We start from the raw sequence: 143852 nt of genomic DNA, 5'->3' as shown, positions 1-143852 counted from the left end.
ATATAGACATTATCTCTGTGTGTGTGTTAGGGAGAGAGACATTATCTGTGTGTGTGAGTATGAGAGAAAATATCTCATGTGTGTGACAGTGACACATTATCTATGTGTGTGAGAGAGAGAAATTACCTCTGTATTTGAGAGAGAGAGAGAGAGACATTATCTCTGTGTGTGAGAGTGAGACATGATCTCTGTGTGTGTGAGTGAGACATGATCTCTGTGTGTGTGTGTGAGAGAGGGACATTATGTCTGTGTGTGTAAGAGAGAAAGTCATTATCTCTGTGTGTGTGAATGTGAGAGGGACATTATCACTGTGTGTGAGAGAGGCAAGAGGGAGAGCGTCATTTTCTCTGTGTGTGAAAGAGAGAGTCATTTTCTCTGTGTGTGAAAGAGAGAGATAGAGACATTATCTCTGTGTGTGTGTTAGGGAGAGAGACATTATCTGTGTGTGTGAGTGTGAGAGAAAATATCTCATGTGTGTGACAGAGAGACATTATCTATGTGTGTGAGAGACAGAGAGACATCATCTCTGTGTGTGTGAGAGAGAAATTACCACTGTATGAGAGAGAGTGAGAGAGAGAGAGAGATTATCTTTGTGTGTGAGAAGAGACATTATCTCTGTGTGTGTGAGTGTGACAGAGATACATTATCTCTGTGTGTGTGAGTGTGAGAGAGAGACGTTATCTCAGTGTGTGAGTGAGAGACATTATTTCTCTGTGTGTACGTATGAGAGAGAGACATTATCTGTGTGTGTGTGTGAGAGTGAGAGAGAGACATTATCTGTGTGTGTGTTTGAGAGAAAGACATTATCACTGTGTGTGGAGTGACAGAGCGAGACATTATCTCTGTTTGTATGAGTGAGAGAGATACATTATCTGTGTGTGTGTGTGTATGTGAGAGACATTATCTCTGGGTGTGTCAGTGAGAGAGACATTATCTCTGTGTGTGTGTGTGAGAGAGACATTATCTCTGTGTGTGTGTGAGAGAGACATTATCTCTGTGTGTGTGTGTGTGTGTGTGTGAGGGAGAGAGACATTATCTCTGGGTGTTTTTGTGAGAGACATTATCTGTGTGTGTGTGATAGAGAGAGACATTTTCTCTCTGTGTGTGTGTGAGAGAGACATTATCAGTGTGTGTGTGAAAGAGAGGGAGACATTATCTCTGGGTGTGTCAGTGAGAGAGAGACATTACCTCTGTGTGTGAGAGAGAGACATTATCTCTGTGTGTGTGAGTGTGAGAGAGAGACATTATCTCTGTGTGTGAGAGAGACACATTATCTCTGTGTGTTTGAGAGAGAGAGAGAGGAGAGAGACATTATCTCAGTGTGTGAGACAGACATTATCACTGAGTGTGAGAGAGAGACATGATCTCTGTGTGTGTGAGTGAGAGAGAGACATTATCTCTGTGTGTGTGAGAGAGAAAGTCATTATCTCTGTGTGTGTGAATGTGAAAGGGACATTATCACTGTGTGTGAGAGAGGCAAGAGGGAGAGCGTCATTTTCTCTGTTTGTGAAAGAGAGAGTCATTTTCTCTGTGTGTGAAAGAGAGAGATAGAGACATTATCTCTGTGTGTGTGTTAGGGAGAGAGACATTATCTGTGTGTGTGAGTGTGAGAGAAAATATCTCTGTGTGTGTCAGAGAGATTTTATCTATGTGTGTGAGAGAGAGAAATTACCTCTGTATGAGAGAGAGAGAGAGAGAGAGAGAGAGTGAGACATCATATCTGTGTGTGAGAGAGAGAAATTACCTCTGTATGAGAGAGAGAGAGAGATTTTCTCTGTTTGTGAGAGAGACATTATCTGTGTGTATGTGAGAAAGTCATTAACTCAGTGTGTGTGAGTGAGAGACAGAGACATTATCTGTGTGTGTGTGTGTGTGAGAGAGAGACATTATCACTGTGTGTGTGAGTGTGAGAGTGAGAGAGAGAGAGACATTATCTCAGTGTGTGAGACAGACATTATCTCTGTGTGTGAGAGTGAGACTTGATCTCTGTGTGTGTGAGTGAGAGAGAGACATTATCTCTGTGTGTGTGAGAAAGAAAGTCATTATCTCTGTGTGTGTGAATGTGAGAGGGACATTATCACTGTGTGTGAGAGAGGCAAGAGGGAGAGCGTCATTTTCTCTGTGTGTGAAAGAGAGAGTCATTTTCTCTGTGCGTGAAAGAGAGATAGAGACATTAACTCTGTGTGTGTGTTAGGGAGAGAGACATTATCTGTGTGTGTGAGTGTGAGAGAAAATATCTCATGTGTGTGACAGAGACATTATCTATGTGTGTGAGAGACAGAGAGACATCATCTCTGTCTGTGAGAGAGAGAAATTACCTCTGTATGAGAGAGAGAGAGAGAGAGTGAGACATCATCTCTGTGTGTGAGAGAGAGAAATTACCTCTGTATGAGAGAGAGAGAGAGAGAGATTATCTCTGTGTGTGAGAGAGAGACATTATCTCTGTATGTGTATGTGAGAAAGTCATTAACAGTCTGTGTGTGTGAGAGAGAGAGACATTATCACTGTGTGTGTGAGTGTGAGAGAGAGACATTATCTCTGTGTGTTTGAGAGAGAGAGAGAGGAGAGAGACATTATCTCAGTGTGTGAGACAGACATTATCACTGTGTGTGAGTGAGAGACATGATCTCTCTGTTTGTGAGTGAGAGAGAGACATTATCTCTGTGTGTGTGAGAGAGAAAGGCATTATCTCTGTGTGTGTGAATGTGAGAGGGACATTATCTCTGTGTGTGAGAGAGAGAAGAGGGAGAGAGTCATTTTCTCTGTGTGTGAAAGAGATAGATAGAGACATTATCTCTGTGTGTGTGTGAGTGTTAGAGAAAATATCTCTGTGTGTGTCAGAGAGACATTATCTAAGTGTATGAGAGAGAAATTACCTCTGTATGAGAGAGAGAGAGAGAGAGAGAGAGAGAGAGAGAGTGAGACATCATATCTGTGTGTGAGAGAGAGAAATTACCCCTGTATGAGAGAGAGAGAGAGAGAGAGAGTGAGATTATCTCTGTGTGTGAGAGAGAGAAATTACCTCTGTATGAGAGAGAGAGAGAGAGAGAGATTATCTCTGTGTGTGAGAGAGAGACATTATCTCTGTATGTGTATGTGAGAAAGTCATTAACAGTCTGTGTGTGTGAGAGAGAGAGACATTATCTGTGTGTGTGTGAGTGAGAGACATTATGTCTGTGTGTGTGAGTGTGAGAGGGAGACATTATCTGTGTGTGTGTGAGAGACATTAACTCTGTGTGTGAGAGAGAGAAAGAAATTATTTCTGTGTGTGTGAATGTGTGATAGACATTATCTGTGTGTGTGAGTGGGAGAGACATTATCTCTGTGTGTGTACGTATGAGAAAGAGACATTATCTCTGTGTGTGTGTGAGAGTGAGAGAGATATTTTCTCAGTGTGTGTGTGTGAGAGAGACATTATCTGTGTGTGTGTGAGTGTAAGAGAGAGACATTATCTCTGTTTGTGTGAGTGAGAGAGAGAGTCATTATCTGTGTGTGTGTGAGAGAGACATTATCTCTGTGTGAGAGAGAGAGAGGGCGACACTATCTCTGTGTGTGAGAGAGAGTGAGAGACATTATCTCTGTATGTGTGTGTGAGAGAGAGAGACATTATCTGTGTGTGTTTGAGAGAGAGACATTATTACTGTGTGTGTGTGTGAGACAGACATTATCTCTGTGTGTGAGAGAGACATTTTCTCTGTGCGTGTCAGGGAGAGAGACCTTATCTCTGTGTGCGTCAGATAGAAAGACGTTATCTGTGTGTGTGTGAATGTTAGAGAGACATTATATATGTGTGTGAGTGAGAGAGACATTTTCTCTGTGTGTGTGCGTGAGCGATAGACATTTTCTCTGTGTGTGAGAGAAGAGGGAGAGAGTCATTTTCTCTGTGTGTGAAAGAGAGAGATAGAGACATTATCTGTGTGTGTGTGTTAGGGAGAGAGACATTATCTGTGTGTGTGTGAGTGTGATAGAAAGTATCTCTGTGTGTGTGAGAGAGACATTATGTATGTGTGTGAGACACAGAGAGACATCATCTGTGTGTGAGAGAGAGAAATTACCTCTGTATGAGAGAGAGCGAGAGAGAGAGAGAGAGAGAGAGAGACATCATCTCTGTGTGTGAGAGAGAGAAATTATCTGTGTGTGTGTGAGTGAGAGACATTTTCTCTGTGTGTATGTGTGTGAGTGAGAGAGACATTATCTCTGTGTGTGTGAGTGAGAGATACATTATGTCTGTGTGTGTTCGTGTGAGTGAGAGAGATTTTCTGTGTGTGTGTGTGAGAGAGAGACAGAGACGTTATCTGTGTGTGTATGACTGAGACAGAGAGACATTATCTCTGTGTGTGTGTGAGAGAGATTCATTATCTCTGTGGTTGAAAGAGAGAGAGACATTATATCAGTGAGTGTGTGAGGGAAAGAGACATTATCTGTGTGTGTGTGAGGGAGAGACATTATCTGTGTGTGTGTGAAAGAGAGAGAGAAAGGCATTATCTCTGTGTGTGAGAGAGAGAAGAGGGAGAGAGTCATTATATCTGTGTGTCAATGAGAGAGAGAGATATTATATCTGTGTGTGTGAGTGTGAGAGGGAGACATTATCTCTTTGTGTGAGACAGAGACGTTATCTCTGTGTGTGTGTGTGTGAGAGAGAGTAAGAGAGAGAGACATTATCTCAGTGTGTGAGACAGACGTTATCTCTGTGTGTGAGAGTGAGACATGATCTCTGTGTGTGTGAATGTGGGAGAGACTTTATCTCTCTGTGTGAGTGAGAGAGACATTATCTCTGTTTGTATGAGTGAGAGAGATACATTATCTCTGTGTGTGTGAGTGTGAGAGAGTGGCATTATCTCTGTGTGTGAGAGATAGAAGAGGGAGAGAGTCATTATATCTATGTGTCAAAAAGAGAGACATTATCTCTGTGTGTTTGAGCGAGAGAGAGAGAGAGAGAGAGAGACATTATCTCTTTGTATGTGTGTGAGAGAGAGACATTATCTGTGTGTGTGTGTGAGAGAGAGACATTTTCTCTGTGTGTATGTGTGTGAGAGAGAGAGACATTATCTGTGTGTGTGAGTGTGAGAGGGAGACATTATCTGTGTGTGTGTGTGTGAGAGACATTAACTCTGTGTATGAGAGAGAGAAATAAATTATTTCTGTGTGTGTGAATGTGTGAGAGACATTATCTGTGTGTGTGAGTGGGAGAGACATTATCTCTGTGTGTGTACGTATGAGAAAGAGACATTATCTGTGTGTGTGTGTGAGTGAGAGAGATATTTTCTCAGTGTGTGTGTGTGAGAGTCATTATCTGTGTGTGTGTGAGTGTAAGAGAGAGACATTATCTCTGTTTGTGTGAGTGAAAGAGAGAGTCATTATCTGTGTGTGTGAAAGATATTATCTCTGTGTGTGTGAGTGAGAAAGAGAGACATTATCCCTGTGTGTATGAATGAGAAAGTGAGACATTATTTTTGTTTGTGTGTGTGAGAGAGATACATTATCTCTGTGTGTGTGAGAGAGAGACATTATCTCTGTGTGTGAGAGAGAGTGAGAGACATTATCACTGTATGTGTGTGTGAGAGAGAGACATTATCTGTGTGTGTTTGAGACAGAGACATATTACTGTGTGTGTGTGTGTGTGTGAGACAGACATTATCTCTGTGTGTGAGAGAGAGACATTTTCTCTGTGCGTGTCAGGGAGAGAGACCTTATCTCTGTGTGCGTCAGATAGAAAGACGTTATCTGTGTGTGTGTGTGAATGTGAGAGAGACATTATATCTGTGTGTGAGTGAGAGAGACATTTTCTCTGTGTGTGTGCGTGAGCGAAAGACATTTTCTCTGTGTGTGAGAGAAGAGGGAGAGAGTCATTTTCTCTGTGTGTGAAAGAGAGAGATAGAGACATTATCTCTGTGTGTGTGTTAGGGAGAGAGACATTATCTGTGTGTGTGTGAGTGTGATAGAAAATATCTCTGTGTGTGTGAGAGAGACATTATGTATGTGTGTGAGACACAGAGAGACATAATCTGTGTGTGTGTGAGTGTGAGAGCGAATCATAAACTCTGTGTGTGTGAGAGAGAGAGAGACATTTTCTCTGTTTGTGTGTGAGAGAGAGACACTATCTGTGTGTGTGTGAGTGTGAGAGAGAAAGGCATTATCTCTGTGTGTGAGAGAGAGAAGAGGGAGAGAGTCATTATATCTGTGTGTCAACGAGAGAGAGAGATATTATATCTGTGTGTGTGAGTGTGAGAGAGAGAGAGAGAGAGAGAGATACATTATCTCAGTGTGTGAGACAGACATTATCTCTATGTGTGAGAGAGAGACATTTTCTCTGTGCGTGTCAGGGAGAGAGACCTTATCTCTGTGTGCGTCAGATAGAAAGACGTTATCTGTGTGTGTGTGAATGTGAGAGAGACATTTTATCTGTGTGTGAGTGAGAGAGACATTTTCTCTGTGTGTGTGCGTGAGCGAAAGACATTTTCTCTGTGTGTGTGAGCTCGCGGGAGAGAGACATTATCTTTGTGTGTGTGAATGTGAGAGAGATATTATCTCTGAGTGTGAGCGAGAGAGACATTTTCTCTCTGTGTGTGTGAGAGAGACATTATCTCTGGGTGTGTAAGTAACAGATAGAGACTTTATCTCTGTGTGTATGAGTGAGAGAGAGATATTATCTGAGTGTGTGTGTGAGAGAGAGACATTTTCTCTGTGTGTATGTGTGTGAGAGAGAGACATTATCTGTGTGTGTGAGTGTGAGAGGGAGACATTATCTGTGTGTGTGTGAGAGACATTAACTCTGTGTATGAGAGAGAGAAAGAAATTATTTCTGTGTGTGTGAATGTGTGAGAGACATTATCTGTGTGTGTGAGTGGGAGAGACATTATCTCTGTGTGTGTACGTATGATAAAGAGACATTATCTGTGTGTGTGTGTGTGAGTGAGAGAGATATTTTCTCAGTGTGTGTGTGTGAGAGAGTCATTATCTGTGTGTGTGTGAGTGTAAGAGAGAGACATTATCTCTGTTTGTGTGAGTGAAAGAGAGAGTCATTATCTGTGTGTGTGAAAGATATTATCTCTGTGTGTGTGAGTGAGAAAGAGAGACATTATCCCTGTGTGTATGAATGAGAAAGTGAGACATTATTTTTGTTTGTGTGTGTGAGAGAGATACATTATCTCTGTGTTTGTGAGAGAGAGACATTATCTCTGTGTGTGAGAGAGAGTGAGAGACATTATCTCTGTATGTGTGTGTGAGAGAGAGACATTATCTGTGTGTGTTTGAGACAGAGACATTATTACTGTGTGTGTGTGTGTGAGACAGACATTATCTCTATGTGTGAGAGAGAGACATTTTCTCTGTGCGTGTCAGGGAGAGAGACCTTATCTCTGTGTGCGTCAGATAGAAAGACGTTATCTGTGTGTGTGTGAATGTGAGAGAGACATTTTATCTGTGTGTGAGTGAGAGAGACATTTTCTCTGTGTGTGTGCGTGAGCGAAAGACATTTTCTCTGTGTGTGAGAGAAGAGGGAGAGAGTCATTTTATCTGTGTGTGAAAGAGAGAGATAGAGACATTATCACTGTGTGTGTGTTAGGGAGAGAGACATTATCTGTGTGTGTGTGAGTGTGATAGAAAATATCTCTGTGCGTGTGAGAGAGACATTATGTATGTGTGTGAGACACAGAGAGACATAATCTGTGTGTGTGTGAGTGTGAGAGAGAATCATAAACTCTGTGTGTGTGAGAGAGAGAGAGACATTTTCTCTGTTTGTGTGTGAGAGAGAGACATTATCTGTGTGTGTGTGAGTGTGAGAGAGAGACATTATCTGTGTGTGTGTGTGAGAGAGAAAGGCATTATCTCTGTGTGTGAGAGAGAGAAGAGGGAGAGAGTCATTATATCTGTGTGTCAACGAGAGAGAGAGATATTATATCTGTGTGTGTGAGTGTGAGAGAGAGGCATTATCTCTTTGTGTGAGACAGAGACATTATCTGTGTGTGTGTGTGTGTGAGAGGGAGAGAGAGAGTGAGACATGATCTCTGTGTGTGTGAGTGAGAGAGAAACATTATCTCTGTGTGTGTGAGAGAGAAAGTCATTATCTCTGTGTGTGAATGTGAAAGGGACATTATCACTGTGTGTGAGAGAGGCAAGAGGGAGAGCGTCATTTTCTCTGTATGTGAAAGAGAGAGTTATTTCCTCTGTGTGTGAAAGAGAGAGATAGAGACATTATCTCTGTGTGTGTGTTAGGGAGAGAGACATTATCTGTGTGTGTGAGTGTGAGAGAAAATATCTCATGTGTGTGACAGAGAGACATTATCTATGTGTGTGAGAGACAGAGAGACATCATCTCTGTGTGTGAGAGAGAGAAATTACCTCTGTATGAGAGAGATTGAGAGAGAGAGAGAGTGAGACATCATCTCTGTGTGTGAGAGAGAAAAATTACCTCTGTATGAGAGTGAGAGAGAGAGAGAGAGAGAGAGAGAGAGAGAGAGAGAGAGAGAGAGAGAATCTCTGTGTGTGTGTGATAGAGAGATTCATTATCTCTGTGGGTGAAAGAGAGAGAGACATTATATCAGTGTGTGTGTGAGGGAGAGAGACATTATCTGTGTGTGTGTGAGAGAGAGACATTATCTGTGTGTGTGTGTGAAAGAGAGACATTATCTCTGTGTGTGAGACAGGCATTATCACTGTGTTTGAGTGAGAGGGACATTATTTCTGTGTGTGTGAATGTGAGAGAGAGACGTTATCTCGGTGTGTGGAGTGACAGAGCGAGACATTATCTCTGTTTGTATGAGTGAGAGAGAGACATTATCTGTGTGTGTGTGAGTGTGAGAGAGAGACATTATCTCTGTTTGTGTGAGTGTGAGAGAGAGACATTATCTGTGTGTGTGTGTTAAGGAGAGAGACATTATCTGTGTGTGTGAGTGTGAGAGTAAATATCTCATGTGAGTGACAGAGAGACATTATCTACGTGTGTGAGAGACAGAGAGACATCATCTCTGTGTGTGAGAGAGAGAAATTACCTCTGTATGAGAGAGAGAGAGAGAGTGAGACATCATCTCTGTGTGTGAGAGAGAAAAATTACCTCTGTATGAGAGAGAGAGAGAGATTATCTCTGTGTGTGAGAAGGGACATTATCTGTGTGTGTGTGTGTGTGAAACAGAGACATTATCTCTGTGTGTGAGACAGACATTATCACTGTGTTTGAGTGAGAGGGACATTATCTCTGTGTGTGTGAATGTGAGAGAGAGACGTTATCTCAGTGTTGTGAGAGAGAAAGTCATTATCTCTGTGTGTGAATGTGAAAGGGACATTATCACTGTGTGTGAGAGAGGCAAGAGGGAGAGCGTCATTTTCTCTGTATGTGAAAGAGAGTTATTTTCTCTGTGTGTGAAAGAGAGAGATAGAGACATTATCTCTGTGTGTGTGTTAGGGAGAGAGACATTATCTGTGTGTGTGTGTGTGAGAGAAAATATCTCATGTGTGTGACAGAGAGACATTATCTATGTGTGTGAGAGACAGAGAGACATCATCTCTGTGTGTGAGAGAGAGAAATTACCTCTGTATGAGAGAGAGAGAGAGAGAGAGAGAGAGTGAGACATCATCTCTGTGTGTGAGAGAGAAAAATTACCTCTGTATGAGAGAGAGAGAGAGAGAGAGAGAGAGAGAGAGAGAGAGAGAGATTATCTCTGTGTGTGAGAAGGGACATTATCTGTGTGTGTGTGTGAAAGAGAGACATTATCTCTGTGTGTGAGACAGACATTATCACTGTGTTTGAGTGAGAGGGACATTATCTGTGTGTGTGTGAATGTGGGAGAGAGACGTTATCTCGGTGTGTGACTGAGAGAGACATTATCTCTGTGTGTGTGTGAGAGAGAGACATTTTCTCTGTTTGTGTGTGTGAGACAGAGACATTATCTGTGTGTGTGTGTGAGAGAGATAGAGGCATTATCTCTGTGTGTGAGAGATAGAAGAGGGAGAGAGTCATTATATCTGTATGTCAAAAAGAGAGACATTATCTCTGTGTGTGTGAGCGAGAGAGAGAGAGAGAGAGAGACATTATCTCTTTGTATGTGTGTGAGAGAGAGACATTATCTGTGTGTGTGTGTGAGTGAGAGACATTTTCTCTGTGTGTATGTGTGTGAGAGAGAGAGACATTATCTGTGTGTGTGAGTGTGAGAGGGAGACATTATCTGTGTGTGTGTGTGAGAGACATTAACTCTGTGTATGAGAGAGAGAAAGAAATTATTTCTGTGTGTGTGAATGTGTGAGAGACATTATCTGTGTGTGTGAGAGAGAGACATTTTCTCTGTGCGTGTCAGGGAGAGAGACCTTATCTCTGTGTGCATCAGATAGAAAGACGTTATCTGTGTGTGTGTGTGAATGTGAGAGAGACATTATATCTGTGTGTGAGTGAGTGAGACATTTTCTCTGTGTGTGTGCGTGAGCGAAAGACATTTTCTCTGTGTGTGAGAGAAGAGGGAGAGAGTCATTTTCTCTGTGTGTGAAAGAGAGAGTTAGAGACATTATCTCTGTGTGTGTGTTAGGGAGAGAGACATTATCTGTGTGTGTGTGAGTGTGATAGAAAATATCTATGTGCGTGTGAGAGAGACATTATGTATGTGTGTGAGACACAGAGAGACATAATCTGTGTGTGTGAGTGTGAGAGAGAATCATAAACTCTGTGTGTGTGAGAGAGAGAGAGCCATTTTCTCTGTTTGTGTGTGAGAGAGAGACACTATCTGTGTGTGTGTGAGTGTGAGAGAGAAAGGCATTATCTCTGTGTGTGAGAGAGAGAAGAGGGAGAGAGTCATTATATCTGTGTGTCAACGAAAGAGAGAGATATTATATCTGTGTGTGTGAGTGTGAGAGAGAGGCATTATCTCTGTGTGTGTGTGTTTGAGAGAGAGAGAGAGAGAGAGACATTATCTCAGTGTATCTGTGTGTGTGTGAATGTGAAAGGGACATTATCACTGTGTGTGAGAGAGGCAAGAAGGAGAGCGTCATTTTCTCTGTATGTGAAAGAGAGAGTCATTTTCTCTGTGTGTGAAAGAGAGAGATAGAGACATTATCTCTGTGTGTGTGTTAGGGAGAGAGCCATTATCTGTGTGTGTGAGTGTGAGAGAAAATATCTCATGTGTGTGACAGAGAGACATTATCTATGTGTGTGAGAGACAGAGAGACATCATCTCTGTGTGTGTGAGAGAGAAATTACCTCTGTATGAGAGAGAGAGAGAGAGAGAGAGAGAGAGAGAGAGAGAGAGAGAGAGAGAGAGAGAGAGAGAGATTATCTGTGTGTGTGAGAAGGGACATTATCTGTGTGTGTGTGAGTGTGAGAGAAAATATCTCTGTGTGTGTCAGAGAGACATTATCTATGTGTGTGAGAGAGAGAATTTACCTCTGTATGAGAGAGAGAGAGAGAGTGAGACATCATATCTGTGTGTGACGGAGAGAAATTACCTCTGTATGAGAGAGAGAGAGAGATAGAGAGAGAGAGAGAGAGAGAGAGAGAGAGAGAGAGAGAGATTATCTCTGTGTGTGAGAGAGAGACATTATCTCTGTATGTCTATGTGAGAAAGTCATTAACTCAGTGTGTGTGAGTGAGAGACAGAGACATTATGTGTGAGTGTGTGTGTGTGTGTGTGTGTGTGTGTGTGTGTGTGTGTGTGTGTGTGTGAGAGACATTATCTCTGGGTGTGTCAGTGAGAAAGAGTCATTATCTCTGTGTGTGTGTGTGTGAGATGGACATTATCTGTGTGTGTGTGTGTGTGTGAGGGAGAGAGACATTATCTCTGGGTGTTTTTGTGAGAGAGACATTATCAGTGTGTGTGTGAAAGAGAGAGAGACATTATCTCTGGGTGTGTCAGTGAGAGAGAGACATTACCTCTGTGTGTGAGAGAGAGACATTATCACTGTGTGTGTGAGTGTGAGAGAGAGACATTATCTCTGTGTGTTTGAGAGAGAGAGAGAGAGGAGAGAGACATTATCTCAGTGTGTGAGACAGACATTATCACTGTGTGTGAGTGAGAGACATGATCTCTCTGTGTGTGAGTGAGAGAGAGACATTATCTCTGTGTGTGTGAGAGAGAAAGGCATTATCTCTGTGTGTGTACGTATGAGAAAGAGACATTATCTGTGTGTGTGTGTGAGTGAGAGAGATATTTTCTCAGTGTGTGTGTGTGAGAGAGTCATTATCTCTGTTTGTGTGAGTGAAAGAGAGAGTCATTATCTGTGTGTGTGAAAGATATTATCTCTGTGTGTGTGAGTGAGAAAGAGAGACATTATCCCTGTGTGTATGAATGAGAAAGTGAGACATTATTTTTGTTTGTGTGTGTGAGAGAGATACATTATCTCTGTGTGTGTGAGAGAGAGACATTATCTCTGTGGGTGAGAGAGAGTGAGAGACATTATCACTGTATGTGTGTGTGAGAGAGAGACATTATCTGTGTGTGTTTGAGACAGAGACATTATTACTGTGTGTGTGTGTGTGTGTGAGACAGACATTATCTCTGTGTGTGAGTGAGAGACATTTTCTCTGTGCGTGTCAGGGAGAGAGACCTTATCTCTGTGTGCGTCAGATAGAAAGACGTTATCTGTGTGTGTGTGTGAATGTGAGAGAGACATTATATCTGTGTGTGAGTGAGAGAGACATATTCTCTGTGTGTGTGCGTGAGCGAAAGACATTTTCTCTGTGTGTGAGAGAAGAGGGAGAGAGTCATTTTCTCTGTGTGTGAAAGAGAGAAATAGAGACATTATCTCTGTGTGTGTGTTAGGGAGAGAGACATTATCTGTGTGTGTGTGAGTGTGATAGAAAATATCTCTGTGTGTGTGAGAGAGACATTATGTATGTGTGTGAGACACAGAGAGACATAATCTGTGTGTGTGTGAGTGTGAGAGAGAATCATAAACTCTGTGTGTGTGAGAGAGAGAGAGACATTTTCTCTGTTTGTGTGTGAGAGAGAGACATTATCTGTGTGTGTGTGTGTGTGAGAGAGAAAGGCATTATCTCTGTGTGTGAGAGAGAGAAGAGGGAGAGAGTCATTATATCTGTGTGTCAACGAGAGAGAGAGATATTATATCTGTGTGTGTGAGTGTGAGAGAGAGAGAGAGAGAGAGAGATACATTATCTCAGTGTGTGAGACAGACATTATCTATGTGTGTGAGTGAGAGACATTTTCTCTGTGCGTGTCAGGGAGAGAGACCTTATCTCTGTGTGCGTCAGATAGAAAGACGTTATCTGTGTGTGTGTGTGAATGTGAGAGAGACATTATATCTGTGTGTGAGTGAGAGAGACATTTTCTCTGTGTGTGTGCGTGAGCGAAAGACATTTTCTCTGTGTGTGAGAGAAGAGGGAGAGAGTCATTTTCTCTGTGTGTGAAAGAGAGAGATAGAGACATTATCTCTGTGTGTGTGTTACGGAGAGAGACATTATCTGTGTGTGTGTGAGTGTGATAGAAAATATCTCTGTGTGTGTGAGAGAGACATTATGTATGTGTGTGAGACACAGAGAGACATAATCTGTGTGTGTGTGAGTGTGAGAGAGAATCATAAACTCTGTGTGTGTGAGAGAGAGAGAGACATTTTCTCTGTTTGTGTGTGAGAGAGAGACATTATCTGTGTGTGTGTGTGTGTGAGAGAGAAAGGCATTATCTCTGTGTGTGAGAGAGGGAAGAGGGAGAGAGTCATTATATCTGTGTGTCAACGAGAGAGAGAGATATTATATCTGTGTGTGTGAGTGTGAGAGAGAGAGAGAGAGAGATACATTATCTCAGTGTGTGAGACAGACATTATCTCTGTGTGTGAGAGAGAGACATGATCTCTGTGTGTGTGAGTGAGAGAGAGGCATTATATCTGTGTGTGTGAGAGAGAAAGTAATTATCTCTGTGTGTGTGAATGTGAAAGGGACATTATCACTGTGTGTGAGAGAGGCAAGAAAGAGAGCGTCATTTTCTCTGTATGTGAAAGAGAGAGTCATTTTCTCTGTGTGTGAAAGAGAGAGATATAGACATTATCTCTGTGTGTGTGTTAGGGAGAGAGACATTATCTGTGTGTGTGAGTGTGAGAGAAAATATCTCATGTGTGTGACAGAGAGACATTATCTATGTGTGTGAGAGACAGAGAGACATCATCTCTGTGTTTGTGAGAGACAAATTACCACTGTATGAGAGAGAGAGAGAGAGAGAGAGAGAGAGAGAGAGAGAGATTATCTGTGTGTGTGAGAAGGGACATTATCTGTGTGTGTGTGTGAAAGAGAGACATTATCTCTGTGTGTGTGAGACAGGCATTATCACTGTGTTTGAGTGAGAGGGACATTATCTCTGTGTGTGTGAATGTGAGAGAGAGACGTTATCTCGGTGTGTGAGTGAGAGTGAGAGAGAGACATTACCTGTGTGTGTGTTTGAGAGAGAGACATTATCGCTGTGTGTGGAGTGATAGAGCGAGACATTATCTCTGTTTGTATGAGTGAGAGAGAGACATTATCTGTGTGTGTGTGTGTGTGTGTGTGAGAGTCCTTATCTCTGTGTGCATGAGAGAGAAAGACATTATCTCTGTGTGTGTGAATGTGGGAGAAACTTTATCTCTCTGTGTGAGTGAGAGAGACGTTATCTCTGTTTGTATGAGTGAGAGAGATACATTATCTCTGTGTGTGTGAGTGTGAGAGAGAGAGGCATTATCTCTGTGTGTGAGAGATAGAAGAGGGAGAGAGTCATTATATCTGTGTGTCAAAAAGAGAGACATTATCTCTGTGTGTTTGAGCGAGAGAGAGAGAGAGAGAGAGACATTATCTCTTTGTATGTGTGTGAGAGAGAGACATTATCTGTGTGTGTGTGTGTGAGAGAGAGACATTTTCTCTGTGTGTATGTGTGTGAGAGAGAGAGGCATTATCTGTGTGTGTGAGTGTGAGAGGGAGACATTATCTGTGTGTGTGTGTGAGAGACATTAACTCTGTGTATGAGAGAGAGAAAGAAATTATTTCTGTGTGTGTGAATGTGTGAGAGATATTATCTGTGTGTGTGAGTGGGAGAGACATTATCTCTGTGTGTGTACGTATGAGAAAGAGACATTATCTGTGTGTGTGTGTGAGTGAGAGAGATATTTTCTCAGTGTGTGTGTGTGAGAGAGTCATTATCTGTGTGTGTGTGAGTGTAAGAGAGAGACATTATCTCTGTTTGTGTGAGTGAAAGAGAGAGTCATTATCTGTGTGTGTGAAAGATATTATCTCTGTGTGTGTGAGTGAGAAAGAGGGACATTATCCCTGTGTGTATGAATGAGAAAGTGAGACATTATTTTTGTTTGTGTGTGTGAGAGAGATACATTATCTGTGTGTGTGAGAGAGAGACATTATCTCTGTGTGTGAGAGAGAGTGAGAGACATTATCACTGTATGTGTGTGTGAGAGAGAGACATTATCTGTGTGTGTTTGAGACAGAGACATTATTACTGTGTGTGTGTGTGTGTGTGGGACAGACATTATCTCTGTGTGTGAGAGAGAGACATTTTCTCTGTGCGTGTCAGGGAGAGAGACCTTATCTCTGTGTGCGTCAGATAGAAAGACGTTATCTGTGTGTGTGTGTGAATGTGAGAGAGACATTATATCTGTGTGTGAGTGAGAGAGACATTTTCTCTGTGTGTGTGCGTGAGCGAAAGAACTTTTCTCTGTGTGTGAGAGAAGAGGGAGAGAGTCATTTTCTCTGTGTGTGAAAGAGAGAGATAGAGACATTATCTCTGTGTGTGTGTTAGGGAGAAAGACATTATCTGTGTGTGTGTGAGTGTGATAGAAAATATCTATGTGTGTGTGAGAGAGACATTATGTATGTGTGTGAGACACAGAGAGACATAATCTGTGTGTGTGTGAGTGTGAGAGAGAATCATAAACTCTGTGTGTGTGAGAGAGAGAGAGACATTTTCTCTGTTTGTGTGTGAGAGAGAGACATTATCTGTGTGTGTGTGTGTGTGAGAGAGAAAGGCATTATCTCTGTGTGTGAGAGAGAGAAGAGGGAGAGAGTCATTATATCTGTGTGTCAACGAGAGAGAGAGATATTATATCTGTGTGTGTGAGTGTGAGAGAGAGAGAGAGAGAGAGAGATATATTATCTCAGTGTGTGAGACAGACATTATCTCTGTGTGTGAGAGAGAGACATGATCTCTGTGTGTGTGTGTGTGAGAGAGAGACGTTATCTCGGTGTGTGAGTGAGAGTGAGAGAGAGACATTACCTGTGTGTGTGTTTGAGAGAGAGACATTATCGCTGTGTGTGGAGTGATAGAGCGAGACATTATCTCTGTTTGTATGAGTGAGAGAGAGACATTATCTGTGTGTGTGTGTGTGTGTGTGTGAGAGACCTTATCTCTGTGTGCATGAGAGAGAAAGACATTATCTCTGTGTGTGTGAATGTGGGAGAAACTTTATCTCTCTGTGTGAGTGAGAGAGACATTATCTCTGTTTGTATGAGTGAGAGAGATACATTATCTCTGTGTGTGTGAGTGTGAGAGAGAGAGGCATTATCTCTGTGTGTGAGAGATAGAAGAGGGAGAGAGTCATTATATCTGTGTGTCAAAAAGAGAGACATTATCTCTGTGTGTTTGAGCGAGAGAGAGAGAGAGAGAGACATTATCTCTTTGTATGTGTGTGAGAGAGAGACATTATCTGTGTGTGTGTGTGTGAGAGAGAGACATTTTCTCTGTGTGTATGTGTGTGAGAGAGAGAGGCATTATCTGTGTGTGTGAGTGTGAGAGGGAGACATTATCTGTGTGTGTGTGTGAGAGACATTAACTCTGTGTATGAGAGAGAGAAAGAAATTATTTCTGTGTGTGTGAATGTGTGAGAGACATTATCTGTGTGTGTGAGTGGGAGAGACATTATCTCTGTGTGTGTACGTATGAGAAAGAGACATTATCTGTGTGTGTGTGTGAGTGAGAGAGATATTTTCTCAGTGTGTGTGTGTGAGAGAGTCATTATCTGTGTGTGTGTGAGTGTAAGAGAGAGACATTATCTCTGTTTGTGTGAGTGAAAGAGAGAGACATTATCTGTGTGTGTTTGAGACAGAGACATATTACTGTGTGTGTGTGTGTGTGTGAGACAGACATTATCTCTGTGTGTGAGAGAGAGACATTTTCTCTGTGCGTGTCAGGGAGAGAGACCTTATCTCTGTGTGCGTCAGATAGAAAGACGTTATCTGTGTGTGTGTGTGAATGTGAGAGAGACATTATATCTGTGTGTGAGTGAGAGAGACATTTTCTCTGTGTGTGTGCGTGAGCAAAAGACATTTTCTCTGTGTGTGAGAGAAGAGGGAGAGAGTCATTTTCTCTGTGTGTGAAAGAGAGAGATAGAGACATTATCTCTGTGTGTGTGTTAGGGAGAGAGACATTATCTGTGTGTGTGTGAGTGTGATAGAAAATATCTCTGTGTGTGTGAGAGAGACATTATGTATGTGTGTGAGACACAGAGAGACATAATCTGTGTGTGTGTGACTGTGAGAGAGAATCATAAACTCTGTGTGTGTGAGAGAGAGAGAGACATTTTCTCTGTTTGTGTGTGAGAGAGACATTATCTGTGTGTGTGTGTGTGTGAGAGAGAAAGGCATTATCTCTGTGTGTGAGAGAGAGAAGAGGGAGAGAGTCATTATATCTGTGTGTCAACGAGAGAGAGAGATATTATATCTGTGTGTGTGAGTGTGAAAGAGAGAGAGAGAGATACATTATCTCAGTGTGTGAGACAGACATTATCTCTGTGTGTGAGAGAGAGACATGATCTCTGTGTGTGTGAGTGAGAGAGAGACATTATATCTGTGTGTGTGAGAGAGAAAGTAATTATCTCTGTGTGTGTGAATGTGAAAGGGACATTATCACTGTGTGTGAGAGAGGCAAGAGGGAGAGCGTCATTTTCTCTGTATGTGAAAGAGAGAGTCATTTTCTCTGTGTGTGAAAGAGAGAGATAGAGACATTATCTCTGTGTGTGTGTTAGGGAGAGAGACATTATCTGTGTGTGTGAGTGTGAGAGAAAATATCTCATGTGTGTGACAGAGAGACATTATCTATGTGTGTGAGAGACAGAGAGACATCATCTCTGTGTTTGTGAGAGAGAAATTACCACTGTATGAGAGAGAGAGAGAGAGAGAGAGAGAGAGAGAGAGAGAGATTATCTGTGTGTGTGAGAAGGGACATTATCTGTGTGTGTGTGTGAAAGAGAGACATTATCTCTGTGTGTGAGACAGGCATTATCACTGTGTTTGAGTGAGAGGGACATTATCTCTGTGTGTGTGAATGTGAGAGAGAGACGTTATCTCGGTGTGTGAGTGAGAGTGAGAGAGAGACATTACCTGTGTGTGTGTTTGAGAGAGAGACATTATCGCTGTGTGTGGAGTGATAGAGCGAGACATTATCTCTGTTTGTATGAGTGAGAGAGAGACATTATCTGTGTGTGTGTGTGTGTGTGAGAGACCTTATCTCTGTGTGCATGAGAGAGAAAGACATTATCTCTGTGTGTGTGAATGTGGGAGAAACTTTATCTCTCTGTGTGAGTGAGAGAGACATTATCTCTGTTTGTATGAGTGAGAGAGATACATTATCTCTGTGTGTGTGAGTGTGAGAGAGAGAGGCATTATCTCTGTGTGTGAGAGATAGAAGAGGGAGAGAGTCATTATATCTGTGTGTCAAAAAGAGAGACATTATCTCTGTGTGTTTGAGCGAGAGAGAGAGAGAGAGAGAGACATTATCTCTTTGTATGTGTGTGAGAGAGAGACATTATCTGTGTGTGTGTGTGTGAGAGAGAGACATTTTCTCTTTGTGTATGTGTGTGAGAGAGAGGCATTATCTGTGTGTGTGAGTGTGAGAGGGAGACATTATCTGTGTGTGTGTGTGAGAGACATTAACTCTGTGTATGAGAGAGAGAAAGAAATTATTTCTGTGTGTCTGAATGTGTGAGAGACATTATCTGTGTGTGTGAGTGGGAGAGACATTATCTCTGTGTGTGTACGTATGAGAAAGAGACATTATCTGTGTGTGTGTGTGAGTGAGAGAGATATTTTCTCAGTGTGTGTGTGAGAGAGTCATTATCTGTGTGTGTGTGAGTGTAAGAGAGAGACATTATCTCTGTTTGTGTGAGTGAAAGAGAGAGACATTATCTGTGTGTTTTTGAGACAGAGACATATTACTGTGTGTGTGTGTGTGTGTGAGACAGACATTATCTCTGTGTGTGAGAGAGAGACATTTTCTCTGTGCGTGTCAGGGAGAGAGACCTTATCTCTGTGTGCGTCAGATAGAAAGACGTTATCTGTGTGTGTGTGTGAATGTGAGAGAGACATTATATCTGTGTGTGAGTGAGAGAGACATTTTCTCTGTGTGTGTGCGTGAGCGAAAGACATTTTCTCTGTGTGTGAGAGAAGAGGGAGAGAGTCATTTTCTCTGTGTGTGAAAGAGAGAGATAGAGACATTATCTCTGTGTGTGTGTTAGGGAGAGAGACATTATCTGTGTGTGTGTGAGTGTGATAGAAAATATCTCTGTGTGTGTGAGAGAGACATTATGTATGTGTGTGAGACACAGAGAGACATAATCTGTGTGTGTGTGAGTGTGAGAGAGAATCATAAACTCTGTGTGTGTGAGAGAGAGAGAGACATTTTCTCTGTTTGTGTGTGAGAGAGACATTATCTGTGTGTGTGTGTGTGTGTGAGAGAGAAAGGCATTATCTCTGTGTGTGAGAGAGAGAAGAGGGAGAGAGTCATTATATCTGTGTGTCAACGAGAGAGAGAGATATTATATCTGTGTGTGTGAGTGTGAGAGCGAGAGAGAGAGATACATTATCTCAGTGTGTGAGACAGACATTATCTCTGTGTGTGAGAGAGAGACATGATCTCTGTGTGTGTGAGTGAGAGAGAGAGACATTATATCTGTGTGTGTGAGAGAGAAAGTAATTATCTCTGTGTGTGTGAATGTGAAAGGGACATTATCACTGTGTGTGAGAGAGGCAAGAGGGAGAGCGTCATTTTCTCTGTATGTGAAAGAGAGAGTCATTTTCTCTGTGTGTGAAAGAGAGAGATAGAGACATTATCTCTGTGTGTGTGTTAGGGAGAGAGACATTATCTGTGTGTGTGAGTGTGAGAGAAAATATCTCATGTGTGTGACAGAGAGACATTATCTATGTGTGTGAGAGACAGAGAGACATCATCTCTGTGTTTGTGAGAGAGAAATTACCACTGTATGAGAGAGAGAGAGAGAGAGAGAGAGAGAGAGAGAGAGAGAGAGATTATCTGTGTGTGTGAGAAGGGACATTATCTGTGTGTGTGTGTGAAAGAGAGACATTATCTCTGTGTGTGAGACAGGCATTATCACTGTGTTTGAGTGAGAGGGACATTATCTCTGTGTGTGTGAATGTGAGAGAGAGACGTTATCTCGGTGTGTGAGTGAGAGAGACATTATCTCTGTTTGTATGAGTGAGAGAGATACATTATCTCTGTGTGTGTGAGTGTGAGAGAGAGAGGCATTATCTCTGTGTGTGAGAGATAGAAGAGGGAGAGAGTCATTATATCTGTGTGTCAAAAAGAGAGACATTATCTCTGTGTGTTTGAGCGAGAGAGAGAGAGAGAGAGAGACATTATCTCTTTGTATGTGTGTGAGAGAGAGACATTATCTGTGTGTGTGTGTGTGAGAGGGAGACATTTTCTCTTTGTGAATGTGTGTGAGAGAGAGGCATTATCTGTGTGTGTGAGTGTGAGAGGGAGACATTATCTGTGTGTGTGTGTGAGAGACATTAACTCTGTGTATGAGAGAGAGAAAGAAATTATTTCTGTGTGTGTGAATGTGTGAGAGACATTATCTGTGTGTGTGAGTGGGAGAGACATTATCTCTGTGTGTGTACGTATGAGAAAGAGACATTATCTGTGTGTGTGTGTGAGTGAGAGAGATATTTTCTCAGTGTGTGTGTGTGAGAGAGTCATTATCTGTGTGTGTGTGAGTGTAAGAGAGAGACATTATCTCTGTTTGTGTGAGTGAAAGAGAGAGTCATTATCTGTGTGTGTGAAAGATATTATCTCTGTGTGTGTGAGTGAGAAAGAGACATTATCCCTGTGTGTATGAATGAGAAAGTGAGACATTATTTTTGTTTGTGTGTGTGAGAGAGATACATTATCTGTGTGTGTGTGAGAGAGAGACATTATCTCTGTGTGTGAGAGAGAGTGAGAGACATTATCACTGTATGTGTGTGTGAGAGAGAGACATTATCTGTGTGTGTTTGAGACAGAGACATATTACTGTGTGTGTGTGTGTGTGTGAGACAGACATTATCTCTGTGTGTGAGAGAGAGACATTTTCTCTGTGCGTGTCAGGGAGAGAGACCTTATCTCTGTGTGCGTCAGATAGAAAGACGTTATCTGTGTGTGTGTGTGAATGTGAGAGAGACATTATATCTGTGTGTGAGTGAGAGAGACATTTTCTCTGTGTGTGTGCGTGAGCGAAAGACATTTTCTCTGTGTGTGAGAGAAGAGGGAGAGAGTCATTTTCTCTGTGTGTGAAAGAGAGAGATAGAGACATTATCTCTGTGTGTGTGTTAGGGAGAGAGACATTATCTGTGTGTGTGTGAGTGTGATAGAAAATATCTCTGTGTGTGTGAGAGAGACATTATGTATGTGTGTGAGACACAGAGAGACATAATCTGTGTGTGTGTGAGTGTGAGAGAGAATCATAAACTCTGTGTGTGTGAGAGAGAGAGAGACATTTTCTCTGTTTGTGTGTGAGAGAGAGACATTATCTGTGTGTGTGTGTGTGAGAGAGAAAGGCATTATCTCTGTGTGTGAGAGAGAGAAGAGGGAGAGAGTCATTATATCTGTGTGTCAACGAGAGAGAGATATTATATCTGTGTGTGTGAGTGTGAGAGAGAGAGAGAGAGAGAGATACATTATCTCAGTGTGTGAGACAGACATTATCTGTGTGTGTGAGAGAGAGACATTATCTCTGTGTGTGTGTGTGTGAGAGAGAGACATTATCTCTGTGTGAGAGAGAGAGAGGGCGACACTATCTCTGTGTGTGAGAGAGAGTGAGAGACATTATCTCTGTATGTGTGTGTGAGAGAGAGAGACATTTTCTGTGTGTGTTTCAGAGAGAGACATTATTACTGTATGTGTGTGTGTGAGACAGACATTATCTCTATGTGTGAGAGAGACATTTTCTCTGTGCGTGTCAGGGAGAGAGACCTTATCTCTGTCTGCGTCAGATAGAAAGACGTTATCTGTGTGTGTGTGAATGTGAGAGAGACATTATATCTGTGTGTGAGTGAGAGAAACATTTTCTCTGTGTGTGTGCGTGAGCGAAAGACATTTTCTCTGTGTGTGTGAGCTCGCGGGAGAGAGACATTATCTTTGTGTGTGTGAATGTGAGAGAGACATTATCTCTGAGTGTGAGCGAGAGAGACATTTTCTCTCTGTGTGTGTGAGAGAGACATTATCTCTGGGTGTGTAAGTAACAGATAGAGACTTTATCTCTGTGTGTATGAGTGAGAGAGAGATATTATCTGTGTGTGTGTGTGAGAGAAAGACATTTTCTCTGTGTGTATGTGTGTGAGAGAGAGAGACATTATCTGTGTGTGTGAGTGTGAGAGGGAGACATTATCTGTGTGTGTGTGTGAGAGACGTTAACTCTGTGTATGAGAGAGAGAAAGAAATTATTTCTGTGTGTGTGAATGTGTGGGAGACATTATCTGTGTGTGTGAGTGGGAGAGACATTATCTCTGTGTGTGTACGTATGATAAAGAGACATTATCTGTGTGTGTGTGTGTGTGAGTGAGAGAGATATTTTCTCAGTGTGTGTGTGTGAGAGAGTCATTATCTGTGTGTGTGTGAGTGTAAGAGAGAGACATTATCTCTGTTTGTGTGAGTGAAAGAGAGAGTCATTATCTGTGTGTGTGAAAGATATTATCTCTGTGTGTGTGAGTGAGAAAGAGAGACATTATCCCTGTGTGTATGAATGAGAAAGTGAGACATTATTTTTGTTTGTGTGTGTGAGAGAGATACATTATCTCTGTGTTTGTGAGAGAGAGACATTATCTCTGTGTGTGAGAGAGAGTGAGAGACATTATCTCTGTATGTGTGTGTGAGAGAGAGACATTATCTGTGTGTGTTTGAGACAGAGACATTATTACTGTGTGTGTGTGTGTGTGTGTGGGACAGACATTATCTCTGTGTGTGAGAGAGAGACATTTTCTCTGTGCGTGTCAGGGAGAGAGACCTTATCTCTGTGTGCGTCAGATAGAAAGATGTTATCGTTGTGTGTGTGTGAATGTGAGAGAGACATTATATCTGTGTGTGAGTGAGAGAGACATTTTCTCTGTGTGTGTGCGTGAGCGAAAGACATTTTCTCTGTGTGTGAGAGAAGAGGGAGAGAGTCATTTTATCTGTGTGTGAAAGAGAGAGATAGAGACATTATCACTGTGTGTGTGTTAGGGAGAGAGACATTATCTGTGTGTGTGTGAGTGTGAGAGAGAATCATAAACTCTGTGTGTGTGAGAGAGAGAGAGACATTTTCTCTGTTTGTGTGTGAGAGAGAGACATTATCTGTGTGTGTGTGAGTGTGAGAGAGAGACATTATCTGTGTGTGTGTGTGTGAGAGAGAAAGGCATTATCTCTGTGTGTGAGAGAGAGAAGAGGGAGAGAGTCATTATATCTGTGTGTCAACGAGAGAGAGAGATATTATATCTGTGTGTGTGAGAGAGAAAGTCATTATCTCTGTGTGTGAGACAGAGACATTATCTGTGTGTGTGTGTGTGAGAGGGAGAGAGAGACATTATCTGTGTGTGTGTTTGAGAGAGAGACATTATCGCTGTGTGTGTGTGTGTGGGAGAGACTTTATCTCTCTGTGTGAGTGAGAGAGACATTTTCTCTGTTTGTTTGTTAGGGAGTGAGACATAATCTGTGTGTGTGTGAGTGTGAGAGAGAATCATAAACTCTGTGTGTGTGAGAGAGAGAGAGACATTTTCTCTGTTTGTGTGTGAGAGAGAGACATTATCTGTGTGTGTGTGAGTGTGAGAGAGAGACATTATCTGTGTGTGTGTGTGTGAGAGAGAGAAAGGCATTATCTCTGTGTGTGAGAGAGAGAAGAGGGAGAGAGTCATTATATCTGTGTGTCAACGAGAGAGAGATATTATATCTGTGTGTGTGAGTGTGAGAGAGAGGCATTATCTCTTTGTGTGAGACAGAGACATTATCTGTGTGTGTATGTGTGAGAGGGAGAGAGAGAGTGAGACATGATCTCTGTGTGTGTGAGTGAGAGAGAGACATTATCTCTGTGTGTGTGAGAGAGAAAGTCATTATCTCTGTGTGTGAATGTGAAAGGGACATTATCACTGTGTGTGAGAGAGGCAAGAGGGAGAGCGTCATTTTCTCTGTATGTGAAAGAGAGAGTTATTTTCTCTGTGTGTGAAAGAGAGAGATAGAGACATTATCTCTGTGTGTGTGTTAGGGAGAGAGACATTATCTGTGTGTGTGAGTGTGTGAGAAAATATCTCATTTGTGTGACAGAGAGACATTATCTATGTGTGTGAGAGACAGAGAGACATCATCTCTGTGTGTGAGAGAGAGAAATTACCTCTGTATGAGAGAGATTGAGAGAGAGAGAGAGTGAGACATCATCTCTGTGTGTGAGAGAGAAAAATTACCTCTGTATGAGAGAGAGAGAGAGAGAGAGAGAGAGAGAGAGAGAGAGAGAGAGAGAGATTATCTGTGTGTGTGTGTGTGAGAGAGATTCATTATCTCTGTGGGTGAAAGAGAGAGAGACATTATATCAGTGTGTGTGTGAGGGAGAGAGACATTATCTGTGTGTGTGTGAGAGAGAGGCATTATCTGTGTGTGTGTGTGAAAGAGAGACATTATCTCTGTGTGTGAGACAGGCATTATCACTGTGTTTGAGTGAGAGGGACATTATTTCTGTGTGTGTGAATGTGAGAGAGAGACGTTATCTCGGTGTGTGGAGTGACAGAGCGAGACATTATCTCTGTTTGTATGAGTGAGAGAGAGACATTATCTGTGTGTGTGTGAGTGTGAGAGAGAGACATTATCTCTGTTTGTGTGAGTGTGAGAGAGAGACATTATCTGTGTGTGTGTGTTAAGGAGAGAGACATTATCTGTGTGTGTGAGTGTGAGAGTAAATATCTCATGTGAGTGACAGAGAGACATTATCTACGTGTGTGAGAGACAGAGAGACATCATCTCTGTGTGTGAGAGAGAGAAATTACCTCTGTATGAGAGAGAGAGAGAGAGAGAGAGAGTGAGACATCATCTCTGTGTGTGAGAGAGAAAAATTACCTCTGTATGAGAGAGAGAGAGAGAGAGAGAGAGAGAGATTATCTCTGTGTGTGAGAAGGGACATTATCTGTGTGTGTGTGTGTGTGAAACAGAGACATTATCTCTGTGTGTGAGACAGACATTATCACTGTTTGAGTGAGAGGGACATTATCTCTGTGTGTGTGAATGTGAGAGAGAGACGTTATCTCAGTGTTGTGAGAGAGAAAGTCATTATCTCTGTGTGTGAATGTGAAAGGGACATTATCACTGTGTGTGAGAGAGGCAAGAGGGAGAGCGTCATTTTCTCTGTCTGTGAAAGAAAGTTATTTTCTCTGTGTGTGAAAGAGAGAGATAGAGACATTATCTCTGTGTGTGTGTTAGGGAGAGAGACATTATCTGTGTGTGTGAGTGTGAGAGAATATATCTCATGTGTGTGACAGAGAGACATTATCTATGTGTGTGAGAGACAGAGAGACATCATCTCTGTGTGTGAGAGAGAGAAATTACCTCGTATGAGAGAGAGAGAGAGAGAGAGAGAGAGAGAGAGAGAGAGAGAGAGAGAGAGAGAGAGAGAGTGAGACATCATCCCTGTGTGTGAGAGAGAAAAATTACCTCTGTATGAGAGAGAGAGAGAGAGAGAGAGAGAGAGAGAGAGAGAGAGAGAGATTATCTCTGTGTGTGAGAAGGGACATTATCTGTGTGTGTGTGTGTGTGTGAAAGAGAGACATTATCTCTGTGTGTGAGACAGACATTATCACTGTGTTTGAGTGAGAGGGACATTATCTCTGTGTGTGTGAATGTGAGAGAGACATTATCTGTGTGTGTGTGTGAGAGAGAGACATTTTCTCTTTTTGTGTGTGTGAGACAGAGACATTATCTGTGTGTGTGTGTGAGAGAGAGAGAGGCATTATCTCTGTGTGTGAGAGATAGAAGAGGGAGAGAGTCATTATATCTGTATGTCAAAAAGAGAGACATTATCTCTGTGTGTGTGAGCGAGAGAGAGAGAGAGAGAGAGAGACATTATCTCTTTGTATGTGTGTGAGAGAGAGACATTATCTGTGTGAGTGTGTGAGTGAGAGACATTTTCTCTGTGTGTATGTGTGTGAGAGAGAGAGACATTATCTGTGTGTGTGAGTGTGAGAGGGAGACATTATCTGTGTGTGTGTGTGAGAGACATTAACTCTGTGTATGAGAGAGAGAAAGAAATTATTTCTGTGTGTCTGAATGTGTGAGAGACATTATCTGTGTGTGTGAGAGAGAGACATTTTCTCTGTGCGTGTCAGGGAGAGAGACCTTATCTCTGTGTGCATCAGATAGAAAGACGTTATCTGTGTGTGTGTGTGAATGTGAGAGAGACATTATATCTGTGTGTGAGTGAGAGAGACATTTTCTCTGTGTGTGTGCGTGAGCGAAAGACATTTTCTCTGTGTGTGAGAGAAGAGGGAGAGAGTCATTTTCTCTGTGTGTGAAAGAGAGAGATAGAGACATTATCTCTGTGTGTGTGTTAGGGAGAGAGACATTATCTGTGTGTGTGTGAGTGTGATAGAAAATATCTATGTGCGTGTGAGAGAGACATTATGTATGTGTGTGAGACACAGAGAGACATAATCTGTGTGTGTGAGTGTGAGAGAGAATCATAAACTCTGTGTGTGTGAGAGAGAGAGAGCCATTTTCTCTGTTTGTGTGTGAGAGAGAGACACTATCTGTGTGTGTGTGAGTGTGAGAGAGAAAGGCATTATCTCTGTGTGTGAGAGAGAGAAGAGGGAGAGAGTCATTATATCTGTGTGTCAACGAAAGAGAGAGATATTATATCTGTGTGTGTGAGTGTGAGAGAGAGGCATTATCTCTGTGTGTGTGTGTGTGTGAGAGAGAGAGAGAGAGAGAGAGACATTATCTCAGTGTATCTCTGTGTGTGTGAATGTGAAAGGGACATTATCACTGTGTGTGAGAGAGGCAAGAGGGAGAGCGTCATTTTCTCTGTATGTGAAAGAGAGAGTCATTTTCTCTGTGTGTGAAAGAGTGAGATAGAGACATTATCTCTGTGTGTGTGTTAGGGAGAGAGCCATTATCTGTGTGTGTGAGTGTGAGAGAAAATATCTCATGTGTGTGACAGAGAGACATTATCTATGTGTGTGAGAGACAGAGAGACATCATCTCTGTGTGTGTGAGAGAGAAATTACCTCTGTATGAGAGAGAGAGAGAGAGAGAGAGAGAGAGATTATCTGTGTGTGTGAGAAGGGACATTATCTGTGTGTGTGAGTGTGAGAGAAAATATCTCTGTGTGTGTCAGAGAGACATTATCTATGTGTGTGAGAGAGAGAATTTACCTCTGTATGAGAGAGAGAGAAAGAGTGAGACATCATATCTGTGTGTGAGGGAGAGAAATTACCTCTGTATGAGAGAGAGAGAGAGAGAGAGAGAGAGAGAGAGATTATCTCTGTGTGTGAGAGAGAGACATTATCTCTGTATGTGTATGTGAGAAAGTCATTAACTCAGTGTGTGTGAGTGAGAGACAGAGACATTATGTGTGTGTGTGTGTGTGTGTGTGTGTGTGTGTGTGTGTGTGTGTGTGTGAGTGTGAGAGAGAGAGGCATTATTTCTGTGTGTGAGAGAGAGAAATTATCTGTGTGTGTGTGAGTGAGAGACATTTTCCCTGTGTGTATGTGTGTGAGAGAGAGAGACATTATCTCTGTGTGCGTGAGAGAGAAAGACATTATCTCTGTGTGCGTGAGAGAGAGAGACATTATCTCTGTGTGTATGAGAGAGAGAGAGAGAGAGAGAGACATTATCTCTTTGTATGTGTGTGAGTGAGAGACATTATCTCTGTGTTTGTGTGTGTGAGTGAGAGAGATATTTTCTCAGTGTGTGTGTGTGAGAGAGACATTATCTCTGTTTGTGTGAGTGAGAGAGAGAGTCATTATCTGTGTGTGTGTGAGAGAGACATTATCTGTGTGTGTGTGTGAGAGAGAGACATTATCTCTGTGTGTGTGTGTGTGTGTGAGTGAGAGAGATATTTTCTCAGTGTGTGTGTGAGTGTAAGAGAGAGACATTATCTCTGTTTGTGTGAGTGAGAGAGAGAGTCATTATCTGTGTGTGTGTGAGAGAGACATTATCTCTGTGTGAGAGAGAGAGAGGGCGACACTATCTCTGTGTGTGAGAGAGAGTGAGAGACATCATCTCTGTATGTGTGTGTGAGAGAGAGAGACATTATCTGTGTGTGTTTGAGAGAGAGACATTATTACTGTGTGTGTGTGTGAGACAGACATTATCTCTGTGTGTGAGAGAGAGACATTTTCTCTGTGCGTGTCAGGGAGAGAGACCTTATCTCTGTGTGCGTCAGATAGAAAGACGTTATCTGTGTGTGTGTGAATGTTAGAGAGACATTATATATGTGTGTGAGTGAGAGAGACATTTTCTCTGTGTGTGTGCGTGAGCGATCGACATTTTCTCTGTGTGTTGGAGAAGAGGGAGAGAGTCATTTTCTCTGTGTGTGAAAGAGAGAGATAGAGACATTATCTCTGTGTGTGTGTTAGGGAGAGAGACATTATCTGTGTGTGTGTGAGTGTGATAGAAAATATCTCTGTGTGTGTGAGAGAGACCTTATGTATGTGTGTGAGACACAGAGAGACATCATCTGTGTGTGAGAGAGAGAAATTACCTCTGTATGAGAGAGAGCGAGAGAGAGAGAGAGAGAGAGAGAGAGAGAGAGAGACATCATCTCTGTGTGTGAGAAAGAGAAATTATCTGTGTGTGTGTGAGTGAGAGACATTTTCTCTGTGTGTATGTGCGTGAGAGAGAGAGACATTATCTCTGTGTGTGAGTGAGAGATACATTATCTCTGTGTGTGTTCGTGTGAGTGAGAGAGATTATCTGTGTGTGTGTGTGAGAGAGACAGAGATGTTATCTGTGTGTGTATGACTGAGACAGAGAGACATTATCTCTGTGTGTGTGTGTGAGAGAGATTCATTATCTCTGTGGGTGAAAGAGAGAGAGACATTATATCAGTGTGTGTGTGAGGGAGAGAGACATTATCTGTGTGTGTGTGAGAGAGAGACATTATCTGTGTGTGTGTGTGAAAGAGAGACATTATCTCTGTGTGTGAGACAGACATTATCTCTGTGTGTGAGACAGACATTATCTCTGTGTGTTCGTGAGAGACATTATCTCTGTGTGTGTGTGAGGGAGAGAGACATAATCTGTGTGTGTGTGAGTGTGAGAGAGAATCATAAACTGTGTGTGTGTGAGTGAGAGAGACATTATCTCTGTGTGTGAGACAGGCATTATCACTGTGTTTGAGTGAGAGGGACATTATCTCTGTGTGTGTGAATGTGAGAGAGAGACGTTATCTGTGTGCGTGTTTGAGAGGGAGACATTATCGCTGTGTGTGGAGTGACAGAGCGAGACATTATCTCTGTTTGTATGAGTGAGAGAGAGACATTATCTGTGTGTGTGTGTGTGTGGGAGAGACTTTATCTCTCTGTGTGAGTGAGAGAGACATTTTCTCTGTTTGTGTGTGAGGGAGAGAGACATAATCTGTGTGTGTTTGAGTGTGAGAGAGAATCATAAACTCTGTGTGTGTGTGAGAGAGAGAGACATTTTCTCTGTTTGTGTGTGAGAGAGATATTATCTGTGTGTGTGTGAGTGTGAGAGAGAGACATTATCTCTGTTTGTGTGAGTGTGAGAGAGACATTATCTCTGTGTGTGTGAGATAGAGAGAGGCATTATCTCTGTGTGTGTGAGAGAGAAAGTCATTATCTCTGTGTGTGAATGAAAAGGGACATTATCACTGTGTGTGAGAGAGGCAAGAGGGAGAGCGTCATTTTCTCTGTATGTGAAAGAGAGAGTTATTTTCTCTGTGTGTGAAAGAGAGAGATAGAGACATTATCTCTGTGTGTGTTAGGGAGAGAGACATTATCTGTGTGTGTGAGTGTGAGAGAAAATATCTCATGTGTGTGACAGAGAGATTTTATCTATGTGTGTGAGAGAGAGAAATTACCTCTGTATGAGAGAGAGAGTGAGAGAGAGAGAGATTATCTCTGTGTGTCAGAAGGGACATTATCTGTGTGTGTGTGTGTGAAAGAGAGACATTATCTCTGTGTGTGAGACAGACATTATCACTGTGTTTGAGTGAGAGGGACATTATCTCTGTGTGTGTGAATGTGAGAGAGAGACGTTATCTGTGTGCGTGTTTGAGAGAGAGACATTATCGCTGTGTGTGGAGTGACAGAGCGAGACATTATCTCTGTTTGTATGAGTGAGAGAGAGACATTATCTGTGTGTGTGAGTGTGAGAGAGAATCATAAACTCTGTGTGTGTGAGAGAGAGATAGACATTTTCTCTGTTTGTGTGTGAGAGAGAGACATTATCTGTGTGTGTGTGTGAGAGTGAGAGAGAGACATTATCTGTGTGTGTGTTTGAGAGAGAGACATTATCGCTGTGTGTATGTGTGTGGGAGAGACTTTATCTCTCTGTGTGAGTGAGAGAGACATTTTCTCTGTTTGTGTGTGAGGGAGAGAGACATAATCTGTGTGTGTGTGAGTGTGAGAGAGAATCATAAACTCTGTGTGTGTGAGAGAGAGAGAGACATTTTCTCTGTTTGTGTGTGAGAGAGAGACATTATCTGTGTGTGTGTGTGAGAGTGAGAGAGAGACATTATCTGTGTGTGTGTTTGAGAGAGAAACATTATCGCTGTGTGTGGAGTGACAGAGCGAGACATTATCTCTGTTTGTATGAGTGAGAGAGAGACATTATCTGTGTGTGTGTGTGTGTGGGAGAGACTTTATCTCTCTGTGTGAGTGAGAGAGACATTTTCTCTGTTTGTGTGTGAGGGAGAGAGACATAATCTGTGTGTGTGTGAGTGTGAGAGAGAATCATAAACTCTGTGTGTGTGTGAGAGAGAGAGACATTTTCTCTCTTTGTGTGTGAGAGAGAGACATTATCTGTGTGTGTGTGAGTGTGAGAGAGAGGCATTATCTCTTTGTGTGTGTGTGTGAGAGAGAGAGAGAGAGACATTATCTCAGTGTGTGAGACAGATATTATCTCTGTGTGTGAGAGTGAGACATGATCTCTGTGTGTGTGAGTGAGAGAGAGACATTATCTCTGTGTGTGTGAGAGAGAAAGTCATTATCTCTGTGTGTGAATGTGAAAGGGACATTATCACTGTGTGTGAGAGAGGTAAGAGGGAGAGCGTCATTTTCTCTGTATGTGAAAGAGAGAGTTATTTTCTCTGTGTGTGAAAGAGAGAGATAGAGACATTATCTCTGTGTGTGTGTGAGAGAGAGATAGACATTATCTGTGTTTGTGTGTGTGAGAGAGACATTATGTCTATGTGTGACTGAGAGAGACATTATCTCTGTGTGCGTGAGAGAGAAAGACATTATCTCTGTGTGTGTGAATGTGGGAGAGACCTTATCTCTGTGTGTGACTGAGAGAGACATTATCTCTGTGTGTGTGTGAGAGAGAGACATTTTCTCTGTTTGAGTGTGAGGGAGAGAGACATTATCTGTGTGTGTGTGAATGTAAGAGAGAGACATTATCTCAGTGTGTGTGTGAGAGAGAGACATTATCTGTGTGTGTGTGAGTGTGAGAGAGAGAGACATTATCTCTGTGTGTGAGAGAGAGAAGAGGGAGAGAGTCATTATATCTGTGTGTCAAAAAGAGAGACATTATCTGTGTGTGTGTGAGCGAGAGAGAGAGAGAGAGACATTATCTCTTTGTATGTGTGTGAGAGAGAGACATTATCTGTGTGTGTGAGTGTGAGAGGGAGACATTATCTGTGTGTGTGTGTGAGAGACATTAACTCTGTGTATGAGAGAGGAAAGAAATTATTTCTGTGTGTGTGAATGTGTGAGAGACATTATCTGTGTGTGTGAGTGGGAGAGACATTATCTCTGTGTGTGTACGTATGAGAAAGAGACATTATCTGTGTGTGTGTGTGAGTGAGAGAGATATTTTCTCAGTGTGTGTGTGTGAGAGAGTCATTATCTGTGTGTGTGTGAGTGTAAAAGAGAGACATTATCTCTGTGTGAGTGAAAGAGAGAGTCATTATCTGTGTGTGTGTGAGATATTATCTCTGTGTGTGTGAGTGAGAAAGAGAGACATTATCCCTGTGTGTATGAATGAGAAAGTGAGACATTATTTTTGTTTGTGTGTGTGAGAGAGATACATTATCTCTGTGTGTGTGAGAGAGAGACATTATCTCTGTGTGTGAGAGAGAGTGAGAGACATTATCTCTGTATGTGTGTGTGAGAGAGAGACATTATCTGTGTGTGTTTGAGACAGAGACATTATTACTGTGTGTGTGTGTGTGAGACAGACATTATATCTGTGTGTGAGTGAGAGACATTTTCTCTGTGTGTGAAAGAGAGAGTTAGAGACATTATCTCTGTGTGTGTGTTAGGGAGAGAGACATTATCTGTGTGTGTGTGAGTGTGATAGAAAATATCTGTGTGTGTGTGAGAGAGACATTATGTATGTGTGTGAGACACAGAGAGACATCATCTGTGTGTGAGAGACAGAAATTACCTCTGAATGAGAGAGAGCGAGAGAGAGAGAGAGACAGAGAAACATCATCTCTGTGTGTGAGAGAGAGACATTATCTCTGTGTGTGTGAGCGAGAGAGAGAGAGAGAGAGAGAGAGACATTATCTCTTTGTATGTGTGTGAGAGAGAGACATTATCTGTGTGTGTGAGTGTGAGAGGGAGACATTATCTGTGTGTGTGAGTGGGAGAGACATTATCTCTGTGTGTGTACGTATGAGAAAGAGACATTATCTGTGTGTGTGTGTGTGAGTGAGAGAGATATTTTCTCAGTGTGTGTGTGTGAGAGAGTCATTATCTGTGTGTGTGTGAGTGTAAGAGAGAGACATTATCTCTGTTTGTGTTTGTGAAAGAGAGTCATTATCTGTGTGTGTGTGAGATATTATCTCTGTGTGTGTGAGTGAGAAAGAGAGACATTATCCCTGTGTGTATGAATGAGAAAGTGAGACATTATTTTTGTTTGTGTGTGTGAGAGAGATACATTATCTCTGTGTGTGTGAGAGAGAGACATTATCTCTGTGTGTGAGAGAGAGTGAGAGACATTATCTCTGTATGTGTGTGTGAGAGAGAGACATTATCTCTGTGTGTGTGTGTGTGTGAGAGAGATACATTATCTCTGTGTGAGAGAGAGAGAGGGCGACACTCTTTGTGTGAGAGAGAGTGAGAGACATTATCTCTGTATGTGTGTGTGAGAGAGAGAGACATTATCTGTGTGTGTTTGAGAGAGAGACATTATTACTGTGTGTGTGTGTGTGACAGACATTATCTCTGTGTGTGAGAGAGAGACATTTTCTCTGTGCGTGTCAGGGAGAGAGACCTTATCTCTGTGTCCGTCAGATAGAAAGACGTTATCTGTGTGTGTGTGAATGTGAGAGAGACATTATATCTGTGTGTGAGTGAGAGAGACATTTTCTCTGTGTGTGTGCGTGAGCGAAAGACATTTTCTCTGTGTGTGTGAGCTCGCGGGAGAGAGACATTATCTTTGTGTGTGTGAATGTGAGAGAGACATTATCTCTGAGTGTGAGCGAGAGAGACATTTTCTCTCTGTGTGTGTGAGAGAGACATTATCTCTGGGTGTGTAAGTAACAGATAGAGACTTTATCTCTGTGTGTATGAGTGAGAGAGAGATATTTCTGTGTGTGTGTGTGAGAGAGAGAGACATTATCTCTGTGTGATTGAGAAAGAGACATCTCTGTGTGTGTGTTGGAGAGAGAGCCGTTATCAATGTGTGAGAGGGAGACATTATCTCTGTATGTATGTGTGAGAGACATTACCTCTGTGTGAGAGAGAGAGAGAGAGACATTATCTGTGTGTGTGAGAAAGACATTATCTCTGTGTGTAAGTGAGAGGCATTATCTCTTTGTGTGTGCATGTGGGAGACATTATCTCTGTGTGTGTGAGTGAGAGAGAGAGAGAGACATTATCTCTGTGTATGTGTGTGAGAGAGAGACATTATCTGTGTGTGTGTGTGAGTGAGAGACATTTTCTCTGTGTGTGTGTGAGTGAGAGACATTATATCTGTGTGTGTGAGAGAGAGAGAGACATTATCTGTGTTTGTGTGTGAGAGAGAGTGTGACAACATCTCTGTGTGTCAGAGAGAGACATTATCTGTGTGTGTGTGTGATTGAGAGACAGAGACATTATCTCTGTGTTTGTGTGTGTGAGAGTGAGATATTATCTCTGTGTGTGTGAGCGCGAGAGAGACATTATCTCTGAGAGAGAGAGAGGGTGAAACTGTGTGTGTGTGTGTGAGAGAGTGAGAGACATTATCTCTGTGTGTAAGAGAGAGTCATTATCTCTCTATGTGTGTGTGAGAGAGACAGACATTACCTCTGTGTGTGAGAGAGGGAGAGAGAAATTATATCTGTGTGTGAGAGAGAGAAAGACATTATCTGTGTGTGTGTGAGTGTGTGTGTGTTTGAGAGAGCCATTATCTCTTAAATGACAAAATTGACCCTGCTGCAACTACCTCTTTCGGAATGTCATTCCACTCAGCCATCCCTCTCTGAGTTAGAAGCTTCCTCTCATGTTACTTCTTAAGTACTCCATAACCTTGAACATGACCCCTCAAGGGGAAGAGTCTATTCACATCTACTCTGTCTATCCCCTCATATTTTCAATACCTCTAACAAATCCCCCCTCAACTTTCTATGCTCCAATGTATAAATATCCAGTCTACTCAATCTTTCTCTGTATTTCAGATCTTGTTATTCAGACAAAATTTTAGTAAATCTTCTCTGCACCCTCTCTACCTTATCGATACAATAAATTTTTTCCATTTTCTCCCGAATTCCCCCTTTCCCCAAAAGAAAGAAATAAGAAAGATAGAAAAAAAGGAAATCTTTATATTTAATATTATTGGCATATATACTGCATTTATTGACTGTTTTTCACAATTATGAACTGAGCGGAGTAGATAAGGTGGAAGATGTAAATTGACTTTTGTTCCCGAAATCCATATATGGGGTCCCAAATTTTATAAAACTTTTTAATTTGATTTCTTGAACTGTAAGTAATTTTTTTCTAAAGGGATACAATTTTGCATTTCAGTTTGTCATCTGTCTTTTTTCACATCAGTCTCCGTTTTCCTCGTTATTGCTACACATTTATTTTCCACGTTCTTGCTCTCCTGTGACAGAGTACCTAGAAATGTTTTTGGGAGATAAATTGGGAAAGGTTTTTTAAAGTAGGTCACATGCAAACACTTTAAAACAGATCTCATTTGAAATACTAGAGACATAGAGGCTTCTCACACCTTTTTGCAAGAGCTTTGAAGAGTTTTCAAGAAACCAATAATGTGTTCTTAATGGCAACAGATGAGAGAGCAGACTGGAGCCGCTGCTGTCTGAAAGGAGAGTTTGCTGTTGTAAGAGGGTCATATGGTTTTGCAAGTAGAGAGAGTCAAACAGGCTTTCTCTCAGTCTCAGAGTGTGTGTGTGTGTGTGTGTGTGTGTGTGTGTGTGTGTGTGTGTGTGTGTGTGTGTGTGTGTGTGTGTGTGTGTGTGTGTGTGTGTGTGTGTGTGTGTGTGAGTGAGAGAGAGAGAGAGAGAGAGAGAGAGAGAGAGAGAGAGAGAGAGAGAGAGATCACTTGACAGTGTTTCAGCCAGCAGAAGTTGCTGGGATTGGAACAGGACCAGCTGGCAAGCTTTTGGAAGACAGCCTGGTCGAAGCCCTTGTGGTTTATACAAGAGGAGAGGTCTGGCTGTCTAATGTTTCACTTGGAATAAGGGGAACAGAAAGGAACCCTGTGGTGACCTGAAAGAAAGAGGTTATCATCTGGAGAACCCTGAGGAGGAAAGTTTCGTCAGCAAGACACTGAGGTGACTGATGGAAATAAATCAGCTGTGGATGTCCTGGAACAACAAACCTCTCTCTGAAAACCAACAAGAACTGAGCGGTAACCATTTATCTTTCGAGCACCAAAGCCCAGTGAACTTTATACATGTTAAATTCTGTGCACAGTATAAGAATTGCCTGAAACCAGTGAATTTGGAGGAATGAGAAGTGAGAAGGGACTGTGAACCAAAGAATTTTTATGAACTTAAACACACACTACACACATGTGCGCTTAGAATTAGGTGGTGGTTAAGGGGGTTAAGGATTTGGACTGCTTAGAAGAGTGGGCTGAAAGATGGCAGATTGAGTTTAATGCTGAGAAGTGTGAGGTGCTTCATTATGGAAGGAATAATCAATACGGGACATATGTGGTAAATGGGAGGGCATTGAGGAATGCAGTGGAGCAGAAAGATCTAGGGATAATGGTGCATCGTTCCCTGAAGGTAGAATCCCATGTGGATAGGGTGGTGAAGAAGGCTTTTAGTATGCTGGCCTTTATAAATCAAAGCATAGAATATAGGAGTTGGAAGGTGATGTTGAGACTGTTCAAGGCACTGGAGAAGCCAAATTTGGAATACTGTGTGCAGTTCTGGTCTCTGAATTATAGGAAGGATATCAACAAGGTCGAGAGAGTGCAGAGAAAATTTACGAAAATGTTACCTGGGTTTCAGAATCTAGATTACAAAGAAAGGATTAGGTCTTTATTCTTTAGAACGTAGAAGGTTGAATGGGGGGATTTGATAGAGGTATTTAAAATTATGAGGGGGATAGATAGAGTTGATATGGATTGGATTTTTCCCTTGAGGGTAGGAGAGATTGAAACAAGAGGTCATGAGTTAAGAGTTAAGGGGCAAAAGTTTAGAAGTAACATGAGGGGGATCTTCTTCACTCAGAGAGTGGTGGCTGTATGGAATGAGCTTCCGGGAGAAGTAGCGATGGCAGGGTCCATTTTGTCACTTCAGGAAAATTTGGATAGGTATATGGATGGGAGGGGAATGGAGGGTTATGGGCAAGGTGCAGGTAGGTGGGACTAGAGGAGAGGACTTGGTTCAGTGTGGACTAGAAGGGCCGAGATGGCCTGTTTCCATGCTACAATAATGTTAAAAAAGTACCTAAAAAAATAGTCTGTTAACCTCTATATATCTTTACTGTACCAATTATCAAATAAGGAATTATTCAAAGTGAAAGGAATAAGTTGATTTTGTTTTAATAACTGTGGGGTGCTGTTGGTCAGAAGCAAACCCCCAAAACCAAAAGACTGTACAACAGGCTTTATTCGACATAGACTTCCACAGAGCCAGCTATGAGGAGAGCTGCTGTAAACTCTGAGAGCGTCTTCGAAGGGCTGGTTCAGGCTTATATCCCAGAGGGTGATTGACAGCCAGCCAGGTGTTGTCTTGTCCCCATGCTCTTTTGCAGGTACAGAGGTTTCCCCCTGCAGTAGGCCAGTGGTGTACCACCACAACAACATTTTAGGTGATGGATAGTTTTTGATTCCATACGGTCTGCGCTGTAGAGTTCTATGGTCTGTGGGTCGGCCCGAGTTTTCCCAGGGGCAGTTAGGGATGGGAGCCCAATTCTAAAATGAATCCAAACCAGGAAAGCTGTCAACTTATTCCTTTCACTTTTTGAAAAATTCTTTATTTGAAAATTGGTACAGTAAAGTATACAGAGGATAAAAGATTGTGTTTTGGGATCTTTTTAAAATTTTGAGCAATTAAAAGATAAATATAATATAGAAAATAATACAATTTTTGCATATTATCAATTAAAATCAAAGGAACAGATTTGAGAGTCCCGTCAATTTGAAGGTATAACAACAGATACATTTATTATCAAGAAATTTATTACCAATATGTATATAAAATTGCATAGTAAAAAGTAGCAACCGTTTTCTTTTCTAACTTGCATTTCTTAATGTAGCTTCATATTGGGGAAGTTCGTCATATGGACATTTTTCTTGAAACCACTCCACTGTAATATGGATGTTGTCTGTTCTGTAATTAAGCAGGGGAAGGTCTATAGATTCTCCCATGCATATATATCTATTCATAACAGCACACCTGTCAACACCAATGGCATCATGAAGAGAGCCTCTACTTCCTCAGGAGTTTGCGGAGGAGCTAGTGGAGTTGTTCAAGTGAACCGGTACGGACTCGAAGGGCCGACATGGCCTGTTTCCGTGCTGTAAACGGTTATATGGTTAAATCAAAATTATGATGGGAGAAAGATTTAAATATACAAATTCAGGAGGAAATACGGTCAAAATTGTGTCAAGAGAGGGTTACAAATGCAGTTAATGCTTGATATCAAATGGTTCAGTATAATTTTATTCATCAATTATTTTATGCTCCACATAAATTCTAATTATCCAGATAAGTACTTTCAATGTTCCAAGGAAATAGGGGCTTCTGTGAGAAAGTGGGACAATTTGAGTGCATTGCTCGAACAAATCAAGAAGACAAAGACACAAAAAGATCCAAGAATATTTTTATTTGGGATTAGATATGAAAAAGATATAAAATGGAAATTGGATAAATAGCAAGAAAGATTTTTAAATGTACCAATAGGGACTGCAAAAAAGGTCCAGCGGTAACCTGGAAAATTGAGAGTGGGGTATAACTAGACAGAGGGCAGATTGAAATGTAAAATTAGAAACAATTACTTATAGTCAAAGAAATCAAATTGAAAACTTTTAGAAAATTTGGGAACCATACATGGATTTTATGAATAAAATTCCATCTATAACCTCCATTTTGTCCACCCCCTCTCAGTTAGTAATTATAAAAAAATAGTCAATTAATATTATATATGTAGAAGTAGATGTTCTTTCTCTTTCTTTCCTTTTCTTTTGGGGGACGGGGGGTTGGGGAGAAAAATAAAAAAATTTCTATAATTTCGTATTGATTTATTAAGTTACTGTATTGATGAATTTATACTTTGTATTGATACAAATGATAAATAAAATAAAAAAAACCAGGAAGGCTGGGAGGATCACATTTGTTTGGAGGAGAGGTGGGGACGTTGAGAAATTGGGGCTAAGGGAAGCTCCGATCAGCCCTGATCTCTATGAGTGGCAGAACAGGATGGAGGCGGTGGCGACAGAGTCCTGCGACTGTTCAAGGTTAGATTTTTGTCACGTAATAAACTAGAAAATGTGACATCGCATCAAAATGACCTTTCATCTGAGTTTGCTGATGACAGTTAATTGAGTGGAAAAGCAAATGGCACAGAGGATATGGAGAGTCTACAGAGGGATAGCGATAGGTTAAGTGAGTGGGCAAGGGTCCGGCAGATGGAGGACATGTGATGCTACCACTGTGCTGTATGGGCTGGCCCGCCCCCTGAACCAGAGAAACCTCCCTCCAAGATATCCCCATAAATCAGTGGTTCTCAACCTTTTTCTTTCCACTCACATCCCACTTTAAGTATTCCCTCAGCCATCAGTGCTCTGTGATTTGCAAGGGATTGCTTAAAGTGGGATGTGGGTGGAAAGAAAAAGTTTGAAAACCACTGTTTTAATTGTATCTAATTAACTTGTTATGTGCTTGGATTCAGAGCTCCAAAGAAAATGGGCCAACGACAATTTTTCTCAAGCAAAATATTTCAGTAACAATTGGGGCTAGAGCAGTGATTCTTCCCTTCCCTTTCACTCACATACCTCCTTAAGCAATCCCTTACTAATCACAGAGCACTGATGGCATGGGGATTACTTAAAGTGGGATGTAAGTTGAAAAAAAAAGTTTGAGAACCACTGAAATAGTAAAGACTGTTATACCCCAACCCCCTCTCTCAGTCCCTGCCTTGGAAGCAGACCAGCAACATGCAAGCTGTGCTGACACTTTAAGCTGGTTGTGGTTGATTGGTAATACAGTACATTGTTGGTCAATGTGAGGTCATCTACTTTGGAAGGAAAAATGGAAGATCAGAGTAAATGGCAGGTGATTGAAATGTGCTGACGCGCAAAAGGACTTGGGAGGGCTTGTGCATGAATCGCAAAAGGTTGGTTTGCAGGTGCAGAAGCCTATCAAGAAGGCAACTGGAACGTTGGTCTCCATTGCCAGATGAATTGAATTTAGGATCAGGGAGGTTGTGCTGCAAATGTACAAGGTCCTGGTGAGGTTGTGCATCTGGAGAATTGCGTGCAGTTCTGGTCTCCTTACCTGAGGAAGGATGAACCAGCTTTGGAGGTCCTGCAGAGGAGGTTCACCAGGTTGATTCCAGAGATGAGGGAGTTGGCCTCTGAGGAAAGATTGAGTTGTCTGGGACCGCACTTGCTGGAATTTAGGAGAGGGTACCTTATAGGAACGTATAAAATTATGAAAGGCATAGATAGGATAGAGGGAGGTAAGTTGTTTCCATTGGTGGGGGAGACCAGAACGAGGGGACATAATCTCTAGATTCAGAGAGTAGATTTAGGACGAAGATGAAGAGGAACTGCTTTTCCCAGAGGGCAGGGAATCTGTGGAATTCGCTGCCCATTGAAGCAGTGGAGGCGACCTCAGTAAATATATTTAAGACAAGGTTGGATAGATTTTTACAGAGTAGGGGGGGATTAAGGGATATGGGGAAAGGGCAGGTAGGTGGGGATGAGCCCATCATCAGATCAACCATGAGCTCATTGAATGGCAGAGCAAGCTCAACGGGCCGAATGGCTGACTCCTGCTTCTCTTACAATGAGAGAAAGAGAAGCAAAAGTCAGTCCCACCCCCCCCCCCTCCCCAGAGTTACTAAATGCCCACAGCGCGCCCACAGCCACACAGCCTTCAGTGCAAACCACCGGCAACCCAAGCTCCAGATTCACACCTCAGACACGATCGGGAAGCCTCCAGCGCCCTTTCGCATCCTGGTTCCATACCAATCATAAGCCAGTCTCCAGCTGCCTGCAGCCCATGGCAAATCCTTTGACTGCAGTTGACAGCAGCCCACGGCCTGGTGCGAACCCTTTGACTGCAGTAGCCAGCAGCCCGTTGCCTGGTGTGACGCTTTTGACCACAGTGGCCAGCATCCTGTGGCCTGGCATGGATCCTTTGACCACACCCGCCAGCAGCCCGTGGCCTGACGTGGATCCTTTGACCACACCCACCAGTAGCCCGCTGTCTGGCATTGATCATTTGACCACCCCCACCAGCAGCCCGTGGCCTGGCGTGGATCCTTTCACCACACCCACCAGCTGCCTGTGGCCTGGCGTGGATCCTTTCACCACACCCACCAGACAGCCCGTGGCCTGGTGTGGATCCTTTCACCACACCCACCAGCTGCCTGTGGCCTGGCGTGGATCCTTTCACCACACCCACCAGCAGCCTGCGTAGGCTCTTTCCTTCCCTTCGGTAACTTAAGGTGCTTTGGGAAATCCTGTACTTTGCAAATTAACCTTGGAGTGAGAGCTCCTGCTTCTATTTTCTGTAGCTTTTGAAGTCTACAGTTGACTTGCTAGACTGCATACACAGATCTCTTCTCTCTTTCTCTAACCACGAGAATTCTGTGCCTTTTTAATTCATCAAGCTATCTTCCTGTTGCTGTGTACCAAGGGGCTGAATGGACTCTTCCTGTACCAAGGTCAAAAGACTGAATAACCTATTCCTCTGTCCTGAGTATGAGGGGCTGAATGGCCTTTCTGTGCATCCATATGTGACGCAGTCAAGCTAGGTCTCATCCCATAGAACTTGACAGTGCAGAAACAGGCTCTTCGACCCTTCCAGTCTGTGCTAAACTATCTTTTTGCCTACTCCCACTGACCTGCATCCAGTCCATAGCCCTCCTGTCCATGTACCTGCGCAAATTCTTCTTCAATGTTAAAACTGAGCCCATATTCACCACTTCAGACAGCAGCTCGTTCTGCACCCCCACCACTCTCTGTGTGAAGAAGTTCCCCCTAATTTTTCCCCTTTCACCTTTAAACCATGTCCTCTGGTTTATATCTCACCTACCCTCGGTGGAAAAAGCCGACCTACTTTTACTCTTTCTGTACCTCTCTATCAAATCTTCCCTCATTCTTCTACAGGTTAATTCCGAACCTGTTTAACCTTTCCTTGTAACTCAGTTCCTGAAGTCCAGGCAACATCCTAGTAAATTTTCTCTGCGCTCTTTCTATCTTATTGATAACTTTCCTGTAGTTCGGTGACCAAAACTACACATAATGCTCCAGATTTGACCTCATCAATGTCTGATGCAACTTTCCCATAACATCCCAACTCCTGTACTCAATACTTTGATTTATGAAGGCCAAGATGCCAAAAGCTCTTTTATCAACCCTATCCCCCTATGACGCCACTTTCAGGGAATGATGTATCTGTATTCCCAGGTCCCTCTGTTCTGCCGCACTCCTCAGTGCTTGACCAGTCACCGAGTACATCCTTTCTTGGTTTGTCCTTCCAAAATGCAGCACCTCACACTTGTCTGCATTAAATTCCATCTGCGTCCAGAAATCCCATCAGGCCATACGCAGTGTGGTTATTGGATCACCTCTCTGCATTTATGGCTTCTGCCTGAACGTGTGCCAGAATCTCTGGATTACTTTCCTGGGAATCCTTTGCTTTAAAGCCACTTACTCCTGTCGATTCTCATAGTTTAGCAGGGCAGCGCAGGTTAGCAGAATTCTGAGGTGATGGGGGTGTGGTTGGATGATGCATTGAAGGCAGTTTCAGACGTATGAGCCCAGCTCACTCTGTCCTGCATTATACGATATGCACAGCTTCATACAGACAGTTGTGTGTATGTGTAATCATACACAGGGCCATATACACTCGTAACCTCAGCAGAGAGAACTGTGCATCTGATTCCACATGCACTTGACTGTGCCCCCACACCACAGGACCATGGACACACGTAACCACATCAGAGAGGATTGAGCGCACATTAACCCCACACACAGAGAACCGTGTACACACGTGACCAGCTGCATGGAACCATGCATCCAATACCAAATACACAGCCTCAATAACTTCTTTGAGTCATCCCACCTGCTCCAAGTCAAAGGGGTCGACGTGGGTACCCGTACAGACCCCAGCAGTGCCTGCCTTTTTATTGGCTACGCGGAGTAATCCATGCTGCAAGCCGACACAGGCAAGGCCTCTCAATTTTTCCTCCGCTACCTCGATGACTACACTGGTGCTGCCTCATGCATCCACGATGAGCTCGCCGACTTCATCCACTTTGCTGGCAACTTCTATCCTGACCTCACATTCATTTGGTCCATCTCTAGCAATGCTCTCCTTTTCCTCGATCTCTCTCAGGAAGCAAACTCTCCTGCAAGCCCTTCAACTCCCACAGCTACCTCGATGGCACCTCTTCACACCCTGTTCCCTGAGAGGATTCCATTCCTTTCTCTTGATTCCTCCGTCTCTGTCGCATCTGCTCCCAGGACGAGGGCCTCCATGCCAGATCATCCGAGATGTCCTCCCTCTTCGAACAGTGTGGCTTTCCCTCTGCCACTATCAGCTCGGTCCTCACCCGCATATCCTCCATTACACGCACATCTGCCCTGGCCCCCCCCCTTGCCTTCCGCGTGCAACGAGGACAGGATTCCCCTGATCCTTGCTGACAACCCCACCAGCCTCCGCATCCAACTCATCCTCCTCTGCCACTGACTACGTGATACCACCATCAGATGCATATTCCTCTCTCTGCCTCCCACAGGGACCACTCCTCCCACCGCACCAATCATCCCATTGGTACCTACCCCTGCCACCACAGGAGGTATTCCGCTTGTGCCCGCACCTCCTCCCTCAGCGCCGTTCGAGGGCCCAAGCAGTCCTTCCAAGAGAAGCAACATTTATCTTGCATATCCATGAGAGTTATCCGCTGCTCCTGTTGTGGTCTCCTCTACATCAGAGGGGCTGGACGCAGACCAGGAGATCGCTTGGCTGAGCACCTCGGCTCTGTCCACCGCAACAGCCTGGATCTCCCAGTGGCCGCCCATTTCAATTCCCCGGCCGACATGTCTGTTCATGGTCCCATGCGCTGCCAGACCAAGACCACCCGCAAATTGGAGGAACAGCACCCTGTCTTCCGTCTGGGCGCCCTCCAACCAGATGGCATTAACATCGTCTTCTCCGGTTTCTGTCAACCCCTTTCCCCCTGTCTCCTCTCTCTCTCTGCCTCCTTTAGCCCAACTCTGTATCCGTAGAGCCAACCCCCTCTTTCCCACCTTCAGTTCTCACCTTTCCTCTCTCCTGGCTTCTTTTCCATATCCAATTAACACATTTTTTCCTGTTGGTCTGTGATCCTTCCCCTGCTTTACTCAGACCAAAAGCCTGAAACTTCAGTATATATTGTGACAGAGTATATGGAAATGTTTTCTGGGAGAATTGGAAAGGTATGTTCGTGTAGGTCACATGCAAACACTTTAAAACAGATCTTATTTGAAATACTGGAGACATAGTGGCTTCTCACACCTTTTTCTCTGTAGAGCGACTCATCGTTGTGGCTGATAATGCCGACGACCGTCGTGTCGTCAGCAAACTTGCTGCCAGTGTTGGAGCTGGATCTGGCAAGACATTCATAGGGCAGTAGCCTGAATGGCAGCGTGCTGAGTTCACAACCTTGAGGTGCACCAGTGCTTAGTGTGACGACACTTGATATCCTGCTACTGACCTGGACAGACTGTGGTCTTTCATAGAAACATAAGAAATAGGAGCAGGAGTCGGCCATTTGACCCATCGGACCAGCTCCGCCATTCAATGAGATCACGGCTGAGCTGATGATCGGCTCATCTTCACCCACCTGCCTTTTCCCCATATCCCTTAATTCCCCTACTCTGTAAAAATCTATCCAACCTTGACTTAAATATATTTATTGTGGTCACCTCCACTGCTTCAAAGGGCAGCGAATTCCACAGATTCCCCACCCTCTGGGAAAAGCAGTTCCTCCTCACCTCTATCCTAAATCTACTACCCTGAATCTTGAGGCTGTGTCCCCTCATTTTGGTTTCCCCGACCAATGGAAACATCTCTATGTTGTCTATGCCTTTCATAATTTTATATTTCCCTCTCAATTTTCTAAATTTCAGCAAGTACAGCCCTAATCTCTCCTCATAGCCTAACCCCCTCATCCCTGGAATCAACCTGATGAACCTCCTCTGTGCCCCCTCCAAAGCCAGTCCATCCTTCCTCAGGTCAGGAGACCAGAACTGCCCGCATTTCTCCAGATGCAGCCTCACCAGGACCTTGTACAGTTGCAGCACGACCTCTCTGCTCCTAAATTCAATTTGTCTGGCGATGAAGGCCAACGTTCCAGTTCCCTTCTTGATAACCTGATGCACCTGCAAACCAATCTTCTGTGAATCATGCACAAGCTCTCCCACATTCAGCATGGCAGCCCGCTGCATTCGCTTGCCATTTAACTAATAATCTGATCTTCCATTTCTCTTTTCAAAGTGGATAATCTCACATTGACCAACATTGAACTCCATCTGCTGGACCCTTGTCCGCTCACTTAACCTTTTGATATCCCTCTGCAGACACTCCGTATCCTCTGCACCATTTGCCTTTTCACTCAGTTTACTGTCAGCAGCAAACTTCAATGCACGACACTTTGTCCCCTCTTCTAGATTGTTAACCTATATTGTTTCAGGCTCATTAATTCTCCTGGTGGCCAGAACCATTGAAATTGCCAAGTCCATTGGTGATCGTTGGGGGAATCGGAGGTTGGGAGGGTCAGAAAATTTAAGTTCTCGAGAGTCACTATCTCGGAGGATCTTTCTTGGACAAAACAAAAATGAGTCTGTGAAGTAAGCACGTCAGCGTCGCTCCTTGTCAGAAGTTTGAGGAGGTTCAGTATGATATTGGAAACCCTGGCAAATTTCAACAGATGTATGTGTGCTGACCGGCTGCATTACAGTCTGGTGTGGAGGGGGACACCAATACCCCTGAGTGGTAAGCCCTGCAAAAGGTAGTGGACACAATTCAGGACATGGCAGGGCAAAACTCTACCCACCTTCGAGAACATCTTCTGGGAATGCTGCCATCGGAGAGCAGCATTCAGGATCCACACCACCCAGAGCATGCTCTGTTCTCGCTGACAAAGGGCTCAAGCCTGAAATGTAGGTTATGTATCTTTACCTTTGCCATATAAAGTACGCTCCTGAATTTCTCCAGCATTGCGTTTTTACATGGAGTCGTGTTTTACTTTTTACATGCCCTGTTCTCACAGCTGCCATCAGGAAAGAGGTGTAGGTGCCACAAAACATCGACAAGAGGCAGCGTCTCAAGAAAGCTGCCTCTATCCTTGAGGACCCCCCAGGCCGTGCCCTCCTCTCACTGCTACCATTGGGGAAAAAGGTTCGGGAGCCTGAAGGCCAGCCCCCAGCGCCACAAGGATGGCTTCTTCCCTCCGCCATCAGATTCCTGAACGATCGGCGAACCAAAGACCCGAAATGCTGGAGAAGCCCAGCAGGTGAAACCGTGCCCTTTATGTAGGAAAGGTACCTGTACCTTTTACCGTTGCTGCCTAAAGGACATGGTTTGCCCTGCTTCTCCAGCATTGTGTGTGTTTTTAGTACAACCGCAGAATTTTGTGATTTGCAACGAGAACCAAAGGCGCTGCCTCACTTCTCGTGCATTTTCTAATAGCAATGTTGTAAGATGGTTATAATATGAATGTTTGCCCTGTGATGCTGCAAAACATGACAGTAAATTCTGCTTTTGATCATTTAAAATTTTGCCCTGAACCTTTATGCTCGGCCTCAATTCCTTTAATAATAATAATAATAAACACTTAATGTGCCCTTAAAACCCTGCCTTGGCTCCCCTCCCCCATTGTAGTTCAGAGTAGCTTTCGCCAGGGACCTGGCTGGACAGGGTCTGCTGTGAGGAAGGACGAACATTCTCCCTCCTTCCTTCCCACCCACCACACCAGCTCCAGCCCCGCGATTGACGTCACCGCCGGCCCCGCACCTCGCTTCCCCCTTCGCCATTAAGAAATAGTTCCAGCGAGCGACTACTCCCCTCTGAGGGGAGGGGGGGGGGAAAGACGGCACCCACGCGGCCCACATTACGATGGGCGGGCAAGCCCTCGTTTACAGCACCCGACTCGGCCGTCCGAGGCCCGATCCCTCCGGGAGGGAGGGGGGCGGAGGGATACGGCACGGCCACACCGAACTGATCGAGGCCGCTTCTCCGTCTCCAGGTTGGCATCCTATTGGCCGAGTGGCTGCCGCTCAGCGGGATCCGGGCGCTGGTTGGGAGGGAGCGCTGTCTGTCAGGGGGGGGGGGGGGTAAGGGCGGGATGAGGGATTCAGCAGGTTTGGCTACGCCGAGGCGGTTTCTCCTTGTTTTCTGACCGAGGCCGTGCAGGGAAAACGGCGGCGGCCGGAGCGGGGCCGGCCCGGGACACGGAGCAGGTGAGTGCCGGCGCGTCTGTGCCGGGCCTCCCCATCTGGGCCGTCCCCACGTCCCGTCTCCTACCCCCCCCCCCACGTCCCGTCTCCTCTCCCCCCCACCACGTCCCGTCTCCTCTCACCCCCCCACGTCCCGTCTCCTCTCCGCCCCCACGTCCCGTCTCCTCTCCCCCCCCCGTCCCGTCTCCTCTCCCCCCCCCGTCCCGTCTCCTCTCCCCCCCCCGTCCCGTCTCCTCTCCCCCCCCCACGTCCCGTCTCCTCTCCCCCCCCCCACGTCCCGTCTCCTCTCCCCCCCCCCACGTCCCGTCTCCTCTCCCCCCCCACGTCCCGTCTCCTCTCCCCCCCCACGTCCCGTCTCCTCTCCCCCCCCACGTCCCGTCTCCTCTCCCCCCCCACGTCCCGTCTCCTCCCCCCCCACATCCCGTCTCCTCCCCCCCCACGGCCCGTCTCCTCCCCCCCCACGTCCCGCCTCCTCCCACCCCCACGTCCCGTCTCCTCCCCCCCCACGTCCCGTCTCCTCCCCCCCCACGTCCCGTCTCCTCCCCCCCACGTCCCGTCTCCTCCCCCCCACGTCCCGTCTCCTCCCCCCCACGTCCCGTCTCCTCCCCCCCACGTCCCGTCTCCTCCCCCCCACGTCCCGTCTCCTCCCCCCCACGTCCCGTCTCCTCCCCCCCACGTCCCGTCTCCTCCCCCCCACGTCCCGTCTCCTCCCCCCCACGTCCCGTCTCCTCCCCCCCACGTCCCGTCTCCTCCCCCCCACGTCCCGTCTCCTCCCCCCCACGTCCCGTCTCCTCCCCCCACGTCCCGTCTCCTCCCCCCCACGTCCCGTCTCCTCCCCCCCACGTCCCGTCTCCTCCCACCCCCACGTCCCGTCTCCTCCCACCCCCACGTCCCGTCTCCTCCCACCCCCACGTCCCGTCTCCTCCCACCCCCACGTCCCGTCTCCTCCCACCCCCACGTCCCGTCTCCTCCCACCCCCACGTCCCGTCTCCTCCCACCCCCACGTCCCGTCTCCTCCCACCCCCACGTCCCGTCTCCTCCCACCCCCACGTCCCGTCTCCTCCCACCCCCACGTCCCGTCTCCTCCCACCCCCACGTCCCGTCTCCTCCCACCCCCACGTCCCGTCTCCTCCCACCCCCACGTCCCGTCTCCTCCCACCCCCACGTCCCGTCTCCTCCCACCCCCACGTCCCGTCTCCTCCCACCCCCACGCCCCGTCTCCTCCCACCCCCACGCCCCGTCTCCTCCCACCCCCACGCCCCGTCTCCTCCCACCCCCACGCCCCGTCTCCTCCCACCCCCACGCCCCGTCTCCTCCCACCCCCACGCCCCGTCTCCTCCCACCCCCACGCCCCGTCTCCTCCCACCCCCACGCCCCGTCTCCTCCCACCCCCACGCCCCGTCTCCTCCCACCCCCCGTCCCGTCCCGTTTCCTTCTCCCCTCCCCCGTCCCGTCCCATCACCCCCTCATCCCTCTTTAACCTCCTTCCACTCTGTTGCTGCTCCCATGTCCTGTCCTTGTGCCAATCCTCCTGCATTACTCAGTCAGTGTCTCCCTGCCCTTTGCATCCCCTGTCCAGAGGTCCATCAAATGCATCACTTCTCACTCCCCAACTATTTCCACCCCCTCCCCTCTTAAATTAAATTCAACTGGGGTCTGTGTTGAACTTTGTGCTTGATCCTGCCTTGCAATTCTTGCTTTGTAAATTTTAATGAGTGGCTGTTGTGACTCTTCTAAGACTATCCTGTCAGGCTTTCGTCCAAACTCATCATGGTGTAGTTCAAGTTGACCCACATGCCTCTAAAGTTCTGATTTTTTTAATATATTTGGTTCCCTTTTGAAAATGGTCAAGTCTGCAGTCATCACCTCTCAGCCCGGTGGTCATGTAACTCCTGAGTGTGTTTTATTGTCTTCATTTTATTTCCCATCTTTGACAGTTTTTTTTTATGTGTTCTTTGGGAACTGGCCCTCCTACGCCCGGAGATGGTTGGTGTGGCAAAACTCTTTTGGGCATCGTTCGTTTGTGCTACTAATGGAGGTTGGTCTGGAACACGATGTTTTGTATCTCGCTGTTTCTGAATCTGCTAAGTAAGAGTAGCGTGGTGTGCTCAGAGATGAATCTTGTTCTGTGGCTTTTCATCTCAGCGCTGGGCTGAGATTTGGTGGTGTGAACTGCGTGGTTCCACTCGGATGGATGTGTGCACCACCTCTGTAAAGGGATGGTTTCTGGCCACTGTTCCATTTGCAAAATTGCAATCACCTTTCTCAAGCTAATTGCAAATATGGTTCAGCATTGGAATTTATTGTCAAGAAATTAATTGATTTGAAGCCATCATCACAAAGATTTGTATAAACAAAAGAAAAGTAAAATTAGTACAAGAAAAAGCCAAGGTAAGACAGTAGGGGTTTACAAATGAGTTTGGCAGGTTTATCTACCCATGCACAAGGCAATTGAGAATTTTTTAAAAACTGCACAGGTTGGCAAAGCACCTCGGAGGTGGATTGTCTACCCATATAGATGCAGCTGCTGTTGGTCAATTTGTCAGCAATTGATGGCTTCCCGGTTAGAAAATGACGTCACCAGCGGCGTGGGGGTTTATGGGTAAGACGGACGGCTGTTGGTTCTGCCCCAACTCCGCTCCCCACTGCCCCATTCCACTCCCCCCGCCTTGACTGCGTTCTTCTGACAGCCGTTCCGACCCCACGCTCGGTCTGGCCCTGACCGCCCCTGTCCCGATTCCATGTCCTCTTCTGCCACTTATGTCTTGGAGGCTAATATAGGTAGCCTCCGGCATTCACCGGGACAATTTAGGGTCCAGTGTGTAAGGGGCCGCAGGGGCCTGCTACATGGGCACGATACACAGGTCCAGAGCAACCCCAGTTTGTAAACACCTATTGTCTGTGGTTCATTGTTCATTCACGAACCTGATGGCAGAAGGGAAGAAGCTGTGTTTGTGCTGTATCTCCAAATAAATACTGAATCTCCTCAAACTGCTCACGAAGAATAGCTGCTGGCGACACATCTTCATGACTGCAAGACAGATCTTCAGTGATGTCGACACCCAGAAATTTGAAGTTCTTGACCCACTGATTTGTGTTGTCCTGATTTCTTCCTTGGTTTTGCTAACGTTGCTAACCACTCAACTGGCTGATCTGCCTTTTTCCTGTACGCTTCCTCATTGCCGTCAGTCATTCTTGCCGATGAAAGTGGTGTCATTGGCAAATTTGTAGATAGCATTTGAATTTAGGCTGGCTACACAGTCAGGGGTGTAGAGGGAGTGGAGCAGAGGGCTGAGCCCACATCCTTGTGATGCACCTGCGTGAATCGTCAGTGAGGAGGAGACGTTTCCGATTCATACTATGGTCTTCGATGAGGAAGTCAAGGATCCAGTTGCAGGGTTTGGACTTGTTGTCCAGACTGAGGGAATAATGGTGTTGAAAGTCGATAAAGAGTAGCCGGATGTATGATTTGCTGTTTTCTTGGTGATCTGGAGCTAAGCGGAGAGCTAGTGAAATTGCTTCTGCTATGGAGCGATTGTGACAGTAGGCAGATTTTAGTGGGTCCAGTCCTTTACTTGGCCAAGTGTTAATTCTGGCCATGACCAACCTCTCAAAGCATTTCATCACAGAAGATGTTACTGCTACTGGGTGACTAGTCGTTGAGGCAGCTCACCCTGTTCTTAACAACAGCGAGCTGTAATGAATTATTTCCAACCAACTTTTGATGCCGTGTTACCGAAAGGCAAGTTTATTCATCCACAGTCAGATTCTCCCATTGCCAAATCCTGGTGTGTTGGCTTGGTACAATAAATGGGAATGTGGCCCCTTACATTCACAGCATGTTACTATATTTCTGCCATTATTCAACTTCTCAGTTTTTTTTCTTACACAGCTGCTGTGTAAAAAGATTGAAACCGGAATATGGAATCATTCCTGTTTCGATTTTTTTTTTTAACCTCCCCAAACCCCTACTAAATTTCCCCGAACACCTGCAGTCTGTAAGTTAACTGCAGGCATTCCGTGAACAACGGGCTAATGTATCAATGACGCCGCCATAGCGGTTTTGCAAGCCCCGTCTCCTTAATTACAGCACTCTGTCTAAATGTGTGGGGCGAAACGGACAGGAATGGCCACTCCCGGAAGGTAGGGTGACCCTTCAAAACGGAAAAATCAGGCAGGTTCTGTGTTTTATTTTAAAAAAAACCATAAATGAGCCAGCACTTACTGACTGTCTCTGATAATTCAGCACCTGTTTACTATCATTCAGTAACTCTCCTCTCCAAGAACCCTGTGTCAGTAACTCAGATTTCAGATTTATTGTCAGTGTACATGCGTGGCATCACAGACAACCCTGAGATTTTTTTTTTGAGGGCAAAACAGAAATATGATTTATTGTCATCTTATTGTACAAGTACGGCCCAACGAAACAGCGTTCTCCGGTCTTCAGATGCACAACCAGATATAATACACGTACAGACAAATAAAACCTACGCAGGGCAGGTATTCATATATACAAATAAATAAAGATTATTTCATGAATATGAGAGTTTCGGAGGGTCAGTGGAAGCAGTTCCTTGGGTCGTTCAGTGTTCTCACTGCCCGTGGGAAGAAGCTGTTCCTCAGTCTGGTGCTGGCTCTGATCCTCCTGGATCTCTTCCCCGACGGGAGCAGCTGAAGGATACTGTGTGCAGGGTGGAAGGGGTCCTCAATGATCTTGCATGCACACTTCAGACAACGAACCTGGTAGATCATGCCAATTTGGGGGCGGTGGGGAAGGGTAGTGCAAAAACAAACTGATTTAGATTCAGATTTATTGTCTGAGTACATACATGGCATGACAGACAATCTTGAGATTCTTTTTCCGTGGACGAGGAAGAATTACCACTTAAAGATAGTGTTAAGAAATATGTACACATATACACAAATAGAAATGCAAACAAACAGCGGCACAGAAAAAATATCAATAAAGTGCACAAGTCAGAGTCCTTAAATGAGTCCCTGATTGAGTTTGTCATTGTGGAGTCTGATGGTGGAGGGGTAGCAGCTGTTCCGCAACCTGGTGGGTGTGTGTCTTGTGGCACCGAGACCTCGCAGAAGCGAGAACAGAGCGTGTGCTGGGTGGGGTGCATCCTTGATGATTGCTGCCGCTCTCCGAAAGCAACGTTCTCTGTCGAGGTCCTGGGATGTGTCCGCTGCCTTTTGCAGGGGGTATCGATGTTCCCCCATACCAGACAGTGATGCAGCCAGCCAGCACAGATCTGGTGAAATTTGACAGGGTTTCCGATGCCATACCAAACCTCCTCGAACTCACGAGGAAGTAGAGGCGCTGACATGTGCCATTTGTCTATTGGATCTATTGGAGCCCTCTCCACCTCTGACTCTCCTCCCCCCACCCCCCAACGATCACTGGATTGTACACCTCTGCTTTTCCTTTCCTGAAGCCCTTGCGTTTGGTGACATTGAGTGCAAGATTGTCATTGATGCACCATTCTGCCAAGTTTTCAATCTCCCTCCTCTAGTCTGACTCCATCAGTAAACCAGATTTCTCTGTCGTAAGTGAAAACAGATGCTGAGCATTTCACAGTGTTGGGAACACTCAGCAGAAGCCTCTTTGACCTGAAATGTGATCTCTCCTGACATGCTCTGGGGTTTTCAGTTTTTCTTTCTAACAATTGGTCAGCAACCTTTGTTTTCCAGTTAAATTAAATTTGCATGGCAACAGGCCATTTTGGCCCAAGAGTCCATGGCGCCCAATTTACACCCCATTAACCTACATCCCCTGTATGTATTGAATGTTGGGAGGAAATCAGAACCCCTGAGGAAAGCCCCCATGGGCACAAGGTACCAACTCCTTACAGTCAGTGCAGGATTCAAATCCTGGTCTAGTCCCAATCGCTGGCCTTGTAAAGGCATCGATCCAACCATGTTGCCGTTATGCCAACCATTCTGGATTAACTTTGGGCAGAGCAGTGCCACTGCTAGAGACCTGGGTTCAGTCCTGAGTGCTAGCCATGTGGAGTTCACATATTCTCCATGTGCGTTCCGCTCCTTCCCACATACCAAAGGCGTATGGAGGCCACTGTAAATTTGCTCCCAGTGTACAGGTGAATGGCAAAGTCTTGGAGGAGTGGATGGGCACATGGGAGTGATGCGTTTTGTTCAGGTCGCCTCATTGCAGGAAGGACGTAGATGCTTTTAGAAATCAAGGAAGTGAGTACAGGACTTAGGATGTTCTGGTAAAGTTGTATAAGACATTGGTGAGGACATTGGCCATGCTCATCTTTAAGCACTCATCTACATTCATCCTATTTTTTAATTCTTTCCACACTAAAACACGAAACATTCCAGCACAGTACAGGCCACGATATTGGGCCAACCTGTGTAACCTCCACAACAATCTAATTTTTCCCTACCTCACACCATGACCTTCCATTTTTCTTACATCTGTGTGCTTATCCAAGCATCCCTTATTGTACCAGTCTCCATCACGACCCCAGCAATATTCACCACTCTAAAAAAACCTTACCTCTGACATCTCCCCTAAACTTTCTCCACTCACCTTGAAGAGATGTGTTTGCTATTGTCGCTCTGGGAAACAGATGCTGGCATTCCACCCTGTTTAATCCCTATACCTCTATCAAGTCACCTCTCAACCTTAGTCACTCCAAAGAGGAAAGCTGCAGATGTCATAAGGCATGTTCTCCAATCCATTCAACGACCTGGTAAATCTCCTCTGCACCCTGTCCAGAGAACATTACAACACAGAAACTGCCCCTTCGGCCCTACTACTCTGGGCCAAGCTATTTTTCTGCCTCGCCTCACTGACCTGCACCCAGTCTATGGCCCTCCATACACCTCCCATCCATGTACATGTCCATTATTAAAACTGAGCCTGCATTCACTGCTCTCTGAAGAGGTTCTCCATAACGTTCCCTGTAAATTCTTCCACCCTTGGGGCGGCACTTAGCGCTTCGCCTTTACAGCGTCAGCACTGTCCATAAGGACTTTGTGCGCTCTCCCGGTGTCTACATGGGTTTCCCCGGGGGCTCCGATGCCCGCCCTCCATTTGAAATGTACCTCGGGTGTTGATTGAGCAGCATAGACTCGTGGGCTGAAATGGCCTGTTATCCAGCTAGTTGTCTAAAGAAAGCTATATAATAAAAATTTAACCCATGTCCTCTTGTTTGTATCTCACCTACCCTCTGTGGAAAAAGCCTACTTATATTTATTCTGTGTATCCCCCTCGTAATTTTAAATGATTTGATCAAATCTCCCCTCATTCTTCTACACTCCAGGGAATAAAGTCCTAACTTGTTTAACCTTTCTCTGTAATTCAGTTCCTGAAGTCCAGGCAACATCTTAGTAAATCTTGTCTGCACTTTTTCTATCTTATTGATATCTTCTCTGTATTTAAGTGACCAAAACTGCACACAATACTCCAAATATGGCCTCACCAATGTCTTATACAACTTTACCAGAACATCCTAACTCCTGTACTCACTTCCTTGATTTCTAAAAGCATCTATGTCCTTCCTGCAATGAGGCAACCTGAACAAAACGCATCACTCCCATGTGCCCATGGTATGACTGTCTCCATTAGTAGCCTAGATCTGTAACCATTTTAAAATCTCTAAATTTAGATCTACAGCACGCCCCTTTCTGCCCACGAACAACTGCCACCCAGTTTTGACAGGTGGGAGGAAACCGGAGCCCCCGGAGAAAACCCACGCAGGCACAAGGGCGACCGTACAAACTCTTCACAGACAGTTCCGGATCCGAACCCGGTTCCTGACCGTTGGTGCTGTAACTGTACTGTGCTGACTGCTTCACTTACTGTGCCCCCCACCCCCCCCCCCCCCCCACCGTCAGTAGCTTCTCTTACCCCAGCACCCTGTATTGTTGATTATGTTGATAATCTAATTTCTTTGCACTTTGTTATAAAGGTATCTCTGCTCATTTTAATTCGCACTACTATTCAGTAAGTTTTCAGAAACCAATTGAAAATCGCTATCGTTTTTCTTGGATGAGTGGATAGTGACGTTTAAAAATTAGCAGTCGTGAAACACGAAAGTGTGCGGACACTGAGATTGTATTAAAAACACACAGAAATGCTGAGGAACTCAGCCGGTCGTAGTAAAACACACACAGATTGGTAAAATTGGTAGTTAGCAGGCTTCAATTACTTCAGTACCTTGCTGCCTGAAGTCTTTGAGCTCGATGAATTCAAGCACTGATGTATGTGGGGATCAGGGGCACGTGATAAAAAAATTGGCCCGAGAAACACTTTGAGAAGAGCTTAAACGACCATGTAGGGAGGATCGAGAGGAACTAACGCCAGAAGTTTAACAGCTCTCAATATTGGAGAGCTTGGATGACAGATCAGTGAGATCAAGATGGGTTTTGAACATCTTATTGCTAAGACATCTAGACAGCACGGTTAGCGCAACACTGTTACAGCGCCAGCGACCAGAACTGGAGTTCGAATCCCTGGGCGCTGTCTGTAAGATGTTTGTGTGTCCTCCCCATGTCTGCGTGGGTTTCCTCCCACCCTTCAAAACGTACCGGGGGCTTGTTGGTCATTTCGGTGTAAGTGGGCAGCACGTGCTCACGGCCTAAAGGTCTGTTGCATGTCCAAATTACTGTATATACTCATAAAAAGTGGGGTGGACATTTACACAGGTCAAACTTTTTATCCTGGGAAGTAACTGTTTTGTTCAAGGCATCAGGAGCTCGGATGGCCGGGGTCAGGTGCTCGTTACGCAGTCAGGGATGTCAATGGGCAGGCATCCTGAGCGAGGATCTGTGGTCATGAGATTGGACAGTAGGGGTGTTTGGAGTATGGATGAATGGGTGGTTGGGGCCATAAAATGAGGGGGGGGGTGTCCATTTTCGTACAGGTCAAACAAAAACACCCCATTTTTGGGGAGGGCTGAAAAGGGGCGATTGATTATTACACACTGAATCGACGATAACACAAATAGATATGGTAATTAAAAAGTTACATTAAGATGCAGTCCAAACCTGGCAGATGAAGAAACCTGGCCTATACTTTAACATTTAAAAATTTTAAATTGTAAAATTTGAATAATTTTACAAATTAAATAATTTTAACGATGTCATAATTTTACATTTTAAACATTAAATAATTTTTATTTTAAGTATTATATCATTTATAATTTAAATATTAAACAATTTTACATTTTAAACATTCAGATGCACAATAAAGTGTCAGGCCCTTATAGCCCATGAGCCCACGCTGTCCAAATACCCCAATATAGCACTGTACATTTTTTTAAGGGTGGGAGGAAACCCACGCACTCACGGGAGATCGTACAAAAGCCTCTCAGACAGTGCTGGATTTGAACCCGGGTCACAGGCACTGTAACAGTGTTGCCACTCCCAAGAATTGCGAGAAGCTAGAGGTGACAAGCATTGAAATGACAGAGTAGATGCAGAGGTTATGGTTGCCCCGGTTAGAGCGTCTGGAATTAGGGGTTGCAGTCTCGGAATAATGGAATTGCAGCGGCGGCTACGCTGCTTGCTGAATAACTCTACAACCAAATGGGTTGAGTTCAGTGAGCAAAACTTGTTTATTGAGGTCTGCCTGGCTGGTCTTATACTCCCAGCCCAAACCTGGCTGAGAACCGCGCTGTGGGCCCCGATGCCACCAGGGCGTCATGTGGACCGCAGAGCGCTGGCTTCTGAGCCTGGTGCCGAGGTCGGGGAGAAACCCCCGATGGCGCCATCGCGTGCATGACATGTGGGGCCGGTGGCCTCGCTTCTTGGGTTGAGTCGCGACCATTGGCTCGTTGGGGTCGAGGCGTGCTGCCTTTAATCTGTCTACAGTAATCAGTTCCCTCTTACCACCAATGTCCAGTGTGAAGGTGGATCTTAAACGCTGGATGACTCTGTATGGCCCTTCATACATTCTTTGAAGGGGTCCTGTGGAAGGGCCTCGCCTGATAAAAATGTACACTGCGGAATACAGTTCGCTGGGGAAGTAAGAGGCCCATGTACCGTGTCTGGGCGGTGGTGGGGGTGTGAAGGAGTCCAACTGGGCCCGGAGGCGGGGAAGTAAACCGTGCGGTGACTGTTGCGGGTTGTGAGGTGCATTAATAAACTCACCGGGCAGGGCTAGCGGTGCACCATAGACCAGCTCGGCCAATGACGCCTCCAGGTCTTCCTTGGCTGTCGAGTGGATGCCCAAGAGTACCCAAGGCAGCTCATCCACCCAGTCGGGGCTGGTGAGACGGGCCATAAGTGCCGACTTAAGGTGGCGGTGCCATTGCTTGACCAGTCCATTGACCTGTGGGTGATAAGCTGTTTTGTGATGCAGCTCGATTCACAGTTTGTTGGCGAACTGTGCCCAGAGCGCGGAGGTGAACTGTGCGCCACAGTTGCTGGTGAGGTGGGTCGGGATGCTGAACGGGGCAACCCAACCGGTCAAAAGTGCTTGGGAGCAGGAGTCCATGGAGGCATCTGTCATCGGGATCGCCTCGGGCCAACGAGTGGTGCAGTCTACCACTCTGAAAAGGTAACGTTTGCCTTGGGAAACGGGTAAGGGGCCAACAATGTCCACGTATATGTGGCTGAACTGTTCTCGGACTTGTTCAAAATCCTGCATGGGCACTCTGGTGTGCCTGTGTACCTTGGAAAGCTGGCAATGGGTGCAGGTTCTGGCCCAGTCCGCAATCTGTTTTCGAAGCCCGTGCCAGACGAAGTGTTCTGCCATCATATGAACCGTGGACCTGATGGAAGGGTGGGAAAGGTAGTGAATGTGGTGGAAGACTTGCCTGCGCCACTGCTGGGGAACAACTGGTCGTGGGGTGCTCATGGAGACATCGCACAGGATCACTGAGAGGAGTCGGGAGGCCTGTGATGACAGTCCTGAAGGCCTGCTCCTCCTCGTCAGACTTCTGATCCAGGGAAATCTGGTGGTAGTCTAGGCCAGGTGTCGGCGAGCAAATGGCCGGACGGGAGAGCGCGTCAGCGACCACGTTGTCTTTCCCCGCCTTGTGCCGAATGTCGGTGGTGAACTCCGACACAAAGGACAGGTGACGTTTTTGGCGGGCTGACTAGGGATCTCTAGCCATAGTGAGCGCCTGAGTGAGGAGTTTGTTGTCGGTAAAAATGGTGAAAGGCCTCCCCTCCAAGAAATAGCGAAAATAATGCACAGTGAGGTACATGCCCAGCAACTCACGGTCGAAAACACTATACTTGCGCTCTGGCGGACGAAGAAGTTGGCTGAAGAATACCTGTGGTTTTACACTGTCCGTTAACCTGCTGCTCCAGGACAGCACCGACAGCGGTGGCAGAGGCATCGATGGAGAGCGCCATATGAAGGTCGGTGCATGGGTGGACGAGCAGGGTAGCCTTCGCGAGGGCAACTTTCGTGGCTTCGAATGCCCCGTTGGCCTCTGGAGTCCAGGCGAGTGTCTTGTCCTTGGCCACGATGAGGGCGAAGAGCATGATGCGCGCAGCACCTGGAATAAATCGGTTATAGAAGTTGACCATACCCGTGAACTCTTGTAGCTCCTTGAGGTTGTCTGGACATGAAAACTCTCTGATTGCAGTGACCTTCGTAGCAGCTAGTGTAGCTCCTTCAGCTGTGATGGTATGGCCCAGGAACTACATGGACTCTTTCCCGAACTGGCATTTGGCTGGGTTGATCATTAGGCCGAAGTCGGCCAGTTGGGAGAAGAGGGTGTGCAGCTGAGACTTGTGTTGTGCCCGGTCTCTGCTGGCGACAAGAATGTTGTCCAGATAAATGAACATGAAATTCAAATCCCTGACCTCCGTACCCTTGAGGCGCTGGAAGGTCTGGGCGGCGTTCTTGAGTCTGAAAGGCATACGTAGAAATTCGAACAAGCCGAAGGGGGTGATGATGGCCATCTTGGGGATGTCTTTGAGGTGCACCGGTATTTGATGATACCTGCGCACCAGGTCAACCTTGGAGAACGCCCTCACACCATGCAGGTTGGCCGTAAAGTCCTGAATGTGAGGGATGGGGTAACGGTCAGGTACTGTTGCGTTGTTATGCTGTCGGTTATCTCCGCAGGGGTGCCAGCCACAGGAGGCTTTTGGGACCAGGCGGAGCGGCGAGGCCCAAGGACCGTTGGAGGGTCAAATGATCCCAGTTCCTGCAGATGAGAGAATTTCTCTTTCGCTATCTGGGGCTTATCCGGCGGGAGCTGGTGGGCCTTGGGTGGGGATATAATGAAACACCCCGTGGCGTGGTGAGGCGGCGGTGAACTGCAGCTTGAGGAGGGACGGGAACTCGTCCTTGGGTGTGCTGACCGTGGCCATCTGTGCCTGCTCTGTGTGGGAGGTGTTGAGACGAACAGATTGGATGGTACTGACATCGACAAGTTGCCTAGCTCGGGGGTCGACCAGGAGTCCGTGGGCGAGGAGGAAGTCGACGCCCAGAATGGAGGTTGGGATGGACGAAACGGTGAACCTCCAAGAGAATTTCCGCTGGCCGATCTGGAAGTGGACAGTCTTGTTATCATACATTCGGATCTCCGTCGAATTGGCTGCAAGGAGTGGAGGTCCTCGAGGCCGGGATCACAATGATCTGCGTCGGCCACTGATTGCATCCCCGCAGGTGGAGAAGGCTGAGTTCTTGGCCAGCCGCCGCAGCTATTAAGAGCGGCCGGCCTGCTCGTTTCCCTGGAATGAGCAGGGCTGACGACACTTCCGAGCCTTGGCTCCCCAGCGCTGGTGGAAGAAGCAGAGGCCTGAAGTGGATGGCTTGCTTCTGGCTATGCTCTTTGAGGCCTCTGCAGGGGCTGAGTGTTCCTCCGCAGCGCTAGAGGAAGGCTTGGCATGGTCATGGCTGGGACTCATAACTTGCTAGACTGCTGAGCCCTCCGGGAATTGTTTAAGCCATAGCACCTGAGCCTTTTGAGCGACCTTCCTAGGGTTGTCAAAGCTCTCCTCGGACAGTAACGGCTGAATGTCTTCGGGCATATAGTTGAGAAAAGATGCGCTCGAAGAGTGGGCAGGTGGTGTGATTGCCCATGAGCGCGAGCATCTCATTCATTAATGCAATTGGAGTTCTGTCTCCCAAGGTGTCGAGGTGCTGCTGGCGCCTGGAGAGGCCGAGGGATCTGGTGACCACCTGCTTGATGGTCCCGTACTTATCTTCCATGGGTGGGTGCTGAATGAGGTGCAGCACTCGTTTGTCGGTGGCCTGGTCCATGGCGGCGACCACATGATAAAACTTGGTTGTATCTGATTAAATCTGGCAGAGGTGAAACTGAGCCTCTGCATGGCTGAACCTGGTCTCAGGTTCGCCTGCCTAATGGCGTGCCGCCACAGAATGGTCTTTCAAGAGAGGGAAGTGAATACATTATAGGAACATAGGAAGTAGGAACAGGAGTAGGCCAAAAATGGCCCATTGAGCCTGCTCCGCCATTCAATACGATCATGGCTGATCTAATTTATGACCTAACTCCACCTACCTGCCTTCTCCCCATATCACCTAATTCCTCTATCGTATAAAAATTCATCTAACCAAATTTTAAATATGTTTAATGAAGCAGCCTCAACCACTTCCCTGGTTAGAGAATTCCAAACATTCACTACTCTCTGGGAAAAACTATTTTTCCTCATCTCTGTCCTAAATCTATTCCACCGAATCTTGAGACTGTGTCCTCTAGTTTTAGTTTCCCCGGCCAGCTCAAAAAACCTTCCTACATCTATCCTATCCATACCCTTCATAATCCTATATGTTTCTATCAGATCTCCTCTCATTCTTCTGAACTCGAGCGAATACAATCCTAGTCGATTTAATCTTTCATCATAAGTCAACCCTTTCATCCCAGGGTTCAACCTAGTAAACCTTCTCTGGACCATCTCCAAAGCCAGTATATCCTTCCTCAAATATGGAGACCAGAACTGGATACAGTATTCCAGGTGCGGTCTCACCAGTACCTTATACAGTTTCAACATTACCTCCCTACTCCTGAATTCAATTCCTCTAGCAATGAAGACCAACATTCCATTTGCCTTCTTAATAACCTGCTGCACCTGCAACCTAACTTTTTGCGATTCATCCACAAGCACTCCCAAGTCCCTCTGCACAACAGCATGCTGTAGTTTTTCACCCTTTAAATAATATTCAGCTCTTTTATTTTTCTTGCCAAAGTGGATAACCTCACACTTACTAACATTGTACTCCATCTGCCAGACCTTTGCCCACTCATCCAGCTTAACTATATCCCTCTGCAGACTCTCCATGACCTCATTACAATTTACTCCTCCACTCAATTTGGTGTCATCCGCAAACTTGGCTACACCACATTTTGTCCCCTCCTCCAAGTCATCAATGTAAATGATGAACAGTTGTGGGCCTAGCACCGACCCCTGTGACACCCCACTTACCACTCTCTGCCAACCTGAAAAACTCCCATTTATCCTGACTCTCTGACTCCTGTCAGACAACCAATTTTCGATCCAGGCCAATATACTTCCCCGGACTCCACTTTCCTGTAACTTACTGAGAAGTCTCTTGTGCAGCACCTTATCAAACGCTTTCTGAAAATCCAAATATACAACATCAACCTGTTCCCCTCTATCCACTGCACCCATTATATCCTCAAAGAATCCTAATAAGTTTGTCAAAGAAGATCTTCCCTTTCTAAAACCATGCTGCGTCTGCCTGATTGAACCCTTACGTTCCAAAAGTTTCACTATTTCATCTTTAATGACGGCTTCAAGCATTTTTCCAACTACAGACATCAAGCTAATTGGCCGATAATTTCCAGTCTTCTGCCTACATCCCTTCTTAAAAAGTGGTGTGACATTTGCTGTCTTCCAGTCTGCCGGGACCTGCCCAGAATCCAAGGAATTTTGGTATATGACCACCAATGCATCAACTATAACTTCTGCCATTTCCTTCAGAACCCTTGGATGCATATCATCAGGACCAATTGATTTGTCTGGCTTTAGTCCCATTAGTTTCTCCATCACTACTTCCTTTATAACAACTATTTTATCAAGGCCCTCCCCAACATTCGCATCCTTAACTCCGCACTTGGGCATGCTGGACGTGTCTTCCACTGTGAAGATTGACACAAAATATTTGTTCAATGCCTTGGCCATTTCCTCATTTTTTGCTACCAGTTTTCCTTTCTCATCTCCAAGGGTCCTATGTTATCTCTGGTCACCCTCTTCCGTTTTATATATTAATAACATTTTTTGCTTTCTGTTTTTACATTTTGTGCCAATTTACTTTCATAATCCTTTTTCCCATTTCTTATTACCCACTTTGTAACTCCTTGTTGTCTCTTAGTTTTCCCAATCTTCCAGTTTCCCACTGCTCTTTGCAGCTTTGTACACCTGTGCCTTCAATTTTATACTCTCCTTTATTTCCTTTGTTAACCACAGTTGAATTTTCCCTCCCTTGCTGCCCTTTTTACTGACCGGAATATATTTTTGTTGAGCATTACAAAATATTTCTTTGAAAATCTTCCACTGTTCCTCAACTGTTTCATCAATTAGCCTGTGCTCCCAGTCCAGTCTGCCCAATTCCTCCCTCATCCTATGGTAGTCACCCCTATATAAGCATAATATATTAGTTTTAGATCTAACTTTCCCCTTCCATCTGATAGAGAAATTCAATTATACTATGATCGCTATTTCCCAGATGGTCTCTGACTATTACATCATTTACTCTACCTATCTCATTGCACAACACTAGATCCAGGAGAGCATTTTCTCTTGTGGGTTCCTTAACATGCTGTTCAAGAAAGCTATCGCGGATGCATTCTATGAAGTCCTCTTCTAGACTCCCACGACCAACTTGATTTTCCCAATCTATGTGGAAGTTAAAGTCCCCCATGACTACTGCCGTATCATTATTACATGCCTCACTTATCTCTATTTATTTCCTGTGGTGGGCGATAGATAACACCCACCAATAATTTTTTTCCCTTTGTTATTGGACTCAACATTATGCTCTTTAGATCTTATATCATCCCTCACTACTGCCTGGAGCTCATCTTTGATTAAGAGTGCAACTCCACCTCCCTTACCATCCTGTCTATCTCTTTGCACCACCTGATACCCTTGAAAGTTTAATTCCCATTTAGGGTCACCTCGTAGCCATGTTTCCGTGATGGCATGGGTACCGATTTGCGCCTCAAGTTCACTAACCTTATTTCTAATACTGCGGGCATTCAGATAAAGTGCCCTTATGCTCTTTGTCCTTTTAATATCTAGTGACTTCTGTAACCTTTTCTTTTGATTTTTCTGCCCACGGTTTTTCTTGGTAATTTTCTTAATACTATCATTGACCCGAAAACTCACTGCACCATCTGATTATTTACTTTCTCCTCCAACATTATTTTTCCTATTTTACTTTTCCTGCCCATTACTTTATCTTCCCTACCCTTTTCCCTATCACTCTGGTTCCCATACCCCTGCCAAATTAGTTTAAACCTTGCCCCACTGCTGTACCAAACATACTTGCCAAAATGTTGACATCTTTTGGATTTAGGTGCAACCCGTCTCTCTTGTAAAGATCATGCCTTCCCCAAAAGAGATCCCAATGATCCAAGAAGCCAAATCCTTGTCTTATACACCAGCACCTCAGCCACACGTTCATTTTCTTCATCCTTACATTCTTTTCATCATCTGCATTTGGAACAGGTAGTAATCCCGAGATCACCACCCTAGCGTTCCTGTTTTTCAGCTTTCATCCCAGCTCACTGTAATCCCTTTTCATTACCTCCTCCCTTTTCTTGTCAATGTCGTTTGTACCCACATGTACCAAGACATCAGGGTGCTCTCCCTCTCAGAATATTTTGGACCCGATTTGTGATATCTCGTACCCTTGCACCAGGGAGGCAGCACACCATGCGGGTATACTTATCTGGCTCACAGAACCTCCTGTCTGTACCCCTGACAATGGAGTCCCCAATAACTACTGCTTTTCCTTTTCTTTTGCACCACTCTGCCAGGCTCATTGCCATTGACCTGGTGCCCATGCCCATCTTCTGTCCGTCATCTCCCTCAACAGAATCCAACACAACATAACTGTTGCTGAGTGGGATAGTTACTGGTGTATTCTCTGTTTTTTTTTTTGCTTTTTTCTTTTCCCCCCCCTGACGGTTTCCCACTTACCTGACACGGGTTCTGGAGTATTTATCGTCCTGAAAGTTGAGTCGATGAACTCCTCACTCTCCCTTACAAGCCGCAACTCCATATCTCTAATTTGGTCCCTTAGTAACTGCATCTCGGTACACCTGGTGCAGATGTGGCCATTTGGGAGGGTGGAGGTCACCCATTGTTCCCACATCTGACACCCAGTACAGAGCACTAATCCTATTAGCATGACTCTGAATACGAAGGCAAATAACTCAGCTGATCTTTTATCCTTGCCTGCTTTCGCCGAAGCCTGATAAGCCAAAGCCAGGAAGTCTCACTCCTTCACTGCTCCACTCACTCACTAAGCCACTCCTCGCTGGCCGCTCCCTCCCCTTTCACTCCTTTTATTGGCCCCTTGATTGTAACCCTGTCACTTTCAGCAAGCTCCTCCTCCTCTGATTCACAGCCCGACTCTCTCCAAGCTCCTCCTCCGACTCCCAGCCGAACCAAGTAGGTTCACCCAGAGAGTTCGTTTACAAGTTGGCAACTGAGGGGGTGTTTGTGGGGGGCGGGGGGGGGGGGGTAGTTTGAATCATTACTGGACCCAGTTGTGGACCTGACTCAAGCAGTTGGAAATGGGCTTCTCGGACAGGGCTTGGTGCAAGGACTTTCGTCTATTCCCTGTTCCCCTCATTATAGTTTTACTTCAAGATCAAGATTGTTTGATCTTGAAAGCCGCACAGGGGTAGAATATGCCGCTTTACATCGGGGTATTCTGGCCATCTGAAAGAATCTAATATTACATGAAATTGACTTTAGTCTGCCGTAGGTCCATAGAATAGTGGAGCACAGAAAAAAGGCCTCCTCTGCCCTTTTTTTTGCCTAGTCGCACTGATCTGCACCCGGTTCACAGCCCACCATACCTCTCCTATCCATATAACTGGCCAAATTCTGCTTAAATGTTAAAACTGAGCCTGTATTCACCTCCTCAGCTGGCAGCACATTCCACACTCCCATCACCGTCTGTGTGAAGTTCCCTTTCATGTTTCCCCTAAACCTCTCCCCTTTCACTCTTAACCCATTTCCTCTGGTCTCTATCTCACCCTCCCTCAGTGGAAAAAAGCCTATCTACATTTACTCTGTCTAACCCCCTCATAATTTTAAATACCTCTTATCAAATCTCCCTTCATTTTTCTATGCTTCAGGGAATAAATTCCTAACCCGTTTGATCTTCCTATAGCCGCTTTCAGGCGCATTCTCCGCCAAGAATGCGCCTGCAGAAGCGGACTCAGAGCTTTGGAATTGTCGTTCATGTGGCAGCCCTGAAAGCACTGCACCATCCCCCTGAAAGGGACAGCTGCACGAGAGGTGCCTCGGAGCGCACTCTGGCTCCTGTCCACTGTAGCTGTACTCCCGCCCACTGACGTGACGTCATTTGAAGCATGACGAAGGAGAAGCAGAAGGAACACGGGATTGTGGCGGACCCGGAGCAGGCAAGAGAAATACTGATGATGAGCCTTTCTCATTGTTCAGAACAAGATGTCCCGCCTGCACACTGTGTTTCCAAATTTGCGCCAAGCGTTTCGGGCTGACGATGTCACTGCGACATCATCAGTCCGCCCCTTAGCAGCCGCTTTTGGGTAGCTGCATTCAGGTGCCTAGGGGGACTTCAGTGCTCCGGTGATTAGAAAGTGTGCCTCGGAAACGTCTCCTGCTCTTTCAGGTGGGTACCCCGAAAGCCGCACAGGGGTAGAATATGCGGCTTTACATCAGGGTACTCTGGCCACCTGAAAGAGTCTAAAGTAGCTCAGTTCCTGAAGTCCAGGACATCTTAGTAAATCTTCTCTGCACTCTTTCAATCTTATTGATATCTTTCTTGCAGCTAGGTGATCAAAACTGCACACAATGTCTTATACAACTGTACTATAACATCCCAACTCCTATACTCAATACTTTGATTTATGAAGGCCAATATGGCAAAAGCTCTCTTTACAACCCTATCCTTTTTCAGAGATTTATGATTCTGTATTTCCGGGTCCCTGTGTTCTGCCGCACTCCTCAGTGCCCGACTACCATTTACCGTGTTTGTCCTTTCAAAATGCAACACCTCACACTTCTCTGCATTAAATTCCATCTGCTATTTCACAGCCCATTTTTCCACCTGGTTCAGATCCCTATGCAAGCTTTGAAAACCTTCTTTGCTGTCCACAGCTCCGCCAATCTTTGTGTCATCTGCAAACACGCGGATCCAAGATCCCACATTATCGTCCAGATCATTGATATAGATGACAAACAATAATAGTTCAAGTGCCATTTCCACATCACAAGTCATAGGCCTCCAGTCGTAGAAGCAATCATCCACCACTATGCTGTGGCTTCTCCCATCCAGTCTTTGCCGAATCCAGTTTACTACTTCACCATGAATACCTCGTGTCTGAACTTTCCTGTCTAACCTTCCATGTGGGATCTTGTCAGAGACTTTACTAAAGTCCACGCAGACAACATTCACAGCCTTTTCTTCATCAACTTTCCTGGTAACCTCTGTGAAAAACTCTACAAGATTGGTTAAACGTGACCTACCACGCACAAAGCCACGCTGACTATCCCCAATCAGTTTCTAGCTCTCCAAATAATTGTATATCTGATTTCTTAGAACACCTTCCAATAATTTACCTAGTACTGGCGTCAGGTTTTCCGGCCTATTATTTCCAGGGTTACTTTTGGAGCCTTAAACAGAAGAACAGCATGAGCTACTCTCCAATCATCTGGCACCACACCTGTGGCTAAGGACATTTAAGTATTTCTGCTAGAGCCCCTGCAATTTTTACACTAGCCTCCCTCAAGAGCCGAGGGAATATCTTGTCAGGCCCCAGGGATTTATCCATCCTTATTTCCTTTAAGACAGCAAGCACTTTCTCCTCTTTAATCTGTATAGGTTCCATCACTGCTTGTTTTCCTTACTTCCCATGACGCTGTGCCTGTTTCCAGAGTGCATCTTGATGGGGGAAGAAAAACCATTTAAGATCTCCCCAATCTCTTTTGGCTCTGTACAAAGCCGACCACTCTGATCTTCAAAGGGATCAATTTTGTCCCTTTGTTTGTCCTTTTAGTCTTAAAATACATGTAGAAACCCTTAGGATTTTCCTTCACATTATCTGCCAAAGCAGCCTCCTGTCATTTTTTTTAATCCTTCCTGAATTCTATCTTGAGATTTTTCTTGTATTTTTTATTCGCCTCAAGTACCTCATTTTCTCCATGTTGCCTATATCTGCTATACACCTCTCTCCACTTCTGAACCAGGTCCCCTAATATTCCTCGAAAACCAAGGTCCCCTATGCCTGCGAACCTTGCCTTTAATCCTGACAGAAACTTACAAAATCTGTACTCTCAAAATGTCACCTTTGAAGATTTCCCACTTACCTCGCACATCCTTGCCGGGAAACAACATCACAATCCATCCATTCTCGATCATTTCCTCAAAATTTGCTTTTCTCCAATTTAGAATCTCAACCTGAGCCTAGAATTGACTCCATAATTGAAACTAATGTATTATGATTACTGGACCCAAAATGTTCCCCTACACATTATCTCTATCACCTCCTGTTTTGTTCTCTAAAAGCAGATCCAATATTGCACTCTCTCTAGTTAGTACCTCTATATATTGATTTAGAAAACTTTCCTGAACACATTTGACAAACTCCAAGCCATCCAGCCCTTTTACAGTCTGGGAGTCCTAGTTAATATGGGAAAAATTAAAATCCCCTACTATCACAACATTGTTTCCTGCAGATGTCTGCTATCTCTCCACCATGTGGTCTCAGTCGTCGAGCCCTTTGGTCTGTCCTGACTAAGCACAGCTGTGATATTTTCCTTGGCGAGCAATGCCACTCCTCTCCCTTTTATCCCCGGTTCTATTGCATCCAAAGCAACTGAAGCCCAGAACATTGAGCTGCCAGTCCTGCCCCTCCTGCATTGATGTTTTACTAATGGCACAAAACGTGGTAATTCCAATGCTATATAACCATATAACAATTTACAGTACGTAAAAGAGCCATATTGGCCCTTCTAGTCCATACCGATTAACGTGAAACTTCAACTAGTTCCACCTACCCACTCCCATGCCCATAACCCTCCAACCCCCTCACATCCATGCACTCATCCAACCTCCTCTTAAATGACAGAATTGACCCTGCCCCAGCCACCTCTTCCAGAAGGTCATTCCACTCAGCCACCACTCTCTGAGTGAAGAAGCATCCTCTTATATTACACCTAAAGTTTTACCCACTAACCCTTAACTTATGACCCCTGTTCCAATCTCCCATACCCTCAGGGGAAAGAGCCTATTCCCTTCATAATTTTAAATACCTCCATCAAATCCCCCCCTCAACCTCCTATGCTTCAATAAATAAAGACCCAGTCTACCCAGTCTTTCTCTGTATTCAAGATACTGCAATCCAGGCAACATTTTAGTAAATCTTCTCTGTACCCTCTCAACCTTACTTATATCTTTCCTATAATTTGGAGACCAGAACTGCATACAATACTCCAAACTTGGCCTCACCAAAGCCTTAAACAGTCTCAGCATCACCTCCCAGCTCCTATATTCTATGCTATGATTTATAAAGGCCAGCATACCCAAAGCCTTCTTCGCCACCCAATCTACATGGGAATCCACCTTCAAGGACTGCTGATCCATTATTCCAAGATCCCTCTGTTCCTCAGCATTCCTCAACGCCCTCCCCTTCACTGCATACGTCCTAATTTGGTTATTCCTCCCAAAATGAGGCACCTCACACTTGTCTACATTAAACTCCATCTGCCACCTTTCAGCCCACTCTTCCAAACAGTCCAAATCCACCCTCTCAGCTTGTCTGCCTTTCTTACAATACTCCTTCCATTGAAATAGATGCACTTTAGCAAATTTCCAGCTCATGCAACCCATCAACTTCTAACAGTGCATGTAATTTTTGCATCACTTTTTCCCTCCTCCACTCCTCTATCTGCTCTGGCACTCTGGTTCCCCTCCCCCTGCAAATCTAGTTTAAACCCACTGGAGCAGCACTAGCAAACCTCCCCGCAAGGACATTAGTTTCCCTCCAGTACAGATGCGAACCGTCTTGTTGGTGCAAGTCCCACCTTCCCTGGAAGAGCCCAACGATCCAGAAACCTGAAGCCCCCCCTCCTGTACCATGTCTTTAGCCTCATGTTAAGCTGCATTATCTTCATATTTCTGCCCTCACTAGCACGTAGCAATCCTGGAGGTCCTGTCCTTCAACCTAACTCCCTGAACTCTCCTTGCAGGACTTTCCTATCTGGGCCATGGCATCTGACTGCTCACCCTCCCGCCTGAGGATGGCATGAACTCGATCTGAGATATCTCCGATCCTAACGCCAGGGAGGCAACGTACAATCCAGGATACTTGATCTCTTGCCCAGAATCTCTTACCTGCCCTCTTAACTATCGAATCCCCTATCTCTAAAGATCTCCTTCCCCTTCCCTTCTTTTTAGCCAGAGGACCAGGTACCTGATTGTGTGGTTTGTCCCTTGTAAGTCATCGCCCCCCCCCCCCCCCCAAAAAACCAATTTCTGAAATGGTATTCTTGTTATTGAGAGGAACGGCCACTGGGGTGCCCTGCACTATCTGCCAGTTCCCTTTCCCTTTCCTGACTGTCACCCATCTATCCCCCTCCTGTCTCTTGGGTATGATTGTGTCCCTGTAACCCCCTCTGCCTCCCGAATCATCTGGAACTCATCCAACTCCCAATTCCTTAACCCAGCTTGTCAGGAGCTGCAGCTGGATGCACCTCGCAGATGAAGTCATCAAGATATCGCTGGCTTCCCTGAAGACCCAGATTCTGCAGGATGAGCCACTGTTTACGCCAAGAGGAGCAAATTACAAGATATATAAAAACCTGCCCTCACCTGTGCCTTTTTATTCATTGAAAAGGGTGGCCTTTTCTTAATTCAACCTCTACTGTCCCCTGTCTCTTACCTGTTCTCGCCAAAGCCTTTTGAGCCAAAGTCTTAACATTCTAATGACGACCGCTCCTATAAAGTAGATAAAAAATTTGTCACCAGCAGAAATTACCCGTCCTGTCCGAGAAAGAGGATCCATATTGGTCTGAACCATTTGATCCTGCCCCTTACAGCAGAAGCACTTTTTACACAAGTAAAATGTGAACATTGTAAAACCGGCCACAGGCTCTTCATTTTCTCTGCCCTCTGCATCCTGGGGGGGATGGGGGGGTGGTCATAGGATGGTTGAGCCTAGAAAGAGTCTGATCAGCCCATTGTGCCCGTGCAAACACCTACTTGTCTTTTGCTGTGAGGGTTTTGCAACACCCAGGGGTCTGGAAGGCCCTTCAGAATCAGAATTTAACGTCATGAGTGTGTCATTGTTTACAGCAGCGTTATATTGTTGTAAGTCACATTTGTTAAAAATAAATGAGCTCAAAATGAAGTGCAAGCCTGTGGTTCATTCAGAAATCTGACAGTGGAGGGGAAGGAGCTGTTTTTGTACCGTCAGGAGCTTGTCTTCAGGCTCCTGTACCTCCTTCCTGATGGTGGCATCGTGAAGAGGACATGGCCCGGGTGGTGGGGAGGGTCCTTGAGATTAGAGGCTGCTTTCTCAAGAAGGCTGGTGCCCGTGATGGGGCCCTGGGCAAGTTCACAACTCTGTAGCCTTTTCCTGTCCTGTCCTGTCCATTGGCACTTTCACACAGACAGTGATGCCACTGGTCAGAATGTTCTCCACAGTACACCTGTAGAAATTGGCAAGAGTCTTTGGTGATGGAGGGCAGATATCACACAACCTGTGTAAGTATCATTATTACTGATCCTACTTCAGGCCCCAGCAGAGAATTGCTCATAAAGTACTTATTTTTCTCTTGCAAATTTCTCCTGAGTCCACACCCACTCCCCTTTGGGGCAATTCTGGTGACGATGATATAAAAAAACCTAGTAATTTCTCTGACTTGTCATACAACAACCTTGCATTGAACATCAGGAAAACTAAGGAGCTGATTGTGGACCTTGGGAAGGGGAAGTCAGGAGAGCATGAACCCATCCTCATCGAGAGGTCAGCAGTGGAGAGGGTCAAGAACTTCAATTTCCTGGATGTCAACATTCTGAGGCTCCTCTGTCCAGGGGCCTCCATGTCGATGCAATCACAAAGAGGGCTTGCTAGTGGCTGTATTTCGTGAGGTGTTTGAGGAGATTGCAAAGTTCTACAGGTGTACCGTGGAAAGCATTCCGACTGGTTTAATCACTGTCTGGCACGGAGGTGCCAATGTACAGGACAGGAAAAGGCTGCAGAGAGTTGTGAACTTGACCAGTGCCATTATGGGGACCATTCCAACGAGGACATCTACAAGAGGCAATCTCAAGAAAGTAGCCTCACTCCTCAAGGACCCCCACCACCAGGCCATGCCCTTTTCACACTGGCTAACCTGTAAATTGGCTGCTAAGGAAGCTGTTTGTTGCCGTTCACACTGGACCAATGTGAACTAGTTCTCTGCATCCTTTCACACTCACCACCAGGCATCCCCAGGGAGAGGAGCGCCTATCCTCCACCGGTGATTCATCGAGCGACGGCAGACCTGCCCTCCCAGAAATCTGTACAGCAGTGAAACCTTTCCATGAGTGTTTCGTTCATACAGCCCTTTCTCTGCTGCACAGAATTCTGGCAGGGCAGGTCTGCCATTGCACGTGCTATCTCTCCCTCTCCCTCTCTGCCTATCTGTCCTTGATTGTTGTATGAGCCCACTTTGTTGTGTGTGCGTGTATTTTATCCCGTTGCATCTTTTCCATGGTCTTTTATTGCTGCTACAACTTTCAAATTTATAAAGGTTTATATAGGTCAGCACAATGTGGGCTGAAGGGACTCAAACTGTGCTGTGCATAATGCTTAATTATGTTATAATTAGGCATGATTAATTTTGTTTAAATACAAGATCATAATACATTGATCAGGATTTAGTGAACTGAATACAAAGTGTATACCTGTTTAATCTTTTGTTTCCTTCACGTTCCTGCACTCATGCAAGAAAGTCACTACTTTGTCCCTGCATAGTCCATGTCCCTTTCACACTGGGCTAATCGGCACGCAGGCCAATTAGATGACCCCAGAAATTATACATCCTACCCAAGCAGTCCATCTCCGGGATTATTTGACACCTGCGTGCAGATTCCCAAGCGTTCACACTGGCCCTTTAACCAGTATATTGTCCATTATTCCCTGGAGCATAGAAGATTAAGGGGGTGATTTGATGGAGGTATTTAAAATTGTGAGGCGGTCAGATAGAGAAAGGCTTTTTCCATTGAGAGTGGGGAAGATTCAAACAAGAGGACATGGATTGAGATTGAAGGGGGGAACATAAGGGGAAATTTCTTCACTCAGAATGTGGTGGGAGTGTGGAATGAGCTTCTGGCCAAAGATGTAGATGCAGGCTCGATTTTAATATTTAAGGAAAAGTTGGATAGGTGTATGGACGAGAGTGGTACGGAAGGTTATGAGCTGGGTGCGGGTCAATGGGACTAGGTGGGAGAAGGTATTCTGCATGGACTAGAAGGGCTGAATTGGCCTGTTTCTGTGCTGTAATTGTTATATGGTTATATATGATTAATTACTAGGAGTACCAGTGTGAAAGGGGCTATTGCTACCATTAGGAAGGAGATACAGGAACCTGAGGACAAACGCCCAGCGGTACCAAACCAGCTTCTACCCCTCTGCCATCAGATTTCTGAATAGACAGTGAACCACAGACACTACCCCACTTTTCCTCTTTTGGCACTAATTGATTCTTTTTAAACATAATTTGTACTGTAGTGGGAGCTATACTACTCCTGAAAGAATACACAACCAGATGGGTTGAGCTCAGTGAGCAGATTAGTTTATTTCAGGCTGCTGGGCTGTACTTATACTCCCAGCCCGGACCTGGCTGAGAACCACACTGGAGAGCGCTGATGTGCCCCTGGTGTCACGTGGTCCCCCAGGGTGGGCTTCTGAGCTCCGTGCTGGGAGGAAAGGAACACCCCTGACGGCGCCCATTTTGGCTGGCTGCCCCGCCGCGTGGCTTACAAGTGGGGCCAGTTCGCCTGCCTAGTGGTGAGCTGCCACACACACACCCCCCCACCCCCAAAACCGGCGCCAATGTCTTTTTTCACCGGGCGGCCTCGCTTCTTGGGCTGGGCTATGACCAAGGGCTCAGTGGGACCAAGGTGCGCTGGCTTCAGCCTGTCCACGGTAAACAGCTCCCGCCTGGCGCCAATGTCCAGTGTAAATGTGGAGCTAGAACACTGCACAACCCTGTATGACCCTTTGTACGGACACTGCAGAGGTGCTGCGGTTGGGCCCCGCCAAACAAAAACGTACTCCGCGCAAAGCAGTTCGCTGGGAATATGAGACGGGCGGGTGCCATGGCTGGGCGGCGGTGGGGATTCGAACAAGTCCAAGTGTGCCCTGAGGTGAGGAAGTAGTTCATGTGGCGAACCGCTGGGGATTGTGAGGTGCGTTGATGAACTCATCAGGTAGTGCCAGCAGTGCACCGTAGACCAGCTCAGCGGATGACGCCTGCAGATCTTCCTTGAGAGTGGAGCGGATGCCCAGGAACACCCAAGGCAGTTCGTCTTCCCAGTCGGGACCAGTGAGGCGGGACATGAGCACCCATTTAAGGTAGTGGTGCAGACGTTCGACCAGTCCATTGGCCTGCGGGTGATAGGCCGTAGTGCGGTGTAGCTGGATCCCCAACCTGTTGGCGAGCTGTTGCCAGAGCACAGATGTGAACTGGGCGCCCTGATTGCTGGTGAGGTGACCCGGGACGCCAAACCAGGTGACCCAACCATGCAACAATGCTCAGGAGCAGGAGTCGGTGGAGGCATCTGGCATCAGGATTGCCTCAGGCCAGCGAGTGGTGCAGTCCACCACCGTAAACAGGCAACGGTTGCCCCTGGAAATGGCTAAGGGCCCGACGATGTCCATGTGAATGGCTGAACCGCTCCCGGACATGCTCGAACTCCTGTACGGGCGCCTTGGTGTGCCTGTGCACCATGGACATCTGGCAATCGGTGCATGTTCTGGCCCAGCCCACGATCTGCTACCGCAGCCCATGCCATACGAACCGTTCTGCCACCATCCGGACTGTGGACCTGATGGAAGGATGTGAAAGGTCGTGGATGTGACGGAAGACCTGCCTGCGCCACTGCATAGAGGTTGTTACATGCCAGTGATCGAGACTGGGGTTCGAATCCCATGCTGTCTGTAGGGAGTTTGTACGTTCTCTCTGTGACTGGCTGCAGGGTGCCCAAGTAGATATCGGATGGTGCCTTCACTGTTCGGAGTCGGGAGGTCTCAGAACTGCAGGCCCATGATGGCAGTCTTGATGGCCCTCGTCTCCTCATCAGGCTTCTGGTCTTGGGCGAGTTGGTCGAATTCGAGGCCAGGCGTCAGCGCGCAGATGGCCAGTCATGAGAGTGCATCGGCAACCACATTGTCCTTCCCCACCTTGTGCCAAATGTCGGTGGTAAACTCAGACACGAAGGAGAGGGGACGCTGCTGGCGGGCCGACCAGGGATCCTTTGCCATCGTGAGTGCCTGGGTGAATGGTTTGTGGTTGGTGAAGATGGTAAAAGTCCTCCCCTCCAAAAAATAGAGGAAATACCGCACCGCCAGGTACATGCCCAGTATCTCGCGGTTGAAGGCACTATACTTGCGTTCCGGAGGGCGGAGCAGCGGCTGAAGAATGCCAGCGGCTGAAGAATGCCAGCGGCTGAAGAATGCCAGCGGCTGAAGAATGCCAGCGGCTGAAGAATGCCAGTGGCTTCCAATGTCCATTCCACCTGCTCCAGGACGGCACCAACGATTGTGGCAGAGGCATCGACAGAGAGTGCCATATGCAGGTCGGTGTGCGGGTGGGCGAGCATGGTGGCCTTCGCAAGGGCATCCTTGGTGGAGGCTTCTGGGTTCCAAGCGAGCGTTTTGTGCTTGGCTGCGATGAGGATGAATAGCGGCTACATGATGTGTGCAGCTCCCAGAATGAAGCGGTTGTAAAAGTTGACCATACCCGCGAACACCTGCAGCCCCTTGAGGCTTTCTGGGTGTGGGAACTCCCTGATAGCGGCGACCTTCGCAGAAGCAGGCATGTCTCCTTCGGCCATGATGATATGGCCCAGGAACTGCATGGACTCTTTCCCAAACTGGCACTTGGCCGGGTTGATGGTAAGGCCGAAATCAGCCAGCCGGGAGAAAAGGGTGCATAGGTGGGCCTCGTGTTGCGCCTGGTCCTTGCTGGCGATGAGGATGTTGTCCAAATAAATAAAGACAAAATCCAAGTCCCTGCCCACAGAGTCCATGAGGCACTGGAAGGTCTGAGCGGCGTTCTTGAGCCCAAACAGCCTGAGCAGGAATTTGAATAAGCCAAGGGGGGTGATGATGGCCGTCTTGGGTATGTCCTCAGGGTGCACCGGGATCTGGTGATATTCACGCAGCAGGTCAACCTTGGAGAAAACCTTCGCACCATGCAGTAAAGTCTTGAATGTGAGGGATGGGGTAATGGTCAGGAACTGTTGCCTTGTTGAGCCGTCGATGGTCTCCGCAGGGACGTCAGCCGCCGAAGGCTTTTGGGATCAGGTGGAGCAGCGAGGCTCATGGGCTGTCGGACCACCGAATGATCACCAGTTCCAACAGGTGCGAAAACTCCTCCTTCACCACCTGGAGCTTGTCAGGCGGGAGCCGGTGTGCCTTGGCGTGAATTGGTGGGTCCTGGGTATGGATGTGGTGGAACACCCTATGGCGTGGCGAGGCGGTGGAGAACTGTGGCTTGAGGAGGGTCTGGAACTCGTCCAGGATTCACTGGAACTCATCTCTGGGCATGCTGATCGTGGCCATCTCCGGTTGCTCTGAGCGGGAGGCGTCGAGGTGAACGGCCTGGAAGGTACGGGCGTCCACCAGGCACCTACCTCGAATGTCCACCAGAAGCCCATGTGTGAGGAGGAAGTCTGCACCCAGGATGCCAGTCGGGAGGGATGAGATGGTGAACCTCTACGTGAAATTTCGTTGGCCGATCTGGAAGTGGACTGTCTTGTCTCCATACGTCCGGATTGCTGTTGCATTGGTCGCACGGAGGGGAGGTCCACAAGGTCAGTTCCTGGACTCGACGGCCGTGGTCAGTATGACACTGATCTGGGCTCCAGTGTCAACAAGGAACCACCGGCTGCTGACTAAGTCCCGCAGGTAGAGAAGGCTGTGTCCTTGGCCAGCTGCCGCAGCCATTAACAGCGGCTGGCCTGGTTGTTTCCCTGGAACAAGCAGGGCTGACGACACTTTTGAGCCTTGGCTCCCCAGCGCTGGTGATAGAAGCAGAGGCCTGGAGCGGATGCTGTGGCCTTGGTTATGCTCTTGGGGGCCCCTGCAGGGGCCAGGTGCTCTACCGCAGCGCTAGGGGTGGGCTTGGCGTGATCGTGCCTTGTGACCTGCTGGACCGCTGAGCCCTCCAGGAATCATGCGAGCCATAGCTCTTGGGCCTTCTGGGGAACCTTCCTTGGGTCGGTGAAGCTCTCCTGGACCAGCAGTGGCCGGATGTCCCAGGCATATGGTCGAGGAAAATGCGCTCGAAGAGTGGGCAGTTGGTGTGCTCACCCATGAGCGCGAGCATCTCGTCCGTCAACTCCATTGGCGACCTTGAGGTCTGGATAGTCCAAGGGATCTGGTAAGCACTCGCTTGATGGTTTCGTATTTGTCTTCGGCGAGTGGGTGCTGAACGAGGTACAGCACGCGTCTGTCGGTGGCCTGGTCCAGGGCAGCAACTACATGGTAGAATTTGGTCATGTCGCACGAAATCTGGCGGAGGTGAAACTGAGCCTCCACATGGCCGAACCCAGAATTTAGGCAGTTTCACGGCTATAGCACTGATCCCAGGCTCGCTCATGATGGGTTCAAATATGTTTGAATCAGTCGGAGTCACCAATTCCTGCAACAACTCTGCTCAGTGAGCAGACTAGTTTATTGCATGCTGCTGGGCTATACTTATGCTCCCAGGCTGAACCTGGCTGAGAACCGTGCTGTAGGGTGCTGACGTCACCCGGGCGTCACGTGGTCCCCCAGCACAGGGATTCTGAGCCCTGTGCTGGGAGGAAGGGAACACCCGTGACGGCGCCATTTTGGCCGGCTGCCCCGCCGCGTGGCTTACAAGTGGGGCTGATTCGCCTGCCGAGTGGTGAGCCGCCACAATACAATACTTGCATCTTTAATGCGGTCGCAAAACAACGATTTTACGACAATGAATTCTGATTCTGACCCCTCCCACTGCTGGGAAGTGGACTCAAATATTTTATGAAACAGAACAGGGGCGGGAATTGTGGGCAGTTTTTATTTTTGTGTGGTTTCCCTTCAGAATTGGTATGAAAATGACCATGCAGCATTTTCTAAAAATAATCCACGGATTCAATGATAGTTTAACACCCTTTCTCCTGTACCAAGCCACAGGCCAGGGTGGTGTGAATCCTGCCCATGTGCAGTGCAGCACTGAGGGAGTGCAGCCCTCTTTTTGGGGCAGACCTGTTCTGAGCGATGGGCAGCACAGAGGGAACATCTGTCAGTCTATTTTTCAGATTCAATGTTAGTTCAAAGCTCTGGCTGGATAAATAGATGGCATTTTGAGCAATGTCTCCTAGAAAAATTTCTTTAGTCAGAGGGCAATTAGTCTGTGAGCCAGAAAATTATGTGAAAAGGGTGGCAGGGGTGGCATAGAGGTTGTTACATGCCAGTGGGGTTCGAATCCCATGCTGTCTGTAGGGAGTTTGTATGTTCTCTCTGTGACTGCATGGATTTCCTCTGGGTGCTCAGGTTTCCTCTCGTGGTTCAAAACGTACAGGGGGGTTGTAGATCAATTGGGTGTAATTGGGCGGCATGTGCTCGTGGCCTTAAAAGGGCCTTTTACCGGCCGTCCATAAGTCACCCCTGCCCGGCCCCGCCATCCCAGTGACATCTTCGCCATTGCCAGCCTGGCCAACCTGGACTGGATCAACACCGGGGAATTGGCGGCATCCTGCAGCTGCACTGGGGCATTCTGGAAGACCCATCTTGGATCCCTCCCGCTACCTTGTGGGCAAACCCTCTTTAGGCAAAGTCTAAGAGCTGGTAAACTGCAGGTTTTTCTTCAGGCAAAGTCTAGGAGAAGGCAACTTTGACTTCAAATCCACGGGCTCGGCTCGGCCAGCCGTCAGTATCTGGAAGGGGCCCCAGCTATGGACAAATAGCACATGTCAGTTTCCCAGCTGTGACAGAGCGCGGGAAACAGTTTCCCCAGCAGCCTGCAGCAGCAAACTCGGTGGGTGAAGGATCCGTAAGGATTTCAGCCAGCGAGCGTGGTCTTGGAACAGACCACTGCGGGGCAATGCCACGTCACTCTGGCAGTCGTGCCTCGCACTCCACCAGGCCCAATGGCGTGGTACCCAGAGGGAAGCGTTTGTCCTGGGCAAGCCCTCGCCTCCAAGTCCTTGCCTCGGCACACGGTGCCTAAAGCTGAAAAGCTACGAGGGACCGTGTTTATCTTTGCTTGCGAAGGGATGGGCCATGGATGGATGGATGACCAAATAAATTTTTAAAAATAATACTATAAAGCATTGGTGAGACCTCATTTGGAGTTTTGGGCACCATATTTTAGAAAGGCATGCTGGTGTTGGAGAGGATTCTGAGAAGATTGACTGGAATGATATCAGGAAGGAAAGGGTTAGAATATGAGCAATGCTCTTGGACTGTACAGAAGGATGAGAGGGTACCTCAGGCATTTTGAATGCTGAAAGGCCCAGACAGAGTAGATGCGGTGAGGATGTTTCCCATGGTAGGGTATTCTAAAACAAGAGGGCACAACTTCAGGATAAAAGGGCATTGATTTAAAAATGAGATGTGGAAAATTTTCTTTAGCCAGAGGGTTGTGAGTCTGTGGAACTTGCTACCCACCTGCAGCTGTGGCAGCGAGATCGTCAGGTGTATTTAAGGCAGAGATTGACAAGTATTTGATTAGTCAGGGCCTCGAGGATTGTGGGGAGAAAGCCGGGGAGAGGGGCTGAGTGGAAGCGTGGATCGTCTCATGACTAGAATGGCGGAGAATTTCTTTTAAAAAAGAAATTGCCCCTCGTAGCTCTACTAAACTTTCCTTCCTTCACTTTGCACAGATGCCCTCTGGTGTTTGCTCCTTCTGCCCTGGGGAAAAGGTGCTGGCTGTCCACCTCAACTATGCCTCTTGTGATCTTGTCCACCTCTATTAAGTCATCCTTCTTCGCTCCAAAGAGAAATGCCCTGGCTTTGTTAACCTTGCCTCACAAGACATATTTTCCACTCCATGCAACACCCTGGTAAATCTCCTCTGCACACTCTCCATAGTATCCACAGCCTTCCTGTAATAAGGTGACCAAAATTGAACACAATATTCTGAGTGTGGTGGCACCAGAGATTTACAGAGCTGCAGCATTGCCTCATGACTGCTGAACTCAGTCCCCTGAATAATGAAGCCCTTCACACTTTAGGCCTTCTTAATTATCCTATCAACCTGTGCGGCGACCTTGAGGGATATATGGATTTGGACCCCAAGGTCCCTCTGTTCTTCCACAATCGTTGCAATGTAATAATAGTGAAGTTTCTAACTGTACCACACTGCAGAGTGGGTTCTTAAAACCTTACTCTGTTCAAGAGCAGGGTCTCGCTCCAGGTTAAGGGGAGACAGGGATCAAAATGTCCGGTCCTCTCACAGGTGTTGTGTCTGTCAGATGGCCAGGTTACAACTTTGGCTTTTTAGAGAAATGGCATAGAAACAGGCCCTTCTGGCTCCTGGGCCTGTGCCGCCCAATTAACCTACAACCCCTCTTGTACAACCTACAACCCCTCTCGTACAGGTGGGAGAAAACCAGAGTGCCCAATGAAAGCCCAGGCAGACACTGGGAGAATGTACAAACTCCTCACAGACAGCACAGGATGATCTTTTTTGTGTGTCTCTATCCGATCAGAGGCCCTGATGAGAGTGCGTCTGGATTATTTTGTCTGGGTCTGCTCTCGCTGATTTTGCAAGACTTATTTTGGAGTGGCGGGAGTGCACTGATTCTTGGCCATAGCGGTTAAGGAGAATGGTGTGGGCTTGCCGGAGTTCAGGGGAGTGAGGCGAAAGTGTCTTGAAAAATGCAAGTTGTTTTTTTTTCTTTACAGGGTGGAATAGGGGTTGATGCAGACATTATATTTGCCCTAGGTGTCTGGAAGGGGGAGGGGGTGCATTTTCAAAATGAGGCATTGGCAGTGGAAGACATTAATAATTCTGGGAAATGTTAAACAAGGACTTTATTCCCTGGAGTGTAGGAATGAGGGGAGATTTGATAGAGGGATAGAAAATTATGAGGGGCGTAGAGTAAATGTTAAATTTATAAGTTTAGGCATACAGCACAGCAACGGCCCCTTTTGATTCAATTAACCTGCAACCCTGTACATTTTGAATGGTTGGAGGAAATGAGCATCCAGAGGAAACCCACGCAGGCCCGGGGAGAACATACAAACTCCTTATGGATGACGCCGGGTTTGAACCCTGGATAGCTGGTGCTGTAATGTTCTGTGGTTCTCAGGGAAAAAAAATCTTCACCCAAGCGTGCTGAATCTTTTGAATTCTCTCACCAAGGGGATATCGGAAGCTCGTTCATGCATGTATTCAAGGTAGTGTTCACTGGCCTTTAAGGTCAAGGGCGGTGAGGTGCATGCTGGGAAATAGCTCTGACTTGAGAGCTCAGCTGCGATCTGTCTGAGTGGCAGAGCAGATACAAGGGCAAAATGACCTGCTGTTGCTCCTGCATGCGCCTGCTTTCTCTCCACAGGGAGGAGAGGTTGTCCAAGTCATCTCAGATAACGCAAGAATGCAAGCAGGGCAGGTATTTGCAGAGAGTGACAGGTGATCTCATCATCTTGACCTGCCCTCTGTTCAACTGCTGTTTATCGTTTACCCTTTGTTGTCTGTGAACCTCCTTGAGATAGTGAGAGACACTTGAAAGTAACACATTTATTTGTACTGATGCAATTGCAGAAGTGTGAAGGGGTAGTGGCAAGTTTGATTGGCACTGAGATCGTGTTCCCTGGGTTGTATGAGCTGGACCAGCTGAGTTCTTCCAGCATTTCTGTGTGCTTTCACTGCAGTCACCATGTCTGCAGACTTCAGTGTTTAACAGAGTATTTTCATGAGTTAATTTGCAGGCAGCAGCTTTATTGCAAGAGGATTTGAGTGCAACAGGATCTCACACACTGGTGAGATCACATCTGAGTTACCATGCCTGGTATTTGTAGTGATAACCATTAGCGATCTGGAAGAGGGGCAGAGAGTAGTGTATCTCAGTTTGCTGATGACATTAAATTGAGTGGAAAAGCAAATTGTGCAGAAGACACAGAGAGGCTACAGAGAGATATCAATAGGTTAAGTGAGAGGGCAAGAGTCCGACAGATGGAGGACAATGTTGGCAAATGTGAGGTTGTCCACTTTGGAAGGAAGAGTGGAAGATCAGATTATTAGTTAAATGGCAAATGATTGCAGCAGGCTGCCGTGCTGAATGTGGGAGAGCTTGTGCATGAATCGCAAAAGATTGGTTTGCAGCTGCAGCAGGCCATCAAGAAGGCAAATGGAACGTTGACCTTCATTGCCAGACAAATTGAATTTAGGAGCAGGGAGATTATGCTGCAATTGGTCGAGGTACTGGTGAGGCCATATCTGCAGAACTGTGTCCAGTTCTGGTCTCCTTAGTTGAGGAAGGATGTATTGGCTTTGGAGGCAGTGCAGCGGAGGTTCACTTGGTTGATTCCAGAGATGAGGGAGTTGGCCTATGAGGAGAGATTGAATTGTCTGGGGCTGTACTCACTGGAATAGAGAAGAATGTAGGGCTCTTTAAAGTACGTATAACATTATGAAAGGCATAGATAAGAGAGGTAGGTATGGTATGTCCATTGGTGGGAGAGACAAGAACGAGGGGGACATAGCCTCTAGATTCAGGGGAGTAGATTTAGGAGAGAGATGAGGAGGAACTGCTTTCCCCAGAGGGTGGGGTATCTGTGGAATTTGCTGCCTATTGAAGCAGTGAAGGCGACCTCAGTAAATATATTGAAGGCGAGGTTGGATAGATTTTTACGTAAGGGAATTAAAGGATACAGAGGGAAAGGCAGGTCGGTGGTATGAGGCCATCGGATCAGCCATGATCTCAGTGAATGGCAGAGCAGGCTCGATGGGCCGAGTGGCCGACTCCCGCTTCTGTTTTTTTGTTCTTGGGCAAACTTCTACAGATGTGTGCTGGCCGGCTATATCAGGGCCTAGTATGGTGGGGGGGTGTTGGGGAAGACACCACCACCTCTGAGCGGATAGTGGATGCATCTCTGGCAAAACTCTCCCCAGCATCAAGAACATCTACAGGGAAGGCTGCCGTTGGAGAGCAAGGACCCACCCCACCCAGCACACGCTCTGTCCTCGCTGCTGCCACAAGACTCGCACCCTCCAGGTTCAGGAACAGCTGCTACCCCTCCACCCTCAGACTCCTTAATCAGGGACTCATTTAAGGATCTCTTACTTTTAAACTTTCTATGTTGCACGGTTAGTTTGTTTACATTTCTCTCTTTTGACTAGAGTACAGTTTTTTTTTGCAAAACCGATTAGTAGAAATTCTGCCTGGCCTGCAGGAAAAAAGAATCTCTGTTTTATGTGATGTCATGTTTGTACTCTGGCAAAGAATTTGAATTTTGAATGCTGTAGACCAGGGTTTAGAATGGGAAGCAGAGATTTACTGAAACCTACAAATCTCTTCAAGGACATGATGATGCCCGTAAAAGTAATATTTGTCCTGGCTTGGATATTTGGAGCCTGAGGCCTCCATGTCTCAGTATATGTCATGGCCTCAGCTCATATGTAACCTTCCTTCCAAAGCCAGTAATCTATTGCTTTCTGTGTTGCTGGAGGTGGGGGAGAGGGAAAGGGATTGGGGGTGGCTGGAGGCGGGAGGGAGGTTGCTGTTTCGGTCTATGCTTACAAGAATCGATTCTTTTATTGTCATGTAGTAAACACATCTAATATTATATAAAAATGTGCCGTTAAGGCAAACAAAGATTTGCCATCAGCAGAAATTGCAGTCAGAGAAAGGGAAACATAAGTGAGTGCCCCAAGAGTTGCTGATGGTCTGTGGATTCACCTCCAGTGCTCCTGCAACCACAAGCCTTCGGTCCAAACCATCAGCCACACGAGCTCCAAATCCAAATGTCCAGCGCGATTGGGAAACCTTCAGCGCATCCCTGTTCCAGTACCTGGTACCCCTTCAGCCAATCTCCAGCAGTTGGCTGTCTGGTTTGACCAAAGTAGCCTGGATCGGCTCCTCGAATCACCAACTCCGTGTGTATTATTTGGGCACAAAGCCTCTCGCTGCCATGGGGCAGATGCAGGTGCCCATACTGGTTGGGTAACTGGGGGCTTGTTGATGGGACCCTTGAGCCTCTTGCTGGCCCGCTGTGGGTGAGGAACTTGGCGCCATGGTAGCTGCAGCTGGCTCTTCTCACTTCCCCATGCCCTGGAGGAGAGGGAAGGAAGCTCAGCTGAGTCAGACTGAAACCCTCTGTGGTTAACAGGCTGAACCCAGGGCTTCGAGTCACAGCCCTTGCATGAAGTCAGCTTCCAATGAGTCATGTGTTTTTCCCCAACCAACACACCCAAGTCCTGTCTAAAACACGTCTCAGATGGCAGGTTGAGCTGAGCCTCACCTGGCAAAACATGGCTCGAGCTCGATGCTGGTCTGCAGGTAGACCGATGTCCCGGGACCAACTCTTCCTCGGTAGGTGAGCAATAAGTTTATCGTCACACATGAGAATGTGAGCCTCTGCCTCAGGAAGGACCCCCATCCCCATTACAAATCCTTCTCACCGCTACCTTTGGGCAGAAGATACAGAAACCTAAAGACAATCACCTCTAGGTTCAAGAATAGTTTCTTTTCTATAGCTATTAGAACTGTCCCTTCTTACACTAATCTTGCTCTGTCTGCAACTATTATGTTTTTGCCCTGGGATTACTGTGAATTTTTTTTAACTGTCTTGTATTGATAACAGTAAAACCTTGGTATCTGTATCTGGCACCTATGAGGATTGGTAGATGCTGGATGTGTATTTTCTGGTTGCTTGAGACTCTTACAATGCCTGCATTAAGAATAAACAATTTAAAAGACAAAACTACTACACTGTACTTGCAACAAACAAACTTCACTTGCATTAATATATAAAGCTTAAAACATTTTACTTTATTTTCAGTCACGTTCTTTGAGAACATTTAACCATCTCAGCATCTCCAGGTTCCTCCCCCTCCAGGGAGCTGCCCAAAAGACGAGCAATCACATTATAGACCCTCTCCACCACCAAGTTTACAGATAAAGCCTCTGACTGGGGCGACACTAACTAAGTACAGATAAGGAGACACTTCAAGAGAGTCACCCCAACGGTGAACGGCGTCATCAACCAGCTCTTCATCCTGGGCGATGCCATCGCTGTTCCAAACAGCTGCTACGAGCAAAGCACAACCAAGGCCCTCGGCTGGCACCCATCTTCCTCAAAGGGTTATATGTTACTTTGGAGCGCGTTTACTTTTATAATTTTAAACTTTCATTTTTTTTTACCTGTTATTTTATTCTTGTTTATTTTTCTTAATTGTTTTCCCCAGTTGCCGGGTACCAGAGGTTTTACTGCAGTTATAGATTTCTTTCAGCTGCAGCAAGCAAGCATGTCGGGCAAGTCTACGCATTATCTTGTATATATGCACTGAAATGCTTTCTTGCTGCAACCAAATAGGTGAGAATCATTATTTATCGTCACAAACGCATCACAAAATTTGTTGTTTTGGAGCAGTATCCCAGGTACAAACATTGCTGCGCATTCCCTTTTTTTAAATAAATAAATTGGTGCAGAAGAAGAGACAGTGAGGTGGTGTCTGTGGTTCATGGTCCATTCAGAAATCTGATGGCGGAGGAGAAGAAGCTGTTTTTGAGCCTTTGGGTGTTCATCTTCAGGCTCTTATACCCGCTTCCTGATGGTAGCAGTGTGAAAATGGCATAGCCTGGGTGGTGAGGGTCCTGGAGGGTAGAGGCTGCTTTCTTAAGATGTCATCAGTAGAGTGAAGACTGCTGCTAGTGAAGGCAATGGCCGAGTTTGCCACTCTGTCGTCTTTTCCTGTCCATTGGCACCTCTATTCCAGGTAGTGATGCACACAGGTGGAATGCACTCCATGGAATACCTGTCGAAATTTGCAAGAGAGAAAAAAAAATCAATAAGGTGCACAATTAAGAATTCTTAAATGATTGAGTTTGTCGTTGAGGAGTCTAATGGTGGAGGGGGTAGCAGCTGTTCCTGAACCTGGTGGGTGCAAGTCTCGTGGCACACCATCTACCTCTTTCCTGACAACGGCAGCGAGAAAGGAGCGTTTGCTGGGCGGAGTGGATCCTGGACGATCGCTGCTGCTCTCTGATGCCAGCGTTCCCTGTCAATGTTCTCGATGGTGGGGAGGGTTTTGCCTGTGATGTCCTTGGCTGTGCCCACTACCTTTTGCAGGGCTTTGCAGGCAGGGGGATTGGTGTCCCCCATACCAGACTGCAATGTAGCCGGTCATGCATCTGAAGAAATTTGCCACGATGTCCAATGTCATACCAAATCTCCGCAAACTCCTGAGGAAGCAGAGGTGTTGACGGGCTTTCTTCCTGATGCCATTAGTATATTGGGTCCAGGAACCTCCTAGGTAGTGACTCCCAAGAACTCTCCACCTCTGATTCCTGCCCACCCAATGATCACTGGATTGTAGACCTCTGACTTTCTTTTCCTGATTGTTATCAGCTCATTGACTTTAGTGACATTGTGTGTGAGGTTGTTGTTGGGGCACCATTAAGTCAAGGAGCACATTGATATGAAAACCTGATTGCTTTCAGCACCTTGGGGTGCATTACAGGTCTTCTGATCCAGAGCGTCAAATGATTGGTTCATGGGAAGATTCCATATATAGTTACACAATCCTTTATCTGGACATCCAAAATCTGGAGAGCTCCAAAAACCAGAATATTTTTCCTGGTGCTGGTACAGCAGAGGGAGGGAGAGAGAGAGAGACAGCAGCGCAACTAGGTTGGGTGGGCGGGGGGAGACGGCAGCCGACTCGGGCGGGGTAGGGGGGATAGATGGAAGCGTGACTCGGTCGGGCGGGGAGAGACGGGAGCGCGACTCAGGTGGAGGGGAGAGAGATGGTAGTCGACTTGGGCGGGGGGGGAGAGACAAGGCAGCGCAACTCGGGTGGGCGGGGGGGGAGGAAGGAGCGATGACAGTGCGACTCGGGCGGGCGTGGGGGAAGAAAGAAGGCAGCGCGACTTGGGTGGGTGAGGGGGGAGAGTTACGTCAGCGTGACTCGAAGGGGCTGCATATGGCAGCGTGATTCGGGTGGGCTTAAATCTGGGGCAGCTGGCTTTTGTTCCGAAATCCTGAAAAATCTGAAATTCGGACACTGTCCCCCAAGGGTTCCAGATAAAGGATTGTGTACCTGTACAATAGCAAACATCTGGGTTTGTGGGATTAATTTTGATGCTCGCAAAAACACAGGGTAGCTTGATGGGATTGATTTTAAACGTTACTGAGATGCAAACGAAGAATGGACCTCTACCAACAGAGCCCTCCCCCCACCCTGGGTTGCTGGATTAAGTTCTGGTGAAGGGTGTAAGCCCTTGGCTCTCTGCCTCCTGGGAGAGAAAGAGAGGGTGTTCACAATCAGAACAAACTGGCAGTGCATGCTTTGGCCAGGTTCAAGGTGCCACTGTTGCCAATTAAGCTCTCCTGGTGCAGAGGCGATGGCACGGTGGGGGTGGGGGGGTGTGGGTGCAGGGTGGGAGAATAGCCATGTTGTGGGTCCTACACAGTAGATGACAACACTGTGTCTGTGGTTGGGCATCTAACCTGGAGAGGGTGTTAAGGAAAGTACAACACGAAAGTCTGCAGACCCCATGGTTGAAGTAAAAACACAACACTGGAGAAACTCAGCAGGTCAAGCAGTGTCCTTTGTATAGCAAAGTTAATGATACATAATCAACGTTTTCTCCTTTATTAAAGCCCAAAATGTTGGTTATGTATCTTTATCTTTGCTATATAAAGGACACTGTTTGACCTGCTGAGTTTTTACTTGGAGAGGGTGTTAACCCATTGCTGCCTGTCCCCCAGACCAAATGGTCTGACCAGAATCACAGTACAGCAGCAGCAACGGAGACAGATCTCCAAACGTTCTCAGACCTTCTCCCTTGGTGACGACATGACTCTCCAGAGCTGAAGAGTGCGAGGCTGGCGAAACAGCTGCCTCTCTTGGCTGGGGACCACCCACTTCCTGTTCTCACAGCTGTGACCGCCGTGGGTGGGATGAGGTGGGGGGGGGGGTGGGATTTGGCTGCCTGGCGTCGAGCAGGTCATGTGTCCTGACAGATTACAAGCAGTTGCTGTGGCTGAGAGGCGAGACTGCTGAGTCCAGTCTTCACCCTTTGCGTGCTTGCAGGCGGGGAGATTCGGTAGCGGGCACTCCGAGGGCCTCTCTGTGTTTAAACCACAAAGTCTGCCGGTGCCGGGGTCGAGTGAAGTACACAGTGGTGCTGGAGAGACCCGACAGGTCACACAACAAACACCCATAGGAAGTAAAGGGTTGGGCCTGGGCTCTTCATCAGGTAAGGCAAGAACAGGCAGGCATTTCAATAAAAAGGTGGCAGGGGGGGTGGGGGGAGGAGGAGAGGAGCACAGGCTAGCAGGGAAGAGATTGTAGATGGGGGAAAATAAAAGCTGAGTTGTTCGGGGGAGGGGTAGCTCTTTCGATGGAGAGGGGAAGGGGCTAGATAGCTGGAAGAAGGGAGACTGGGATAGGGAAAGAAGGAGACTGGGAAGGGGTTAACGAAAGTTGAAGTCTGTTTGGAGAGTGCCCAGACGAAATATTAGGTGGTGTTTCTCCAATTTGAGGGTTGCGTCAGCTTGGCTGTATATTCTGTAGGGTTCAGTGTTGAGGCCGTTTCTTTTTATTATTGTATGTAACCTCAGTGGAGAAGAAGGCAAATGCAATGTTGGCATTCATTTTAAAATTTAAATTTAGATTTTCAGCACGGTAACAGGCCAATTCAGCCCTATGAATCTATGCCACACAATTGACACCCTGTTAACCTACAACCCCAGCACATTTTTGAAGGGTGGGAGGAAATCAGAGCCCCCGGAGAAAGCCCACGCAGACACGGGAAGAGTGTGCAAAGTCCTGACAGACAGCGTGGAATTCAAACCCAGGTCTGGTCCTGATCGCCGGTGCTGTAAAGGTGTGCTGACCGTGCCGCTCATTTCTAGAGGGATGTAATGATGAGTCTCTATAAAGCACCAGTGAGACCTCACTTGGAAACTACAGTTTTGGGCACCGTATTTGAGGAAAGGCATGCTGGTGTTCAGGGATTTACTGGAATGATACCTGGAATGAAAGGATTAGTAGATGAGGAACGATTGACGGTTCTTGGACTGTTCTCGCTGGGAGTACAGAAGGATGAGAGAGGACCTCGTAGAGAAGTTTTGAATGCTGAGAGGCCTGGACAGAATAGATGTGGCAAAGATGTTCCCCATGGTAGGGGATCCTCAGACAAGAGGCATAATTTCAGGATAAAAGGACATCTATTTAAAAGGGAGATGCGGGAAAAAATTTTCAGTCGGAGGGTTGCGAGTCTGTGGAAGCGAGGATGTTGGGAGTATTTAAGGCAAAGATTGGCAGGTGTTTGATTAATCAAGGGTTACAGGGAGAAAGCGGGGAGTGGGACTGAGTGGGAGGATGGATCAACTCATGATTAGAATGGCGGAGCAGACTCGTTGTGCCTACATTTGCTCCTGTATCTTGTGATTAGTCCACGGACAGACATGTCGGTTTGGAAATGCTGTGTGGCATTGGAAGGTTTCTTCCATTGCAGCAGACGTGCTCAATGTTAATTGGGTTCATTTGGATGGGTGCGGGAGGGGCTTTTTGGCCCGGCTGCTGTATGGGAAGTGGTCAGTAATCGGTGGTCAACTGTGGCTCAGTGGGGGACAAGCTCCTCCCTGCTGTGGCCTCCTCTTGCCAGAGGTTTATTGTGATTGATGTACCTCCAAGCCTCCACTGTGACTGACCGCTCCAGTGCTGTCCAGTGACGAACCTGCGCCAGGCATGACTAGCTGAAGGAGGTGGCTGCCTTGCTGACATGAGGTTGTAGAAATATTTCAGACAACGAATCCTTCCCTGCTGACCTGTCAGACAGGTTGGACACTTGAAATTCCAGTCTGAACCTCCAGTTAGCAAGAAACGAACGGGCGTGGCGATTCTGAGTCTTCTGACGTATCAATGCCACCCAGCGTGTTCTTGTGACAGTCCAAAACTTCCTGCTACTGTGGTTAAGCATTACTGGTCCCCTCTGGATTCTTATGTGGGTTTAAGGTTACTTTCTTCCATGCTCTCTGTCTTCCTGGCCTTGGAGATCTGCGATATCTCTTTGCTTCTCCAGTTTTGGCCTCTAATCATGCCTTGATTTTTTTTCCTCTTCTTCGTCAATCTTGGAATCAGTTGTGGACAGTTCCTTCCCTAAGTCTCTGCCGTGCCAGTGCGGGTTCCTTTAAAGTGCTCCTTAAACTTCTTCCTTTCCTTGCTTTGATATTTCTATGTGTAGCCCAGCATCAGTTTTCCTTTGTTTGGTCTTGCCTCGTTACTTTTAGCTGCAAAATAAATTATTCTTTAGACCATAAGACATAGGAGCAGAAATAGGCTATTCAGTCCATTGAGTCTGTCCCACCATTTAATCATCTAATATGGAGGTGCCAATGCATAGGAAAGAAAAGAAATTCAGAGTTGCGAACTCAGCCAGTGGCATCGCAGGGACCAGTCTTCACTCCACTGAGGACATCGACAAGAGGTGGTGTCTTAAGAAAGCAGCCTCCATCCTCAAGGACCCCCATCACTCAAGCCATGCCCACTTCACACAGCTGCCATCGGGAAGGAAGTCCAGGAGCCTGAAGACGAGCACTCAGCAGCACAAAGACAGCTTCTTCTCCTCTGCCATCAGATATCTGGATGGACCATGAACCACAGGCATGACCTCACTTTCTCTGGTTTTTCTCGCACTACAGGTTGAACCTCTTAAATCCGGCGCTCTGTGGTGCGGCAATCGCCGTTTGTACAAACTCCTTACACACAGCGGTCCCGATTGCTAGCGCTGAAAAGGCATTGCACTAACTGCAATTTGATTTGTGATGCTTTTAGCCCCAGAAAATGGGTCTGATTGAGGCACCTACCACACCTTTGACAGCTATTTTCTGTGCATGTTCTATCTCCCGGCTTTTGGCGTGGTCCGGCAATGGCTGGGTCCCAGCGTCAATGGATTAAAGAAGTTCGACCTGTATTTATTTTTCAAAAGTAATTTAGAGCAATATTTGCATCTGTAATGCTGCCTCAAAACAATGAATTTTGTGACAATAAATTCTGATTCTGATCATGAGCTGATGATCCCATTTTCCCCACTGCCCAGCTTTCTCTCCATCACCTTTGACAATCGAGGTGTCTAATCAAGAACCTATCAATTTCTGCCTTAAATGCACCCAATGACCCAGCCTCCACCATGGCCTGTGGCAATAAATTCTACAGATTCGCCACCCTCCGGCTGAAGAAATTCCAACCCATCTCTGTTCCAGATGGACCGCCCTTCAATCCTGAAGTTGTGCCTTCTTGTCCGAGACTGTCCCACCACGGGAAATGCCCTTTCCAGGTCTACTCTGTCCATGCCTTCCAACATTTGAAATGTTTCACTGAAATCCCCCCACCCCCGACCCCATTCTCCTAAATTTCAAAAAGGAAAAGCAACCTGAGTAAAATTTAAAAAAAAAAGGACAGTTGAGAGTTTTGTTTATTTTCTTCATTTCCTTTGTGAGGTGTGTAAAAAGATTGCTGGTGGTGGAGTGAGAGTCTGATCGATCGGGGAAAGCAGTGTCAAGTCAGAAAAATCTGAAAGGGCATGTTTGCTCTGCTCCCACCTCAACTTGGTTCACTGGGGGGTGTGGGGGGGGGGAAGCTATAATAAAGTGTAACATACTTTTTATATAAAAAAAATAACATAATCGGGCTGGGATATATCTGGCTGGATGGCATTAACATTGACTTCTTCGGTGTCTCCTAGCCCACCCTGTTCTCCCTCTCTTCCCCCCCTCCAGGTCTCCCCCACCCCTGACCCTGGTTTTCTCTTTGCTCTTGCCTGTGCTCCTTCTCTCTTCCCCCCCCCACCCCCAAAACCACCACCGCCCATTTTATCCAGGCGCCTGCCAACCTTTTGCTCATACCTTGATGAAGGACTCAAGCCCAAATGATTGGTGATGTATCTTTACCTTTGCTGTGTAAAACATGCTGTTTGACCTGTTGGGTTTCTCCAGCATTGTGGGTTTTTTTTTTAACTTCAATCTGCACTTTCATGTTTCATTCCTGGGATGGAACCTTGGAACATTACAGCACAGAAAACAGGCCCTTTGTCCCTTCTAGTCTGTGCCTAGCTATTATTCTGCCGAGTCCCACTGAGTTACACCCAGTCCAGGGATATTAATAGATTGTCCAGAAAATCCATCTGAATTATTAGGAACCTTTGGGCAGCACGGTTAACACAGCGGTTTGTGCAAAGCTGTTAGAACGCCAGCGATCGGGACCGGGGTTCGTATCCCGCGCTACCTGTTTGTACGTTCTCCCTGTGTGTGTGTGTTGGTTTCCTCCAGGTGCTTCCTTTTCCTCCCACCGTACTGAGGGCTGTAGGCCGATTGGATGTAGTAATTGGGAGGCACAGCTCATGGGCCAAGATGATGTGTGCCGTGTCTCTAAATTTAAAACTGCCCTGCTTTGTGCCCAATATCAAGGGCTGTACTTGCACAGGATGAGAGGTGTTGGTGCGGCAGCAGGATTTTTCAGAGGGACCCTACGATTTATTGTTCACGTACAACATGCACAAGGCAAATAAAATCTGCCCTTTGGAAATTGGAGACAAAAGCAGAATGTCAGAAATTCTCAGCAGGTTGGGCAGCGTCTGTGAAGGTAAAATGTCAGCACCCTGAAACATCTTGTTTCTCTCTCTACGAACCCTCCCTGTTCTGCTGAGTCGACCTGCTATCTTCTATTTCATTGTTTATTTACAGCCACTTCCTTGTAGGAGAGGCAAGTTTTGTTCTGGAGAATTGTTGGCCCCTTTTATGACAGGGTTGAAGAGGTTGACATCATCATTGATCGACTACATATTGGACCAACCTTTGCCTCCTCTCGACCAGAGCAGAGATGGGGGGACGTTTTAATTTTTTTTTGTATCTGACATGTTTTAATGGTCTGGAATGCGCCCCTGAAAGGGGAATGAATGAAGATTGAATTGGGAACTTTTTAAAAGGAATTGGTTAGTACTTCGAAGTGTAAAATGGAAGTAGATTTGCGAAAGGGATTTGCCACTCACCTCTCATTTGGGAGGTTAGTCAGGAAGACCTATGACGAGGTTCAGACACTCGGTATTCACGGTGAGGTAGTAAACTGGATTCGACGTTGACTCTATAAGAGAAGACAAAGCTGTATAAGACATTGGTGAGGACAAATTTTGAATATTGTGTGCCATTTTGGTCACCTAGCTACAGGAAAGATAATAAGATGGATAGTGTGTAGAGAAGATTTCCTAGAATGTTACCGGGACTTCAGGAATTGAATTATGGGGAAAGGATAAACAGGTTAAGACTTTAATTCCTCAGAGCGTAGAAGAATGAGGGGAGACTTGATATGGGTGTATGAAATTATGAGGGGGATAGATAGAGTAAATGCAAGTTTGCTTTTTACACCGAGGGTAGGTGAGATACAAACTACAGGACATGGTTTTAAAGGGGAAAAATTTAGGGGGCCCATTAAGGGGAATTTCTTCATACAGTGGCTGGTGCCAGCTGAAGTGGTGAATGTTGGCTCAATTTTAACTTTTAAGAAGAATTTGGACACGCACGTGGATTGGAGGGGGGGTGCGGGGGGAGGGCGATGGACTGGGTGCTGGTCATGGGGACTAGTTTGGCATAGACGAGAAGGGCTGAAGTGTCTGTGCTGTAATGATCTATGGTTCTGTCCCAGAGAAAGGGGCCTCGGTCCGTGGAAAAGGCAGCGTTCTTCTCGCAGCAGAGATTGAGGAAATTGAAAAGCTGTGTTCAAAACCATGAAGAGAAAGGGGTTTCTCTAGGTGTAACGAGGACCTGGATGGGTGAGGAGGGATGCTGGAAAACCGTGCAGGGAGTGGGTTTCAATACACCAGGGTGTGATGCATCAAGTAGGTTTGATGAGCTGAAGAGGAAGCAAGGTTAAAATAAGTAAAACGTGAAAGTCTGCAGACACTGCGGTTAGAAGCAGGAGGGAGTGGGACTGAGCACCTTGTCCTGCAACTCTGTCCTCAAGTCACCACCAAGAAGCTCTCCTCCTGGTTGTCTGCCCTGTCACCTTCAGAATTTCTTTATTGACATATAATCAAGGCATATATTACACAAAACTTTTCATCCGTTGTAAGGCATCAGCGAAAAATTTCAGTCAGAAAGAGAAGCAAAAGAATGTCCCCTCAGAAACACTGAGTGTCCGTGGCTTTGCCTCCCACAGCCACACAGTCCAGTCCAAATCATTGGTGATCCGAAGCTCTGACGTGATCAGAAACCCTTCAGTGCCCACTCGCACCTCAGCTCCGATACCTGGTACCCTTTCAGCCGACCCTGAGCCAGTCTCCAGCAGCCCACTGTGAATCCCTCGACCACATATGCCCACAGTCTTAATGGGTTCGACACCTCGAGTCGCCCACGGCCCACTGCCTGTGTGTTATCCAACCTCAGCCCCTCGATGGTCACAGTCCCATGGGTCGCCTCTTCTGCTTCTCCTTCTCAAACTGGGGTGGGGGGGGTGGCCTCCCCGTTTTCTGGTTCCCTGTACCAGTCCTCTGCTTCCCCGGAGTCTGCAACCCCTCGTGACACTACCAGTCATAGACACTGCCATCTTAGGCCCAGGCCCTGCAGTTGCAGTATTTTTTAAATAAAACCACCATCGGCTCCATTTAAAGCCTGTATGAAGCTGATGGCAGTTGGCGGTTTGACCCAGTGGGAGAGTGCTGTGACTCTGCTTCCCCCCCACCAGCGGCAGTGCTGTTGTTACAGCAGCTCTGGCATTTTTAGTATTTATTCACAGGGCTAGGTGTCCTCCCTCCCCACCCCTCCCACCGTGGAAGCCCCTGTGATTGTTATTGGATGAAGCAGGCTTCGGCTTAGTACACCTCAGTGCAATGTGAAACTTGCATCCTCAGTGGAGGAAGGGGAGCCTTCAGAGGTTCACAGCCCATCAAACTCCTTGACAGCACTAGGAGGCCCTTCGGCTCTTCAAGCCCGTTCTCTCATGCAGATCAATAACGACATGTTTCAAATTTAGATATACAAGTCATTTCAACCCAGGAGTCCATGCCGCCCACTTTACACCCCATTAACCTATGCCCCCTGTACGTTCTTGAATGGGGGGGGTGAAGCTGGAGCCCCCGGAGAAAACCCACACAGGCAAGGGAGGAACGTGCAAGACAGTGTGGGATTTGAACTTGGGTCCAGTCACGATCCTTGGTGCTATAAAGGTGTTGCGCTAACCACTACGCCCTGGAATCTTAACTGTATTTCCTGTTCCTGGATCCATGCCCCTTGATCTCTGATCCCAACCTCCTTTTGAATTTTCTAATGGCTCCCAGCTGTGACATCTCTGATGGGGAGAGTGGAGAGGGAATTTCGTCTCCTCTTCCCACCATGCCCGATGCTGTTTTTATTCCAAGCCTCTCCCCTTTTGGACATGGCTCTTTTCTGTTTCCCTCCGGCCTCCCAACCCAGCAAAAGAGCATCACAACAAGATGAAGGAGCAGAAGTGAGTCAACCAGCCCACTGAGTCTGCTCCACTATTCTAAACATTAGCTGATCCATCCTCCCACTCCCCGGTTTTCTCCACATAACTCTTGATGCCTTGACTAATCAACTACCTACAATCTCTGCATAAATACACCCAACAACCTCGCTTCCACAGTCGCCTGACTAAAGAAATGTTTCCGTGTTTTAAATTGGCGCCCTTTTATCCCGACGTTACGTCCTCTTGTCCTAGACTCCCCTACCATGAGAAACAACCTTGCTGCGCCTACTCTGTCCGGGTCTTTCCGCATTCAAAATGCCTATGGGGGTACCTCCTCCTCCTGTACTCCAATGAGCAGACAAGTGTTTCTCGTATGTGAACCCTTTCAGTCCATTCTAGTAAATCTCCCCTGAACCCTCTCCAAAGCCAGCACCTTTCTCAAATAAGCCACCCAAAACTCCAAGTAAGGTCTCGCCAGTGTTTTGACACCTCAACATTACATCCCTGCTCTTGTATACTATTCTTCCAGAAATGAACATCAGCATTGCATTTACTTTCTTAACCACTGACTCAACCTGGAGGTCAACCTTTAGGGTGTCCTGCCTCCACGTCTCTGTTTTAAGTTGTCACTCTTGCGGAAAAGTGGCAGCTTTCGTCTGACGCATGGGTCCGCCGAGGTGCAGGAGGATGTGATGGCACTCTGTCTGGTTCAGGTGTATCGCGGACAGGGGCAGGGGGAGGTGGTCCTGAGTGCATGGCTTCTCGATACCATCCCACGTGTACCTTGTCTGCTCTGAGAGGCCACTACTGCAGGGTGTGCAGTTGTTGAAGTTTTCCATGAAAACTTTCGTCCTTTTGTCCAGTAACCGTGAACAACAAATTTTTTTCAAAGGTTTGCTTCCTGAAAAATAATTGGGGGGGGTTTATGATAGATAACTTTGCATTGAACACAAAGATAATTTCAGATTTGCTGTATCACGTAGGAAGTTGGAGAAACATTCAATTAACTTTTATTGAATTTAGCATGTTTAAGCAGATAATGATGCTGACACATTGCATTAGTTCAACCGACCTAAAACTGACCGCTGATTTTTGTTTGTACTCAGCATCTGATGCCTCGCGTGTCAGTGTCCAACAATAGTCGGTCGGCATTGATTGACTCCAGTTGCCCTGATACCACTTTTCCACGGTCGCAATGTCCTGTTGAAACCTTTCACTGTGTTCATCACTGACTGCACCAAGGTCAGCAGGGAAGATGTCCAAGAACAAATGCAGAAAATGAATTTTCACTGACATATTGCACCTCATGTTTTTGTCTGCTTGAAGTGAACGCAAAATATGACAGGAAATCACAAAAATATGATCAGCGGCCCAGAATCCATAAAATACACCCAAAAGTGTTCAGGAAGCAAAATCTTAGCTCTGCAAGTGGTAGATCAGTATTGAGGATTGTCTTTAAATTTAAATTTAGACGTAAAGCATGGTAAAAGGCCATTTCGGCCCACGAGTCCATGCTGCACAATTTACACCCCATTAACCTGCACCCCCCCCCAGTACATTTTTGAATGGCGGAGGAAACCTGAGCCGTGGATAAGACCCACGCAGACTCAGGGAGAACGTACAAACGCCTTCCAGACAGCATGGGATTTGAACCCTGGTCCAGTCCCAGCGTTGACGCTGTAAAGGCGTTGTACTATCCGTTATGCAAACTGTGGCGCCTGAAATTATTTTATTGTCATGTAATAAAAAAGAAAATATGACATTTTTTTAATCTACCACAAGGCAGACAGATTTGCTCACAGCAGAAATTGCCCAGTGCCCCCGACAGTCAGAGAAAGAAAAGCAAGAGTCCTCCCCCCCCCGCCCCCCCACCCCCGAATCACCGAGTATCTGTGGATTCTCCTCCAGCAATCCCTGAGCCTTCAGTCGGAGCCATCAGCAGCTCCAGATCCGAACCTCTGACGCGATCAGGAATCCTCCATCGCCCTCTCGCATCCAGGTTCCATTAGCCCGAAGCCAGGCGCGAGTCCCTTGATCGCAGCAACCCGCAGCCTGTGTGGGTTCCTTGCCCCGAGTCCCCGCCGCTTGCATGCTCTTCAGCCTCAGAGCCCCTCACTGGTCCACCACTGTGATCACTATCCCGTGGGTCTCCTCTGCTTCCCTTTCTCAAAAAAGGTGGGGGGGGTGGTATCCCTGTTTTCTGATGCCTTGCACTAGTCCTCTGCTTTCCCAGAGTCTGTAATGCACCCCGCCCCCACCCTTTGTGGCTGCTGCCATTCATAGGTGTCATTAAGTTGGGCCCAGACCCTCAGGTTTAAAATAAGCCATCATTGGCTCCTTTAATAGGCTGGTTAAACAATGAAGACGTTGTTTACATCCGGTACCGCACGGACGGCAGTCTCTTCAATCTGAGGCGCCTGCAAGCTCACACCAAGACACAAGAGAAACTTGTCCGTGAACTACTCTTTGCAGACGATGCCGCTTTAGTTGCCCATTCAGAGCCAGCTCTTCAGCGCTTGACGTCCTGTTTTGCGGAAACTGCCAAAATGTTTGGCCTGGAAGTCAGCCTGAAGAAAACGGAGGTCCTCCATCAGCCAGCTCCCCACCATGACTACCAGCCCCCCCACATCTCCATCAGGCACACAAAACTCAAAAAGGTCAACCAGTTTACCTATCTCGGTTGCACCATTTCATCAGATGCAAGGATCGACAACGAGATAGACAACAGACTCTCCAAGGCAAATAGCGCCTTTGGAAGACTACACTGGAAAAACAACCAACTGAAAAACCTCACAAAGATTAGCGTATACAGAGCCGTTGTCATACCCACACTCCTGTTCGGCTCCGAATCATGGGTCCTCTACCGGCATCACCTACGGCTCCTAGAACGCTTCCACCAGCGTTGTTGTCTCCGCTCCATCCTCAAAATTCATTGGAGCGACTTCATCCCTAACATCGAAGTACTCGAGATGGCAGAGGCCGACAGCATCGAGTCCACGCTGCTGAAGATCCAGCTGCGCTGGGTGGGTCACGTCTCCAGAATGGAGGACCATCGCCTTCCCAAGATCGTGTTATATGGCGAGCTCTCCACTGGCCACCGTGACAGAGGTGCACCAAAGAAGAGGTACAAGGACTGCCTAAAGAAATCTCTTGGTGCCTGCCACATTGACCACCGCCAGTGGGCTGATATCGCCTCAAACCGTGCATCTTGGCGCCTCACAGTTCGGCGGGCATCAACCTCCTTTGAAGAAGACCGCAGAGCCCACCTCACTGACAAAAGACAAAGGAGGAAAAACCCAACACCCAACCCTAACCAACCAATTTTCTCCTGCAACCGCTGCAACCGTGTCTGCCTGTCCCGCATCGGACTTGTCAGCCACAATCGAGCCTGCAGCTGACGTGGACTTTTACCCCCTCCATAAATCTTCGTCCGCGAAGCCAAGCCAAAGAAGAAGAAATAAAGCCTGTACGGGGCTGATGACAGGCAGACCCCATGGGATGATCCGCTGTGTCTCCGCTCACCATGGGGCAGCACCAGCAATGCTGCCTTTCCTTTTGGTCTGGATATGGGGTGAGGAGCACAGCCAGATGCTGTTCTCAGTTCGGCCAGCTAAGAGTTAAACAGTACAAGAGTGGGACTTTCGCATTCCAAGGGAGAGGTTCTAATGTTATCAGAGAGCACTTGTAAACTAGACAACAAATTGTTTGTCGTTACTCTGTCTGGCAGTGGTAAGAGCTCAGGGGTGTGAGTCCTCTACACAGCAGGGAAGAATTCTCTTGCCCTTCAGAATAGCGATGAGGGTTCAGTATGCAGGTAACCCGCCACAGGAGAATATTGGCTTTCCCCATGCCGCCTGTCTCTGCCGGTCTCAAACCTGCGATTCGTCATGCCGGCGTCTCCCCAATCAGGGGCTCTTTGGCCCACCCAGGTCCACCGAGCACCCATTTGTGCTCATCCCACATTGACTGCCCCGTGTTACCGTCCCCCTCCCTCCACATCCAGCCCGTGCCCCCTCCCATCCCTGTCCACCTTCCCGTCTCCCCCTCCCAGGCTTCGAACAATGACATTAGTTGCGGCTCTGAGTAGAGTGCAGAGAGATGGTAATGCAGCCCCAATAGTAGGAGGATTGTGACTTCACTTGTGTTGCTTTGATGAGCGTAATTAGACCCTTGAGTCCCAGCGGCATTACAGAGGAAGAGAGGACTCTCTGCCACCAGCTGTCTCTGCCTGTCCATCAGGAAGGTTTGGACTGTTCGTCTCGCTGCACTTCTGGGACTTGCAGCCTTCTCTCCCTGAAATCTGTCAAGGTTCTGACTCCTGGTGCATTCCGTAGGGTTGCCCACCTCCCCAAGGCGGTGGCAGCTCCAAGGGAGGTGCAGACCAAAGCGCGCTCAACACAGACCCAGGGTGGGGAAGTGTTGATTGGAACTGACGAAGTGATGAGGTTTTGGGGGTTGAATGCCAGGAGGAAGCGTGTCCGATTTGCGGAGTCCAGTCGAGGTTGCACGCTGAGGGAAGGCGGACCTGAACTCATGGTGTCGAGGGTCATGTATCCGGATTGCTGACTGTACTTGCCCTTCTTGCTCTCGCAGCTGCCCATCGTCCGCCATAGAGGATCTGGAAGCGATTTTTCCCCATTCCTTTTTGAGTTGGGTGGGGGGGGGGGGGGTTCCTGTTCTTTCCACATGTCCAGAAGTTGTATGTCCTTTGTGCAAGGTGCTGATTGGTTGAAAGTTCTGCTGACATTGACACCCACTGCCAGCTTTTCACATGGTCACCTCCAAAGTTGGCCTCATGGACTATCCCACCAAGACCAACCATAAATTGGAGGAAAGACCCTTTATTTTCCACCTGGACAGTCTCCATTGGATGTCATTAGAATCAACTTCTCTGATTTTCTGCTAACCTGCTCTCCATTCTCCCTCCCTTCCATTCCCCCTGTCGTCTTTCCCTTAGCTCTTCCCACCCCTCCCCCTCTATTCATCAAGCCATCCCCATCACCCTGTTTGCTGCTGTGCCCTCCCTATTGCCTCCTGTCTTTGGGACCATGCTCCTCCCCCCAACCTTTTGGGACATTTTTCTATAGAATGATGAAGGGCTCTGGCCAGAAATGTTGGTTATGATATATAAATAACACTGTTTGACCTGCTGAGTTTCTCCAGCATTATGTTTTTGCGTCAACCGGATGTCCGTGAAGTTCCTTGGGCCGTCCAAAGGGGGGCTTGCTAGGGCATCTTGAACGTTACCATTCCTTCTCCCTGTGACGTCATCGTTCATCTCCACCAGCCTCTGGGGAATAATTGTATTAAAAGCTGAGCTGAAGCTGGTGAACAAGGCAAGCTCTCCTCTGGATGCCTCTGAATGAGTCGCGGGGAGAAGGATTGCGGCGTGTGAGATGCCCCAGTCGGGGAGCAGGGCCACCGTCTGGGGGCATCGTCTCCCAGTGAAACCAGGAACCGCTGAACAGCTGTGAAACACGAAAGTGCAGACACCGTGGTTGAAGTTAAAGCACAAAATCGGAGAAACCCAGCAGGTCAAAACAGCAAGCAGGGGGAGGGGGGATAGCTCTGTGAATAGAGAGGGAAAGGGGTGGGGAGCTAAAGGAAGAAAGAAAAAGGGATAGGGAAGGGAGGGAGAATGGAGAGTAGGTTAGTAGAAACTGGAGAAGTTGATGTTAATGCCATCTGGTTGGAGCGCACCCAGGTGAAAACACGAAAGTATGCAGACACTGTGATTAAAGTTAAAACACAATGCTGGAACAACTCAGCAGGTCAAACAGCGTACTTTAGACTGCACAGCAAAGGCACTGAGCAGCTGGCCAAAGCAACCTTGCACTCAACGTTCGCAACACCAAGGAGCTGATTGTGGGCATCAGGATGAAGAAATCAGTGGCCCTCCCTGGATGAGGCCTGTCTTCCAGTATTTCAAGCAGCTGCACTCCCTCTCACTTTCCTCCCAAGTCAAGTTTATTACCATCTGATTGCACGGGTACAACCCGACGAAACAGCGTTCTGTGGTCTTCGGTGCAAAGCATACAGGCACATAACACACATACAGCCAAACAATACACATGCAGGACAGTTATTCATATATACAAAGAAATAAATAAATGCCTTTTTGTGAATATGAGTTCCAGATGTGAGCATTCGTTCAGCATTCTCATTGCCCGTGGGAAGAAGCAGTTCCTCAGACTGATCCTGGATCTCTTTTCCTGTGGGAGCAGCTGAAAGATGCTGCATGTGGGGTGAAAGGGGTCCTCAATGATGTTGCATGCATGCCCTCTTCAGACAACAGTCCCTGTAGATTACGTCAAAGAGGGAAGGGGGGAATACTCCAGTGATCCTCTCGGCTGCTGTTATGGTCCTGTTAATTGACCTCCGATCCATTTCTCTGCAGCAACTATGATGCAACCAGCCAGGACGCTCTCGATAGACCTCCTGTCGAAGGCTGACTTAATGGTGGCCGGTGGCCTTGGCAGCTTCAGTCTTCTCAGGAAGTGCAGTCGCTGTTGCGGCCTCATGACGTGAGGAGATGTTGCGTAACTGTGATAGGTCACTAGTTAAGTGAACTCCAAGGAATTTGGTTCTCTCCACTCTAGAGTTGTTGATGTGTAGTGGAGGATGGCCGCTTCTGGTCCTCCTGAAGTCCACGATAATCTCCTTTGTCTTGTCCACGTTGAGACCCGGGCTGTTACTCTCACGAGATTTTCTTCCTCTTCTCTGCAGTGCAACTCAATTGTCGTTGGTGACGAGGCCGACTACAGTTGTGTCATCTGCAAACTTGATGACACTGTTGGAGCTGGATTTAGCAATGTGGTCATGGGTCAGGAACGGGATGAGCACTCAGCCCTGAGATGAGCCACTGGTGGTGCTTGATGTTCTGCTACTGACCCGGACACCGTGTGGTCTTTTTGTTAGGAAGACTAGGATCCAGTTATAGAGAGTGGTGTTTAGTCCCAGCGAGGACAGCTTCTCCACCAGCCTCTGGGGAAATGATTGTATTAAATGCTGAGCTGGTCAATGAACAGCAGCCTGGTGTATGAGGCGTTGTTTTCCAGGACAAGGGACAAGGCTATAGCGTTGTCTGTGGAAAAGTTTCTTCCATAGATGAACTGGAAAGGCTCCACTGTCTCTGGGAGGTGTGCTTTGGTGTGTTCTATCAATAGTTGCTCGAAGCATTTCATAATGGTGGAGGTCATTGCCACAGGGCAGTAAGCATCGAGGCCTGTTATTGTTGCTCTCTTGGGTACCATGATGACGGTGGCTGTCTTGTACCCTGCAGGAATGATGGATTGTGCGTGAAACTGGTCTGTGTTTAAGGCTGACCCTTGATTTTCCATCTGGACACTCTCCATTGGATGGTGAATGTGTGACCAGATAATCGCTGCTTCAGGTCCCTTGCAGAGCTCTGCTGGAAAACTATAGCATCATGTAACGCTGGAAGAAATCAGAGGGCAGAAGTTGGAAACCCTTCCTCAGAGATTGATGCTGTTCGACCTGCTGAGTTCCTCCAGCAGTATGTGTGTTTCTCTAGTACCGATGCTGGCTGGTAGATAAATGGGACAGATTTATCCTGTGGAACTCGTGCGATAGTTGATACCATGTCAAAGTTCACCCCACTATTTCTGGCCCAAAATATAGTATTTTCCACCTATCGTGGGTAAAAGTCAACCCCCACATCCCCTATTTTTGGCCCCAACCACCCATCCACCAGAGCTCCCAACGCCCATCCGATCTCCTGACACTCTGCCCACAGACCCTTGCCTCAGCCGCTCGCCCCATCCGATCTCCAGATGCTCCGGCCGCACACCCATCCATGGACTCTTGCCTAGGCTCCAGCTACCTGTCTTTCAGACCAGGGTTGCCCCTCGTGACAGATGGCCTGGGGTCCTGCCCACCACAAGACTTCACACACTAGACCCCAAGGAATGAGACATATAAGACGGAGCGGAAATCGGCTATTCAGCCCATCGAGTCGGCTCTGCCATTTAATCATGAGCTGATCCATTCTCCCACTCAGCCCCACTGCCCGGCTTTAGGTAATCAGGAACCTATCAATCTCTGCCTTAAATACACCCAATGAATGACTTGGCCGTGCACCCAATGATGTACCTTCAGGCTACGACTGCATGGCTACTAAACGACATTTTTCACTCTCTCTCTCTCTTTGTAATGACTATAAACCATGCTCTTCATGGTTCCAAAGAGAGATTAGGCAGGCAGGATTGACTGGAGAATTTACTCACTTGGAAAATTGACCTTTTGAGGAAAATGGGTTGGTTCTGCACCAGCAGTCCAATTCTCTGCTGCAGTGTTAAGTGGGGAGTTCAAGTTCCACTATCTGTAATCCAATGGTTCTAAAATTTCTCATTCAATTGCCTTGCAGGATTATTCATTTGACAGCCACCGGGGAGAAGGAGAATTGGCAATGATCTAAGGGAATCGAGACAGATTCTGCGCAGGAAGAGTATTCAGACCAATACCCTCCAGGGGCCCCGGCGGACATCATGGGGCGCAAAAAGATTCAGATCACGCGTATCGTGGATGAGCGTAACCGACAGGTAACTGTTTAAGTTCTTTCATTGTCGATTGGTATGAGTACAGCGCTGATGAAAGTGTTCTCCAGAGGAAGTTTGCAGACGCCATGAATGTAGTTTTAAAAACGCACAGTAAATTCTGGGGGAACTCAGCCGGTCTTGCAGAGTCCGCAAGAGGTAAAGATATATTTACTGATGTTTCAGGCCTGCGCCCTTTTTTCAAGGTACAAGAAAAAATCAGGCAGGCGTCTGAATGAAGACTGGGGGAAGAATGGGAGGGGAAGGAGTCCAGACCAACAGATAAAATATGGTAATTAGACATGATAAGAGGAAAGGTGATATTTGATTTTGGCTCTGTGAAAGGAGACGGGGAAAAGGGAAGAGAGAGAGAGCTGGGGGAAAGGAGGAGAGGTGATATTTTTAACGGAAACCAGAGAAGTCAAAGTTAATGCCGTCCGGTTCGAGGGTGCCAAGGTGGAAGTGGTTCCTCTACTTTACAGATGGTCTCAGTCTGGCAGTACATGAGACAATGGACAGACATGTCACCAAGGAGTGGGGAATTGAAATAAGTGGCCGCCGGGAGATCCACAGTATTCCGGTGGACAGAGCTGAGCTCCATGGTGCAAAGCAATACACATGCATGTACAGGCGTAACACATACAAATAATACATACGAACAGCACTTGTATATAAAATTGAAATGAAAGAATGTCGTTGTTCAATAAATAGTTGTGTCCCGGAGGGTTTGAGCAGTTCATCGGTCTCACTGCCCATGGGAAGAAGCTGTTCCTCAGCCTGGCGGTTCTGGTGTTCTTTGGGTTACACTTCGTCAGTTCAGCTTTCAACACCATCGTACCCTCAGTACTGGGTGAACAACCTGGGCCTCTGCACCTGATTCCTCGGCTTCCTTCATCAGAAGACCACAGACAGTATGAATCGGAGAGAATGGCTCCCCCCTCACCGGCAATCAACACAGCCACACCTCAAGGATGGTGCTTAGCCCACCGCTCAACACCCGTGACTTTGTGGCTCGCAGCGCACATCAAATGCCATTTACAAATGTGCTGATGACACCACGGACATGGGGAGGATCACAAACAGCAATGAGGAAATGAAGTGAGTGAGATATATCAGCTCGTCTGTGGTGTAACAACAACAGCGTTAGAAAAACTAAGGAACTGTGGACTTGTGGGGGGGGGGGAAATCAGGAAAACACAAACCACTCCTCATTGAGGGGGGTGGGGTCAGCAGTGGAGAAAGTTAAAGAACTTTAAATTTGTGGGTGTTGACATCTCTGAAGATCTGTCCTGGGGGCCTCCACGTTGAAACAATCCTGAAGAAGGCTCACCAGCGGCTATACTGCGTGAGGAGTTTGAGGAGATTCGGTATGTCACCAAAGGCCCTTGCAAATTTCCACAGGTGTACTGGGGAGAGCATACTGAGTGGTTGCATCACTGCCTGGTACAGAGATGCCAATGCACAGGATGGGAAAAGGCTCCAGGGAGTCGTGAACTTGGCCGGCTCCATCACGGGCACCCATCTCCACTCCGTCGAGGACATCTATAAGAGGTGGTACCTTGAGAAAGCAGCCTCTATCCTCATGGACCCTCATCACCCAGGCCGTGCTCTCTTCACGCTGCTACCATCAGGAAGGAGGTACAGGAGCCTGAAGACGAACACTCAATGGCACAGAATCTGCTTCGTCCCCTTCGCTATCAGATTTCTGAATGGACAATGAACCACAGTTCCTTTTTTTTTAAGCACTATTTTATTTACTTTTTAAATGTAATTTTATAGCTTTAACAATTCTGCTGCAAAACATCAAATTTCATGGCATATTCATGATCCTGACTCTGACAGGAGTAGCTGGAAGCGTGGGGTGGTTAAGCTCCTAACTGATGTTGCGAGCCCTCTTTAGTCAATGATCCTAGTAAATCCCATCAATCAGGGTTGGGGGGGGAAGCCCTGTGATCCTCTCTGCTGCGCTGATGGCCCTGTGTATTGACCTCCGATCTGGTGGGTCGGTCTTCATATTAACATGTTTTTGCCACCGCCCACCCCACTGTCAGCTTGCCTGGGTACCTTCACAGTGAGATGCGCACATTGGTATTCCATGCAGCTTGTTAGCTCACCTTAGCACATGAATGTCACGGCACAGTACATGCCCTTTGGCCCATGATGTTGTGCTGATCCATATCTACTGGCCAAATCAAATAGAACCATAGAATACTACAGCAGGGAAACAGCCTCTTCAGCCCTTCTAGTCTGTGCTGACCCACTGCCACTGACCTGCACCCAGTCCATAGCCCTCCATACCCCTCCCATCCATCTACTTGTCCAAATTCTTCTTCCATGTTAAAATTGAGCCCACATTCACCACTTCAGCTGCCAGCCCGTTCCATACCCACCACACTGTGTGAAGAAGTTCCCCCTAAACTTTTCCCCTTTCACTCTTAACCCAAGTCCTCTGGTGAAAATGAAACCCTCCTGACCTCGTGACCCTCTATTTTTCTTTCATCCATGTCTCTCAAATGCTCCCCTACTGTTCTAACCTCCACCATTACCCCAGGCACCCACAACTCTATTAAAAAAAAAACTTAACCCTGATGTCTCCCCTAAATTTTCCTCCCTTCACTTTCTGGTGTTTGCTACTCCCACCCTGGGAAAAAGGTGTTGGGTCCACCTTATCGATGCCCCTCATAATCTTGTAGACCTTCAAATTACCTCTCATTCTTCTTCGCTCCAAGGAGAAAGGTTTTAGTTCTTGATTTAATTGAAAGGCAGAACAAGTTTCCCCTGCCTGACACTTTCCTGAGGTATAAGGGGTGCGTAAAGGCAGCAGAAATCGTTGTATATGTGCTCGTGAAAGCTACAGAATTTATTGAGTAAAGAAAATGCATCGTCAAGCACGACTACATTACACACACATACTTATATACAGAGCAATATTGTGATGTACAGCGTTTTTATAACACTAAATTTAGAACCTTAATTGGGGGCACAATTTTCACTGTTTAATTAACAAGATATTTCAAACCAGAAAATGTCACAGCTGCAGAATTCATACTGATGGAGATCAGAACACAGCAGGATGAGCAAAATCTCTCCCTCCCTCCATCTACTTCCCAACCCCAGTAGCACCAGGTTTGTGCCCTGAGTGACATGAGGAGCTGCAGAAATTGGAATGGTATACCAGTCTTGCAACCTGAAATATTGACTGACCCGTGGCTGGTGTCTGACTCTACTGCGTGCTCAAGGTTTGGACCCTGCCGCACACAAATTGGCACTAACGTGGAATCACTTTGGGAAGATGAATGTCCTCATTTGCAGCGGTCAGTGCAACGTTGTTACAGCACCAGCAAATGGGGTTCGAATCCGGTGCTGTCTATAAGGAGTTTGTACGTTCTCCTCGTGTCTGTGTGTGTTTCCCCTGGGGACTCTGGTTTCCTTTTACACTTCGGAATGTACCGGTAGTGTAGGTCAAATGGGTGTGTTTGGCTCGTGGGCCAAAAGGATCTGTTATTGTGCTGTATGTCCAAAAAAATTTTTTTAAATCCTAATTGTTCTGTAAAACATAGAATAAAATTTTTTTTTAATTTTCAAATTTAAACATACATCATGGTAACAGGCCATTTCAGCCCACAATGCCCAATTACACCCAATTAACCTACAATTATTTTACATTTTGAATGGTGGGAGGAAATCTGAGCACCTGGAGGAAATCCGTGCAGACACAAGAAGAACGTACAAATTCCTTAGGCAGCGACTGGATTCAAGTCCTGGTCGCTGGCACGGTAACAGCGTTATGCTGCCTTCTCCACATTCCCATCGGGAAAGACGTGGATTGCACTTTGCTGCTCTGTTGAGTGCCTCGACTCTGTCTGCCGCAGTAACGTGGATTCTCCTAGTGGCCACCCATTCCCAGTTCCATTCCCTTGCTGACCTGTCTGTCCATGGTCTCATGAATTGCCAAGCTGACACCACCTGCAAATTGGAGGATCAACACCTGTATTCTATCAGGCCACTTTCCAACCGGATGGCATTAACGTCGACCTCTGTTTTCCATTAGGGTCTCCTTGTCTCTCTCGCTCTCTTTTTTTCCCTTTCTCCTTTTCTCCAACTCTGCATTCACAGAGTTACCCCCTCCCCTGATCAACTCTCAGCTTTTCTATCCTGGCCTCCTATCCAAGTCCGCCTATGGTCTCCTGGCTTGTGCTCCTCCTCCCCCTACCTTTTTATACATGCGCCTGTCTGCCCTTCATACCTTAACGAAGGGCTCAAAACTTTGGTTTAGATATCTTTGCCTCCGATGGATGTTGCGAGACCTGCTGAGTTTCTCCACCACTTTTTGTCTTATTCCCTTCATTGCAGACAGAGTAAGTTATCGTTTAAAGCAGGGGTGGACAACCTTTTAATTTAATTGTACAGCATGGTAACAGGGCCATTTCGGCCCATAAGTATGTATCCGGGGGGGCGGGGGGCGGGGGGGAGTGGGGTGTAGGTTAATTGGGCAGTATGGACTCATGGGCTGAAATGGCATGTTAACCATGCTATATGTCAGAATTAAAAAGTTTCCCAACCATGGCTTAAAGTGTCCCATTGCACATTTTCAACACAGGTTAGATACAGACCTCCCTGAGTTTATAAAGACCAAGGCCTGTGCCCCAGGGGTAGAATGGGTTAGGACAGAGGTTCTGAACCTTTTTTTTTCCATTCAAATACCACCTCAAGTAATCCCTTACTAAGAATGCCATAGGTGCTCTGTGGATTACTTAAGGTGGTATATGAATGGAGAGAAAAAGGTTGAGAACCACTTGGTTAGGGGGTGAAACACTAAAGCCTGCAGAAACTGTGATTGTAGTTAAAAAGACAGAAAAGCTGGAAGAACACAGCCAGTGTCAGCGTCTACAGGAGGTAAAGATATATTACCGACTTTTTGGGCCTGAACCCTTCTGCAAGGACAACTACCATACCTTGAAGAAGGGCTCGGTCCTGAAACCTCACTAATATATCCTTACCTGCTATGAACTCTGCAAGACCTACCGAGTTCCTCCTGCTTTTCTATGTTTTTAATAGAATGGGTTAGATATGAGTAGTTTCCCTGGTGGTTCCAGGGCAGGGACAGGATTTGTTATGAATCCATCCATCATGGATCTCTGCTTGATATCAAATTCCCCCTGTAAACAGTGACAACGGCAAGCTCGGGGCAGTGCCAGCGTTGGAACAGCTGCCTGTCAATAAATGATAGCATGGTGCTCATGTTCTGGAGGTCTTTGTTGGGATTTGTTGGCCCCAATCAATTGTACCAGCAGTGAGGAGGCCAAGCAGCCAGCATGCCAGTCCGTCTCCTGGTAACGGCTCTACATCCATTCCCACTCGCTCCCCCCCACCCCACTGTAAAGCCATTCAGTGGCTTAGCCTTTCACTTCATCTGTGAAGTGTCAGTCTCGCCTCTGGTGACCTTCTGAGAAGGAAGATTGTGTGCTCTTAATCTTAATTCCAGTGTAGGGGGAATTCTAGTACATGCAGTGAGATGTGCTCTGTGGCAGAGAATCCACTGCCTGAGGTGCCTGTGTAAGTTCCCATGGGCACCTCACAGAACAAGGAAGTCTCAGAGGCCCGCACTTGCTGGGTTTTCCTTTAATTATCTTTCAATCAACAGATAACCAGCAGCATCAAATAAATGGCTATTTTTGTGGGGAGCTTGCCGTGCACAAATTAGTTTTCTGCATTCCAACAGGGACTTTGGAAAATCCATAAAACACAAAAATCTGAAGACACTGTGATTGTCGTCAAGAACGCAAATGCTGGACGAACTCAGCCAGCCTCACAATATCCATCGGAGGTGCAGATATATTACCCGATGTTTCAGGCCTGACCCCTTCCTCAAGGAATGAGTGGGGTGGGGGGAAGAAAAAAGAGGTGTCTGAATTAAAGACTGGGTAAAGAATGGGAGGGGAAGGAGTCCAGACCCACAGACAAAAAGTGTAAATTGGATATGATAAAAGGAAGTGGAGAATTGATTTTGGCTCTGTGAAAGGGGATGGGGGGAAGAAGTGGGGCGGGGTGGGGGTTTAATGGAAACCAGAAAAGTCAATCCCATCCAGTTGGAGGGTGCCCAGACATAAGATGAGGTGTTCCTTCAGTTTGCGGGTGGTCTCAGTCTGGCAGTCCATGGACAGGCATGTCAGCAAGGGAATGTGGTGGGGAATTGAAACCTTTTCTCTCATCGTATCCAGTTAACCCCTTTTTTGCCAGTTGGTCACGCCTGACTCTTTTTTTCACTCACGCCTTGAAGGAGGGCCCTGGCACAAAATGTCAGTAATATATATTTACCTCCTATGGACCCTGTCAGACCAGCTGAGTTTCTCCAGCATTTCTGTATTTTGACTTTGGAAAGTCCACCTTCGGGATGGGACTTATTGGAAGACACGATAGGTTGAATCTCGTTTGTTCTTCTGTTTCTCAGAGGAGGAAGATCTGAAACTAGGGGGCATCTATTTAAGATGAGAGGGGCATCAGCTTCGCACGCATGATGGTGGGTATGTAGAGCGAGTTGCCACAGGGGATGGCTCCAGCAGGGAGATTCCTCCCATTCAAAAGATGTATAGGATGATTCTTAAAACTTAAAAATGCCACCTTAAAATCGAGGCCGTCCTGTGAACCGGGTCTCAAATCCGTACCGTGACGGCAAAGTCTCAAGACCACCACCATCTTCCCACTAGCTCCGACGCAATCTTGCGCGTGCCCCGTTAGTTATTTGCAAAGTCTCAGTGCTCCCCCATGGGGTCCATCTGCCTGGTCTGACTACTGTCGGCCCTATACGGGCTTTAAACAGCCTGTTATGGGAGACAACGGTGGTTTATTTTAAAATTTACAAATAAAATTAAAATCTCTACAGGGTAATTTGTTATTAAAATATTATGATTTGCTTTTAACTGCATCCACTAGCCAACAGTAAGTGCCAGATTTTTTGGGGGGAGGTCGTCTTATTCAAAACCCTCATTGGAGAAGAAAATAAGTCGAGGCAAGATTAGCAGGGCTGGGACTTTTCTCTTTGGACCGAAGAAGGATGAGAGGAGAACTTAAGATGTCTGCAAGATTCTGAGAGCGTAGACAGGGTGGACATTCTGTGCTTTTTTTTTCCCCCAGCGCAGCAATAGCCAACACCAGGGGACATCTGTACAAAATGAAAGGAGGGAAGTTTAGGGGAGACGTAAGGGGAAAGTTTTATTTAAACATCGAGAGTTGCGGATGCCTGGAATGCCTTGCCAATACACAGTTCAAATCCGTATTTTCAATTTAGTGCTCCAATGTGTCCTTGCGATATGTGGCACGCGATTCTGGGTGATGGCAGCATTGCACGAGAGTAGCGTGCAGCCTACACTCTCACGATGCTGACTTGACCACGCTCGCAGTCTCCATATTCCACATTCAACCTGATCTATTCAACATTCAGTGATTAAAAATGGTATTTTTCAAGTTGGGATTTTTTTCGACTTATGATGGGAGTGCCAACCCCATCATGAGTCGGGGGATTGCCTGTAGGGAGAAACTCTTAGGCATATAAATGAAAGAAAAACAGTGGGTTACGAGGAAGGAAGGGTTTAATACTTTTTTGGAAGGAATATATGGGTCAACACAGCATCAAGGGCCAAAGGGCCTGCACTGTGCTGAAAATTCCAGGGGGTCATCCTATACATGTCATCTACAAGACGGCATTTACGGAGGACAGGTTACGTGGGCAGGAAAAGATTTGGAGGGATGTGGGCCAAACACAGGCAAATGGGCCTACCTTGTTTTGCATGAACACGATAGGCCGAAGGGCCTGTTTCTGTGCCCTAGGACCGGGTTCCTGGATCTCTCTGCCAATTACGGCAAGTCAGATGACCGGCCCTTCCTGCCACTCAGAGCACAGGATGCAGGAGTGCAGTAGTTAAATTTCTGGGTTCACAAGAAGAGATTTGGCCCATGGATCCAGAGCCTCAGGTTTGGAGCCCACCGTCCCAGCTCTGCAATTTAAATTCAGTCACCAATGTTCGTCTGGGATTAAATGGCCTTAAAAACAAATCCAGTCCATCGGTGGGAAAACAAGAAAACTGGTTCTGGAGGACTCTGACCAGTGCGGACAAACTGAGACATCTTGGGATCCATGTCTATAAGTCATTCGAAGCTGCTGCGTGAGTTGATAGTGTTGTTAAGAAGATCGATGGTGAGTTGGCCCTCATTAACCGTGGGAACGAGCTCGAAAGTAGTGAAGTAATGTTACAGCTATTCAAGGCCTTGGTGAGAGACCCCACCTACAGGTTCTGTTCTGGATACCTCACCTACAGGAAAGACGTGGATGCTGCAGAGAAGGTGAGGAGGAGATGTGCAGGGATGCTGCCTGGATCGGAGAGTATGCCTTATGACTGCAAATTGAGTGAACTTGGTCTTTTCCCCTTGGAGCGATTGAGGATGAGGGGTGACATGTCAAGATGATGAGAGGCTTTTTTTCCCCAGGGCTGAAATAGCTAACACCGTCATTTTAAGGTGCTTGTGGGGGAGGGTGGAGTGGGGTGCATGGAATATGCTGCCGGGAACGGTGGTGAAGGCAGGTACAGATAGACCCCTATTTAAGATATTTTTGACTTACGACACAAGTTCCCAAACCGAGCCCCGTCGTAAGTTGGGCCTACCTGCGCAATGGGATTTTCTTTTTAAGAGAGTATTACAGTGGTTCTCAGCTTTTTCCCCCACTCACGTACCAACTTAAACAATCCCTTACATGGGATGCCATGGGTGCTCTGAGGTCAATGCGTTCTCCTCATGTCTGCGTGGGTTTTCCCCAGGGACTCCGGTTTCCTCCCGCCGTTCAAAACGTACCAGGATTGTAGGTCATGGGCTGAAAGGGCCTGTTACCGTGATGTAAAATGGAGGGTTATGCAGTAGAAAAATTCTAGGCAGTTGGAAGAGTAGGTTATTAGGTCAGCACAACCCTTTGGGCCAAAGTGTGCTGCAGATTTCTGTGATCTATGATCTGGAGCCCTTCAATTTTGGCCCATGCTGTTGAATGCCAATCGCTTTCCATGGCTGCGGCATGACCTGCAGACTTCCCCCAGCTAGTTCATTAATGCCCTCTTCCATCTCTACCTAGTGTAACATGTGCGTCACTCCAAACCCACCAGTGGGGTTGACGTTTATCATTCTCCTCGGATCACGGGCAGTCAGGGTTGGGAAATGCCCATTAGTCTTGTGTGGAAAATTACAATCCAGGTAAAGTCCCTCTTTCCTAACCACCTTATTGAATTCCAGTGTTCAAGGTTCCTTTTGCAGTTACGTAATAATACATATAAAAATATATGATTATAGAACACACATCACAATGCAGACCCTTCACCCCACAGTGTTGTGCCAACCAATATATAACTACTGGGGAAAAAAAACTAGGCCCTTCCTATCCTGTATCTGTCTATTTTTCTTTCATCCATGTGCCTGTCTAAGAATCTCTTAAATAGCCCTATTCTTCCAGCCTCCCACCACCACCCCTGGCAATGCATTTCAGGCATCCATAACTCTGTAGATTAAAAAAAATCCCTGATGAATCTCCTAAACATTCCTCTCTCCAATTTGTACAGAACCTCTGGTGTTTGCTACTCCCGCACTGGGGGAAAAGATGCTGGCTGTCCACCTCCCAGAATCTTGTAGACCTAAAGTGACCTCTCAACCTTCTTGGCTCCAAAGAGAAAAGCCCCAGCTCTGCTAACCTTACCTCATTAAGACTTATTTTCCAATCCAAGCAACATCTTGGTAAATCTTCTCTCCATGGGCTTCCACCTCCTTCCTGCAATGAGGTGACCAGAACTGAACACGATATCCAATAGGCAGACGAAGAGTCGCTATGAGCATCACCTGATGCCACACAGTCAGAAAGAGAAGCAAAAGAGGGTCTCCCCCCACCCCCGAGTCATTGAGTGTCCGCTGAGTGGCCTCCAGTGCTCCCACAGTCTCTGCACCCTGCATCAAATCACCTCTGACCCGCGGTGGAACAGTGTAAAGGGAGCTTTTGCTCGAGCTTCGGGTCTGAGATTCATGATACTCCGCCGGGGCCTCCCTGGCCTCAAGTGGGGCCTCCCTGGCCTCGGTACAACCTCCAGAAAGTGTCTGCAAGAGAAATATAGCTTGCCCTTTTTAAATTAGATGTGAAGGTGTGGTAACAGGCCCTTCCGGCCCACGAGCCAGAGTTGCCCAAATACCCCACCCCGAACCCTTTTGAGCATTGGGAGGCAACTCGAGCTCCTGGAAGAAGCCTGTGCTGAAATGGGGAGAGCATACCAATTCCTTACAGACAGCGCCAGTTTCAAGTTCGGGTCGCCCCCAAAATATGACCAATCTACGTGGTCACGGTTGGAAAGACGTCCAAGGGGGTGGATGGAGTGAGAGGGAGGGTCTCACAGCTACTATTGGGAAATGTGTCAGGATAAGATAGGTGTCCATCTCAGTGGCTAGACTTCAAGCAGACAGCTTGTCTGATCAATGTCACCTTGCTGTTTGTGGGAGCTTGCTGTGTTTCCTATATTAGAAGCCCTCTGACTATCACAGGCTTTGGGAGAACTGCGTGGGTGAAGATAAAAATCCTGATTCGATGAACTTGACCTTTCTCTCCACCACCCCTGACCCAGGTAACCTTCACCAAGCGGAAGTTCGGGCTGATGAAGAAGGCGTACGAGCTGAGCGTGCTGTGTGACTGCGAGATCGCTCTCATCATCTTCAACCACTCCAACAAGCTGTTCCAGTATGCCAGCACGGACATGGACAAAGTCCTGCTGAAGTACACCGAGTACAATGAGCCCCACGAGAGCCGTACCAATGCCGACATTGTGGAGGTGAGTTTGCCCGTCTTCTCTGACCCCTTTCTGGAGAACCTGTTACGAGCCCAAAGGACCCCAAAATCCAGCAGTAATAGACATTCACCAAGATGAGTGGTTTTTAGAACAAAAGTTATTTTTAATCAACTTTAAACATGAAATTAGAATCAAACTTTAACTTAACTCTATAACTAACCCAAATTAATCCCCTTCTAATTCTAAGTGCACATGTATATAATGTGTGTATAAATTTAAGAAAAATTCTTTGGTTGACAGTTCAATCTCACTCCTCCTTCTAAGTTCTCTGGATGCAGGCAATTCTTATACTGTGCACAGAATTCAACGTGTATAAAGTTCACCAGGTTTTGGTGCTCGAAAGGTAAATGTTTACCACTCAGGAAGGTTCTTGTAGGGTTTGCAGAGAGAGATTTGTTGTTCCAGGATTTCCACAACTGAGGTACCACCATTAGTCACCTCAATGTCTCGCTGATGAAACTTCCCCCAGCAGGGTTTTCCAGATGGTGCTTCTTTCCTCAAGCTACTACAGAGTTCCATTCCTCGTATTCCAAGAGAAACATCAGATAGATAGCGCTTCCAGCCATCCACTGCTTTGGAACTTTGTTTCCAACCAGCTTTTCCTGGCTTGCACTATTCAGCCGCTTTCAGTGTCTCACACACACTAGCTGAGAGGGCTTGTCTCTCTCTCTCTCTCCAACTGAGACTGCCAGAAAGCCCATGTGACTCTCTCACTTGCAAACCTTCTTCAGCAAACAACAGGAGTTCTTTCTTCTCCTCGAGCTGTTGTTAAATAAACAAAACCCAGGAGTGAAAGGTACTTGTAGTTATCCTGGCTCCAGTTCATAACCATGGTCATTCATTTTATGATGTCAGTTCAATTAACACCTACTTGTGAATGTGCATAACATTCTCCAGAGATCTTCAATATTTCTTCAGTCTTTCAAATAAGATCTGTTTTAAAATGTGTGTATGTATGTAACCTACTCTAAATCTTAACAAATTCTCCCAAAATTATAAATCCATTACAAACCAAAGCCGCCACTCAAGGGTGAATGTTTAAGGAGGGACTTCAATGAGGGGAGTGTGGAACAAGCTGCCAGCGGAAGTGGTGAATGCGGGCTCCTTTTTTAACATTTAAGAAAAATTTGGATAGGTACGTGGTTGGAAGGGATCTGGAGGTTCAGGTGCTGGTCAGTAGGATGAAGAAAAACAATAGTTTGGCACACTTTAGAAGGGGTGAAGGGTTTGATACAAATGGCAAAAGCAGTGTTTCCCTGCCTTAAACATCTGGGTTCCAACCGTGCTCTGCTGCCCTGGGCATACGAGGTTTTACTAGTCGCTGCGTCAGAAAATATTGCCTGTCTCTAATTATCCTTAAAGTTAAGTATAGTTAAGAAGGCCTATTGGATGTTGGGCTTCATTAGTCAGGGGATTGAAGGGTCATGTTGCAAGTCCACAAATCTCTGGTGAGTCCACACTTGAAATATGGTGTTCAGTCTCGGTCACCTCATGACAGGAAGGATTTGGAAGCTCTGGAGCAGGTGCAGAGGAGATTTAACAGGATGTCGCCAGGATTGCAAAATAAGTCTTCTGAGGCAAGGTTAGCTGAGCTGGGGAGCGAAGAAGGATGAGCGGTGACTTGATAGAGGTCCACAGGATTATGAGAGGCATAGATAGAGAGCCGGTACCTTTTTTCCCCAGGGTGGGAGTAGCAAATACTTTGAAACCTCGTTAGACCACGATTCGCTATCCGCAGAATTGCTTATAGCGCGGGTGTCTGTGGACCCCAAACTTTGCAAGTGAGTTGATAAAAATTCAGAATCCCAATAATAAAAGAATGCACTTGGTTTCTTTCATTGAAATTGTTAGTTATAGATCACAAATCCTTCAAAAACTGGTAATATTTGGGTTTGATTATCCGTGGGCCCTCTTGACATATATGCATCTGTTCCGCGACTCGGCTGTAACACAGTATGAAATCCTGGACCCCAACTACTGCATTCTAACGAGGTTTGACTGTAGCAGATGCCAAAGTGAGGAGAGGAAAGTTTGGGGGGCATCAGGGGTAAGTTTTTTTTTTACAGAGAGTTGAGGGGGCCTGGAATTCATTGTGTAGGTGGTGGTGGAGACTGGAACAATAGGGGCACTTAAGAGACTCTTAGACAGGCACGTGGATGAAAGGAAAATAGAGGATTTTGACGTGAAGGTTTTTTTACATGTAGGGTGCAGTTGCAGAAAAGGGTGCAGAGGCCCAGGGTTTGTTGGCCAACACTGAGGGAATAATGGTGTTGAAGGCTCAGCTGCAGCTTGTCCCAGAGGAGGGTCATGCAAAGGGTTGAAGGGGTATTTGCATCTGAGGTCACGCCCCCGTCTCTGCCAGGAGGGGCATTCCCTCTGGATTTTCAGGCCAGGGGAAATGTAGTTCAGGTACATACCAGCCAAGAGGCCGTCTTGGCACTGATTGGATTTAACGACAAGCTGTTCTTTGACCTTGCACTGTTGTAATTCCCACAGAGGTTATTAATTAATCCTCCTCCCCCTCCACACAGCTCGTCCAAAACTCTGCCGCCTACGTCTCACTCACCTTTGCACGTTTCCTTTTTAACCTTCTGAGGTCTCCACTGACAAGGCCACCATTATTTGCGTGCCTCCTACGTTTTAACCCTCTGCTGAGGTCTCCACTGGCAAGGCCAGAGTTATTGAAGTAAAACACTAATGTCTGCAGCCACCGTGATTGAAGTAAAAACACAACGCTGGAGAAACTCAGCAGGTCAAACAGTATAAAGTAGAGATAAGTCCATACCTTGATTAAGGGCTCAAGCCTGAAACTTTGGTTGTGTATTTCTATCTTTGCTTACATGGGTGCCACAGTTGGCATAGCGCAATGCCTTTACAGCCCCAGTGATCTGGACCAGACCTAGGTTTGAATCCCGCTCTGGCTGTGAGGGGTTTGTACGTTCTCTCCGTGTCTGTGTAGGTTTTCTCTGGGGGGCTCTGGTTTCCTGCCACCCTTCAAAAAATGTGTGGGTTAATGGGGTGTAAATTGGCTGGCACGGACTCGTAGAGCTGGATCAGCCTGCTAAAGTACTGTATATCTAATTTTTTTTTAAATTAAAGTTTGCATAAAGTACACTGTTTCTCCAGCCATGTGTTGTTACTTCAATCACAGTGCCTGCAGACTTTAGTGTTTTACTCCCGTTTTCCACCTTCCAATCAAGATCGCCCTCATGGTGCAGCGACAAATTCATTCTGCAGTGTCCCACTTTCAAATAGGAGGTATCGAGGTGCAAGTTAGTTTCTGGCCGATGGATCCGGGACTCACCAAGAAACAGTGGGACAACACCATGATAAACAGGTAAAAACACAATGCTGGAGAAACTTACCTGGGTTAAACAGCGTACAGGTACAGGTACTCCCCAACTTGCAACCTACTTGAGTTCTGTCCATCCACATATGTGACCCAATTTTTTTTAAAAAAAATTATATATTTATATATAGTCTGGATGTAGATGTCTTCTTTTCAGCGTGCATGCCTGAGTCTTCAGTTGGCGCATGCATGATGGGTTTGTATATTGGAGTTCAATTGATTACACAAGCGTGGTGGGTTCGCGTATTGGAGTTCGGTTGGCACATGCATGGTGGCTTTGCGTATTGGAGTTTGTTGGCACATGCGGAAGAGTTAAGGGCGCAAATTCTCTATCATCGGGACACTTAACTCTCCCACATGTGCCGACAAACTCCAATACACGAACCCACTGTGTATGTGCCAACCGAACTCCAATACACGAGCCCACTGTGCATGCGCCAACCAAACTCCAATATGTGAGCCCACTGTGCATGCGCCAACCTGGGTTGAACACACAAGCCCACTGCGAGTGCGCACAGAAATCCAGATGGCCATGCCCAGCCTATGAACACTGACTAACAATGTAAGTACGCCCATTTTTCCTCTTATCTGGTCGCTATTCCTTTTATAATTTGTGAAATACAACAAAAATCTACGTTGAAAAAAAGATTTGATTAAAAAGTTGGCTTTAAGACTTAACGGGCAAAATTCAGACGCGTCCATTACGAGATACAATTAATCCTTCGGTCCCAATTACAGTCGTAAGTCGGAGACTACCTGTATTCTATATAGCAAAGATAAAGTTATGTTCCCAACATTTCGGGCTTGAGCCCTTCATCGAGGTATGAGCAAAATGTCGGCAGGCATCTGAACAAAATGGTGGGGGGAGGAGCACAGTCCAACAGGCTGGTGGTAATAGGTGGATGAGGGAGGGAGGGCACCCCAGTAAGCAAGGGGCGGCGGAATGGCTTGTGGCCTTCTCTGTGACAGAGAGACTGGGCACAGACTGGGAGATTGGTCGCTGAGCACCTTCACTCTGCATCAGTTACAGGGATCTCCCAATGGCCAATCATTTTAGTTCTGTGTACCACTCCCATACTCACACATCTGTTCACAGCCTCGTTCTAGCCCACCAAGACCACCCTTAAATTGGAGGAACAACACTTGCTTTTTCATCTGGTGCTGGCATTAATGTCGACTACTCCAGTTTCTAACCTACTCTCCTTTCTTCCACCCTTTCCCTTTTCCTTCTTTCCCTCACCATTCACAGTCCCATCCCTCCTCTCCCTGTTGGATGCTGTGCCCTCCCTCCCTTATCCACCTATTACCTCCTGCCTGTGGGACTGTTCTGCTACCCCTGCCCCCCTCTCCCCTCACCGTTTGGTTTGGGCGCCTGCCGGCATGTTTCTGTACCCTGTTGAAAGAGTCAAGACCAAAACGTTGGTTATATACCTCTTTTGCCTTTATCTCACATAAAAGTGCACAGCTTGACCCTGCTGAGTTTCTCCAGCGTTGTGTTATTACTTGTGTGCCTCCCCACATTTTTTTTAACCCTCTCCTGAGGTCTCCACTGGCAAGGGCAGAGTTATTTGTGCGCGGGATGACAGCAGGTCACCAGCCAGGGTTGTGGTGGTTTGGGGTACGGGCGGGCGGTGGGGGGGGGGGGGGGGGGTCCCACTGGGATCTGGACTCCGAGGGATGTTTAACGAAGCATCGTAATGCTCGTGAGTTAAACAGGAAAATCCAGGAGGGTCACCAACTGCATCTGGCCTTCTCTCAGTTGGAGAGACCAGGAGATCGCTTCGTCGAGGATCATCACTGTGCTCCAATAACAGGGGCCTCCCAGTGGCCAACCATTTTCATTCTCACACTGACGTGTCTTTCTGCAGCCTCTCAGACTGCTAAGCCAAGGCCACCTGCAAAATGGAGATGCCACACCTAATATTCTGTCTGGCCACTCTCCAACCAGATGGCATTAACATCTACTTCTCCAGTTTCCATTAAACCCCTTCCCTAAGTCTCTCCCTTTCCTCCAGCTCTCCACCCCTCCCCTTTCAGAGAGCAAACCCCCCCCCCTCACTCTATCTCCTCAGCTTTTTTTCCTTTTCTGCCCTCACACTAATATCCACTGATGACCCCTTGCCCTGTTGGTCTGTCCTTCTACCCTTTTGCCCTTCCTCCCTCCTCACCTCTTTATATCAGGTCCTGGCCTGTTTACGTAGATACCCTGATGAAGAGTTCAGGCCCAAAATGCTGGTTACACTTCCTACAGATCAGTGGTTTTCAAACTTTTTCTTTCCACTTAAATACCACCTTAAGCAATCCCTTACTAATCACAGATGGCATAGGGATTGCTTAAGGTGGGATGTGAGTGGAAAGAAAAAGTTTGAAACCCACTGTTTTAATTGTCCCTCATTGACTCATTATGTGCACGATCTCAGAACTCCAAAGGAAATGGGCCAACGACAAATTTTCTCAAGCAAAATATTTCAGTAACAATTGGGTCTGGAGCAGCGATTCTCAACCTTCTCTCCCCACTGACATCCCATCTTAAGCAATCCTTTACTAATCGCAGATGACATAGGGATTGCTTAAGGTGGGTTGTGAGTGGAAAGAAAAAGGTTTGGAAACCACTGCTCTTCTCGACACTGCGTGACCTGCTGAGGGTCTCGCTGCTGATGTTTTGTGAATGAGGTTCAAGTTCATTTGTCATCCGAATGCACAGGGCGGCACGGTTAACAGTGGTTAGCGCAACGCCAGCAAGCACAGTTCAAATCCGGCGCTGGCATTAAGGAGCTTAACCACTCGCCCGTGACTGCATGGGTTTCCTCCCACTCTTAAAATGTACTGGGGGTTGTAGATCAATTGGTTGGCATGGGTTCATGGGCCAAAGGGCCTGTTACCTATGAACATAAAAATAAATAAACTATAACCCGATGAATCAACATTCTCCGTTCCTTATTGCAAAACATGCAGACATATGCGGGACAAATATTCATATATACACATAAATAGTTTTGTGAATATGAGGGTCTCAGATGGTCAGTGTGAGCAGTTCCTTTGATCGTTTAGCGTTCTCACTGCCCGTGGGAAGAAGCTGTCCCTCAGCCTGGTGGTGCTGGCTCCTGGATCTCTTCCCCAACTGGAAGATGCGCAGAGGTGGAAGGGGGTCCTTGGCGATTTTGCACGCTCTTTCAGGCTATGATCCCGCTAGATCACATCGATGTGATCGATTGGGGGGGGTGTGGTAGGAAGATAGCAATGATGGTCTCTGCAAGCGAGATTGAGGTGCAGCCAGGTTTGTGTCCATAACTCACTCCTCTCTTTTGCAGACCCTGAAGAAGAAGGGCTTCAATGGGTGCGAGAGCCCCGAACCGGACGTGGATGAAGCCATCGAGCAGAGCCCCTTCATGGAAGACAAGTTCCGGAAGGTTACCGAAGACATTGATGTCTTGTTCAAGAGATATGGGGTGAGTGTAGGGCATCATGCCCTGTGCCTCACCCTGGGATGCATGCCCCAGGCATAGCTATGTGTGAGGGAGAGGACTAGAGGCCATTCAGCTCCTCCTGACCCCTGCTATTCATTACAGGGGGGCACAGAACATCATTCACCCCTCCTGATCTTTACAAGATGCACAGGGGCCATTCAATCCTCCTGACCCTTGCAGGGAGCAGAGGACATTCCCTCCTGGTCCTTACAGATGGCACAGAGGCCCCACCTGACCCCTGCTGACCATTGCAGGAGAGCACAGAAGACCATTCATTCTCACCCCCAACCCTGGCAGGTAGCACAAAGGCCTTTCAGCCCTTCCTGACCACTGCTAACCCTTAAAGTGAGTACAAAGGCTGTTCAGGCCCTCCTGCTTCCTCCACCTCCTCCCACCCCCTTCTCCTTCCTTCACTTCACCTCCCTCTTCCTTCCCTTACTGTCTCCCCCGCATTCTCCACCACTTGTCCTCCTTCCTACGCCCCTCCTTCTCCCACCAACCCTGACTTCCCCCTCCTTTTTTTTTCTTCCTCACAGTCCACTGTGCAGCCCTCCAACTTCAGTGTGCCGGTGACGGTGGCGATAGGCAGCCAGGGCGCCCTGTCCTACAGCGACCCCATCTCGTCCTTGGTCAGCCCGTCGCTGGTGACCACCTCGCTGAGCGACTCCGGCCTCCTGAGCCCACAGCAGCCGCTGCTGAGGAGGAGCACCGTGTCTCCTGGCATCCCGTCCAGGCCGCCGAGTTCTGGCAACCCAGGTACAGCTATGGCGGGGCAGGGCAGTGTGGGGATGGGGTGTTGGGGAAGATTTCAAGGCTCCTACTCTAACTCAATTTTCCGCTCCTTCACCCTTCAGGTGCACTAGTGGGAAGTGAACTCTCCATGTCCAACGGCGGGTGTCCAAGCCCAGTCGGTAAGTGCTGCTTTTGACAGTGTGGCCATGGGAGTACTCGGCGGGGCCTCCAATCAGGGCTGTCGGCAGCAAGCTGCTCATTCAACAGCCTGCCCAGTGGCAGGCAACTGCCTCTCTTGTGTGGGCGCTGAATTCGACAATGTCTGGTCGGGAGAGGCCAGTGGTGGACGATTGCTTCTTAGTCTGGAGGCCTGGGACTAGTGGTGTGCCTCTGGGAATGGTGCTGGGACCATTATTATTTGTCATCCAGATCATTGATCTGGATGACAATGTGGTAAATTTGATCCACAAGTTTGCAGATGACACTATTGTGGAGAGTGAGGAAGGGTTTCAAAGTTTGCAGAGGGGTCTGGACCAGCTGGAAAAATGGCCGATAGAATTTAATGCAGACAAATGTGAGGTGCTGCATTTTGGAAGGACAAACCAAGAAAGGGCCTACACAGTAAATGGTTGGCCCCTGAGGAGTGCGGAAGAATAGAGGGATCAAGGAATTCAGATACATAATTCCCTGAAAGTGGCATCACAGGGGGATAGGGTTGTAAAGAGAGCTTTTAGCATATTGGCCATAATAAATCAAACTATTGAGTTCAGGAGTTGGGATGTTCTGGTCAAGTTGTACAAGACATTGGTGAGGTCAAATTTGGAGTATTGTGAGTTGTTTTGGTCACCAAACTACAGGAAAGAAATCAATAAGAATGAAGGAGTGCAGAGAAGATTTGCTAGAGGAGGAGTAGGGGAATCGATAAAGGGAATAAATGTGTGTAAGTTGAGGGGGAGAAATTTAACAGGAATCTGAGGGGCTGTGGAGCCCACAGGAAGCGCAGAGAGGGAGGTTCTCACAAGACGTCCCAGCAAAGGAAGGAGGAGAAATCCTTGAGGCCAGGCATGAATCAGGAGAACACGACCCAGTCCTAATCGAGGGGTCAGCAGTGAAGAGGGTCAGGAACTTCAAATTCCTGGGTGTCATCCTCTCTGGGGATCTATGTTGGTGCAATCACGAAGAAGATTCACCAGTGGCTATACTTTGTGGGGAGTTGAGATTCAGTGTGTCACTGAAGATAGTTCAGTGTGGAACGCTACAGATGGTTGCATCACTGCCTGGAACGGAGGTGCCAACGCTCAGGACAGGGGGAAAAAAACTGCAGAGGGTTGTTAATTTGGCCAGTGGACACCAGTCTTCACTCCATCAAGGACATCACTGAGAGGCAGTGTGTTAAGAAAGCATCCTCTGTCGTCAAGGACCCCCCCACCACCCAGGCTATGCCCTCGTCACTCTGCTCCCATTGGGAAAGAGGTACAAGAGCCTGAAGACGGGCACTCAGCGGCCCAAAGACAGCTTCTTCCTCTCCACCATCAGATTCCTGAATGAACAATGAGCCACAGACACGGCCTCACTTTGATGTTTTCTTTTACTTTTGATGCTGCCGCAAAACAATGAATTCCGTGACATGTTCATGACAATAAATTCTGATTCTGATGAGACTCTGCAGGGGATTAGCAAGACGGAGGCTGCTGGAAGCACGGCAAAAAGCCACTTGCTGGTGGAACAAAGCCAGTCTTCATCCCAGCTCCTGACCCCAAAATGCGTGTAGACATACGATGCGGCACTCGGGCCGGCCCTGCTCCAGGAAGGTTGACGTCCCACCTCCCTCTCCCTCCGAGACCGAACCTGCAGTGGATTTCCCCCCAAGCCCACTGTGGGCTGAGATGGCAGCAGGTTCTTGCGTTACTGGAACAGCCAAGTCAGAGCTGCAGGGAGCAGCCTGGCATGTGTTCAGCTGCTTCATGTCCCCACTGGGGCTTAGTGCCTACTGACAACATTGAATGTCAGAATTGACGTCACTGCATTGCTGGCATGTTTGGACCTGGAGTGCCATGGAAGCTCCAGACCACCAGTGGGAGCTTGCAGTTCAGCCCTATCCTGTTCTCTGAGTCACCAAACAGACTGACCTGGGTGGTGGGGTAAGTGGCCAGTGGATGTTCAAGTCAAGGTTATTATCTGATTGCACAAATACAACCCGACGAAACAGCGTTCTCTGATCCTTGGTGCAAATCACACAGACACACGACCAGACATGACATACGCACACAGACAAACAACACATTTGCAGGACAAGTGTTCATCTCTACAAATAAATATCCTTTTGTACCTGTGAGAGTTGCAGAGGGTGAATGTGAGCAGTCCCTTGGGTTGTTCAGCGTGGGAAGAAGCTGTTCCTCAGCCTGGTAGTGCTGGCTCTGATCCTCCTGGATCTCTTCCCTGACAGGAGCAGCTGAAAGATGCTGTGTGCGGCCTGGAAGGGGGTCCTCGATGATTTTGCATGCTCTCTTCAGACAACGATCCTGGTAGATCACGTCGATTTTGGGGGGCGAGGGGGAAGAGTGACTCCACTGATCATCTTTGCCACCCTTACGATCCTGTGGATTGATCACCGATCCATTTCTCTGCAGCGTCCATACCCACACTGACGCAGCCTGCCCAGGACGCTCTCGATAGAGCTCCTGCAGAAGGTTGGCATGTTGGTGGCCGGTAGCCTTGCCCGATTCATTCTTCTCAGTAAGTGCAGTTGGAGTTGTGCCTTCCTGACCAGTGAGGAGACGTGTGTTCACAATAGGTCACCAATTAAGTGGACTCCAGGGAAGTTGGTGCTCTCCACTACAGAGTTATTGATGTGTAGTGGAGAGTGGTCGTTCCTGGTCCACGATCATCTCCTTCATCTTGTTGTCTTTTTCAGTATTTTTATATTTCCATAGGCTTATTAACAAATCTCGTCCAACGGTACAAATAGTACTGAAATCTATGTTGCATTAAAAAGAAAAATACTAGACTAAATATCTAATTCAATCCCCTCCCTTCAGAGGTTACTGACTAACACAAGCAGTCCACTGCTAATAATTTAAAAAAGTAAACATTGAGTTAAAAAAACCAAAAACTAGTTAATCCTATAAATTTTGAAAGGAGTTATGAAGGGACACCCCCCCACCCCCCCCACTTCACATAAAGAAACAAAATTAACATTCATCTCAGTGGTGGAACATCTGATCTTTTTTCCCCAGGTCAGACATGCCATCATCTCAGTCGTCACCTCTTCTCTGTGGGGCGACTCATCGTTGCCGCTGACAAGGCCAACTCAGCGGCTTCATTGGTTGGGCTGGACCTTCCCTGAGGCAGCACGATGTGGGAGTTTACACGGTGTTGAGTGGGAAGGGTAAAGTTGAGTGGGTTCAAAGAATAGCGCATCAGGACGCAGGCTGAAGGCAGAAATAATCTTTATTGAAACACGTGCAAGGGGATTACAAGGATAACACACAGTACAACCCAGTCACATCGGACTGAACATGACCGATACCAGTAACTTTACACTCTCACACACACAGTACAACCCAGTCACCTCGGGCTGAACACGACTGATACCAGTAACTGTTTACACTCTCACACACACAGTACAATTCAGTCGCATCGGGCTGAACACGACCGATATCAGTAACTGTTTACACTCTCACACAGTACAACTCAGTCACATCGGGCTGAACATGACCGATATCAGTAACTTTACACTCTCACACACACAGTACAACCCAGTCACATTGGACTTCATACTACTAATCTTTGGCAACCGTTTATACAAACTTATCACAACTACGAATTACAACACACTACCCGACGTTCCTTGTGGGCAAGGCTCAGATGTTATCTTCAACAGTATACCACACCCCTGATCCTTATGTAGTGCACACCTTACAGCAACTCCTCCAGCGTTGCCCACAGCAGGGTTCATCTCAAGGCCGAAGAGCTACTGCACGAGGTGGAGGGTCCCGCCGAGGTAATCACTAGGTGATTAAGGTGTGCCCCAGTGGGTGGGAAGAGTCCACCCTTCATTAGCAGATGATGCAACCTCCAACTAGGTTCCAGATGGAGAGGTCATGACCATCCACATGCCCGGCAGGTACCAGACAAGGGTCACATGACCATGATTCACACTCCCTCCAGATGCCAGAGAGGTCACGTGACCTTCCACTGTGCACCCTACACAGAGCGCTCAGTCAACCCCATCAGACACCTTCCCTCTGAGCCCAGTGAAGGACTGTTAACTGGTTTCACAGTTCCCTTCACAGATCCATGGTGAAGGTAGAGGCCTGTGGGTACGTGAAGTCAATGCCGGACCATGCAGAGAGTGATACGTGTGTGTGTCACTGAAGGACAAGTCGCTGACCATCTCCAAATAGAATCAGAATTTCTTGTTATGGACTTGTCACAAAATTTGTTGTTTTTCGGCAGTATCACAGGGCAAACATTTATATAACAAAATAAATAAAAATAGTGCAAGAAAAAGTCACGGTAAAGCAGGTCTGTTCATTCAGGAATCAGAAGCTGTCCTTATGCTGCTAAGTGTTCATCTTCAGGCTCCTGTACCTTTTCCTCGAGGGTAGCAGAGTGAAGAGGGCATGGCCTGGGTGGTGGTGGGGTCTTTGAGGATAGATGCTGCTTTTTTTTAAGACACCGCCTCTTGTAGACGCCCTCAATGGAGTGAAGTCTGGTGCCTGTGATGTCTCAAGACACCATCTGGAGTTTTTTCTTGTCCTGAGTGTTGGCACCTCTGTACCAGTACTCTCCATGGTACCTCTCTAGAAGTTTACGAGAGTCTTTGGTGACATGGTGAATCTCCTCAAACGTCTCACAAAGTACAGCCGCTGGTGAACCTTCTTCAGGATTGCATCGACCTGGAGGCTCCAGGACAGATCCTCGAGATGCTGACACCCGTGAATTAACCCAAGAGAACCTCTCCCACCCTTCAAAGTAAGGGTGTTGTGACCCCACCCATCTGTATCCTGGAGATCTCCATGTAAGACCCTGCAGATACTGTCCCCTCCCATTGTTGCTCCTCCACAATGAGGGCCTGCAGGCACCACCCCCCCCCCCCCTCGCTGAGCATGGGAGAAGGCCATACAGCCCATTGTGCCAGTGCTGGCCCTTTGAGAGCGACGCGGTTTTAGGTGTAGGCATACAACATGGTTACAGGACCGCGTCCCCATGCCATCCAGTTATACCTACAATCCCCGTACGTTTTGAAGGGAGGGAGGAGACCCACGCTGACAAGGGGAGAAGGTATAAGCTCCTTATGGACAGCGCCAGATTTGAACCCTGGGTTGCTGGGGCTGTAATAGTGTTGCGCCACATCACCCTTTGGAGGGGAGACAGGGGTCAGTGAGATTTGAATCCTGGAGGCCTGTCTCAATGTGGAGTCGTCTTGCAGCCAGATGACCAGAGGTGCAGGCCTCCACCACCTGCTTCAGTGGCTTGACAACTGAGAGCATAGAACATTTCCACACAGTACCATCCCTTAGGCCCTCGATGTTGTTCCTATCAAGAAAAAAAGTACTAAACCTTTCCCAACCTCATAATCCTCTATTTTTCTTTCATCCATGTGCCTGTCTAGTTTCTTAAATGCCCCTAAACCTTCCCTCCCTCCTTTCATCCACGAGTCTTTTAAATGCCTCTATTGTTACAGCCTCCATCACCACCCCAGCAATGTATTCCAGGCACCCACAACTCTCCTTGTGGAGAAAAAATCTTACCCCTGACGCCTCCCCTAAACTTGTACAGATGCCCTCTGGTGTTTGCTAATCCCACCCTGGGAAAAAGGCGCTGGCCGTCCGTCTCATCCACGCTTCTCAGAATCTTGGAGACCTCCATCAAGTCTCCACTCATCCTTCTTCCCTCCAAAGAGACAAATCCCAGCTCTGCTAACCTCGCCTCATAAGACTTTATTTCTAATCCAGGCAACATCCTGGTGAATCTCCTCTGCACCCTCTCCATAGCTTCCATGTCCTTCCTGTAATGAGGTGTCCAAAACTGCCCGCAGTACTACGGTGCAGTCTCTCCAGAGTTCTGCAAAGCTCCCATATCTCGCAACACCCGAACTCAATGCCCTGACTATCCACATCCTTCCTACAATGAGATGACCAGAGCTCAACATGATACTCCTAAGTGTGGTCTCATCAGAGATTTGTTGGGTTGCAATGTGACCTCTCAACTCTTGAACTATCAAACTTCCTCTGGCCCCTGCCCTCCCCATCAGTCCATCAACTTTCACCCCTTCCCTGGCTCGCCAATCCCTTCCTGGCCCCTCTCCTCTAGACCCAGCCACCTCCCCACTGCGCTCTCCGACTCAGGGAAGGGCTCAGCCCGAAACATCGGCACAGATGATGCACGGCCTGTTGAGTTCTTCTAGCAGAGTGTTGGTCTTGTCCAAATTCCAGTGTCTGCTGTCTCTTGCATTGCCGTCAGGAAGAGGCCATTCAGCCTCTGTCCATAGATAGAATAGGGCTGATTTTGCACCTGTTGATCTTGGGATGCTGAGCAGTGGAGAGCTCAGCCCCCCTCAGAGAAGAGCTGCTGGGGGAAGAATTTTCCATCCACTTACGCTTGGGTTGTAACCTGTTGTCCCTCCTCTGGTTTATCTCAGGCAACGGTTACGTGAACCAGAGGGCCTCACCGGGACTCCTGACCACCAGCTCCCTGGGGAAGGTGATGCCGCCAAAGTCCCCTCCACCCCCTGCTGGGCAACTACCACTCGCCAACAGCCGCAAGCCGGACCTTCGGGTCATCACGTTGCAGAGCAAAGGCATGATGAGCTCTTTGGTAAGTTGTGCTCCATTCAGCAGGACGGATCCATGTGGTAAATATCTATTGGGACAGATCACCATGTGGTCTATCCAGTGGTCACACAGCTATAAGACAACTGTCCAAAGATCCACATGACAATGTGTGGAGAGCTTCACCCTGTGTCTGATCCCGGGAGTGTGTGATGGGACGGTGCAGAGGGAGCTTCACTCTGTGTCTGACCCCGGAAGTGTGTGATGGGATGATGCAGAGGGAGCTTCACTCTGGGTCTGATCCCAAGAGTGTGTGATGGGACGGTGCGGAGAGAGCCTCACTCTTGGTCTGAACCTGGGAGAGAGTGATGGGACAGTGTGGAGGGAGCTTCACTCTGTGTGTGATGGGACGGTGTGGAGGGAGCTTCACTCTGGGTCTGACCCCGGGAGAGTGTGACGGGACGGTGTGGAGGGAGCTTCACTCTGTGTCTGACCCCGGGAGTGTGTGATGGGACAGTGCGGAGGTAGCTTCACTCTGGGTCTGACTGGAGTGTGTGATGGGACGGTGCCGGGGTGTGGTGGGGGGGGGGGGAAGCTTCACTCGAGTCCATCCTTGGTGAAGTTGACGGTGCTTTGTCTGGGATGATGTTAATCGTGCTGTCTTGTTTGGTGACATACTGCGTCTTCTGCCCTTGCATGCTGTCAGACAGAAGAGGAGCTCCAGCTGGTGAGTGCTGAGTCAGCCATAGTGATCCTGAGTTGATCTTGTGTTGAATTGCGCCCCCTTGCCCTCCCAGCTATGACTGGGTGAATGTGGACCCGCTTTTGGCTGCAGCTTGAGCTGATCTGTCTGCTCTGGGAAACATTGAACATTACAGCACAGTACAGGCTCTTTGGCCCATTGTTGTTGTACTGACCCATAATCTTCCACCAGAAATAAACTGCACCTTTCCTACCTCATAACCCTCTCATTCACTTTCATCCTCATAACCTACCTCATAACCCTCTCATTTACTTTCATCCTTGTGCCTGTCTAATACCCCTTTTCCACAGCCATTAAAAATGGGAATTCACTGCCTTTTAACTGCTTCACTTACCTGTGTGAACACAATGGACCCCGGTTGGGGATTCATTTTCATCCCGTGTATTACCCGCCAAGGAAGGTAGTATCAGAGCTGAGATGCCAGGTTGCAATGTAAAAGGTCGCACTGACCTGGCTTTTCTTGGGTTCAGTGTGAATGACCTGACCTGGCTTTAAACGTAGGTCATTCATGTGCCAATTAAGTGGGATCTCCATGTAAAAGGGGTGTAAGAGTCCCTTAAATGTCCCTGTTGTTCCAGCCTCTCCCACCACTCTGTTAATGCATTTCAGACACCCACAACTCTGTGTGTCTAATTTTAAAAAAAATTATCCCTGATGTCTCCGCTAAACTTTCCTCCCTTCAATTTGTACAGATGTGCTCCTCTGTTTGCTATTCCCGCCTTGGGATAAAGACGCTGGCTGTCCACCTTATCTAGGCCTCTCAGAATCTTATAGTCCTCTATTAGTTACTTCTCATCCTTCTGCACTCCATAGAAAAAAGTCCCAGCTCTGCTAACCTTGCCTCATAAGACTTTTTTTTTCCAATCCAGGTATCATCCCAGTAAATCTCCTCTGCACCCTCTCCATAGCTTCCATGTCCTTCCTGCAATGAGGTGACCAGAACTGCCCACAGTACTAAGTGCAGTCTCCCCAGGGTTCCACAAAGCTGCCACGTCACCTCGCAACTCTTGACCTCAATGCCCCAATTACCCTATCAGCTTGCATGGCAACCTGGTGGCCCAATTGGCTTCAACGAGGTTTCACTGCCCATTTGCCTCCGGCCACTGGGTTCTCCCTCCTGCCCCCGAGCTTGGGATTTAACCGAAGGGTGGCTCGCTCACCTAACTTCACCCACCCTGCAATGCTGGCCGCATTTCTGCCGCAGAGCAGTGACTACATGCAAAGCAGCTTCAGGCATGTCCTGCCGCCACAGTCTGCTTGCATCACCCATTCTAAATAAAGTAAATCAAGATATTTAGTATAGGGGTTGGGATGTTGTGGCAAAGTTGTATAAGACATTGTTGAGGCCAAATATGGAGTATTGTATGCAGTTTTGCTGCAGGAAGGATAACCAATAAGGTGGAAAGAGTGCAGGGATTTACTAGGATGTTGCCAGGACTTCAGGAACTGAGTTACAGGGAAAGGTTAAACAGGTTAGGACTTTACTCCCTGGAGCATGAAAAAACGAGGGGAGATTTAGTAGAGGTATTTAAAATTATGAGGGGGATAGACAGTGAAAGTGTCGATCGGCTTTTTCCACTGAAGGTCGGTGAGATACAGACCAAAGGACATGGGTTAAAGGTGAAAGGGGAAAAGTTTAGGGGGAAGTTATTCACATAGAGAGTGGTGGGAGTATGGACCGAGTTGCCAGCTGAAGTGGTGAATGCGGGCTCAATTTTAACATTGAAGAAGAATTTGGACAGGTAGATGGACGGAAGAGGTCTAGAGGGCTGTGGACTGGATTCACATCAGTGGGAAAGGCGAGATCATAGTTCAGCACAAACTAGAGGGGCCAAAGGGCCTGGTTCTGCACTGTACTGTTATAAGCTTCTATGGTTCTACCATTTCCCACCCCCATCCCCCCCCCCCCCACCCGCATCTCATAGCTCGTGAGCCCCCCCCCCCCCCGCAACATCAGGGTTGAAAATGCATCAGCCACTTGGTACTCAGCATGCTCCCACAGATGGACGCTGTAAAGGGTGCAAGGAAGATCTGCAACGATGTTCCCGAGACTGGAGGCCTTTAGTTTACTGCTGACATTAAACTGAGCAGAAAACCAAATTGTGCAGAGGGTATGGAGAGTCTGCAGAGAGATATAGATAGGTTAAGTGAGTGGGCAAAGGTCTAGCAGATGGAGTTCAATGTTGGCAACGGTGAGGTCGTCCACTTTGGAAGGAAAAATGGAAGATCAGATTATTATTTAAACGGCAAGCGATTGCAGTGGGCTGCCGTGCAGAAGAACTCAGGAGTGCTTGTGCACGAATCGCAAAAGATTGGTTTGCAGGTACAGCGGGCTGTCAAGTAGGAGAATGGAACATTGGCCTTCATTGCTAGAGAGATTGGATTTAGGAGCAGGGAGGTCATGCTGCAACTGTACAAGATCCTGGTGAGGCCGCATCTGGAGAACTGCGTGCAATTCTGGCCTCCTGATTTGAGGAATGATGGATTGGCTTTGGAGGTAGAGCAGAGGAGGTTCACCAGGTTGATGCCAGAGATGAGGACTTCAGCCTATGAGGAGAGATTGAGTCGTCTGGGACTGTACTCGCTGGAATTTAGAATGCGAGGTGATCTTATAGCAACATAAAATTCATAGCTAAGATAGAGGTAGGTACCATTAAGTTGCTTCCATTGGTGAGGGGGGGTGGGTAGAGGAGACTGGAGCTAGGGGATGTAGCTTCAAGATTCAGGGGAGTAGATTTAGAACAGATATGAGGAGGAACTGCTTTTCCCAGAGGTGGTGAATCTGGAATTCACTGCTCATTGAAACAGTGGAGGTGGCATCAGTGAATATATTTAAGATAAGATTGGGTAGATTTTTATGTAGTAGGGAAATTAAGGGATATGAGGAAAAGGCAGATGGGTGGAGAGGAGCCCATCATCAGATCAGCCCGGATGGCCAACTCCTGCTCCTATATCTGATGTTCTTATTAGACATTCATCGGGCTGGGGAATTTTTCCCTAGAGTGTAGGAGGCTGAGTGGAAGTAGAAGTTCATGAAATCCCGGGGGGGGGGGGTGAGGTAAATGGTCACTTTTTTACCCCCAGGGTAGGGGTTTCTAAAACTTGCAGGCTTGGGTTTAAGGTGAGAGGGGAAAGATTTAAAAGGGAATGGTGCGGCTCCCTCACATAGGGTGGTGGGTCTGTGAAACGAGGTGGAGAAATCGGCGTTTAAAAGAGAGTTGGATGGGCACGTGGACAGGGAAGATTGGGTGCCCAGGGTGCCCAACTAAGAGTTGATCAGATCGACAGCTTGGTTGGCATGGACAGAGGCGCTGTGATGCAGACATTAGGACACTCGCTCACTCCCTCTCCCCCCCCCCCTCCATACAGAGTGCTTGCTCTGCCGGGCTTTCGCTGTGCAGACTCCGAGGTTGGAGGCAAATTCACGGCTCCTGCGCTTCACTCCACAGCCGGCCAAGCGCCTTCATCCGCCATCTCCCTCAGACTGCAGTGAGAGCTTCCACCAGCAGGTGGCAGCTCGTCCCCACTGTCTGGCTGCACCCTGCCACCAGCACAGGTGAATTCTGGAATCTGAAGTGTTTCGATTCAGTCCTGAAAAGTTAGTTTGTGGGGGGCTGGGGGGGGGGGGGGGGGTGAGCTTGTTTCAGGCCATGTTTTAGTCATATAGTGAGCTACATATTGCCTTTTCCTTACACCAATCATCTTTGGTTGAAGTTTGAAGTGCTGTAATTGCTTTTTTTTAAATTATTTAAATTTTATTGAATTATTTTTTTAAAGTATCCCCAAATCCTTGAGTCCGTGTTAAAGCTGTGTAGATCATGAGTCACAAAATATAAACTTATCCATAAAATAGAGGCAAACGTGGCAGCAAAAAAGCCAATATAATAATCTTGTGTGTCTATATAACCTCAAATAACAGAAAAAAAACTGCGGTTCATTAATATGCTTCCACCACCAGCACATTCTCCCCCACCCCCAGGAAACCTAGATATTTGCTCCATTTTTGTGCATCGATGCTTGTGTTCAAACGCTGCTACTTTGGCCATTTCTGAGACCCACTCCTGAAATGAATGTTTCCCACCACCTTCCCCCTCCCCCTCCCCTCCAAAAATTCTTCCATTTTCCAATGATGGTGACTACTTAAAATCTTTTAATCGACTAAGCCCTAGGTCACAATTTTGGAGATATCTTTTCCAACTGTGTCATGTGCCCCACACAACCTCCAGCAACCGCCACAAGTCACGACGATGCAGTCCACTGCACTGGCTGCAAGTGATAACGGGTCACAAAGCCTCGTCTTATTATTCAGCCTTAACACAAATCTCAGTTGGGTCTAAAAAGAGCATGGGAAAATAGGCGGAAAAAAGGGACAAAATTTGTAAAAATATCAAAATAATGTCGGGAGAACCGAGCGTGCGTCTCATTCAGTTTAAGATTCTGCACCGTATTTAATTGGACTCTAGCAAGGTGATGTAGATAGAGGTTGAAGAACACCCCTGAATGCTGGCGCTGTGAGGCGGATAAAGGGGACTTGGTACATGCTCTTGTCCCAGAACTCAAGAATGTTGGATTATGGTGAAGTTTCAGGTCTTCAGATTCCTTTTTGCCCCCAAACTCTTAAGTCAACTCACCTTTACTTATCATTCATACCACGCTCACCCTGTAAAGATGAGATCGTGTTTCTCCAGAACCATGGAGAATATTCACATAAATATGTTAGAATAGAAGTTGAGCACTTTAAAATATTAAGACGTATACAGTAAAAGTCCGAGGTTCACTGTCCACATCTGTTCTGGAAGTTCAGGAGCCTGGCAGCTTGAGGGGGGGGGAGGAAGGCTGCTACCCAATCTAGACTTAAGGGCCCAAGTGCTAAGGTACCTCCTACCCAATGGCAGAAGGGAGAACAGTTTACATGAGGGGGTGTGTGGAGTCCTTGACAACGTTTATTGCCTTTCGCCTGCATCGTGTATTGTCGATGTCCGTCACGGTAGGAAGAGAGGCCCCAGTGATCAATTCCGCTGACTTCACCGTCCTCTGCAGGGTCTTGCGGTCCGAGGAAGTCCAGCTTCCAAACCGGGCAGCAATGTAGTTGCACAAGGTGCTCTTGGTGCGTCCTCTGTAGAATGTAGTGAGGGTGGGAGATGGACTTTCCTCGGCCTTTACAGGAGGTCGAGATACTCTTGGCTGGAGCTGGTGTTAAGGCTTAAAATTGGATTCAGGCAAGGAAGACAAGGTGTTGCAGTTTCTAATGTCAGACTTTCATTAAAACCGTCACAACCAAGCATCTGTATGATATCAGACTGTGGTCACATCTTGCACCCACTTTGGGAACATCAGTAACTTGAGGTTGAAGATAACAAAGGGGCCTGATTAGATTATTTTTTAATGCCATTGTTTATTCTTCAATCTTATTTACTGTGAGAATGGGGGAAATCCACACTCTTGATTTTTTTTAACAATTTCATTTAATGCAAGAAATCATTTAAATCTTTATTTATTCATACTTCCGCACTGTTCAACATATTGGCTTCCTCAGTTGCTAATTGCGAACTATGGTTGGATTCCTGACGGGATAACCTGTGACAGTGTGAACTTTGTAGTTCAGTATGGGCGGCCCAGTTGGCGTCGTGGTTAGCGCAACCCCTTTACAGCACCAGTGATTGGGACCGGGGTTCAAATCCCGCACTCTCTGTAAGGAACTAGTGCATTTTCCGTGTATCTGTGTGGGTTTTCCCCAGGGGCTCCGGTTTCCTCGAAACGTGCCGGGGGTTGTAGATTAACGGGGTGTAAGTTGGACGGCACGGACACTTGGACCAAAGTGGCCTGTTACCATGCTGCAGGACTAAATTTAAAAATAAAAAGCTTCTGGCAATTGCATCGTTGATGGGTCTCTGCCTCGGGGTGGGATGGTGAACAGCCAGCAGTGGAGAGGGTCCAGAACTTCAAATTCATCATCTTTGAGGATATGTTCCGGAGCAATCACGAAGAAGGCCCGTCAGCAACTTCATGAGAGACGGTATGTCACCAAAGATTCTCAAAAACTTCTACAGGTGGAGAGCATTCTGGCTGGTGGCATCACTCAATTCACAAGAAGGGGGGTGCGGGGCGGGAGGGATCTCCAGAGGGTTGTTAACTCGGCCTGTGACATCACAATCACCAGACTTCACTCTTACAAGGACATCATAAAGATGCGGGGAGTTTTAAGAAAGCAGCTTCTATCCTCAAGGACCCCACACACCCTCTTCCTGCTACCATCAGAAAGAAGGTACAGGAGCCTGAAGACGAGCACCCCGCGGCACAAGGACAGCTTCTTCCCCTCCTCCATCAGATTCCTGAATGGACAGACACTGCCTCACTTGGTCTTTTTCTTTATTTTATAAAGTGGTTGAAATAAATATTTGTACCTGTGACGCCTCTCCAAAACAACAAATTTTGTGGCATGTTCATGACAATAAATTCTGATTCTAAGCACACTCAAGGCGGGGAAGGGGAGGTGGGGTGAGGACCATGGCGGGGAGTTCAGGGGAGAGATGGGGACCGTGCCCCTGGGCAGTGTCGGCTACTATCCAAAGAGTGGTGGCGGGGTGGTCTATTTTCGCCTTTCTCTCGCAGGCATGTCATCAGGCGGGGGCTTTCACTGACCAGTTGCTGTCCTTGCAGAGTGGTCAGGAGCTGACATCCGCCACCCAGTCGCTCAGCACCCCCGTGGTCTCCGTGGCCACCCCCAGTTTGTTACCACAGGGGCTGCAGTACTCGGCGATGCACAGCTCTTACAATACAGGTGAGGGAGTCCCCTCCTTTTGCTCTCTGCCTTTCGCTTCCCTCGTGCCTGCTCACTCTCCCTCCACCTTTTACCCCCTTCCCGCCCACACCCCACCCTCATTTTCCCCCACTGCCCCCTCAACCCCTCCTACCTCCTGCTGCTGTGTGAAGTTCACTTTTTGTATTGCAGACTACCAGTTGACCAGTGCTGATCTGTCAGCCCTACAGACATTCAACTCACCAGGAGGGGTTTCACTGGGCAACATAACTATGTGGCAGCAGCTGACACCGGCAACAACTGGCAACATGCTGTGAGTGTGGGGCTGTGGGGACGAAAATTAGTTACAGTGGACATAAAGCCATGAGACAACGATCCAAACATCCACAAGACAGTGTGCAGGGAGCTTCTCCCTGTAACTGACCCCGGGTGTGTGTGATGGGATGGTGCAGAGGGGGATTCACACTGTGTCTGAACCCTGGAGTGTATGAGGGTACGATGTGGAGGGAGCTTCACTCTGTCTCTGACCCCGGGTGTCTGTGATGGGATGGTACGGAGGGAGATTCACTCTGTGTCTGACCCCTGGAGTGTATGATGGGATGGTGTGGAGGGAGCTTCACTCTGTGTCTGACCCCCAGGAGTGTGTGAGAGGACATTGTGGATGGAGCTTCACTCTGTGCCTGACCCCGGGAGTGTGTGATGGGGCGGTATGGAGTGAGTTTTACACTATGTCTGACACCTGGAGTGTGTGAGAGTACGATGTGGAGGGAACTTCACTCTGTTTCTGACGCTGGGAGTGTGTGAGGGGACAGTGTAGAGGGACCTTCACTCTGTGTCTGACCCCGGGAGAGTGTGATGGGACGGTGTGGAGGGAGCTTCACTCTGTGTTTGACCCCGGGAGTGTGTGATGGGGTGGTGTGAAGGGAGCTTCACTCTATGTCTGACCCCGGGAGTGTGTGAGGGGACAGTGTGGAAGGAGCTTCACTCTGTATCTGACCCCGGGAGTGTGTGATGGGACAGTACGGAGGGTGCTTCACTCTGTCTCTGACCCCGAGTGTGTGTGATGGGAAGGAGTGGAGGAAACTTCACTCTGTGTCTTACCCTGGGAGTGTGTGATGGGTGATGTGGAGGGAGCTTCACTCTGTGCCTGAACCCGGGACTGTGTGATGGGACAGTGTGGAGGGAGCTTCACTCTGTATCTAACCCAGGTATTGTGTAATGGGGCGATGTGGAGGGAGCTTCACTTTGTCTCTGACCCCGGGTGTGTGTGATGGGATGGTGCGGAGGGAGATTCACTCTATGTCTGACCCCGAGAGTATTTGATGGGACGGTGTGGAGGGAGCTTCACTCTGTCTCTGACCCCGGGTGTGTGTGATGGGATGGTACGGAGGGAGATTCACTCTGTGTCTGACCCCTGGAGTGTGTGATGGGATTGTGTGGAGGGAGCTTCACTCTGTGTCTGACCCCGGGAGTGTGTGATGGGATGGTACGGAGGGAGCTTCACTCTGTGTCTGACCCCAGGAGTGTGTGAAAAGACATTGTGGATGGAGCTTCACTCTATGTCTGACCCCGGGAGTGTGTGATGGGACAGTACGGAGGGTGCTTCACTCTGTCTCTGACCCCGAGTGTGTGTGATGGGAAGGAGTGGAGGAAACTTCACTCTGTGTCTTACCCTGGGAGTGTGTGATGGGTGATGTGGAGGGAGCTTCACTCTGTGCCTGAACCCGGGACTGTGTGATGGGACAGTGTGGAGGGAGCTTCACTCTGTATCTAACCCAGGTATTGTGTAATGGGGCGATGTGGAGGGAGCTTCACTTTGTCTCTGACCCCGGGTGTGTGTGATGGGATGGTGCGGAGGGAGATTCACTCTGTGTCTGACCCCTGGAGTCTGTGATCGGATGGTGTGGAGGGACCTTCACTCTGTGTCTGACACCAGGAGTGTTTGAGAGGACATTGTGGAGGGAGCTTCACTGTCTCTGACCCCGGGTGTGTGTGATGGGATGGTACGGAGGGAGCTTCACTCTGTGCCTGACTCCGGGAGTGTGTGAGAGGACATTGTGGAGGGAGCTTCACTCTATGTCTGACCCAGGGAGTGTGTGATGGGACAGTGTGGAGGGAGCTTCACTCTGTCTCTGACCCCAGGTGTGTGTGATGGGATGGTACGGAGGGAGATTCACTCTGTGTCTGAGCCCGGGAGTGTGTGATGGGACAGTATGGAGCGTGCTTCACACTGTCTGACCCCGGGAGTGTGTGATGGGACGGTGTGGAGGAAACTTCACTCTGCATCTAACCCCGGGATTTTGTGATGGGGCGATGTGGAGGAAACTTCACTCTGTGTCTGACCCCGGGACTGTGTGATGGGACAGTGCGGAGGGAGCTTCACTCTGTGTCTTACTCTGGTAGTGTGTGACGGGGTGGTGTGGAGGGAGCTTCACTCTGTGTTTGACCCCGGGAGTGTGTGATGGGATGGTGTGAAGGGAGCTTCACTCTGTGTCTGACCCTGGGAGTGTGTGATGGGGTGGTGTGGAGGGAGCTTCACTCTGTGTTTGACCCCGGGAGTGTGTGATGGGATGGTGTGAAGGGAGCTTCACTCTGTGTCTGACCCTGGGAGTGTGTGATGGGTGGTGTGGAGGGAGCTTCACTTTGTGACTGACCCCGGGACTGTGTGATGGGACAGTGCGGAGGGAGCTTCACTCTGTGTCTGACTCCGGGAGTGTGTGATGGGGTGGTGTGAAGGGAGCTTCACTCTGTGTCTGACCCTGGGAGTGTGTGATGGGGTGGTGTGGAGGGAGCTTCACTCTGTGTCTGACCCCGGGAGTGTGTGATGGGGTGGTGTGGAGGGAGCTTCACTCTGTGTTTGACCCCGGGAGTGTGTGATGGGGTGGTGTGGAGGGAGCTTCACTCTGAGTCTGACACTGGGGCTGTGTTACGGGGGAACCACAGTGATAGACTTTGACCCAGGGGACTGTGAAGGGGAACTTCTGGCTGACCCTGCAATTTCTCTCACAGGGTTGCACCGAGCACCCAACTGCCCCAAGTCTCCACACTGAGCATCGGTGGCAGCCAGGATGTGCGAGTGAAATCTGAGCCAGTGTCTCCCACGCGGGACGCCATCACCCCCTCCGGTTACCTTCAGCAAGCAGCGCCAGACACGGGGCGCTCCCCAGTCGACAGCCTGAGTAGCAACAACAGCTCGTTCGAGGGCGACGAGGCACGCTCCGGATACATCTCCCCTATTGGACACATGAGGGCGGGCGGGGAAGACAGTGAAGACCCAGCCTCCAAGCGCATGAGGATGGATGCCTGGGTTACCTAACCCTCTCTGGCTGAGGATCCCTCCCGCACGCGGCCCTGGGGTGTGGTTCGTGGGGTAGGGTTCCTTTGTCCGCAGTTGCAACAACTGACCTTCGAACTGCATTGTCCGACCCCTTTCCCCCTCCCCAGCCACCATTCTCTTCAACCAAAGACTTCACCTGGTGAAAACTGGCACGCACTTCTCCCCCTGGTCCCCCCCGAGCCCCTCTCAAGCCTCTCCTGGACTCCCCCTTCTCATCCAACCCCGCCCCGTGAGATGGCCAGTGAGCTGAGTCCACCTTGGGTAGTGTCCAGAATGCCTGCACCCCAGCAGCACAGCCTGGAAGTCAAGGTGGGGCAGCTGCAGGTGACTTGTAGACCAGAGAGACGGGGATGGGGCTGGGGCCATTGTCTGAACTGGGGACTATGGGGGGGGGGGGGGGAGCGGTGGGGATGGTGTGTTTGGAGTCTGGGTCCCCCATCTGCTCACTAGAGGCTAGTGGGTCTTTGGCCCGTCTCCCCCATCATTGTGGCTTGTGAAGACAGGGCAGGTGAGAGGGTCTCCTGGGCACCTATGCCCCTCCACCATGTCACTGGTCTCCAGGGATCCTGCCCTCCACTACTCGCCACCTCCTCACTCCATCTTCCTTGCCCGCTCCCCTCCTTCCCATCCCTGTTCCCTCCCATCCCTCCGCTCCTTTTTCTGTCATCCCTCCAGTTCATCCCCTAGCTCTCTCCCCATCTCCCTCCCATCCCCATTTCCTCCCATTCTTCTCCCCTGCTCCCTCTGTCACCCCTGCCCTCTCCCCTCCTTCATGTCCCCCACCCTCTCCCCTCCTCCATCCTGTTCCTCCACCCCCTTCTCCCCGGCTCCTTCCATTCTTCTCCCCCTGCCCCTCCACCCTCCCTTGATTCCCCTGCCCTCTCCCCTCCTCCCTTGTTCTCCTGCTCCTCTCTCCTCCTTCCTCCATCCCCTGCCCTCTACCCTCCTCCATCCCCTGCCCTCTACCCTCCTCCATCCTGTTCCTCCTTCCCCTTCTCCCTGCCTCCTTCAATTCTCCTCCCCTCTCCCCCTACCCCTCCACCCTCCCTCTGATTCCCCTGCCCTCTCCCCTCCCTCCTGTTCGCCTGCTCCATCCCATTCCTCCTGCCCCTCCTCTCTTCCCCACCTCCTTCCATTCTCCTTCCCTCTCCCCATACCCCCTTCCGCTCTCCTCCCATTCTCCCCATGCCCCACCTATTCCCCCCTTTCTCCCTCCCCACTGCTCTCCATCCTCCCCATTACCTCCCCTCACTCTTGCAAAGTTGATCAAAGACTCTCATCCCCGCACCCCCCCCTTCCCCACCACTCCCGACCCTGACTTCGAGTTCCCCACGCTGGGTTGCCGCATCCACTCCACTCCCCCCCCCCCTCCCCCCCACTGCCTCACCAGAGCCCCTGGGAATCGACGACAGAAGATCAGTTGGTTCCAGGCTGGGTATACCTGGCAGTGATTTAAGTTATTGGTTGAGTGGTTTATCTTGTGTGTGTGCGTGTGTGCGCCCGCGCCTGTGAGTTTTATAACGTGCTGCCACTTCTAAACCTCGTTTTATTTTTTAAACAGACCCCGATATTTAGGCTTCATTCAGGAGACGTACCTGCTGCCATTTTGTGTGCGTGGGTCACAGGGGAATTTACACAATTGGCCAACCTCGGGTGGGTGAACTTAGGACGGTACAGTTCTAATTTATTGGTAGAATGGTTATGTTCTTTTTTAAAAAAAAATTGCATGTCGACATATTTAATGAAAATACAAAAAAATACTTTGAGCCCCTCTATGCACAATAGAGAACAGAAAAAAAAAATTATAGATAATATATTGTCTCAAGCCTGAGGCTCAATGCTTTGCGCTGTTATATATTGTTTGCTGGGTTGAATTACAAATTAAAATTGTGTATATTTTTCATAAGCACGAATATGCACTGATCTTCCAGTGGTGGATAGGGAGTGAGTGGCTGTAGGCTCTGATCCTTGGGGAGGAGAGGGGGGAGTGAGTACAGAGGCGAGGGGTCTCTTTCTTCCCCCCGCACCACCTTGCGCAAGATTGAACCTGATGGCTGTTAGAGTCCCCAAGCACAGCCAGACAAGGGGGAGGGTTGTATGAGTTGGAATCCCATTCACGCACCCCGCCCCCCCCCCGATCGCGGTGCCGAGGAGAGAGCCTCGCGGCTGTCCACTGCGGTTAGTTGTCACCCCAGGCAGGAGAGGAGCGAGGGACTTCTCTCTGAGACCACCATTTTGCACTTGGACTGGCTGCTTCAGGGGGACCTGGTCGCTGGGTATGATAGGGTTTAGCTAGCCAGGACCAGGTCACTGGGCAGGGTGGGTTTAGCTGGCCGGGACCTGGTCACTGGCAGGGTGGGTTGAACTGGCTGGGTTCTCATTCCTGTGCAGAATTGGGTTGAAGTGGAGTTAACACCCTCCTGTGACCTGTTCCCTGTGCAGGGTGGGACAAGATTAGCCGACCTTCTCGGACCTGATCCCTGGGAAGCAAGGGATGTGTGTGGTGTTGGGATAGGGGTTAGCACCTTCCTGGGCTGCTGTTGGGGCTCAGTCCCCAAGCAAGGCGGAGTGGGGTGGTCAGGGCCCAGAACAATATTTGGTGTGGTCTTCTTCAGCTCTGCTGATCTATGCTGTGGTTGAGAACCCACCCCTCCCAGAGAAGGGGCTGTCCCAGCATTGGCGGCCTAATATATATAAATCTGTTCAACCCCTGCTGCTGCCTGCTGCCCCATCCAATAGTTGAGGATCAGAGGTGTGCACACCCCACCTGTGAGGACCCCTATGGACGGTGGCGGGTTGGAGAGTCCGCCTGCGCTGCTTTCTCCCTCAAGGTTGGGGCAGGGTGAGCTTGGGTAGTGTCAGAGCCATGGGGGGGGGGTGGGGGGAGTTGCTGGGGAAGATGTGCGATCCCCTCGTGGTCAATGCAGGGAAGAGGGTTCAGGCCCATTGAAGAATTCCTCGGACACGTTATTGAAGCTCAGGGTGGTGGTCGGCAGGGCAAGCTCGGTGGGGGAGGGGCAGTCCTCGCTGGAGTGTCCCATTCAGAAATCCACCTGTCTCCTGTCCTCCCTGATCCCACATGCCAAAGCGAGGCAAGGTTTGCTGGCTTTGGGACAGTGGGGAACCCCCTTTTTATCTCTGAAGACAATCACTAATATAATGTCGCCGAATGTGTGATTCTGAATTGGCAGCGTGAGTGTGAGTGTGTGTGAGTGTGAGTACATGTGCAAGTGTATCATGTACTCCTCCGCTGTGCTGTATGGTGATGCCTGTATATTACACACAAAAAGAATATTAATTGGACGTTCACTTCCGAACTCCTGCACTATATTTGTTGTAAAGAAGTTTACTATCATTATTTTCAATACACATTTCTGATCAGATTGTCTTTTCCGTGTTCAGTTTGTTCCATTTCTCTTCCAAATCCACGGAACATTACAGCACAGAAACAGGCCCTTTCAGTACGTGCCAAACGTTCCCTCGGGCCTGCACCCTGGCCATTGCTCTCCCATCCAGATTCTTCTTAAAAAATTTAAATGGAGCCCGTGTTTGCCGCTTCACCTCGTTCCGCCACCCTCTGTGTGGTTCCCTCTAAACTGGTGGTTTTCAGACCGCTCCCCTAAAGTCACCTCCCACCTTAAGGTGCTCTGTGATTAGTCAGGGGTTGCTTAAGGTGGGATGGGAGCGGGAAGGGAAGGCTGAGAACCACTGCTCTAGACCCAATTGTTACTGAAATGCTGGAGAAAAATTGTCATTGGCCCATTTCCTTTGGAGTTT

The 143852-nt window shown here is 47.4% G+C and overlaps 1 protein-coding gene across 8 annotated transcripts; it reads left to right on the top strand.

The window, feature by feature from the left end:
- Positions 1 to 47207: 47207 nt before the first annotated feature.
- On the top strand, positions 47208 to 143458 carry LOC138764468 (myocyte-specific enhancer factor 2D homolog). 8 transcript variants are annotated; one of them, XM_069940440.1, is made up of 11 exons: positions 47318 to 47444; positions 103858 to 104032; positions 114670 to 114873; positions 121552 to 121689; positions 122244 to 122463; positions 122562 to 122618; positions 129086 to 129261; positions 129922 to 129942; positions 136639 to 136759; positions 136931 to 137051; positions 139748 to 143458. In XM_069940440.1, exons 2-11 carry the CDS (start codon positions 103979 to 103981, stop codon positions 140052 to 140054), a joined length of 1419 nt encoding a protein of 472 aa, XP_069796541.1. In that variant the 5' UTR covers positions 47318 to 47444; positions 103858 to 103978; the 3' UTR covers positions 140055 to 143458. The 8 variants fall into 8 exon arrangements, with proteins under 8 accessions (XP_069796540.1, XP_069796541.1, XP_069796543.1 ...); XM_069940442.1 differs by lacking the exon at positions 129922 to 129942 and adding an exon at positions 110478 to 110546 and having other exon boundaries at positions 136591 to 136759; XM_069940436.1 differs by lacking the exon at positions 129922 to 129942 and adding an exon at positions 49379 to 49479 and having other exon boundaries at positions 136591 to 136759.
- Positions 143459 to 143852: the final 394 nt, after the last annotated feature.

This window comes from Narcine bancroftii, chromosome 5, assembly GCF_036971445.1.
Source record: "Narcine bancroftii isolate sNarBan1 chromosome 5, sNarBan1.hap1, whole genome shotgun sequence".
NCBI lineage: Eukaryota > Metazoa > Chordata > Chondrichthyes > Torpediniformes > Narcinidae > Narcine > Narcine bancroftii.
The sequence above is the reverse complement of the archived record's forward strand: the minus strand, read 5'-3'. Positions and strand labels throughout refer to the sequence as shown.

Coding starts and splice junctions, on each gene's coding strand:
- LOC138764468 (XM_069940439.1), top strand. CDS start 103,979: ATGGGGCGCAAAAAGATTCAGATCACGCGTATCGTGGATGAGCGTAAC. Junction 121,690..122,243: donor TCTTGTTCAAGAGATATGGG/GTGAGTGTAGGG, acceptor TCTTCCTCACAG/TCCACTGTGCAGCCCTCCAA. Junction 137,052..139,747: donor GCAACAACTGGCAACATGCT/GTGAGTGTGGGG, acceptor TTTCTCTCACAG/GGTTGCACCGAGCACCCAAC.